The 138,950-nt window shown below is 43.8% G+C and overlaps 4 protein-coding genes across 13 annotated transcripts in view; all 4 read left to right on the top strand.

Annotated features, from left to right (window-relative positions):
- Window positions 1-12,590, top strand: part of MYO5A (myosin VA) — a 121,832-nt gene extending 109,242 nt beyond the window's left edge. For all 5 annotated transcript variants that reach the window (XM_075575704.1, XM_075575707.1, XM_075575706.1 and 2 more), the window contains 6 exons: window positions 3,278-3,367; window positions 3,817-3,967; window positions 4,503-4,785; window positions 7,107-7,281; window positions 7,607-7,687; window positions 8,776-12,590. In XM_075575704.1, coding sequence (XP_075431819.1) covers window positions 3,278-3,367; window positions 3,817-3,967; window positions 4,503-4,785; window positions 7,107-7,281; window positions 7,607-7,687; window positions 8,776-8,928 — 933 coding nt within the window. In that variant the 3' untranslated portion in view covers window positions 8,929-12,590. The remainder of the gene's footprint in view (window positions 1-3,277; window positions 3,368-3,816; window positions 3,968-4,502; window positions 4,786-7,106; window positions 7,282-7,606; window positions 7,688-8,775) is intronic.
- A 5,319-nt stretch (window positions 12,591-17,909) lies between these two features.
- On the top strand, window positions 17,910-80,026 carry MYO5C (myosin VC). 4 transcript variants are annotated; one of them, XM_075575701.1, is made up of 41 exons: window positions 17,910-18,143; window positions 33,871-33,981; window positions 35,569-35,740; window positions 37,654-37,798; window positions 39,596-39,752; window positions 40,238-40,381; window positions 40,855-40,936; window positions 41,026-41,133; window positions 42,142-42,248; window positions 42,740-43,005; window positions 43,559-43,640; window positions 44,204-44,344; window positions 45,067-45,192; window positions 46,658-46,741; window positions 47,304-47,438; window positions 48,305-48,402; window positions 48,982-49,068; window positions 49,152-49,263; window positions 50,459-50,670; window positions 51,248-51,413; window positions 52,121-52,267; window positions 54,034-54,198; window positions 58,902-58,995; window positions 59,196-59,259; window positions 59,635-59,815; window positions 61,039-61,132; window positions 62,258-62,321; window positions 63,399-63,479; window positions 64,146-64,326; window positions 64,714-64,807; window positions 66,889-66,952; window positions 68,236-68,344; window positions 68,873-68,960; window positions 69,815-69,913; window positions 70,628-70,782; window positions 71,712-71,801; window positions 73,699-73,849; window positions 74,543-74,825; window positions 75,067-75,241; window positions 76,855-76,935; window positions 77,281-80,026. In XM_075575701.1, exons 1-41 carry the CDS (start codon window positions 18,117-18,119, stop codon window positions 77,431-77,433), a joined length of 5,175 nt encoding a protein of 1,724 aa, XP_075431816.1. In that variant the 5' UTR covers window positions 17,910-18,116; the 3' UTR covers window positions 77,434-80,026. The 4 variants fall into 4 exon arrangements, with proteins under 4 accessions (XP_075431816.1, XP_075431817.1, XP_075431815.1 ...); XM_075575700.1 differs by lacking the exon at window positions 17,910-18,143 and adding an exon at window positions 20,591-20,717; XM_075575702.1 differs by lacking the exon at window positions 35,569-35,740.
- A 726-nt stretch (window positions 80,027-80,752) lies between these two features.
- On the top strand, window positions 80,753-110,245 carry GNB5 (G protein subunit beta 5). 3 transcript variants are annotated; one of them, XM_075575697.1, is made up of 13 exons: window positions 80,753-80,870; window positions 82,228-82,372; window positions 88,050-88,161; window positions 91,066-91,202; window positions 91,648-91,689; window positions 93,164-93,240; window positions 94,075-94,207; window positions 99,255-99,398; window positions 100,577-100,668; window positions 101,601-101,649; window positions 102,876-102,972; window positions 105,429-105,595; window positions 107,086-110,245. In XM_075575697.1, exons 2-13 carry the CDS (start codon window positions 82,247-82,249, stop codon window positions 107,095-107,097), a joined length of 1,188 nt encoding a protein of 395 aa, XP_075431812.1. In that variant the 5' UTR covers window positions 80,753-80,870; window positions 82,228-82,246; the 3' UTR covers window positions 107,098-110,245. The 3 variants fall into 3 exon arrangements, with proteins under 3 accessions (XP_075431812.1, XP_075431814.1, XP_075431813.1); XM_075575699.1 differs by lacking the exon at window positions 80,753-80,870 and adding an exon at window positions 80,906-81,065; XM_075575698.1 differs by lacking the exon at window positions 80,753-80,870 and adding an exon at window positions 80,906-81,069.
- A 4,434-nt stretch (window positions 110,246-114,679) lies between these two features.
- On the top strand, window positions 114,680-122,539 carry BCL2L10 (BCL2 like 10). Its single transcript, XM_075575696.1, has 2 exons — window positions 114,680-115,362; window positions 120,387-122,539. Exons 1-2 carry the CDS (start codon window positions 114,931-114,933, stop codon window positions 120,516-120,518), a joined length of 564 nt encoding a protein of 187 aa, XP_075431811.1. The 5' UTR covers window positions 114,680-114,930; the 3' UTR covers window positions 120,519-122,539.
- Window positions 122,540-138,950: the final 16,411 nt, after the last annotated feature.

Raw genomic sequence — 138,950 nt, 5'->3', positions numbered from 1 at the left:
AGTGCTTCAGCCATAAAAGTAACATTTAGGAAATGGAGTCCCTGCTCCAAAGAGCTTGCAATCTAATTTGTCAAGTTTATTTTCTCCGCAAAAAAATAATCCGTCATATGACTTGAGATACTTGGCTAGACTTCTTTTGACCTAATGTTATAAAAAAAAAACAAATACCTTCTAACTCCTTCGGTGTTTTGGGTATGATCCGTATTGCTTTATCTAACATGGCATTTAAGAAATCCTTATATCCTGTACCATGAACATAAATTGAAAGGATCATGTAATTTTATCATAACCCCATTCATTTCAGCTCCGGTGACCCCCTGTTTGCGCAGATACTTGCCTCAGTAGGGGATGCCAGTAGCCTCTCTGCCTGAGCTAGCTGGGATTTCAGGTTTAAAGCTCCCACGTCGTGCAGCCAATAGGAAGACCTACCTGATGATGTCATGGCTTCCTATTGGCCCGCAAGGTGTAGCAGCTTTGAAACGCCAGCATAATATCAACTCTGTTAGCTGAGTGAGCAGGGCTGCTAATGGTACCCCTCTATGGAGGTAAGTATCTCCACAAGCAGGGGGTCCCCGGATTTAAAATAATGGGGTCCAGCTCAGAAGACCCCCTGCTTCAATCCTGTGTAACAAAAAAAAAAAGTGCTTGGTTCGCTTTAAAGCCACAATGCCAGCTGCTCTTTTTCTATTGTACAGGATGGAAACGGGGTGATGCACAGAGCTGAACTGCACGCTATTTTAAGCTCTGGAGACCCCCCTGGTTCCGGAGATATGTACTAGTGACGGTACCGGCATTTCAGTCCCTCTCCAGGGGAAACAAAATGGCGGTCTAAATATCCCGCGTTATTTGGGACAAAAGGAAGCCGTAATATCATCCTTTCTGGCTTCCTATTGGACAGCCGTTTAAAGCCCAGCGTGAAACAGAAAGTGATGTCGATAACTGTACGGAGGCAGGGGGTGGGGGGAGGAGAGTCTTGAAAATAACGAGGTTCAACTACAGGGACTATTAGGCCCCATCCTGTAACAATAAAAATTAGCAGGGTTTTTTTTGCTGCTTTAAAATGATTACAGAGTGAGGCTCTAGTGCAGAGGCGGCCAACTCCAGTCCTCAAGAGCAACCAACAGGTCAGGTTTTCCAGATATCCGTGGCTTTGACTGAGCCACTGTTTCAGCCACCTGTGCTGAAGCAGAGAGATCCTTAAAACCTGACCTGTTGGTGGCTTGAGGTCTGGAGTTGGCCACTCCTGCACTAGTGTCATAATTTAGCGTAACAGGAGATGGCTGTGTATCACAGTCACTGTATTTGACCTGCCTTTCTATATCCTCCACAGGAATGCAGCAGTTCTACCTAACAAAGTATATAGTAGCTGAATGACCGTGAATCATACATTCGAGTAACTTGCCTTCTACAGTTGTATTATTTTATGCATACATTCAATATATTTTTTAAAGGAGTCTCATAAACCATATAATCCAAATGTCACTGTAGCTAGTGATCGAGAATGAGTAATCTACAGCAGCGTTGCGCAAACAGGGGGGCGGGAGATTTTGCTGGTGGGGCGCGGGCCGTTGCAGAGGCCTTGCGCTCTTCCCCGAGGCATTTTAATTAAATGCTAGGGGATCGCCTGAGGCCTCTGCAACGCTATACTTACCTTGATTCAGACGCTCTGTGACGCATCGCCATGGCAACGCCGTGTCAGATGACACCGCGGGGCCATATGACGTGACGTCACACGCGTCAAATGATACCGCGGCTCACGTGAAGTCACGTGACACCGAGCGTCATTTGACACAACTCTAAGGTAGGGAAGGGGGGGCGCCAGCACCGAGGCAGGGAAGACAGGGGGGCGCAGCTGGAAAAGCTTGCGCTCCCCTGATCTGCAGTACGGTATACTGCTGGAAGAATAATGTACCAGGCAAAGACATCTGCAATAATCCCAGTGATGGATCTATAGCAGGCGTTCTCAAGACACCCCAACAGGTCAGGTTTTAAGGATATCCCTGCTTCAGCACAGGTGGCTCAGTATTTGATTAAGCCACCTGTGCTGAACAGGGATATCCTGAAAACCTGACCTTTTGGGGGGTTCTTGAGGACTGCAGTTGAGAACCCCTGATCTACAGTGTCACAATTATAAAGCACCCTGGAGTATCCAGCCATCAGTTATGGACACAGACAATGTTACTCCCTCCTCTGTGCACTAGATAATTGCTAGAGGATATCAGAGTGACGCTTCTGATCAGGATAACGAAGGAGAGGGAAGATCGGTTTGCGTTTTCCCTGTATGGGATGACAAAGAGCTGACTTGGTCAGGTTTGGGGCAGTGGTAGGAAGCATTGGATTTACCTGTGAAATGACTGTGGCTACAAGGTTGCTGATCACAGCATGCTAGGCAGGAAGGCGTTTAATGTCTTGTGGCTAAGAGCCAAGCTGAGCATTGACACACAACTCCCAGGTGAGCTAGACGTCATGCTCCATGACTTCTTTCCACCACTGAACAATGGGCATAGTTAAACAGTCCACTCCTACTAGGACAGCTTAGTTTGCTGTTTCTCACCAGTTTAACCAATTTGCTCCCGTGCCAATGCTTCACTTGCATGTCTGACAGCCATGAGATTTAAAGCTGCAGTTCAAGCTGCCGTTTAAAACATTTTTTTTTCCATTCAATATGTTCATCAATACAATCTGCACACTGACAAGTGATTCACTAAGTTACCGATCGATCGGATCCTCTGTAATCGATCGCTGAAGATTCGGCTTGGTGGTTCTTTAATAATTCACTATTAGGGCAGCAGAAGAGGACCCAATATGCAAAGTTCTGTGTGGAAGATCATGTGACCAGGCAAACACTAGATACAGTACAATTGGTGCACTGCAAGAGAGAGGGGTGTGCCAGAGCCTGTCTCAGAAGAGGAAGGGGGTGTGATTTTGTAAATGGTTGCTATATAAACAAAAATGCTTGTTGCATTAGAATACATAAAAAAATGTCTCTAAAAATTTTTTTTTTAAATGCTACAAGTATTTTCTCATAGTACAGAACTGATTTATTAGAAAAAACCACACACGAAGGATATTGCTGGAACTGCAGCTGTAAGACGTCTGTTGATATCCAACATGTTAAGTTGTATAGAGCCTCTGAGCAATGTGGCGTGAGTAATACACAGGTATTATACCCTCTGCCGGTGTCTCTGATAGTGATGGAAAAGTATTTTGTTGGTATGCTTGTTCGTGGACTGCACTTTATTTTGTTACTAAAGTCTATTTCATGTTGTTCCAACAGAAAAGAGGTGATGACTTTGAAACCGTGTCCTTCTGGCTTTCCAATACGTGTCGGTTCCTGCATTGCTTAAAGCAGTACAGCGGGGAAGAGGTACACATCGCCAAACCGTGCTTAGCGTTCCATGCTTTGCATTGCTCACCGTTGCCTTCACTTGAAAGTATTGGTGCCACTCATATTAACAGATAGCATTGCATTGAGTAGTGAGCTTTCAATTCTGACACTGAAAATGATACATACATCAATGTATGTGCGGTATGTATTGATAAGGCCAAGTCTGTGCTTTTGGGAAATAAAAATGGCTGCCGGCATTGAACCGTCACTTTGAACCTCCGTGTCCCTCTTATACATTGGCTGCCAGGATTGGCTTCCATTTTTTGGGGTACCAGGACTCCGTCAGTGACATTTTCCCTAACATGGAAACTCCCAGTTGTCGACAAGATTAGAGGATTTAGGAGCGGAGGGGTTAAGGATGGACTTATGCACATTTTCCCTATTACAATTGGATATTAAAGGTCTTTTCCTGTCATTTTGTTCCGCAGGGATTTATGAAGCACAACACACCGCGGCAGAATGACCACTGTCTGAGCAACTTCGACCTCGCTGAATATAGACAAGTGTTGAGCGACTTGGCCATTCAGATTTACCAGCAGCTGGTCAGAGTGTTGGAGAATATCTTTCAGCCAATGATTGGTGAGAAACGCACACAATGTTTTTTTTAAATTAAAATAAGGGTAGAGTTCTTCATGCAGCTGTTTTCGAGAGATTCCTTTGCTCTCCCGTTCCTCATACCCTCCGCGGTGCTGCAGACAATTAAGTCACAGCCCACTGTCACATCAAGTGTTCTAAAACCGCATCAACTACAAGGAGAGGAGAACCAGCAATCAGGGAGAGATGAGAGATTCCATACTCCGTGAGATGAGACAGTGGGAAGTCCATAGAATTCATTTGAAGCGGGGGAACCCAGTTTAAATCCCAGTGTTGGTTTCTTGTGACCTTATGTGCCACTTTATCTCACTGTGCTTTGCTAGTAAACTTGCATTATTGGTTGGAGAGCCTTATCACTGCTCTATTAATCCTTTCACTGCTACAATGGTTGAAACTAATGAAAAGAAAAAAAAGAGCTGATTTATGCATTCGTTGCAGTGCTCTGGCTTGGAATAGTCTATTGAGGAATGGGTCAGATTGGTTGTATTTTGTTAATGTCAATCTCTTCTTCTCACACCAGTTTCAGGAATGCTGGAGCATGAGACTATCCAGGGCGTCTCGGGGGTCAAGCCCACCGGCTTGCGGAAGAGAACCTCCAGCATAGCAGATGAAGGGACGTACACCTTGGACTCCATTGTTAGGCAGCTGAACATTTTCCATTCTATAATGTGTCAGCATGGGATGGATCCAGAACTCATCAAGCAGGTTATCAAGCAAATGTTCTACATCGTTGGGGCGGTCACGCTTAACAACCTGCTCCTGCGAAAGGACATGTGTTCGTGGAGCAAGGGGATGCAGATAAGGTGAGATTGATGCGCAAGTGGTGACCAATGTGTGTGTATGTATAGATTTATTTGTTAGTAGTGTTACTGGCACTTATCTGTAGCCTGCGAAGGATGCCCCACCATCCTGTAACTGAGGCAGTCTTTAAAGGTGCAACCTCACGTAGTCAATCCCGCTGCATTTCTTATGGACCTCTGAATGGGGAAATCGTGGTCATTCAAACAGTGTTGAAACATCATTTGAAAGAACAGGCAAGTGTTCAATGTGTCTGTTGCTTATTAGGTTTATTGCCTCTAACAGAAAGATCATGCGCTGCAAAAGGTACAATGCCACATAGCCGGGCAGGTGAATTTCTTTGGGGCCACTGAATGAGGAGTGATTGTCAAAGTGTTTTCTTTCCGCCTATCCCACCCTGTCCTTAGGCTACGGCCCCGCTGCACGCGCGCCTGCCAGGCCGACAGCGCGTGCAGCTCTGATCCCCGGTCTGCAGTAAGCTGCAGGGGGAAAGACAGGAGGGGGTGAGGGGGGCGTGACAGAGGCATGGCGGGGGCGTGGCCATGATGTCACCCGACAGGTTCGCCCTCATTGGCTGAACCGCCGGGGGGCGTGGGCACCGCGCTCAACGCCAGTATTGAACACAATTTTCCTGTCTGCTGACAGAAGTGGTCGCGCACCGCGGCGGCCACCCCTTGTAGTGGGCCCGGTCCCATTGAAGGGCGGCTCTTGCCCCCACAGCGCCCACCATAGCGGGTGCTGCAGTAGGCAGCGGGGGACCTGGCCTTATGAGAGAACCAATAAAGATGTGAGATGGGGTGACTCTGGCGGTACAAGCGCTTGCTGATCACACAGTGACATCACACAGTGACATCACACAGTGACATCACACAGAAGGGAGCAGCCAGAGGGAATCTACCCCTTCCCAAGACTAAAAGATTCATTACGAATACTTTGATGGGGGCCGGTTTGGGTAAATTACCAAGATGAGACATTTAAACATGTCACTGGAATTAGTTCACTTTGGTCCTAGGAGGGACTGGCCCTTTGACCAGATAATAGGAGTGCCAATAATCACAAATAATAATAAAGAGGACATGTATTTGAAATAAAACTGTCGGTTTCATTCTTTTGGTAACTGCACGAGGAAACAGTTCAAGCAGCTGAATTGGGGAAACAAATGGACAGGAGCGTGTGTGTGTGTGTGTGTGTGTGTGTGTGTGTGTGTGTGTGTTTGTGTGTATATATGTATATATGTATATATCTATCGTGTCATACCTGTATCCATCACAGTGTCCCATGTATAAGAACAATGTATCAGGCACCTATTCTCCCAAAATAATGTATTTAAGGAAAGGAGAGTGCTGTGCTTCCGTTGGTCATTGTCAGGGCTAAACAAATTATAATAAAACGACACTCGCCTGAAAAAAAGGCACTCGCCCCTCTCTCCCCCGAAATATTTTTTTTGACTGTAACCCTTCATTTTACCCACTTGTGAGTCTTAACGGCAGCGGGGTGGTGCGGCGTCACATAGCATTCTCCTGCGTCTCCCCCTGTAACTCCCATGTCTCCCTCTACAACTCCTGTGAAAATGGCTGCGCTGCATCAAATGATGCCGCGTTGCCAAGACAATGTCCCACGGCGCCAAGTTGTCATGGCAACATGACTTCGAGTAGCGTCGCGACGTCACATAGCGTCCCGTTGTCATGGCAACATCCATTTTCACGGAGTTGCAGGGGGAAACACGGGAGTTACAGGGGGAGACGCAGGAGAATGCCGGGAGATGCCGCACTACCCCACCGCCGGTAAGACTCGCAAGCGGGTAAAATGCACTCGCCCAGGGCGAGTGGATGAGTGCATTTGTCGAGCCAATGATGGTCATACTCTATAGTCATAATTAATCAACACAGGCCAGAAGTCATCGAAGCGGGATGACTTGAATGTCAGTTACCACCCGATCAGGCACAATATCCCACATCATGCTTTGATTCCCGGCCATAGTATTTAATATTGTGAGTTGCTGGGAACACGATTTGCACTTAATAGGTATAAAGTGAAAATAATATAAACATCTCTTCTACTATGTTTTTCCTACTGCCAGAGCCATGTCATGTTATAGTTATTCGTATAAAGCCCTTGCTTTACACTGAATTGCAGATTTTGCAAAAGTAAAACCATTATAATGCGTAGCTAGCAACATGACACAGTGGTAATAAAACGTGTTTGCGTAAGTCCATCTGTGCCCTCCTCTGATTACCTTAGCAACGGGAGGGAACCAAATATTTCATTCGCAACTCTACAGCCTGTGAAAATGTTGGTGCTCTCTGTAACATTTGCCTTTCCAAAGGTACAATGTGAGCCAACTGGAAGAGTGGCTACGTGACAAGAATCTGATGAATAGTGGCGCCAAGGAAACCCTGGAGCCATTAATTCAGGCCGCTCAGCTGTTGCAAGTGAAAAAGAAGACGGATGAAGATGCAGAAGCTATATGTTCCATGTGCAACGCTCTTACTACTGCCCAGGTAACCAAGCAGATCTGCTTCTGGTGTAATGTTTCATACCTGGTCATTGCAATTAATCCAATCTTCATACTCTGCTCTTACCTGTTCTATGACTGTAATATTTATATGTATCCGTGCTTTGTATCTGATATTTCTTTTAAGCCACCTTATTTCTCTAGAATACATTAATGATTTTAAACGCAATGCTTTCTATAGCAATGCTGTTGGCGCCTGACATATGTACAAGCTAAACAGTCTTCTTATATTGTTGTTAATAGAAAATAAAAGGAAGGGGCGGTAGTAAAAATGTCCTCATTATAATTACTGTAATAATTTATTCTTGCAGATTGTCAAGGTGCTGAACCTGTATACACCAGTAAATGAGTTTGAAGAGAGAGTCTTGGTATCATTTATACGCAATATACAGGTATGCACAACATAATTGCTGTGTTCTCTCAAGCTTGCTTGGGTAGATGTTTTGTTTTATACTTTGCACGACTGTAGCTCCGGCATCACTGAAGGGTATCATGCATAGTAATGCTTCACTAGTTTTCCCCTGCTAATGATTTCATACAAAGAGAAAAAGGGTTTACCAAGTACTGAAATGAAGACATCTGTTTACCTCTCGTGTTCTCTGCTGAAGACTCACATCAGGGCTCTTCATCTGAAAGTCCACTGGCCAACCATGGCCAGAGAAGGGCCTTGATGTGACCCTTGGACTCTCTGCTTCTGCACTACTTGCTTAAACAGCTGAGTGCAATTTGTGACACCGAAACTCACTTGTAAGTTACAGTAATGTAAATATTTCTGGTACAGGTGTTATAATTGCTTGCAAAACGTTGAAATATAATAATTGTCATGTCTTTATATATACAAAAAAAAATGACATTACAATAAGCTTGTGCCCCTTCTACGCCTAAATATTTTCTGATCCGGCTCCTTTGGAGAATTAGTTGGGAAAGGAAACATTGTCTAAGTCGGTCATAGGATAACATGTTGCCAGTTAAATGCGTCAGTGGCACAAATGAAATTCACTTTTCGCATGAAATATTTGTCGCCTGAAATTCCCAAGTATTGGCATCCATAAAAAGGTACCAAATTTCCATACTCCAAACGTCAGCTGATTCACCACTAAAGATTAGCTGCAGGTAGAGCTTTCAGTTGTGACCCCTAGTTTAATAAAGAAAAGGATATGAGGATGACAAGAGACCAACCCAGTCTAGTGTGCCGGACTTTCCCTGCATTCATTATTTGTTGATTTATGTATTTTTTCCATTTATTGTTTATTTCTTGTCGCTGGATACAGAGTCTTTGGCAAATGAAAAGTAAATGCAATTTGTAATGGTGAAAGAATCCCATCACTTGTGGAACAGGCATCATATGCATGCAACATTGTATGGGTCGCTAATGCATTTCAGGCTCTTGCAGCAAAGTGACTTGATAATGAACTTGTATGATCTAGGAAAAGGTAGTCATAGACCATTGTTTTCTAACTTCTCTCCCCTTTCTTTTCAGCTGCGTCTAAGGGACAGGAAAGACTCCCCGCAGCTGCTAATGGATGCTAAGCACATCTTCCCTGTCACCTTCCCATTTAACCCATCATCTCTGGCTCTAGAAACAATTCAGATCCCCAGCAGTCTTGGCCTTGGGTTCATCTCACGTGTCTGAATGGAGTTGCACTGCCCGCCTTTGACATAACATCCGTCCGAAACTGCTTGGAAGCTGTATATTCTACACCACACAGTAGCACGGGAAACATTTTGGAACTCCTAGTAACATAATTAGACGTTGAATCATGGGTTTCTCAAATCTGTATACCCTGTGTAAGAGGCAAATATATATAGATGCTACAAAGATCATTCATATTCGTAATTACATTCTGTTGGGTTGAGAGTTATGTCTAAAATTGCCATTTTAACACTCTGCCTTCTTAGTATACATTAAACATAATTAGTTCCTTGTTGGCAGGACCCAAAACAAGGATGAAAAACAGGAGAAAGGTATTTACGAATGGAGAACACCCATAATTCAGGAGTTCAAATATGGCATATTGTGGTCAAATATTTAGTCATCAATCTGTTGAAACTATAAGGGTGTGTGTAAATACATACACACACACACACACACACACACACACACACACACACATACACACACACACATGTGCCAATAACCAAACAGCGTAATTATTTGTCAGTTTAATAAAAATGATAACGGTATTTAAAAAAAAAGTCAGCTTACTGTGTAACGTAGTTGCTTATTTGTTAGCAGTGTAATTTCATACGCATATTACATTGCTGCTGTGTGTGTGTATTGTGTTACACTAATGTTACAATATCCTAACTAGGCACAACAAAATAAAATATTCATCTCTTTATTATCAATTTTGTTTACAGTCCAATGTAATCTGTTATTAGCTTGAGTCTTGTATATGTCAGAATATTTTATCTGTAAAGAAAAAAAGGCATCTTAAGCACATAGAAAAGTACTGACACAGTAATTCTTTTTTTTAAATTATTATTATTATTATGAAACAGAAAAAAAACACACACACAAAAAAAAATGAAACAGCCTTAAATGAACAAACAATGGCTTCACATAATATATTATTAAAGGCTTTGTACATGTTGGCTTTTATTGGCATTTTTTTTTTTTAAAGTCATGTTTAAATGTTTCAGTTCCACACAGTATTTTGCAGTTAGATGGTCATAACGATGTTTACTGTTTTCTTGTGTTTTTAGCTATTTTCTATTACGCTGCTAAGCTGTAGGGTTTGGAATTTCCACACACGTTTATTTATTCATGCCAATAAGATATGATCATTTGGACATCAGAAAGCAGGATGATTCTATGCCTGTGTACAACACTGCACGTTCGCAAATTGTCTACTTGGTTAATGCCAGAGAGGCGAGGCACTTAAAGGCCCATGCGAGAGGTGGCTGCAGAGCGTAGCATTCTGCTCTGACAAGGAAGAAGTTTAGTGTGAACTGAGACCAAGTTATGCCTTCAGTGGCAATTTTGAAACAAGGGACAGATGCGTGAGAATCACATGTTTTAAGTTGTCGCTAATGCTGTCGGGAGCTACATTGTATTCTAGATAACGTGAACAGGTGTAACTTGACTAGCTGCATTAATTAATAAGAAATTCAGGCATTTCTTGTTCGCAAGCTTGTTCTGTTGCTATTTAAGATGTAGGAAACCTACTACAAATAACATCTTGAAATGCTAATTAATCAGTGAATTTTCCATTTGTTATGGGAGGTATGCATGCTCTGATGCTCTGATGTTCTGGACTTATTGGCTATACTGTATTATGAATTATCAAAGCTTTTAGATTAATAAATATCCCACAGACTTTTGGAATTGCCCAGACTTTTGTTTTCATCCATCATGGTTGATTTCAGCTTCATTTACGACAATTGTTTGCAAAATAGGTGGTAACCAATCATTTCCTCTCAAAAGAAAAATACAGATATACATAAATATACTGCTTTTGGCTTATATTGTGCCTGTTCTTTATCCCAGTGGTTGAAGTTGAAGTTTGATAGTATTGAGTACTACAAAGCTTTTATGTATGAAGCTGCAGTTGATCTTGCTTTTCAGAGAAATGGTGGATCTATTAAAGAGGTAGAGCTTTGTATCGTTAATAAACCTATTCAAATAGGGGACCCAGAGTTTTGCAAAAGTTAAAAAGTACAGGAGAAATGATTCCTTTCAACTTTGAAGGCTTCAAGCATGCTACGCTAAATTATGCATTCATCTTGGGTTTCTTAAGAACTATTCTGAATGACTCCTTAAAGCTTCACGATATCCACAACCGTTCTTTATTTGTAGGCTTCATTTCCAACAGTTGTGTATAACAAAGCATTTCCTTGAGGCCTTTCTGTCCATAAGCTGTATGAATTGCATAATCTTTATGCACGTTTTTCTGCTTGGCATGTATTAATTTATTTTCCTAACCGTCCATGTACTTATTATATTATCCCAAGTCTGTGTTTGGTGGGATGTAGGCTTTTCCATATGAAAAAAAATATGCAATGACTACATTTCTATATATATATATTAAAAAAAAATCTATTTATTCCTTTAAACCACAAATGTTACCTCAAGCTTAGTTCACATTCCATGAAATATTGTACATTCCTTGCTTTAAATTGTATAGTTGTGTGTATACTACAATTGCCCTTCTTATAACTGAAGACTTGATTATCACACTAAGTGAATCTGTTAAAGGTTGACTAATTGGTAAAGTGATTGAAGGGAAATTTAGTTGTACTAGAGTTTGAGACACTGGAGAATTTAGTTACACGTTAACAGTCAGCACTCTAGGACCTTAGACAAGTCACCCATCTCCTGTGAACCTCAGCGCTCAAAATTAGACTGTACGCCCTTTTGGGTAGTGATTAATTGTATCTATAATTTTATTTTTTTTAAATTGCACTGTAAGGAATTAAAAATGTTGGTAGATTTATGATTGATCATCTTTCCATTTGGAATCCGTTGCAAACCAGAGCCTGCAAAATGAGGCCAATAATGTGAAGCCACCATTTTGTTCTCCATCACTGGACAGCCCAAAGCAGGTCTGTGGTGTAACGTGGTGATCTGACTTCCACCCATGTAGGGCTTCATTCACAATTCTGTACTAAGTGGGCCCCTAATGGTGGGGTGATTGCAAAACAATGTTACAAGTGAAGCCCCTCCATAACTTTGCATAGGTTAAATAAAGCCCCTTACTACTTCTAAAGAACAAGGGGAAGACAAATCAATGTTGTGTAAAGAAGATGATACATTTATTGACTTTGTGCTGTTTGGAGATGTGAGTTTCTTAGACTACTAAGGTATTATCTCCAGATATGCCACGCAGGTGCCACAGAGGGAATTTAAGCATTTGCACTGGCTGCAGAATGATTACAAAAATTGGGGTATAAATATGTTCACCTCTTAATCTTAGTGTGTACATTCACATGATCGCCACCCAGCTGTTCAAAGTCCAGTTATTGAATGCACAGTGTGTACGCAATAACCTCCCCCTAATTAATATAATTGCTTACATGTCGTCATCATCATGGGCATCTAAATGTGTAATATTCATCAGTCAACCAACTGAAGTAGAGCCGACTTCAATATATTTTAAACTGACCTGTCCACAAAATGTTGTTAAGGAAAAGGAAATAGCGTGTTAAAAAAATACCATCCAAGTACTTGGACCGAAACCCAAATTCTAACAAATATATTCTGTAGTATCTAATATTGTGCTTAGGAGATGTGTGCATCATTAACACTGTATCTAATTCGCTATCACTGCAAATTGTTCAAATAAAAAAAATACAAATATGTATTGTTTGTTTTTCATTTTTGATACAGAGGAAATGCATGCCATTAATAAAATGCAGATCAGGAATTCTTAGGACAAGTTCAGGACCCTAATTATTTTTACTGCTTTATTCCTCAGTGTATGGCCCGTCATCCAGCCAGAATCCTCTAATTACACATCAAAGAAAGCACAAATACAGACCGGCACCTTGGAAAATATAGTCCAACAAATGTCCAGATACACTGGCAAGAGCTACGCTCCTTGTGGGACAGTCCTGTTCATCCGGATCAACCTTGTAACTTCGTAGAAGGCATCCGAGGTACATGGAAGGAAACACAAAGATATTAAATAGTGAATACTGCTGTAAATATAGGACAAACCAACATGTAACACTAATGGACAACACTGACTGACAAAAAAACAAAAAATTCTAACAACACTTAACATACACACACAAGGCTGTAAACACAATATAAGCTAATTTATTAAAATATACCTCGGATGCCTTCTACGAAGTTACAAGGTTGATCCGGATGAACAGGACTGTCCCACAAGGAGCATAGCTCTTGCCAGTGTATCTGGTTATTGTTGGACTATATTTTCCAAGATGCCGGTCTGTATTTGTGCTTTCTCTGTATGTTTCCTGGCTTTGTTCAGTCAGTGTTATCAGACTGCCTACCTCACACATATATGTGAGTTTCTTTGTACTCTTGTTTTAGATTAATTAATTTAAATTAATTTTCATCACATTGAGTATGCACATATATTTTATACAGGCATACCCCGCATTAACGTACGCAATGGGACCAGAGCATGTATGTAAAGCAAAAATGTACTTAAAGTGAAGCACTACCTTTTTCCCCACTTATCGATGCATGTACTGTACTGCAATCGTCCTATACGTGCATAACTGATGTAAATAACGCATTTGTAACAGGCTCTATAGTCTCCCCGCTTGCGCACAGCTTCGGTACAGGTAGGGAGCCGGTATTGCTGTTCAGGACGTGCTCATAGGCGCATGCGCGAGCTGCCGTTTGCCTATTGGGCGATATGTCCTTACTCGCGAGTGTACTTAAAGTGAGTGTCCTTAAACCGGGGTATGCCTGTACATTATATTTAAGCGCTTTTTCCAGCACTTTTTCTTTTTTACAAATTACAAATCCATAAGAATTATTAATAACCACAACAATCTTGACTTTGGAATCTATCAACTGATCCAAATGCTTAATTCATTGGTCAATCAGAATGAGTGATTCACTAGCCCAGGGGTTGGCAACCTGTGGCTCCCGAGCAACATGTGGCTCTCTGCAAGTTGCCTTCCCCCAGCTGCTGCTTCTGTCCTTCACTATCCTGTCCGGCTCTGTTCAGGCCTCTTGTTGCTGCCGGACCTGACGTCTCCCCAGCTGCTTGCCTGCCTCTCTCCTGTACTGTCCCACGCCGGGCTCTAATGCTGGTGCGCGCCGGAAGTGCGTGTTGCAACTTCCAACGCGAGCCGACGGCACAGAGCCCTGCGTGGGACAGTACAGGAGAGAGGCAGGCAGGCAGCTGGGGAGACGTCTGGTTCGGCAGCAACAAGAGGCCTGAACAGGAGAGAGACTGAGAGAGAGACTGAGAGAGAGACTGAGAGAGAGACTGAGAGAGAGACTGAGAGAGAGACTGAGAGAGAGACTGAGAGAGAGACTGTTTTGCACAAAACAATGAAAAAAAACTAATTAAAGGGACTTCTTATTGTGAGATGCATTTTATTCCCCCACATATTTTGTCGTATGTTAATGCTTATACAGTACATACCTATTAGTGTGTACAGTATATGTATGTGTTTGTGGGGGTGTAATATTCATGCATGCGTTGAGGCTCTCTGAATATTTTGGAGAAATACAGTACTTTTTTTATAAAATGGCTCTTCTTCCTTGAGGGATTGCAGACCCCTGCACTAGCCAATCAGAATGCTGTATTCATTGACTAGATTGGCTGATCAGTTAACAAGAATACTGTACGTCAATCAGAATGCTTAATACATCAATAGATTACTGCGCAATTCATTGATCAGAACACGTTTTTATTAGCCAATCAGAATACTTGACCAGTCTGATGTGTCTGTATGCACCTCATTAAAAGGCTGTTCGCGGTTTCATGGGGTATAGATAGCTTTTAAAAGGGGCCATTGCGTGCATCACCACACTGAATGGTGTCCTCCCTTTTTATTGTTGTTTTTCTGGAAAAGTGTCTTCTGGTAGATCTCATACCAGTTAACCAGTTAACTTTCAACCTTGTTGGGCCCGACCTAGCAGTGCCAACAAGTGGGATGATGTGACGCGGAAAAGATTACTGCAGGAAAGGTAAAAGTGGTTTCATAGCGCGAGCCACACAGATACTGCTGTAGCATTACATCTGCACGCACACATTAAATTGTGTAAAATCAAAACAATTACAAAAAAAACTAAAATCAAGCCAATAAAAAAAATACATATACACTTTAATATCTACACATATTAATAAGTTCCATTCTGGTGGGCTCAGGGGGTTGACCTTTGCCAGTTTTTAATGCCTACAGTGACTCCACAACTTGGCCAAATATGAACTCTCTGTGACCTCCAGAACTGGAGATACAGAAATGCACTTTAAAACATTAAAATACATGCTTATAAGGAAACATGGGAACAGGGGAACATACATTTTCAAGGTACAACAAGGTGCAAACCTGATCCCTGGACCGCAGTCCAGTTAACCCCTTGCCTCTCTGGTGAGGTCAGGGGATGGCCATATGAGGTGCAACCCCTTTAATACCGGGCCACCCCCTTTCTCCCTCTACAATCAGACAATTACATTAGCTCATAGTAATTAATATTCGCAGTAGCTGATCAAATGGAGCATTCTGATTTGTCAATAGAATTGAGCATTCCGACTGGCTGTTAAAGGTGAGCAATCCAATTAGGTAATCCTCTAGGACGCTTGACTACGACCAAATTGCCGCCGGTGCTTCGCTTCCAGGACAAATGGCCTCCGGTTGCCTCAATGCCATTTTTAAATATCCTCAGAGGATCTCCCCAGCCATCGCTGCTCCACCGGCATGTGTGAGCGCGTCCGTGCGTGCGCCCAGCCAGGACACATTTTTTAATTAAATAAAATATGGCTGGGCGCACGGGCGCGCTCACAAATGCCGGTGCAGCGGCTGGGGAGATGTGCCCTGCGAGTAAATTTGAAAATGGCGGGAGGCGACTGAGGTGAGTTGATCTGGCGGAGGAGCAATGGTGGCAATTTGGTCTTGGCTAAACGTCCCATTCGGTGATGGATTGTGCAGTATGAAAATAAAATGTTGCCTTATTTGGATAGTGAGTCATGTAAGCTTTTTCTGTATCTGCCATGAAGTATTTCTTCATTAAAATGGCACCCTAAATATGAGGTAATAAAATGCGTTCTCTTATACAGCCAATGGCATTGCCTAGAGATTTCATGACCTATAAAATTGCGTTGAACTTTTGATAAGGGAGATTTCAATGGGTCCATACAAGCTCTCTGAAAAGAGGATGACTGACTTTTAAAGCAGCACTTTCGGCATAATTTGAAAGCTGTCCTTTTTTCTCTCCCTTAGCCTAACTGGTTTCTTGAGAAGAACTGGTATAGCAGCATTCCCACTGAAGCTTATCAAAGAAACAGATTAGTGCAATAAGGTGATCCCCTCTATAAAGTTGTTCTCTGTGCCCAGGACATACTTGAAAACGAGAGATAACTCTCAATGTATTACTTCTGGTAAAACTTTTTTTTTATGCATAATTAAAAACAAAACAAAAAAACACGGTGAGTAGGAAGCAAACATACAGGTAGTCCTCGCTATCCAACGTTTCACTTTACAACGAATGGCATATCCAACGCAGAACAATGCAACCCTATGGGCCATTTTTGGACCCTGAATGTGTTATCCAACGCACACCGCCATTGATTAACATGGGACTTACTTTACAACGGTTTCACTATCCAACGCTACTTCCAGAACGGATTACGTTGGATAACCGAGGACTTCCTGTACATGTAAGATTTCAATGTGGTAAACCAGCTCTCAAGTTATATCCCATTCCTGTGGGCACTGAGAAACAGTGGATGGATTAAAATGGCTGCCAGAGACATTTATGTTCAGAAAGTCTTAAAAACAAGAAACTGGTCTGGGCAATGCATGCTTGGGGAAGAAAGCTGCATCATAACATGAAGCCTGAAAAACAAGGGGACCCCATTGAGCCTGTGTTAGGAGGATGTTGACAATAAGGTTGGTTTGAGATTGTAAGCTCTCTGGGGCAGAAACTCCCTCTAACATATCTTCTATGTGTCAGTAGCAGCAAATCTAGTACAGGCCGTCCTCGGTTATCCAACGGAATCCGTTCTGGAAGTAGCGTTGGATAGTGAAACCGTTGTAAAGTGAGTCCCATGTTAATCAGTGGCGGTGAGTGTCGGATAACGCATTCAGGCGTCAAAAAATGGCCGGTAGGGTTGCATTGTAAAGTGAAACATTGGATAACGAGGACTACCTGTACAGTCTTGTTCAATGTGTATCTCATTTTGTACAGCGCTGAGTACATATTCAGTGCTATATAAGATTAAAGTATATGTTGCTGGAGGAACTCTGTCCCTTCCAAATTTTAGCACATTACAATAGGTACACTTAAGCTCCTGTCTAAAACTGGGGTTCTTCCCAGCACTGATTTCGTTATAAAGCCCGATATAATTGTGTTGCATAAAACAGTACACAGTATAAGTAGAAAGTTTATTTATTTTTTATTTGAGCATAGTTACATACACACACGAGGAAGAGTATTAACCGCTGCAAAAATAACATTTCGGAAGATCTATTATTATATTGGTTGTTAGTCAGTGGGAGGGAGGATTATGTACATTATCAAGGCAAAAGTGGTGCAATTCTGGGGCAAAACATGTTTGAAGGGGAAAAAATGCCTTTGTTGTCTTGGACACATGATCCACTTCCCCCCACACAGAATTGTACCATTTTTGCCTTCATACACATTGTCATCAATGGCAACAAAAAAAAGCTAAGACAGACACGATAGCAATAGGAGCAGCTGGTGTGTGTGAGGTATTTTACAGGACCCCCATCACACCCCAGAACAGGTTCAGTTGCTTGTTAAACCCACAGGGGGAGTAGGGTTACAGTATGTGGGGAACTGGCGGGTTAACGGAGGGGGGGGGGTGTCACGCGCTCGTGCGCGAGACGGTGACAGTTGGTACAGCCAACCAGTCACACACACACCTGTCACGGTGTGGCAGGGAAGAGCGCGTGCTGGGGGCGCGAGAGCCCTACAGGCACTGCGCGCGCACGAGTGCTCCCCCCCCCAGGCAGACTGGGAGAGCGCACGTGACCGCGCACGTGACCGCGCACGGTGCAGCCCAGCTGAGGGGGAACAATCGCTGTTCCCTCGGTGACTACAGGGAAACCGGAAAGTCCCCGCTCAACTTTTCCTACTGCAGCCCAGGTCCTGGAGGGGGACTCGGATTACTCCGTTAGTGGGCATAGCTGCTTCGCTTCCAGGTCTCCATGGCGCTAGCTGAGCTGTACACTCAGGTAAATGAAGGCAGGGTCCTCCTCGCCCATCCTCACTGACTGCCGCTGCCCACCTGGAGGAGGTGGGAGTTCAAAGCAGGTGCATTGTATACCACAGATGTTGTGACATCAGTCTTTTGCCACTCATTCTTTTCATGCAGTCTGAATTAGACAGGCGTTTGTTGGAGGTTTTCCTACTTGCCCCCCATAGTCTGCCTCAACCCTCCCACATAGTCTTCTCCCCCCCTATAGTCTGCACCAACCACCCCTATAGTCTGCCCCAACCCTCCCCCCTATAGTTTGCTCCAACCCTCCCCCCCTATAGTTTGCTCCAACCCTCCCCCCTATAGTTTGCTCCAACCCCCCATCCAACCATAGGTTGCTCCAACCCTCCCCCCCTATAGTTTGCTCCAACCCTCCCCCCCTATAGTTTGCTCCAACCCTCCCCCCCTATAGTTTGCTCCAACCCTCCCCCCCTATAGTTTGCTCCAACCCTCCCCCCCTATAGTTTGCTCCAACCCTCCCCCCCTATAGTTTGCTCCAACCCTCCCCTCCTATAGTCTGCTCCAACCCTCCCCCCTATAGTTTGCTCCAACCCTCCCCCTATAGTTTGCTCCAACCCTCCCCCCTATAGTTTGCTCCAACCCTCCCCCCCTATAGTTTGCTCCAACCCCCCCCTATAGTTTGCTCCACCCCCCCCCCTATAGTCTGCCCCAACCCTCATAGTCTTCATTTAGGTAGCTTGACCAGATTTTCAAAAGTAGAACCCGGGATACGTGAAACAATTATTTATAAAACAAATGACCTCACGTAAAGGAAAATATATATATATATTCTAATGGTATTTGTTGAATAGCGTCTCCATTTATGCTGTATTGTTGCTTTATTTCAGTTTCCTAATATCACATAGACTTTCTAGACTCCAGTCCGCGAGAGCCACCAACAGGTCAGGTTTTAAGGGTATACCTGCTTGAGCATAGGTGGCTCAATCAGTAGCTCAGTCAACGACTGTGCTGAAGCAGGGACATCTGTAAAACCTGACCTGTTGGAGGCCCTCGAGGACTGAAGTGGGCCACCCTTGCTCTAGAGCAGGGGGGCATGCTAAATTTTCTGGGGGGCGCAGCTGTTACAGAGGCCCCGCGCTTCCCCGAAGTCCATGGCAACATGACGTCACAAGACCCCGCGATGTCATTTGACGCTGGAGCTGTGCGGGGGGGGGGGGGGGGGGTGTAGTGCGCCGGAGGGGAGAAAGGGGGGCGCATGAAGGTAAGTTTGCGCACCCCTGCTCTAGAGTGTAGCAAAAGGACGGTTTGGTTTATATCAATTAGGCTGCGTCCCCGATAGCGCTGAGCGGGTGGCGCTTGCCGAGTTCACTTTGGCATGCAAAGGCAATTCTCACGTCCATGCTCACGCGGCGCGCGGGCACGCACACTCTCCCAAGCTTTGTGCTCGGGAAGTAAAAAAAAAGTGGTTCAAAGCGCCCTCAATAGGCCCCCCATGCAACCCCCCTGTGGACGCTCGGAAAATTCGCAGGACACCCGAGCTCATGCTTGGAGAGTTGGTGACGTTGCCACTCAAGCATGATCACGGTCAGCGCCAGCGGGGCCGCAGCCTTAGAGGTGACCAATATGTTTAAAATACTTAACTCTTTGATAGGATTCATCTCATAAAAACAGGCAGTGTCTATTTTTACCATTTTAAATGTTTCAAGTGAGTCCAATCAGGGGAAAGCTAAAAACCGGAACATTTGAAGGATTTTGAAAAAAATAGTCAGGACACCAGGACGTTTAATGAAAAATCCGGGACTGTCCCGGCTAAACCGGGTCGTATGGTCACCTCTACATCTAGCACTTTAACGCCCCATCATCATCTTGTGCTTCCCCTCCATACTCAGCACAGTGTGGACCTGTGGCCCGAGGAGATGTCGAAACATTGATGTTTTAATGCACATTCTTTGAGCAATGTATGTTTTTTTTCACATTATTATGTATTCATTTACAAGGCACAACTACTGTATATGCCACAGCAGAGCCATCAGGTGACAGGTGATGCTGGGCTATACAATTATGTAGGGCCCCAGACAGCTGAATGGGTACCCTATTATCATGGCTTTTTAACAGAATTTCGACTTATTTTTGTTGCTATTAATATTTTAGAGAGTGAATTTGGTGTGGGGGATCCATTTATGTGGTTGGCATGTTTTTTTTTGTTTATTTACAGTTCCTCATTTTGCTTGTGCTTTTTATGATAGTTATTTCATAAGGTTTCTACAGTATTACAATGCCCACACGACCACTATAAAGGTCTTCCCTGTGCTGAATCCCCACAGTGAGAAAACATCATTCAGGTTTGTCTTTTACACGAATGACTTTCTGTGGTTTTAAAGGAGTATGCTGGAATCATAAAATAGCTCCAGGGCTTGTTATATTTATATTGCTAATAAGGCAACCAGATCCAACAGGTGTTCACATGCTTCCTCCATATAAAGTCGCATTTAACATCTGCCAGGCTCAAATTCAGACTGATCCCTGAGAAGCAGGTCTTGATTAAGGACACTTAATGCTGCATAAGGATCTTCTGCAAAAGAGACGTAAGGTATAACTTGCTAAATTACTAAAAATAAACATTTCTGACTTGTTAGAACAATAGTTATGAATAAATTATGTACTTGACTTACAAATCTGAAATGTTTTTTTTTAATTTTTTTTTTAACAGACTATAAATATGTATTTTGTGAGCAAGATCATGTGAAAGTTACTTTGACACTGATGTTCGTGAAAAACCCAGGAACTTGCTTTTTTATTAAAACGTATTTGCTGATTTTGGAGCTTGAGCTTACTGTATGATCTCATATAAGGAAGTTCCAGTCACAAGGTGTTTCAATGTTTGTTTTGCCTGTAGAAGCATTACCTGAATTAAGAAATTCCTGTAGTGTGGCATTCAAGTACTGTAGTTGTAGTTTAGGAGTGCATTTTTTCCTAGGCTACGATGCATTTTCTTATGCCATATAAAAAAAGGGATTTGAGGAATTCCATACTCTTAAGTACACTTTCAAAGCATTCCATATGCATGGAAAGCGATGAGTAACTGTGCTGTATTTTACATGCTTAGTACTGTTTTTCTGCCTTGGTGTTGGAACCAGTTTTGCAGCAGGGAGTCTGATAAATCACCTCAAATGTTTCTAAACTGTTTAGCCCTTCTGTCCAAACCACATACCGTAGTGTTATAAATTGCATTTCGGAATCTTTGATGTGTTTCAAAATCAAACCTGACATCTGAACATGATCACGATGTCAAAATCAACATTTTGTTAATTTGTCCTCCAACTGAACATGAATGTTTACTGTGTATAGTTATCTTTTTGGGGTGTTTTTTTATTTTATTTTCCATTTTTTTACACTATCAAAATGGCAATATGGCATAGATGCTAAGAAATGATGCCTATGTTTATTCTGAGCAGTTCCGGGAAGGGTTTATCTATGAGCGGGCCCCATTGGTCTAATGTTATATTGATGTTGAGGACCTGGGATATCAGTCTCATTACTTTTTTCAAAAGGGGGGTAATCTTCGGACAGGGCCACCAGATGTGAAACATTGTGCCTTCCTGATTGCAACCTCTCCAGCATCTGTCTGAGCAGCTTGGATCGGGTTAGGTACATTATTTTGTAGGCAAATTCTTTAACTAATATTAATGAAGACCTTTTGGACCGCTTCCCAAATATCGGACCATTCATCATTATCTAGCTCCTGGTTCAGGTCCTTTTTCCATAAGATCATATATTTTATCTTTTGCATTGTCAGCGGAGGATAGAAACATTTGGTATACAGTGGATGTTATACCCAGTTAATGTGTTTTTAATGTTTTTTAAATTAATCTTTAGAGTTCTATAAATTCCCACCTTTATCCTAAGGCCCTTCTTGTGTGTCAATTTTATAAAGTCTTGTGGTTATTTTGTTCCCAGATATGTATTTTGTGTTGGCAAAAGATTATGAGCAATTTGGCAACTTTGAGGTGCAATTGTTCTAACAGAACAAAATTTGAGTAGTGTGGGGAAAAAACGAAAATACACTTACATTTCTTTATTAATAATACTGGATGCACTAGAAGTGTTTATACTTCTTTATTATCACCCTATAGATGATGCTTGTTAAAATATAATAATATATACTTGAACACTTCTCACAAGATCTGTTTAAACAAGTGAAAATCATAAATGTATTCAAACTGTTTTTTGTGTGGTGCATGTATTTTTTTTTTACTTTTAAGGGAAGGTGTTTTAAAACAAATCCAGGGTGTATCATAATGTGTCTGCCTGAACAAACTCTGTTGTGTTTACTTGTAAGGCAGGGCTCCTCTAAACCAGATATTAGCATGAACGGTTTCATTTACCAATGGAGGTGTCTGAAACTCTGGGGACATTTTCGAATAAGAATGGACTTACCCCAATCACATGTTTATGCCTTAACATAATTGTTCTCCCATGTAACGTTTGTGTTTATTATATTCAAAATACTTATGAAAATGTATCCTAAGACAATTGCAAATGATACGTAGTTGGCTAACTTAATATGTAGAAAATAAACTTTCATGACAAGGTGATAGTGTAAAAACAGGCGCTGAAACAATACTAGTGATCACCAATCTATAAGTGAATAAATAATATATATGCTTATAATAATAAAGTGCGTGAATATAAGTGACAAATAATAGTGCAAAAAACACGTGTATATAAAAAGTTGTAACCCCTGCTCAAACCCTCTGGAAGGGACTGTTTTCACTGGTCCCAGATGATCGATATATGTTCTCACAACCCAGGGGGAGCATAAAGGAAAAAACAACAGAGAAAACACAAACTCAGTGCAGACTGTATGCTACAGTGTAACAATATGTGAGGAAACTTGGCTCTCGTGTGCAGCCTACTCACAGGATAGCAGTAAGGTACGGGCAATAACAGGATCTGTGGAATCTGTAGTGTCGTCTAGGTGTAGACAGGATACCTCTCACATTCATGAATCAGGTAGATGGGAACATGGAAGGGTAAAAAGACATCTCCACTGTACAGGTCAATATAAAAGGATAACTTTATGATGTAGTTAAAAAATGCGCACTTACAATATAAAAATCAAACACAAGCATTTGGCACTATAACAAGTGACTCAGGAGTGTTAGGATGTGGCCACCGCTCACCGCTCACCGCACCGCAGCTGCTTGTCCGCTCTACACCGTGGTAATGTTGGGATCACCTCCAGAGACAGGCTCGCTCACCGCACCTCCGTTTTTCGTCCTATCTATACCGTGGTACTGTTGGGATCACCTCCGGAGACAGGCTCGATCACAGCGCCGCCGTTGTTTGTCCCCTATACACCGTAGTGCTGTCGGGATCACCTCCAGTGCGTTCTCCGTTGCGATACGTCACTTCCGGTTCGCGCACTGAGCTCTGTCACGTCAATTCCGGTGCTGCTGTTTGACGGACGGCTGGCAGGACCAATCCATACACTTCCTGGACGGGTCCTCTCTACGCGTTTCGCCCAATAGGACAATAGGCTTCGTCAGGAGTATAGGACCCCCCTCCCCTCTTAAATTATGGGTATATTTTAACCCTCAAAATGCCTCATGGAGTATTCAACCAGTGTGCTGTATGCACACCATCATGCAAAACAGGGGTTTCAGCTGAGTATTTGGTGACTATCAATTATCCCATAAACAGGACCATATAAGCACATATGTGCAGTAATAAAATGGCAAAAAAACATTCTAAGGCAGTAATAAAATAAACTTTCATCAAATACAAAAAATACATGATTTGACAAACTTTTAAAGTTTACCACCACTATGTGACAGAGGGGCTTGGAGCCAAAAATAGTGCTTTTATTATTATTTTTTTCTGCTTGAATCAATTGAGCAAAATGGTGACACTAAATTGCTTCATTTGTTACTGTGCACAGACCACCTTGGAATTGTCTGATATTAAGTGTAGTTGGACTCCCTATACAGACCCGATTTCCACCAACCTTCAAAAACAACATATTTATTCCAGAAAGAGTGCATAAGTTCTCATTCTTTTTTATTTCGCCACCTCTGAGAATGCTGATCCTATATTATAATATGTGTACATATTATACATGTGTACAAACATTTAGCCTAAAGCAAGTTAAAACAAAAGACAACATTATTTTATTGAGTATTGGATTAGTGGTGTTTCTCACACTTGCAATCCAATGCCATTTTGGGGGATGGGAGTGATGAATGGCTGTGAACCACTATATATATTCGGGCTTGTCCTGACACTCAGTGTTAATAATAATAATAGTTAGTAGTAGTAGTAGTAGTAGTAGAAGGCTACGGCCCCCCTAGCACTGACCGCGCTCATGCTTGAGAGCGGTGACATCACCAGCTCTCAAAGCATGAGCGCCGGGTGTCCTGGCTATTTCGGAAGCGGGGGGGGGGGGGGCGTTGCGGGCAAGTTGAGCGCACTCGAAAGTTAATTTTTGATTTTGTTTACCCAAGCGCCTAGCGTGGGTGAGCGTGCGTGCCCATGAGCGGGGACTTACATCTACTATATATTTGTGAAATCACTGTATGTCTGCGTCCCAAGGGTCAATCGCATTGGACCTTGGGCCTGTCACTCCTGCTCAGGCCATGCCCGCCCCCGCACACCTCTCATTGGCCTACGTCCAACACCAATGCCACACTGTCCCACCCCTCACTGACTCTCATTGGCCTGCGTCCAATGCCCGCCCCCGCACACCTCTCATTGGCCTGCGTCCCACCCCTCACTGACTCTCATTGGCCTGCGTCCAATGCCCGCCCCCGCACACCTCTCATTGGCCTGCGTCCAACACCAATGCCCTAATACTTCCACAGTGTCCCACCCCTCACTGAGTTTTGGGAACGCTTTCCTCTAATCCTCAACCTGCTCTGGGGCCACGCTTCACAGCTATCAAAACCTTCACGTCTGCTACCACAGACTGCCGAATCAGGTACAGCAGTGTTTCCCAAACTGTGCGCCGCGGCGCCCTGGTGCGCCGCGGCTTGGCTAGAGGGGCGCCGCGATCAGGGCCGCCAGCAGCGGGAAACAAGGGCTGCTAGCTCATTTAAAAAAAAAAAAAAAAAAAACCTCTGAGGGGAAGCAGAGGAGCGGTCACGTGACCGCTCCCATCCAATGGGGCTGCAGCCTGCCCGGCATTGCAACTGCAGAGCCACCAGACAGCAGCAGCACCAAGGGGGGGGGGGGGGGAGAGGGGTGTGTGTGTGTGTGTGTGTGTGTGTGTGTGTGTGTGTGTGTGTGTGTGTGTGTGTGTGTGTGTGTGTGTAAAACGGGCTGCAGGGTGTGTGTGTGTTGTGTGTGTGTGAAACAGGCTGCAGGGTGTGTGTGTGTGTGTGTGTGTGTGTGTGTGTGTGTGAAAAACGGGCTGCAGGGTGTGTGTGTGTGTGTGTGTGTGTGTGTGTATATATGTGTGGTGTGTGTGTATATATGTGTGGTGTGTGTGTGTGTGTATATGTGTGGTGTGTATATATGTATGTGTGGTGTATATGGATGTGTGTGATGTGTGTGTGGTGTGTGCGTGTGAATATATTTATCAAAGTTGCACAATGTTAATAAATAATTTATTCTCACATGTCTTTTTTTTTCTTTTCATTTTTAAATATTATATAATACACACACACACACACACACACACACACACACACACACACACACACTCACACACACAGCTACCAAGTGACAAACACACACAGTGATACCCGCCTACCAAGCGCGCTTGCTGTCTCCTCTGCCAGGACAGCGAAAAGCTCCTGGTAGAGCGAGCGGCAGCAAGCAAGAGCGAGCAACACACACACACACACACACACACACACACACACTCACACACACAGCTACCAAGTGACAAACACACACAGTGATACCCGCCTACCAAGCGCGCTTGCTGTCTCCTCTGCCAGGACAGCGAAAAGCTCCTGGTAGAGCGAGCGGCAGCAAGCAAGAGCGAGCAGCAGCACCTAAGCGCTTACTATGTCCCAGGCCAGAGGAACTATAGCAGCGCTGATTACAGATGCAGGGGCTTTGTGCATCTGTTCAGCCCGGCTCAGCGACGCTGAGAGAGGGAGGCCCGGCGCGCACGCTGGAGGAGCAGCACCGGGAGACTGAGAGAGAGAGTGAGGTCAGAGAGAGAGTGATGTCAGAGAGAGAGAGAGAGTGAGGTCAGAGAGAGAGAGAGTGAGGTCAGAGAGAGAGAGAGTGAGGTCAGAGAGAGAGAGAGTGAGGTCAGAGAGAGAGAGAGTGAGGTCAGAGAGAGAGAGTGAGGTCAGAGAGAGAGAGTGAGGTCAGAGAGAGAGAGTGAGGTCAGAGAGAGAGAGTGAGGTCAGAGAGAGAGAGTGAGGTCAGAGAGAGAGAGTGAGGTCAGAGAGAGAGAGTGAGGTCAGAGAGAGAGAGTGAGGTCAGAGAGAGAGAGTGAGGTCAGAGAGAGAGAGTGAGGTCAGAGAGAGAGAGTGAGGTCAGAGAGAGAGAGTGAGGTCAGAGAGAGAGAGAGAGTGAGGTCAGAGAGAGAGAGAGAGAGGTCAGAGAGAGAGAGAGAGGTCAGAGAGAGAGAGTGAGGTCAGAGAGAGAGAGAGAGAGAGTGAGGTCAGAGAGAGAGTGTGAGGTCAGAGAGAGAGTGTGAGGTCAGAGAGAGAGAGTGTGAGGTCAGAGAGAGAGAGTGTGAGGTCAGAGAGAGAGAGTGTGAGGTCAGAGAGAGAGAGTGTGAGGTCAGAGAGAGAGAGTGTGAGGTCAGAGAGAGAGAGTGTGAGGTCAGAGAGAGAGAGTGTGAGGTCAGAGAGAGAGAGTGTGAGGTCAGAGAGAGAGAGTGTGAGGTCAGAGAGAGAGAGTGTGAGGTCAGAGAGAGAGAGTGTGAGGTCAGAGAGAGAGAGTGTGAGGTCAGAGAGAGAGAGTGTGAGGTCAGAGAGAGAGAGTGTGAGGTCAGAGAGAGAGAGTGTGAGGTCAGAGAGAGAGAGTGTGAGGTCAGAGAGAGAGAGTGTGAGGTCAGAGAGAGAGAGTGTGAGGTCAGAGAGAGAGAGTGTGAGGTCAGAGAGAGAGAGTGTGAGGTCAGAGAGAGAGAGTGTGAGGTCAGAGAGAGTGTGAGGTCAGAGAGAGTGTGAGGTCAGAGAGAGTGAGAGTGAGGTCTGAGAGAGTGAGAGTGAGGTCTGAGAGAGTGAGAGTGAGGTCTGAGAGAGAGAGAGTGAGGTCAGAGAGAGAGAGTGAGAGTGTGTGAGAGAGACACCAACTGCGCACTGCAACTGTTAGGTATGTATATACACCTTTGTTTTTACTTTGGGCGCCGCGTAAAAATCCTGATCGCCTTGGGGAGCCTTGAAAAAATTCTGATTGCCTTGGGGAGCCTTGAACCGAAAAAGTTTGGGAACCACTGAGGTACAGAATCTACACACAACGCACAAACAGCACACACACACATTCACACAACACCAAACACTGCAGACTGCCTCTTCAAACCCCCCCTCCCCTCCACGCCACACATCTCCCTCCCGCAAACCGGACCGCGAGGCCGCGGCCTCCACTCACACACCATGGCAACGATGTCCCTCCCCTATCCCGCTACCTCACACAGTGTAGCTCCGCGAACCGCACAGCACGCCACATCTCCTGCACCTCACACAGCTCCCTCCGCAACCGGACCGCGAGGCCCCCTACCCCGCTACACCATGCCACCAATGTCCCTCCCCCTATCCCGCTACCTCACACAGTGTAGCTCCCGCGAACCGCACAGCACGCTCACATCTCCTGCACCTCACACATCTCCCTACCGCAACCGGACCGCGAGGCCCCCTACCCCGCTACACCATGCCACCAATGTCCCTCCCCCTATCCCGCTACCTCACACAGTGTAGCTCCCGCGAACCGCACAGCACGCCTCATCTCCTGCACCTCACACAGCTCCCTACCGCAACCAGACCGCGAGGCCCCCTACCCCGCTACACCATGCCACCAATGTCCCTCCCCCTATCCCGCTAGCTCACACAGTGTAGCTCCCGCGAACCGCACAGCACGCCTCACATCTCCTGCACCTCACACATCTCCCTACCGCAACCGGACCGCGAGGCCCCCTACCCCGCTACACCATGCCACCAATGTCCCTCCCCTATCCCGCTACCTCACACAGTGTAGCTCCCGCGGACCGCACAGCACGCCTCACATCTCCTGCACCTCACACATCTCCCTACCGCAACCGGACCGCGAGGCCGCGGCCTACACTCACACACCATGGCAACGATGTCCCTCCCCCTATCCCGCTACCTCACACAGTGTAGCTCCCGCGGACCGCACAGCACGCCTCATCTCTGCACCTCTTACAGCTCCCTACCGCAACCGGACCGCGAGGCCGCGGCCTACACTCACACACCATGCCACCAATGTTCCTCCCCCTATCCCGCTACCTCACACAGTGTATGACAACACCTACCACTGGAAATCAGATGTTCGTTGAAATAAAATTTGTTTTCCTAACTATTTTACTGTCTGTATAATGTACACAACACTCACCCACACAAAACCCCCTCATACACACACACACACGCAAACATCCTGTCATTCTATGCCACACACTACACTCAAAAACATGCCATTTTTAACATGTGTATGACCAACAACACGCACTCACACACGTCACACACACAACATGCCTCATACACACACACGCCATCACACACCAGCAACACACACACATGCTCTCACACACAACCACACACATGCCACCGATGTCACTCCCGCTATCCCGCTACCTCACACACTCTACCTCCCGCGGAACAACCAGCACGCCTGACATCTCCTGCACCTCACACATCTCCCTCCGCAACCGGACCGCGACGCCGCGGACTACAGTCAAACAGCATGCCACCAATGTCACTCCCGCTACCTCACACACTGTATGACAACACCTACCACTGAAACTCAGCTGTTCCTTACAATAAAATATGTTTTCCTAACAATTTCACTGTCTGTATAATCTACTATATATTTCTGAAAGCACTGTATGTCTGCGTCCCTAGCGCAATCTCATTGGTCCCTTGGCCCGCCCGCCCCCGCACACCTCTCATTGGGCTCACACACTCACACCACCCCCTTGGCCCACCCCCCACACTCTCATTGGGCTCACACACTCACACCACCCCCTTGGCCCGCCCCCCACACCTCTCATTGGCCTGAGGCGGAGTGACGGGCCAAAGGTCCAAAAAAAAAAAAAAACACACAATCATATATCTCTGTCCTCTCCCCCCCCCATCACACTCACCTCCCCCCCTCCCCGGTGCTCACCTCCCTCCCGCTCCACTCCCTCCCCGGCGGGGGGACACGCGCCCACCTAAGACGCGCCCAGAAGCCGCTCCACTCCCGCACTCACCTCCCTCCCGCTCTTACCTCCCGCACTCACCTCCCGCTCCACTCCCTCTACACTCCACTCCCTCCCGCTACACACCACTCCCTCCCGCTCCACTCCCGCACTCACCTCCCTTCCACTCACCTCCCTCCCGCTACACACCACTCCCTCCCGCTACACACCACTCCCTCCCGCTCCATTCCCTCCCCGGCGGGGGAACAGGCAGCCTGCCACGCGGCGCCTAAGATGGCGGACCCCCTTCCTCCCTCGCGCTCCATTCCCTCCCGCTCCACTCCCTCCCCCGCTCCACTCACGTCCCTCCCGCTCCATTCCCTCGCGCTCCATTCCCTCCCGCTCCACTCACCTCCCTCCCGCTCCACTCCGTCCCCGGCGGGGGAACAGGCTGCCACGCGGCGCGTAAGATGGCGGACCCCTTTCCTCCCTCGCGGCGCCGAGTAAGAAGAAGATGGCGGCGGCCAGAAGTACAGGTAGGTGTCGCTCCCCCACCTCCCCCCCACCTGTGGCGCCGCACGAAACTGAGAAAGGGCGCATCACGGGTGTGTGTGTGTGTGTGTGTGTGTGTGTGTGTCACTGCCCCCCCCTCCTGTCCACTGCCCCCCCTCCTGTCCACTGCCCCCCCCTCCTGTCCACTGCCCCCCCTCCTGTCCACAGCCCCCCCCTCCTGTCCACAGCCCCCCCTCCTGTCCACAGCCCCCCCCACCTGTCCACAGCCCCCCCCTCCTGTCCACAGCCCCCCCTCCTGTCCACAGCCCCCCCCCTCCTGTCCACTGCCCCCCCCCCTCCTGTCCACTGCCCCCCCTCTCCTGTCCACTGCCCCCCCTCTCCTGTCCACTGCCCCCCCTCTCCTGTCCACTGCCCCCCCTCTCCTGTCCACTGCCCCCCCCCTCTCCTGTCCACTGCCCCCCCCTCTCCTGTCCACTGCCCCCCCCTCTCCTGTCCACTGCCCCCCCCTCTCCTGTCCACTGCCCCCCCCTCTCCTGTCCACTGCCCCCCCCTCTCCTGTCCACTGCCCCCCCCTCTCCTGTCCACTGCCCCCCCCTCTCCTGTCCACTGCCCCCCTCCTGTCCACTGCCCCCCCTCCTGTCCACTGTCCTCCCTCCTGTCCACTGTCCACTGCCCCCCCCTCCTGTCCACTGCCCCCCCCCTGTACACTGCCCCCCCTCCTGTCCACTGCCCCCCCCTCCTGTCCACTGCCCCCCCTCCTGTCCACTGCCCCCCCCCTCCTGTCCACTGCCCCCCCCCCTCCTGTCCACTGCCCCCCCCCTCCTGTCCACATCCCCCCCTTCCCCCCCCCCTTCCCACCGCCCCCCCCCTTCCCACCGCCTCCCCCCTTCCCACCGCCTCCCCCCCCTTCCCACCGCCTCCCCCTCCTCCCCCCCCCTTCCCACCGCCTCCCCGCCCCTCCCCCCCTTCCCACCGCCTCCCCCCCCTTCCCACCGCCTCCCCCCCCCCCTTCCCACCGCCTCCCCCCCCCTTCCCACCGCCTCCCCCCCCCTTCCCACCGCCTCCCCCCCCCCTTCCCACCGCCTCCCCCCCCCCCTTCCCACCGCCTCCCCCCCCTTCCCACCGCCTCCCCCCCCTTCCCACCGCCTCCCCCCCCTTCCCACCGCCTCCCCCCCCCTTCCCACCGCCTCCCCCCCCCTTCCACCGCCTCCCCCCCTTCCCACCGCCTCCCCCCCTTCCCACCGCCTCCCCCCCTTCCCACCGCCTCCCCCCCCCCTTCCCACCGCCTCCCCCCCCCTTCCCACCGCCTCCCCCCCCTTCCCACCGCCTCCCCCCCCTTCCCACCGCCCTCCCCCCCCCCTTCCACCCCCTTCCCACCGCCTCCACCCCCTTCCCACCGCCTCCCCCCCCTTCCCACCCCCTTCCCAACCCCTTCCCACCCCCTTCCACCGCCTCCCCACCCTTCCCACCCCCTTCCCACCGCCACCCCCCCTTCCCACCGCCCCCCCTCCTTCCCACCCCCTCCCCCTTCCCTCCCCCTTCCCACCGCTTCCCACCACCTCCCCCCTCCCCACCACCTCCCCCCCTTCCCAACCGCTCCCCTCCCCTCCACCCCTTTCCCGTCCCTTCCCCTCCCACACTTCCACCCCTTCCCCCCCCTCCTCTAACCCTTCCCCCCCTCCTCTAACCCTTCCCCCTCCTCTAACCCTTCCCCTCTCCTCTAACCCTTCCCCCCCCTCCTCTAACCCTTCCCCCCCCCCTCCTCTAACCCTTCCCCCCTCCTCTAACCCTTCCCCCCTCCTCCACCCCTTGCCCCCCTCCTCCACCCCCTCCTCCCCTTCCCGCCGCCCTTCGCCTTCCTGCCCACCTTACCGCATCCCCACCCCCGCCTCTGCCTTTCACCCGCCCTTACTCCGGCCGCCTCTGCCTTTCACCCACCGCCTCACAGCCGCTGCATGCACTCAACAGACACCCGCCACACTCGACACATACCTGCCGCCACACACACCTGCTGCCTCCCGCCCCTACGCACCGACATCACTGACCCACCGCCTCACACCCTAGCAGGACCCCCACTCACACACAGCACTCACAACCCACGCGCCACCCGCCGCCTCACACCCTAGCAGGACCCCCACTCACAGACAGCACTCACAACCCACGCGCCACCCGCCGCCTCACACCCTAGCAGGACCCCCACTCACAGACAGCACTCACAACCCACGCGCCACCCGCCGCCTCACACCCTAGCAGGACACCCACTCGCAGACAGCACTCACAACCCACGCGCCACCCGCCGCCTCACACCCTAGCAGGACCGACACTCAGACAGCACTCACAACCCACGTACCACCCGCCGCCTCACACCCTAGCAGGACCCCCACTCGCAGACAGCACTCACAACCCACGCGCCACCTGCCGCCTCACACCCTAGCAGGACACACGCCTCACATTTTTACATCACTTATGGCACCAAAATATACATTGTACTGTGGTGTGGTTACAATAAACCATTTTTATACAACATCGTATTACATTTTCTTCCATCTTTCTTTTCAATATTATTATCCAACCTTTACAACAAACAGTCACCTATTGTTCCACAATTTATAAATAATACTACCTATTACGCATTTACATCCCGGGCAACGCCGGGTCTCTCAGCTAGTATATAGATATATGTAAGTAAAAGTGGCAAGCGTCGCCCTCTCAGCACTAGTGGGGACGCATAAGGCCGCGTTTATAGTTCCGGCGACACGACCGATGACGTCGCCACTGGTGAAAGTTGAACTTTAGTTTTGAGCGATGTCACTGGCGACAAGGCCATTCACGTCACCAAGGGGGAGGGCAGAGTGCAATAGGCGCTTTGTGATTGGTTTAGAGATAGTCACATGTGGCGACTGTCTCTCAAAAATTCAAATAACTGATTACAAAATTTTTGGTCACTCCGTCGCGCCTACTATAAGCGCATGCGACAGATTCAATGTATTTGTTTTGGATCGACGTCGCCAGGCACTATTAGCGCAGCCTAAGGCCGCGGGCATGGTGAAGGGAAGAGCGCTGAGCAGCACTGACGCTCATGCTCTCCTGCTCAAGCAGGAGCTTTTTCGTGTCCCTGCATGAGCGTCAGCGAGCGCGCTTGTGTGCCGGTGGGAGGCGGGGCTAGCGCGCCACGGCGCCGACGTCACGGACTGCCATTGGCTTTTGGCAGTCACGTGACCGGCCCTGCGCTTCCCTCAGCGGGAAAACTTAATTTTCTCTGTCAGCTGAAATTCCACACGCCTGCGGAGGCGCCGTCTAAAGCCGCACAGATAGGGATAATGTTTCCCCTCAGCGTGGCTCAGCATGGTCTTTTTGACCATGTCCGAGGCCTAAGACTTTAGACATCAGTAACAATCTCCTTGGTAGCAGTTGTATTGTTACCAATTTAGAATTTTCATACGCTGCATTTCATGGTAGGCTTTCTCTGCCGTTAATCACACATACTTCCTTGCCTGACAAAGTTGTAGATAGCCTGGAGTTCTGTAATTAATGTTTTCATGTTTGCTGCCTCTCTTTGGAAATTGACAAAATTACTAACTAGCTTTCAAAATGATGTATTAACAACTTTTCCAATGGTTGGTCTGCCAAGGTTTGGAGAGCGCTGGAGGTATATACATCGCATGCACTTGTAAAATGGGACAATCATGCATAATCTGAAATAAATGGTCTTGCGTTGACTGGTCAGATGGATGTATGCAGCCTATTTTCCAGATATTAAACTTTGTGTAAGCTAAAATTGCTAAAACGATTCTGCTCTGTCACTAAAAAGAGAAGACATGCTGGCTAAGCAATGTGTTTAACTATTATTTGAATGCACTTTTGTCATATTTTATTCTTTTATAGATTAGTCACCACAATTTTCTTTCATTTTAAGTATAACAGGGTTTGGATCCCTGACCCTGAGGAAGTGTGGATATCTGCTGAAATTACTAAAGACTTCAAGATTGGTGACAGCGTGCTTCACTTATGTTTGGAAGATGGAACTGTAAGAGAAATATGCAATTATTACATGTTGGCAAATATTTACCTTTTCTTAATGCAGAAGTTAAGTAATGGTACAATGTCCTGCAGGAAAAACAATATTTACTGAAATATTTCCATATGTCGTGTAGTTTTAGCTGTTTTATTAAATGAGGAATTCAAGTAAGTTCAGGTATGTTAGAAATTAACCCTTGAGTTTTTTCATAAAAAAACTAAACGAAGTTCAGTCACATTGTTTTATTTTGAGTTTTATTCACCCAAAATTTTCAGGTAATTCCATTACACTTCTTTTAATGGGACTTAAAAAGTAATCATGTTGTAGCATTTGCACATAAAAATAAAGAAATTAGTGAATTGAGAGATCTGTGTTATATATACAGTATTGTGCTATTTAGCAGTCTGTAGTCTCAATGACTGCTACTAATTAAACAGGAGTGTATAGCAGTGCATCTTAGCCAATGATTAGCATTCTACATGTACTGTTATTGCCTATTCTGCACCCATGATATTATATCTCTGGATCAAATATCAAGTACCAGATTGGAGATGGCTTCTCTTGTAACGTAATGGGGCAGATTTACTAAGTGGCAGTCTAGATTGCGTCTGAGGACACTGTTTTGCAAGGAGTTCAGACGTGGTCTGGAGGAAGCTGCATTTACTATGCTATCTTGAAAATCTAGTTAGAAGGCATCTTCTAACCACACTATGTTTGTAAGATGCCTTCTGGGAGGTGTTTTGTAGACTGCCTGCTTGATGTAGGTGCTGTAGAAGAACTACTGTAAAAAGCAGTAGTGCTTGCTGATCAGCATTTTTTCCCCAGTTTATTCAATCTCTTCTCGCCCTTTGCAAAGCAGTTTTTACTTTTCCAATCTCAAGCTTCGTTCAGGAGATTTAAGTGTCCATTAAGCTCTTCCCAGAGCCCATTGCAGTGTAAAGGTTACCATGGTAACGTCGGATAATAGTCATTGGGAAAATCATGTTTCTTAAACACTAGAAAAAGTGTTTTTGTTTTTTTGTTTTTTTAAAAAGAGCAGGACATGCTCGGGGCAAGATACGAACATTATGAGTTAAGCTCATATAGGCTTCTGGGGGGTTTCTGCTTTAAAGCTGCATTAACACCTTTGAATGAATGTAAAGCAATGTTAATTTAGATTACATTTATTGAGTCAGTGATTTTATATAATTTTTTAATATGTATTAACATTAACACATTTATTATACCTTTTTATAACACCATGACCGAAACTTTTATATCAGATCCCGTACCTCTTGTCCATATTGTGGCTACTAGGAGCCACAGAACACCTTACAGATACTTAGAAAATATGGCGGTAAATGTAAGACGTCTTGTGGCGCCAGAAAAGGTGCAGTCCGCACCACAGCTTAGTGTACCTCCTTCCCGATGTCCAAGCAACAGATAAACTAGGGATTTAAAAAATGGTCAAGTCACAAATCTTTATAATCCATGAGAATGATATTTAACTAACATAGTAAACTTGGTAACCAAAGCCTAAATATTGACTCATTATTAAATTGTGAATATAGTAATCAGACAAAGTACAAAGTATTTAAACTGGCATTACTATTCTAGGACCTGAACTATTCAGTAGATCCTGGAAAGCAGGTTCTGCCACCTCTTAGAAATCCTGACATTCTTGTAGGTGAAAATGACCTCACTGCTCTCAGTTATCTCCACGAGCCTGCTGTCCTACACAATCTCAAAGTTCGATTCATGGAGTCCAAACTTATCTACACCTACAGTGGTAAGAGACATATTTTGGCGAATGTAAAATATTTTTGTCAATCTATCCTACTGATGAAATCATTATAAACTGTCATATAACATAATATACCAAATTCATCATTACTGATGCCATAAAAACATCTCAACAGTTTCAATAAAGTGGTTTCCTTCTTGCATTTTGTTAACCTCATCAGATAATTTTCACATGGTTACTGAATTCCTATTACTGTCATGATTGGTCTATCGCAGTGTTTTTCAATAAGGGTTCCCTAAAGCAGGGGGCGCAAACTTTTTTCCCTGCGTCCCCCTGCCGTCGGTCACCTCACCCCCGCGCCCCCACTTACCTCGGCTCCGGCGTCATGACGTCACGTTGCCATAGCAACGTGATGTCACATGACCGTGTTGCCATGGCGACGCTTGTGGAGCCAAGGTAAGTAAAGGTTTACAGAGGCCCTGCAGCTCCCCCGACACATTTAATTTAAGTGCCATGGGGAAGCGCGCGGGGCTTCTGTAAACCGCGCCCCCCCTCCCCCACACGCAGGCAGTCTCTCGCCCCCCAGTTTGCGCACCGCTGCCCTAAAGGGTTCCCTGAAATGTTCAGGTCATTTGAAAATTGTACAAAATACAGAAGAATTTAAAATGCATCAGATCTCAGACGCGCTATTAGAGAGGGTTGGGATTCAACAGAATTTCACAATATATAGGGTTCCTTAACCAAAAAACGGTTAAATATCCACTGATCTTTGAAATGCAAAAAGCAACCAAACATTTAAACTGTAAGACATTTTTTGCAGAATACTTAAGCAAATACACCTATACAAATATCATGTTCACGCACACGGTGAAGGCAATTTTGTCTTAACATACTGTACTATAATTAATATCCTTTTTACTTTTTAGGGAGTTGTCTTTTTGGAAGGAAATACTAACAGAGCAAAGCATACTGTAATATGTGGGAAATATGTTTTGCGCATATATATATATATATATATATATATATATTACATTTTGTTTTTTAGATCACATTTGAAGTTACAGACAAAATAGCTTGGGGTTCAGTTTTTTACAACCATTGAAACCAATGTCATTAATAAAATTACCTTTAATCACTAAAAAATGTTTACTGTGCTGACTACCCAAGGCTTAATTTAGTCAATTGTATTTTGGAGGAGATTCAATAGTTTTAATCCAATTTTGATACACATTGGGAAGAACAATTCATGTCCAGATGTCCAATAAAACGCTCCTGGGTAACCTGTATTCAGGATATCTACAAGGGGACATAAAGAACTAGTCACACTTTTCATTAAGATTCACAATAGAATAAACAAACACATTTCAATCAAACTAGTATATATTTTTATGTAATGTAGACAGAGAAATTAATTTCTTTCCATATTAAACCTGTCTCATTTAAAAGTAATCTGGTCACTAAATGTCCAGCGCTATGGACTTTTTTCAATGGGAGTGGGACCTTGTAATCTAGCAAATTGTGAATGTCCTGTCAAGGAAAACAAAATTTAGTCTACTGAAGTATTCTAAGATATGTTTTTTATAATCTGATATATAAATTGGGTGTGTCCACCTTCATGAGTTTCTCTGCAGATCACTTTTATCAGGGGTGCTCAACTTCAGTCCTCAAGCCCCCCTCACAACAGGTCAGGTTTGCAGACTATCCCTGCTTGAGCACAGGTGGCTCAATCAGAGGCTCAGTCTTTTGACCGAGCCTCTGATTGAGCCACCTGTGCTGAAGCTCGGATATCCTGAAAACCTGACCTGTGGGGGACCGGGGGTAGGGGGTTTGTGACTGGAGTTGAGAACCCCTGACTTATGGTAGATCCAGACTTGTCCTACGTTTTTAACTATGTTGTATTAATAGTTTGTACTTGTTAAAAATGGTTCAATGTAGCGTGTTTGTTGTTTTCCCTGCAGGTATTATTTTGGTTGCGATCAATCCATATAAAGAGTTGCCAATATATGGAGATGCAATTATCCATGCGTACAGTGGACAAAATATGGGCGATATGGATCCACATATATTTGCTGTTGCTGAAGAGGCTTACAAACAAATGGCAAGGTATCATCTTAAAATCAGTCTGAAATATACTTTGATTTGGATGAATTGTCGACATCACGCATGCCGTATTAAATAATGGACTCTGTATTCATGTTGTAACTACCGTGGTTCCTGTCTTACCGTTTACCTTTCTATAAATGTAATGAAACATTTTGCAAGTTGCAGGTTCCTCCCTTGGAGGCGACAAAGACCTACGCACAGTTCAGACTGGTTGAAGTTGCTTGTACTGCATTGATGCTACACTGACTTTTATCTATTGTTTTTAGAATTAGACATAGATAAAAAAAAATGTATTGAGATCACATTGCAAGGGATGTGATTTGGTGAAGTATGTAGCTGTTTGAGAATAAAAGAATGAAACTAGTTTTACTGTGTATGTGACAATTGTGGAATACTACTTCAAGGAAAAGTATTTTATTTCTTACCCCCAAAAAAAACACTTGTGTGGCTTACGTGAAATAATTAGTTGTAGCATGTCTGCTTCTAACTGACATTAGAATTTTCAACCTAATTAATCATTTCAATTTGAGTCAGCTATGGGACCTCTGGGATCTCTTACAATGAGAAGGAAATGTAGGTACATTTTAAAGGGTGGCTACGTACCAATTAAGAAAAACTGTAATCTGATTTTTGATGCAGAGTAAGTCTACACTGTTGTTACAATGTGCTCAGTGTTCTGTATCTTTGTTGTTTAGCTGTCATCTTGTGCTCTCTGCCTGTTGGGCAACAGCAGGATGGAGTGTTTCCAACAGTGCGATTTTAATACGTTCTTCTTTGTGTCCAAATTTCTTCGGCAACTATATATCACCAATAATAAAGGAATATATGCCAATAGATAGTCTAGTTGGTTCCTAACTTCATATGGAGAGAGAATATAATACAAGAGAAAAATAAGTTGTGATACATTTTATTAGATCAATAACAGGTTTACAGTATACAAGCATTTTAACCCCTCAAGCTTTTTCTTCGTGTAGATTGAGCTGCAACCCTACCTAGCGTCATTCTAGGATTCTAGGGGAATCTGAAAATGAAAGTTTGTCAAATTACACTGATGTCTATGATAGCTGGAACTTCCAGTGTCATAAATTACATCATTAAAATAGCAACATGGCAATTACCAGTTTCCTTTTTTTTTTTTTTTTTTAACGTTTATAACTGGAGTACGCATTTAACTTTTTAAAACCTAATGGTTTTATGGTGCAGCCACCTTCAGACCTTTGATGGGCATACATTGCAAGCAACAGATTAAAGGGGTTCTGCTCTAAAGAAATCTCCTATTCAAGTTCATGGGAGTTAATTAGTTCCCAATCGGCACTTAACACATTTGAGAATAATCCATTTAAAAGAGCAATCCAAGTGGGGGGGCGTTTTTTTTTGGGGGGGGGGGACATTGGATTGAATCAGGGGGTCTCCTGAGATGAACCCCATTAATTTCAGCTCCAGGAACACCCTGCTTCCTAAGATACTTGCCTACAAAGGGGGTACCAGTATCTCCGGCAAGTTTAAAGCTCCAGCGTCACGTGGGCCAATAGGAAGCCGCTCCTGATGATGTCACAGCTTCCTGTTGGCCTGCAGGGGGCAGGAGCTTTCAAAAGCGGCAGGGGTCCCCGGAGCTTAAATGAATGGGGTTCAGCTTCGGAGACCCTCTGCTTGTATCCTATGTGGGGAAAGTCGGCCAGCTTGGATTGCCACTTTATTCTTCTCATGGCGTTTCTGCTATCTCTAAATCTATCTGAAACGTTGTTTGCTCATTCTATAATATTTGTTAGTAACTAATGGATGTTCTTGCAACAACAGGAACAATAAGAATCAGTCCATTATTGTGAGTGGAGAGTCTGGAGCAGGAAAGACTGTCTCTGCTCGATATGCTATGAGGTACTTTGCTACAGTCAGTAAATCAAGCAGCAAGGCACATGTGGAAGACAAAGTGCTTGCATCTAATCCAATAACAGAGGTAAATAATGGTTTGCAATGCATGCCTGAACTTGGTACTAGCTATTTCTTAGGTGAGTAAAATCTAGGTTTATTTTAAGATCACCATTTATTTTGTCACAGGACGAAAGAGCTCCTGGGTGAGAGTCCATTTTCAACTACATCTTACATCCTAGTGCTGTTAAGCTCTGTGACTGCACAGAAGTCAGGCTATGAAGTTGGAATTACTTGTATTTCCAGCATCACAGTAATTGCCTTTTATTGGTGAATTATTATTATTATTATTTATTTTTGAGAACATAAACTTCTTCAGCAACCTTACATAGGGAACCAAATCCATATTGGACACACATGTAAATGCTTTTCGAATTAAAACTGTTTGTTTATAATCCACATAACGAGACATCTGCATTATCTCTACTTCACTGAGTTTGACTGAGAAGATTACGTGCATCATGTTCAGCTCCGTGCCCAAATTCAGTTGCCAGTGTTCACTTGTGTTTTTAGGCTATTGGAAATGCAAAAACCACCCGAAATGATAACAGCAGCCGGTTTGGAAAGTATACAGAAATCAGTTTTGATAGGAGATATCAAATTATTGGTGCAAACCTGAGAACTTACCTTCTTGAGAAGTCCAGAGTGGTTTCCCAGGTGAGTAGAACAATGTCACCTTGCACAGTATAATACTGTTCTACAGTACAGGCATACCCCGGTTTAAGGACACTCACTTTAAGTACACTCGCGAGTAAGGACATATCGCCCAATAGGCAAACGGCAGCTCACGCATGCGCCTGTCAGCACGTCCTGGACAGCAATACCGGCTCCCTACCTGTACCGAAGCTGTGCGCAAGCGGGGAGACTATAGAGCCTGTTACAAATGCGTTATTTACATCAGTTATGCACGTATATGACGATTGCAGTACAGTACATGCATCGATAAGTGAGAAAAAGGGTGTGCTTAACTTTAAGTACATTTTCGCTTTACATACATGCTCCGGTCCCATTGCGTACGTTAATGCGGGGTATGTTGTATTTTTCACTGTACTTGATAATTTTTGTCTTGGACATATGAACACAAGAATTGAATTCACTAAATGTAACTACTCCTTTTTCTTTTTTTGCAGTCAGAAAACGAGAGGAATTATCACATTTTTTACCAGCTTTGTGCATCTGCAACACAGCCAGACTTCAAGCACCTTCACATATGTATGTTTATTGAATGGGATACATGGATTTATATTTTTATTTAGAGTAGGCCTATATTTAATGGTTTTTTTGTGTGTGTGTTTTGGTAGTGAGCGCAGAGGAATTCAACTACACAAGAATGGGTGGCAGCACCATTATTGAAGGCGTCAATGATAGAAAAGATATGATGGATACGCAAAAGACATTCACATTACTAGGTAAACAGGTGACGAAAAAGACATAAAATAGATATTTTCAAATGTTTCATGCTAGAAACGACTAACCTGTTAGATGTTATATGTGATATATATATATATATATGTATGTACAAACAAGATGGACTGCAAGTTCTGAGTAACTTGGATCAGGAGTGCGTAAATTGGGGGGCGTGAGATTTTCTGGTGGGGCGCTTACAGAGGCCCAGCACTCTTCCCCCAAAGCATTTAAATGAAATGCCAGGGAACGCGCAAGGCCTCTGTAAGTTCCCTTACCTTGTCTCTGACGGCTTCTAGTGATGTGTCGCCATGACAACGCAGCGGCAAATTACATCACGTTGTCATGGCAACATGGGGTCAAACGCCTGAGACAAGGTAGGGGGGGGAGAGCAGGCTGGGGGGCGCATAGGAAAAACTTTGTTTTAGGCTGTTTTAGGCCCTGTTTTAGGCTGAGCTTATACTCTGTGCTTTTGTGCTTGCGTGCACACAACGGAGCGCGATGGCGGGACCGCGTTTTCAAAAGACAAAGATTTTTGTCTTTTGGTGCAATGGCCACGTCATGGCAGCGGTTCAGCCAATGAGGGCGAACCAGCCGTGTGACATCACGGCTGCGCCCCCCATCGCTTTCCAGGACAGTTTACAGATTGCTTGTGCTAGAGCCGCGCTGCACGGCATGCTCTCGCAAGCAAGCAGAGTGTATAATCCCAGCCTTAGATCATTCTTTCATAAAGGTTACAGTCCTTTTGTACGAGATAAAATGTGGTTCTAACCAATTTCCTGTAGTGTATCCAGATGGTAATACCCTTAGATTAAAGAGCAGGATGTACAGCTTGTAATATTAATCAGTAGCATTTAAATCAAGGATCAATAGAGTAAAATAATGTACTTCATTACAAAAAAAAAATTGCAATAGGGAAATATTTATGTTTGTAGTAATCATTCCAGTCACAATAATGCAATATTTAGAAGGATTTCTTCTTTCTCCAATGTGGTAATTGTCTCTCTTCTTAGGTTTCAAGATGGACTTTCAGATGGATATTTTTAAAGTCTTGGCAGCTATTCTACATTTAGGAAATGTGCCGATCAAGCGTGTCAGTGATGACAAGTCCTCTGTTAACGTAAGGCCGCGATTATAGTGTGCACGACGGCGCATGTGTTTTCGCGTGCTGCGGGCACAAAGTGCAGCAGCTGATATGGGCCGGCCATAGTGCGCGCGATCGGGAGGAAGAGCGACCGCGTGGCAGATTTTTCAAAAGACAAATCATTTTGTTTTTTCGCGCAACGGCCGTATCACATGAGCGGTCCAGCCACTGAAGGCGAACTAGCCTGGTGACGCGCCCGCTACGCCTCCCCAGCACCTCCAGCCCTAGTGCACCCATCACTCGGGCGACAGGCCTTGCGCTCAGTCTTGCGCGTGCGCCTACTATAATCTTAGCCTAAGAAATCAAATAACTGCAATTAATCATAGACTACCTAGAAACATTTCAGTTAACTTTATGGTAGAATTGTATTTAACAAATCGATATCGGTGTGTTGGAATACTCAAAGTTTGGCAAAGTGTTATTTTCAAAGTCAGCAATTCTCAGAACATGTGAATTTGTTTTTGCAGAGAAGTGACAAACACTTGCAGATATTTTGTGAACTCCTGGATCTAGAGACTGACAAAGTTGCACTGTGGTTGTGTAATCGAAAAATTATGACTACCTCAGAAACCGTTATAAAACACATGACGAAACTGCAAGCGGAAAATGCAAGGGATGCTTTGGCCAAAAAGATCTACTCCCATCTCTTTGACTACGTTGTCGAAAACATTAACAAAGCGTTAAAGGTTCCGGGGAAGCAACACACTTTCATTGGAGTACTTGATATTTATGGGTAAGTGAACCTTAAGATGCAAACATAGCTAGTTCAACAATGTAAATCAAACTGTTGAAATAGGTGCATGAGATTTACTCATGTCCAACCATTTGCATTGGCATTACATCAGGGGTGGCCAACTCCAGTCCTCAAGGGCCACCAACAGGTTTGGTTTTAAGGATATCCCTGCTTCAACACCAGCAGCTCAATCAGTGGCTCAGTTGTTGGCCATCCCTGCATTACATGATGACTGTCTCGGGAGGCGAAAGGGAATGTACATATATTTTTACATCACTTTAGTAAAAGCTCTACTTTATTATTAATTGAGAAGTTAAAGTTGGCAATTAAAAGCATGGAAATGTAAAGTAAACTTACATGGGTAACTACATTCACACTGTGTTGTTTCTATTCCAAAACAGTAACTTAAGTGCATGGTGAAAGCAAAGTAATTTTCTACATTGACTCTTTATGTTTTTGGTTTATTAAATTCTGTGTTTAAATACTTGCATGTGGTTCTGCTGTATTCACAGTGTGGTATACGTGTTAAGATTTACCATTCTTTTCCCCCCAGATTTGAAACATTTGAGATCAATAGTTTTGAACAGTTTTGTATCAATTATGCAAATGAGAAACTGCAACAACAGTTCAACTTGGTATGTATGGCTGGTATATGTAGACATTGAGGTACAAATGAAAAACAATGATACTGCACAGCAATTTTGTTTTTTTAAACTACAATTTCCACTTGACACTGGGGGGTTTAAGGAAGTGTTCATTGTGCATTTGCACACTTATCTAATTATTAAGACAGCCCAATTCTAGATTCCCTAGCAAAGCAGAAGAACAAGTTTAACACGTAAATGCACATTGTCCAACTTCTTCATAGCTACAGCACCAGACTAGGTTATATTTTGTACATGTAATTGACTTCACTATTTGCCTTTTAATGCCCCAACTCCTCAAGGTGCTATAAAGTTGGAATTTCCTTTTATCTTGCGTATGAGCTCCCCAACCATAAATCTGATTCACATTAGTGTTGATAAATTGTTACAGCATCATTTGGTAACATGTCCATATAAACAAGCAGTCACACAAGCTTAATACAGTACACCACTACTAAAAACAATGAACAAATCCCACTAAGTATTTCTAGAATTGGAAACTATTTTTAAAGCTAACAATTCACAATAAAATGAGTGTTTGAACTTTTCTATAGCATGTTTTCAAGCTTGAACAAGAAGAATATATGAAGGAGGATATCCCATGGACTCTCATCGATTTTTATGACAACCAATCAGTCATTGATCTCATTGAAGCAAAGATGGGTATCTTGGAGCTACTGGATGAAGAGTGCTTGGTACAGTTTGATTTTCTATGAATTGTTACATGTTTCCTATAATTTAAAGTTAATTCCTAAAAAAAAAAAAAAAAGGAATCTTGGTCACACACTATTTTTCATTGTCAACCCTATTTTGAAGAAATAAAGATGTAAATAATATTTACTATTGAGTATTTAGTAAAAATTTCTTTGGTGTAGTTCAAATTCTAATCGCTGCAACATTACTTACTCCGTTAGGTGTGAGCTCCTATAAAGTAAACGTTGTATTGTTCATTCAATGGCTTTTGTTGTGGATTCAGTTAACCCGGCCTGAATGTGAAGCGTATCAACACGAGAGCTGTATTACTATTGTTCAGTTTTGTGGCCTATATCCTTCCGGCTTTTTTGTGTAGAGAAAGCAAAGTTTTTAGTTTGGTGCAGTTTTCTCTTTCATATAATTTACCATGCAGATTTCTAGCAATATCTCCCCTGGCACAATCATAGCTTTTCTGTTTATCAGTCTTTAGCTTTGTTTTGCAAAATGTTGCACCACAATCTTTTGAGGAATTGGAATTCCTTTATCTTGGGTTGCTATTCTCACAAGGTTATACACTTTTGTTTTTTAAATATAAACTGTATTTCACTTAACACTGTATTGATGGTAATTAGACCAAATAATTTGAGTTACCAAGTATATTTTCTAATATAGTTAGTGCCTACACTTTTTACATTTACTCTATTTGTTTACATTTATTTTACAGTTGCCTCAGGGAACTGATATCAACTGGTTACAGAAACTGTACAACAACTACATCAACAAGAACCCACTGTTTGAGAAACCTAGAATGTCCAACAGATCCTTCATTATCCAGCATTTTGCAGACAAGGTAAACTGTGTGACATGTACAAACATGTTAAAATATATGGGGCTAGTCTGGGTTATCTATATGGAGGCTTAAACAGGCTGCGGGCCAATAGGAAGCCGTGATGTCATCCCTTGCAGCTTCCTATTGGTCCACATGATGTGGGACCTTTAAACTGTGCAGTGATACCGGCAACCTTCGGAGGTCAGTATCTTAGAAAGCAGGGGGTCCCCGGAGTTGAAATTAACGCGGATCAGCTCTGGAGAGCCAGTAACGTCACAGGAAGTATCTCGGGAATCCTCATTCCCATCGTCTAAACAAAAAAGGAGGGCGTCAAAACAATAGATTACTGCTTTAAACAGTTCAGGATGGAAGAGCAAACCATACACCAAACATTGCATTTGCGGGGCGTGAAATGTATACTTTTTAATGGCCTCCCAGTTATGTCAGGCAGCTGTACAGTTGCCTCTCAACAACTTTTCTGATCTCCAAAAATTGTAATACTTGTCTATATTTGCCATTTTCAGCTATTTTTCACTTATTAATTGTTCAACATTTTTTCATAACAGTTGGGCGGTGTAAATGATTTCTTTTTAAAATGAACACACAGGAAATATGAGCAATATACAATGAGTATTTTATTGGAAAATACATTTACTGTTAAAGATTCATAATCTGAGCATGTGATGAATTTAACCCTTTCACTGCCAGAAGACCGTACAAATGTACCTCTGGTCTCTTTAGGCAGCAAAGCGCTTTTTTGCACATCTGCATCAGTGCTTTGAACAGAAGTAACACATAACACAAACACTACACATTTGTACTAACAAGTACAGTTTACCAGAGCCTGTCACACGGCTTGTGGCAAGTGGTTAACCGTTATGGGACGCGAATGCAGGATGCAGCAGTGATTACCAGATCACCGCCAAGTGTCCACCGTAGGAATTGGGAGTGGCGGTCTTGATGGGAAATGTTGGTCGCAGTGCAGCTGTTTTTGGCCAGACAGAACTGATAGATGGGCACAACTTACTATTATTAGCCTGCCATAGGGAGATGGAAGGCTGCTATTTAGCGCCATGCATTTTTTTGCAATTTGGATGTACTATGTTCAATATGATTTGCTGACAATCTCTGTTCAAATATCTAAAATTAAGAATAAAACGTAGTCTTCTTAAATATTCCGTATTCGCTTGAATAGTCCTGTTTAAAATGAGTCGGATAAAAAAAGCTGCCATATGTTACCTCTGCGAGTTATAATTTTTTAACAGTAATCTTTGTTCACCAAGTGTTTTTCACAGTAAACCACAATGCACACAATATCACCTCTTTATTGGTTCACTAAATGTCCATACAGTAGTTACCCTCTCACCTTTTTAATGTTATTTAAAAGTGTTGTATTCTAGTGGCCGTTCACCCAATCATACATTGTTCTACTGTATTTGTATGTACATATGAAAAGTATCTCCATTACTTTCATAATCTTGCACAGGTAGAATACAAATGTGATGGATTTTTGGAGAAAAACAGAGATACAGTATATGAAGTATTGATTGATCTGCTAAAAAATAGTAAGGTTTGTATGTTTATCCTGTATATGTTTTAATACATAAATTACATGATTGTTAGTATTCTAAGATTGTTTCTTGATGCTATAACCTTTTCTGATTTTTATTTTAGAAATAAAAGGCCATCTATTAACATTTCAGTCTGGCTTAATTATATGGTAATGGTCCACAAAGAGAGTTCAATGTCCTCCGAATCATGCATATTCCCATCAATGTCAAAATGCCAAGCATGAACCTGGGAGGGCACTTTACCTGTGAAAGGGGAGGTCACACCCAGATATCTACAATATTCCTGCTTAATATCTTCTTTGTTTTCACTTATCTTGTATATATTTGAATGAAGTCACATATCTCATATTTGTAAGTATTTTAGAGGATGATTATTGAATAACTTTGTTTTTGGATTAATGCCTTTAAAACCACCCAGGTAATTTAGTCAGGCATGTATTATGCACAGAGTTGAAGCTCTGTGTATAGGGCCAGAGTAGCACATTGTAAACACCTCCATAACATGTCAACTTCAGGGATCAGATGGGATTTGAACAAATATTTTCTCTTTCACAATTCCAGTTTCAACTGTGTGCCAACTTTTTTCAAGACCATTCTACAGCCACATCACCTTTCAGCCTGGGTATAACCGTTAAATCTGCAAGGCCCGTAATAAAGTCTGCAAACAAAGAGTTCCGCATGACTGTTGGCTGCAAGGTATAATATAAGGGACAATTAAAGGCAAATGGGTTTGATCCTGGATTCTCTTCACTCTCGATGAAGAGAGATAATATTATTGGGTGTCTCTGACCCCTGGTACATTAAATGCAATGCCTAAAACATGACTGTATATATTTGCCTAAGTATTTTAATTTACTGTAGTTTGCTTTACCTGCAATATAGAATTATAAAACTTTTATGACATTTAAAACATGGATGCAATTGATTGCATGCAAGATTAAATAGTGTATTTTATCAAAACATGTTTTTGGTATTTAAATATTCCATCTGTCAGATTTTGTACTTACTCTCCATATTATTTCTTCATTCACCTTTGATTCTTTCTTTCCTCCCTTTACCAAGGTGCTGGTAAATGAGCGTTTGTCAGTCTTTGCCTCTCCTTTGTCTCTGTCTGTCCTTATTTTTAAAGATTTTATTAAGCACAGGTATGTACAAATGTGGATCACTGTCAATGCTTTCAAATTTCTTGTATATAAAAAAAGGTTCTTTAGTCTCATGCTTTTGGCAATATATGAAAAGCCTTCCACCACTCCAAAAAAAATCCCAAAGACAGGTCCTATTTTAACTTTCAATCTTTATAGTTTGTCTTCTTACAAACCACATTTCTCTGCTTTCTTTCTTTGACCCCTTATTAATATGCTATGACACTATCTTCCTCTTGCTGGAGAAGAGCTCGACTATGTTCCTTTGATTGAAGCTGAACACTTCTCTAGCACAGGAAAGACGTATTTTTAGCACACTGAACAGGGATATTTCATTGTTGGAGGAGAACCTGCAGATTAACGGTAGCATTACTTTTTCTTCCCCATATTATTGTCACCCTTGTTTCTTTCTGTTTTCAGTTCCGCAACTCCTTATGTTTGCTCATGGAGACGCTTAATGCAACCACGCCTCACTATGTTAGATGTATAAAGCCCAATGATGCAAAACTGCCATTTGAGTAAGTATGTACTGGAGGTGCTAAAATCTAGCAATATTTGTAGTCCCACCATACCTCTCCTTTCCCGCTTGTTTATTTGGTCCAAAATAGGCACTGTCTAGTGTTGTGTTGTTTTTTTTTGTGTTTGTTTTCCTCTGTCCCTCTCAAAACTATTTTCATTTTTGAGTTTGATTATATTAAACGTTAAATTGTATACTAGGATTTTCCCGTAGAGTGCATCAATTGGCATTCTATATGTATCCAGTCTAGCCTAGTAACATAAACCACTTGAATCCAAATTAAATTTTCTAGAATATACAGTATGTACTGTATATATTTTGTTGGAGCAATGGCGAGAAGAGAATCTTGCAACCGCAGTACCTGGTAGATCATTGGGAAGGCCTTCGTCCATCAATGGATCGACAAGGGGTGTGTGTGTTAATATATGTGTGTGTGTGTATATATATATATATATATATATATATATATATATATGTATGTATGTATGTATATATATATATATATATATATATATATATATATCTATATCTATATCTATATGTATCTATATCTATATCTTTCAATTGGATCCTGTTTTAGGTATGACTCCAAAAGAGTGGTGCAGCAGTTGCGGGCATGCGGTGTTCTGGAAACTATAAGAATCAGTGCTCAAAGCTATCCCTCCAGGTCGGCCTTCAGATTTTCTTTTCTTTAATATACCAGAGTACTATGTTGAATGGATCTGTATAAATAAATGTATCTCTTCCCAGATGGACATACACTGAGTTCTATGGTCGCTACAGCATCCTCATGACTCAGCAGGAATTATCACCAATTGATAAGAAACATATTTGTAAAATTGTGTTGCAGAGACTAATCCAGGTAAAGGACATAATGTTAAAGATGCCACAAGATGATATAGGCGCACATGCAGCAGGTGCCTGTATGCGTTAATGCACCCGGTTTGTCACTGCATCCATGTGCCCATAAGAACCGACGCCAGACTTATATTATTGTATGCCCCTCCCGGGGGTTAATGTTTTTTTTTTTTTTTTTAATTTTCATGGTTTCTGATAATGAAAAAGTAAATGAGCATGTTGCTACTAGGGGTTCTTTATATCATGGCAATTTGGGACCATTTTCATCGTGTGTCAATGTATCAAAGTATTTTGCTTCAATTTAACCCCATCTGCACCAGCTGGTGACTTGCTTAGTGTCAGAATGAGGAGTTGGGAAGGGGTTAGATTGTGCACATATTAGGCCTCGGGCATGGTCAGCGCTTAGGCGCGCTGCTGCTCGGCAGTGAGCCCCTGCAGCCGCAATGAGAGCGGCTTTAGCAGGGGCTCACGCACGCTTCCGCAAGCGTGCGGAAGCGTGTGTCTTAAGAAAATTTTAGTTTCTGCGCTCGCCGGAGCGCAGGGCCGTCACGTGTGCGGTTCGCCCAATGAGGGCAAACCAGCTCCGTGACGTGACAGGCCCTCCCCCCCCCCCAACACCACAAGCTCCTGGACGGCGCGCGGTCGTCTAAGGCCAGGGAAAGCACCCGCTTTCACTCAGCCTCAGCGCGCCTCCGCACGGCTAAATTCACTATGGACTTAGCCTTATAATGAGATGTATCAAAGTCTCTGTCTTGGTGTGTCTGTCTTTCTCTCTCTTTACTTTCGTCAGAAAATCCTCCTGATCTGCTGTGGCATTAAGTCTGACATTCTCCACCGGGTGTTCTTCATTGTGCTGCCGTAAATGAGGCAGTGTGTCAAAACACACTTCTGTGTTACATAAACCGCTTCCAACTAAACGACATTTTCTAGGATACAAAAAAGTATATGCTACTTTTTCATTAAAACAACTTTGGTGTGTACTTTGTGGTTATAAGAGAAACCTTTACTTAACTTTTTAATGTGCTCAAGTTAACTTCTTGTGAGGTTTTAGAAGATTGTCAACTTATTTTCTATACCTATTTTAATAATTTAAAAAAAATGGAGGTGAGGAAAATGTTCTACAGTGCTATGAATATCCTAGCTCTACTGTATGTATTCACAACTATATTTGTCTGCTATTTTCTATGCCTTATTTTCAGGATTCTAACCAATATCAGTTTGGGAGAACGAAAATTTTCTTCCGAGCTGGGCAAGTGGCCTACTTAGAAAAACTGAGATCCGATAAATTGAGAAATGCTTGTATCATGATCCAAAAGAACATGCGAGGGTGGGTTGAGCGGAAGAAGTTTCTCCGTGCAAGACAGGCTGCAATTTTAATCCAGCAGTACGTCCGGGGACAGCGTGCTGTGAGGTAATTCACCATCTGAGTGTTGTAGTTAGACCAGCCCTCAGCTAGGGGGCATGATAATATCCTTCACCAACACGGGTATGTAAACTATAATGTGTAAAGCAGAGTTGGGAAGAATCGGACATATTACCGCAACTAGTCGCCACCGACGGACCCTTCACCGCAGCCGCCGGTGAACACTGCTGCTGGCCGTTTCGCAGTAAGATGAGTTAACTTAAGGGGTTTTAGGATTTAAGGTTTTTTGGGTTGGGGGTAGTGTTGGTATTAGAAATTAAGATTAGGGGTTTTTAGGGTAAGGTTAGGGGCTTAGCTTGGAAGCGAGATGTCCCTGCAGTGAGGTGAGTGGCGGCTAAATGCTGGCGGCGACTTGGTCACAACATAATGGTCGCTGCCAAATGTCCTAGACCGAAGTTTGGGTAGTCGAGATTTTTTTCAAGGTTGCAATAATAGTTAACCATGAAAATTCCAGGTGACCATGTACATGAGATTTCAAGATCAGGAAAGTATCTTATTGAGACCTAGATTGTGTTCTGTCATGCACTTTGTGATGTACTGTACGTTCGCTCTTAATTTATTTAAGGCAAGCAATAAGTGCAAAGGCCCTGAAACATGGATGGGCAGCTATAATTATCCAGAAGCATTGCCGAGGGTTCCTAACCCGCCGCCTCTACCAGCTCATCCTTGTGGCTACTGTGACTATACAAGCATTCACACGGGGTTACTTGGCAAGGAAGAGGTATCAAAAGGTATGTTGTAACCAAGTCCATACAATAACATATGTATGGGCTAATACACCTTCTGGTCCATGTAGAGAGAATGGCCTGGAAGCGCTCTTTTCGGAATAGCACCACAGTAAATATGACCCTATAGAATATCTCCTTGACCATTGAAAAAAAAACAACTTCCTAAACAAACCTTGTCTTGGTCACTGTCTATTCTAAATGTGGTCCCACGTCCACTGCAGGTTTGTCTGCATTGTCCACTGCATCCATTTTGTCTCCAGTTATGAGGTACCCCAATTTACAGATACATTCTAATTATCTATATCTTTGTACTCCATGGGACTTCAGAGGACCTTTTTTTTTTTTTTTTTTTAGTAGTTTATGGATTAAAACAAACATGCATTAACCCCGTTTTCTCCTCTTAGTGACCCTTGAGAAAACGTTGATCCTGGTTTATTCCTGTTTACTTCACTGGGACTTAAGTAAACAGGAAATTGTGACTGTGGGTACTTCTGATAAAATCAAACAAAATTAGAATTATTCTCTGTAGTTTTATAAAAGTTCTCGTACAAAAAGTGAGAATGCAACAATTGTTACGTTCTTGTTCTTGCTTTTTCTATTTAACATTGATTGTAAAAAGTTACAGAATTTATTCAAACTAGTTTTTGTGAAGTGGCCACGACAGAAGTCGGGGGGGAAAAAAGTTTTTTCATTTTATACTTGTTTTAAAGATGCGGGAAGAGCAAAAGGCTTTAATATTGCAGAAGTATGCTCGTGCATGGCTGGCAAGACGCAGATATCAGAGCATCCGTCGCTTTGTGCTAAGTATCCAGCTTTCATACAGAGTACAACGCCTCCAAAAGAAGCTGGAAGATCAGGTATGGTTCATTGTAATGGCCGCCTGTATTTTTTAATTTTAAACATTAGTGAGTTTAGTTTGTTATTGATGCATATATTTTAGCATTCGCTTTCTTTTTAAACTCAATTGGGTTATAAAATGAAGTGCAGGTTGCTATCTAAGAGTCATGAAAGCATTGTATAAAATCCAGTTTATTGATCAATGTAGTTTTGTAAATAGGTTTACATTGGCACAGTTTTTACTCTGCATATGTGTCCATATACTAAACTATTCTGTCTGCTTTAGTCCTTGGTTAAAAGATCACTGGAGCAGGGGTGTAGAAACTGGGGGGCGCGCGAGATTCTCTGTGCGGGGTTTACAGAGGCCCCATGTGCTTCCCGAAAGCATTTAAATTAAATGCCAGGGGAGCGACAAAGCCCTCTGTAAACTTCACTTACCTTGGCTCAGCCGGCTTCTGGATGGCAACGCGGGGTCACGTGATGCCGCGGGGGTCATGTGATGCTACGTTGCCATGGCAACGTAACGGCATGACTTTAAAACGCCAGAGCCAAGGTAAGGAGAGGAGGGGGGGGGGGGGGGGGAAAGAGAGCCGGCAGGGGGGCGCAAGGAAAAACGATGGCGCACCCCTGCATTAGAGCACAGATTTATGAAGCAATGTGCATGTATATTTATATCTAGCTCATGTATTGTCTTATTTTTCATTTTGAATTATGAACCTCTTCAGTGCGGACTAACGCAGGAGTTATGTTGTGCTGCTGTCCTGCTGGGATGAAGCCCATGGAGCTTCTGCCAGAAAGGGGGATGCCCCCTGTGTCTTATGGGTCTCGGAGGGGGGGTGAAACTCCCTGGATTTTATTTTTTGTGGTGTTGACATCCATCTGATCCCTTGGAAGTCCATGGGGTATAGTGGTATTCCCTTCCAAAAGAGGAGGAGGAGGAGGGGGGGGCAGGCTCAGATGTCCTCCTTTTTGTTTAGATAATAACATGGTTAATTGTGAAAGTTAAGACATATGGAGCCTGTGCTTGAAGAGCCTTGAAGAAAGTGTTCCTATTTTCTAATTTGGGTATTTCGTTTTCAGGTATTCACCATTGCTATACACTGTCATGGTGAATTTCAGAAAGATTATACTGCCCTATAATATTCTATTGCAGTTTTAAGCAATGTAGACCAATTTGCATCACATTGCAATAGTTCTAAAGGTGTAATACCGCATACTCGTGTTAGTTGTTTTTATTTGTGTGTGTGTGTGTGTATATAGATATAGATAGCTATCTATATATAGATATAGAGATATATCTCTATAAGGGGGTCTCTGGAGATAAACCACATTCATTTAAGCTCTGGGAACCCTTTGCTTTCTGAGATACTTACCTCAGAAGGTGCCCCTGGAACCATGCCCTGCTGGGTAAACAAAATGGAGATTTAACTCTCCACCTGCACACACGATAGGAAGCCAGAACGTCATCTATTGCAACTTCCTATTGGCCCGAGTACCGCCAGGGACATTTTAGAACGAAAAAAATAATCCACAGGGGTAAGTAGCTCTGGTCCTAGGAACTGAAATGAAGACAGTTCAGCTCTGGGGCCCCCTTGATTCATAACCATTCAAGAAAATGGAGACCCTTGGATGAAATGCTGCTTTAAATACCCTTTCTGTTCCCTAGTCAGTTTATTATAGGTCGGTGTTTGGAGTAAAACAGGATTTTAAAAATACTTACAATTTTTACGTACTATACACCTTACCACATGTTTTACTCTATAGTCTTTATTTATTTATTTTTTAGAACAAAGAAAACCACGGGTTATTGGAAAGGCTGACCAGTCTAGCATCAACTCACTCACACGATGTAGATAAACTTCATAAACTTGAATCAGAGCTGGAAAAAACAGCAAAGCAAAAAAAATCACAAGAGGAAAAAGGGAAGAAATTCAAGGACGAATCTGAACAGGTTAATAATTTTCCATAAATTCTGATTGTGAGTTAGAAGTAATGAAGCAACAACTATCCATATTTAAAGATTTGTTACAATGGTGCAGTCACTGCAATAACATTGGGTTATACTCCAGGAACCTTCAGATGATATCACCTGATGATATGCAACTCCTGAGTAATTGCAGTACAAACTACGAAACGTTCATTTTTTTTAACTTATCTGTATTGGAGGGTCGTCCCGAGCTGTTCTGTGGTCCCTCAGCCTCTGGGGACCCCGATTCCCGTGCTTCAAAGGGTCAACTGGGCAACAGTACTTGCTCAGTGGACACACAATAGAAGGAGAACGGAGACAACACTGCTTTTTATTGGTTACCGCAAGGCCATATTTGTCATTTTTTGTGAAATCCTACAAATACTTGAAACTCCATTTTACCGGCAACCTGTGTGTCCCCAGAGCGTGTAGCTGAACCCCCCTATTCTACTAAGGTTAAAAACAGATTTTAGGGGGGGATTTCTGCTTTAAATGTTTCAGCGCTTGGTTTTTATATAACCTGGAGGACATGGCAGAAGCAATGGATTGAAAATGTACAATAGTGGCCTATTTTGCTACCAACTGTAACTTAAAGAAAACAATAGAATTGTTGCCTATGGGCCTGGACGTGGGGAATTTGTTTCAGTAATGCGGTTATGGTTGTTTAATTATGATTGTTTTGTCAATAATAAGCTATCAAATACAATATTATAATATATTTATTGTAACCATGTAACTAAAGGCACAACACCTAAAGGAAATGCATTATTGGGGTGCAGGAAGTATTACAACTGACTTAGCTCACAAATTAGTATTGACACCTCTCTAAAATGTTATTTGTGTACATTTTGCCTTCTCTTTACTTTAAGAATAACTTGACATGGTTTTGTATGTAGCCAAGTTTGTGCTTAATGTTTCCATAATGTAACTTCTAAATAGTATATTCTTTGTTTAATTATTTGTGGCAGTTTAAGTATTTTGATAGGTAAATCCTAAAAGCTTAATGTGAATCTAATGAGTGATTTTCACCAGAAACAACATTTAAAGGACAAATTGAGATGGGGGCCCAGTTTAATCTGCTTCTATAGACATCGTAGATTTTGGGCAAAATATGTATCTTATACTATATTAGTGAAAGCACTGTATGTTTGCCTGCCTGGATGTCCGGTGTCCCTAGCGGCAATCTCATTGGTCCCTTGGGCCGCCCGCCCCCGCACACCTCTCATTGGGCTCACACACTCACACCACCCCCTTGGCCCGCCCCCCACACCTCTCATTGGCCTGAGGCGGAGTGACGGGCCAAAGGTCCAAAAAAAACAAAAAACAAAAAAACACACACACACACACACATCTCTATACACACACACACACACACACACACACACACATCACTATACACACACACACACATCACTATACACACACACACACATCACTATACACACACAACCCCCCCACACACACGGTGTTACATACATTAGCGGGGCTCACAGTGTTAGCAGCACATCTCCCGCTCTCTTCCCCACCGGTCCCGGAGGCTCCGCCTCTTCCTCCGCCTCTCCCTGTTTCCCGCGCTTTCACCCCCCCCCCCTCCACGTGGGAGCTGCCGGACGGGTGAGGGAGCTGCCGGACGGGTGAGGGAGCTGCCGGACGGGTGAGTGAGCGGTCTTCACGTCCCCTCACCCCCCTTCACCTCCCCCCACTCACTTCCCCTCCATACCCCGGCGCCGCTACAGTCAGCGGGGGAGCGGAGTGATCACCTCCCCTCACTCACTTCCCCTCCACCCCCCCCGGCGCCGCTACACTCAGCGGGGGAGCGGAGTGATCACCTCCCCTCACTCACTTCCCCTCCACCCTCCACCCCCCCGGCGCCGCTACACTCAGCGGGGGAGCGGAGTGATCACCTCCCCTCACTCACTTCCCCTCCCCCCCCCCCCCCCCCCGGCGCCGCTACACTCAGCGGGGGAGCGGAGTGATCACCTCCCCTCACTCACTTCCCCTCCACCCCCCCCCCCCGCCGCTACACTCAGCGGGGGAGCGTAGTGATCACCTCCCCTCACTCACTTCACCTCCACCCCGCCCCCCCCCCCGGCGCCGCTACAGTCAGCGGGGGAGCGGCCACAACACGCTGCCTCCCGCCTCAGATCCACGTGGGAGCTGCCGGACGGGTGAGTGAGCGGCCTTCACCTCCCCTCACCCACCCCTCACTACACTTCCCCTCCCTTCCACCTCCCCTCCACCTCCCCTCACCCACCCCTCACCCACCCCTCACTACACTTCCCCTCCACCCCCCCCTCCACCTCCCCTCACCCACCCCTCACTACACTTCCCCTCCCTTCCCCCTCCCCTTCACCTCCCCTCCACCCCCCCATTCACCTCCCCCCTCCACCCCCCCCATTCACCGCCCCTCCACCCCCCCCCTTCACCTCCCCTCCACCCCCCTCTTCACCTCCCCTCCACCCCCCCTTCAGCTCCCCTCCACCCCCCCCCTTCACCTCCCCTCCACCTTCACCCCCCTTCACTCCCCCTTACAACCTCCTTCACTCCCCCTTACAACCTCCCACCACCTCCCCCCCTTCCCACCTTCCCACCACCTCCCCCCTCTTCCCACCACCTCCCCCCCCTTTCCACCGCCCCCCCCCCTTTCCACCGCCCCCCCTTCCCACCTTCCCACCACCTCCCCCCCCTTCCCACCCCCTTCCCACCTCCCCCCCTTCCCACCACCTCCCCCCCCTTCCCACCTCCCCCCTCCTCCCCCCTTCCCACCACCTCCCCCCTCCTCCCCCCTTCCCACCACCTCCCCCCTCCTCCCCCCTTCCCACCACCTCCCCCCTCCTCCCCCCTCCCCCCTTCCCACCACCTCCCCCTCCTCCCCCCTTCCCACCACCTCCCCCTCCTCCCCCCTTCCCACCACCTCCCCCCTCCTCCCCCCTCTTCCCCCCTTCCCACCACCTCCCCCCTCTTCCCCCCTTCCCACCACCTCCCCCCTCTTCCCCCCTTCCCACCACCTCCCCCCTCTTCCCACCACTTCCCCCCTCTTCCCACCACTTCCTCTCCTCCATCTCCCCTCTCCTCCACCTCCCCCCCTTCCCCTCCTCCACCTCCCCCCCTTCCCCTCCTCCACCTCCCCCCTTCCCCTCCTCACCTCCCCCCTTACTCTCCTCACTTCCCCTCCTCCACCTCCCCCTTTCCCCATCCCCTCCCCCCCCCTTCCCCCCCTTCACCCCCTTCCCCCCTCCACCCCCTTCCCCCCTCCACCCCTCTTTCCCCCTTCCCCCCTCTTTCCCCCCTTTCCCTCCTCCCCCACCTTTCCCCCCTTTTCCCCTCCCCCACCTTTACCCCCTTCACCCCTCCCCCCTTCACCCTTTCCCCCACCTCCCCCCTTCCCCTCCTCCCCCCACCTCCCTCTTCCCCCTTCCTCTCCTCCACCTCCCCCTTCCCTTCCTCCCTTCACCTCCTGTCACCACCCCCCCCTTCGCCTCCTGTCATCCCCCTCCTGTCACCCCCCCTCCCTTCACCTCCTGTCACCCCTCCCTTCACCTCCCGGCAACCCCCTCCACCTCCCGTCACCCCCCCTTCACCTCTCCCCCTTCACCTCCCCTCACCCCCCCTTCACCTCCCCTCCGCCCTCCCTTCACCTCCCCTCCGCCCTCCCCTCACCATCCCCCACCACCCCCCCCTCACCACCCATCCTCACCTCCCCTCCGCCCCCCTTCACCTCCCCTCACCACCCCCCACCACCCCTCCGACCTCCCCTCCCCTCCTTCAACGCCTTTCGTCCGCCCTCCCGCCTCTGCCTTTCTCCCACCCGCACTTCTGCCTTTCACCCGCCCACCGCTCACATCCCCGCGCCACACAGCCGCCGCACGCACTCAACAGACACCTGCCACTCGACACACACCCGCCGCCTCTCACCCACCCCACACACTCCTGGCGCATCCTGCCCCTACGCAACAATATCACTGACCAGCTGTCACCCGCATTCGCCACACACCCGCCGCCTCACACCCTAGCAGGACCCCGACCCACAGCCAGCACTCACTACCCACGCGCCACCCGTACTGAACACCCACCTGCCGCCTCACACACGCTCACACCCTAGCACCTCACACACGCTCACACCCTAGCAGGACACACGCCTCACATTTTTACATCACTTATGTCACAAAATATACATTGTACTGTGGTGTGTTTACAATAAACCATTTTTATACAACATCGTATTACATTTTCTTCCATCTTTCTTTTCAACATTATTATCCAACCTTTACAACAAATAGTCACCTATTGTTCCACCATTTATAAATAATACTACCTATTACGCATTTACATCCCGGGCAACGCCGGGTCTCTCAGCTAGTTTATACATAAAACAAACTTTCAGGTGATAGTGGTATTTTGAACCCGTTATTTATACCACACTATAAACTTTTTCAATGCCTTTGCTGTCAGAAGTACATGCACTTCAGTCTTCTCTAACAGCCAAGGGCTTAACATGGGTTTTATTATTTAAGAGTAAAATGTTCTTTGGGGGGGGGGGGGGTTCTATATATATATATATATATATATATATATATATATATATATATATATATTTTACTTTACAACAAGTGTAATGTAATTAAAATGTTCTGGCACGGTTGTTTGAAATATGTGATTAATAGTTCACCTTTTCCTTTGTTAACCAGAAATTAGCAAAACTTCAAATAAAAAATACGGAACTTCTTGAGCAGAAACAGCAGCTAGAAAGAAAACTTGAAGACAAAACCCAGGAAATGAAAGGTCTATAATGTATTATAATTCAAACAGACAGGTTTTTATCTTGCATCTTTTGAGATCTCAACTAAATACAAAAGATTTAAAAATGAATACTGTATTAAGATTTTAAAGCTCATTTGACATTAAAGCGTTGACTATAGAAGCCCCATTTTTGGCATTCCACTTATTTAACAAAAAATATGTCGATTCTCGTTTTTGTTCAGATAAAATGAATGAACTCACAAACCAACTGTTTGCTGATGTGGAAAAAGAAGAGAAGCAAAGAATGTATGTAAAATCTTGATAAAAGTAGTAGCAAGTAATAGACTTGTCCCACCTAAACAATTCTTTCCATGCACATGCTAAACGTAATTCTATAAAATATACATTATTTAATAAATGCAATATACTGTATTTAGATGAGTTAACTAAACCTATGTTGTTTATTTCCAATATTATTGTGTGTTTAAAGTGGAAGTACCATAACTGATTTATGTACATTAATGAACATATTTGGAAATATTAAGTAGTTCATGGAGGTACATTGTTTTCAACTAAATAAAGTACTCTGGACCTAAAAATAATGTAATATTTCTATAGTTGTCATTTTATACAGTAAAGGTCCAGTTATTAGCTAATCGTGCGTTTTTTGACTTTGCACAGAAAACTTGAGAAACATTTTAAAATCCAAAAAGAAGATTATGAAAAGCAGATTGAGACGCTGAAAGAGGAAATTAAGACTCTGAAAGGCAAGAACATGCAGCTCCAACAACAGGTTGAAAAACAGCAAGTCCTCAATGATAGCTTCAAACAGGAAGTAGCTCAGCTTTCCAACCAAGCAAAGGTATGGCTTGTAATTAAACGAGGTCTAATGTGACGACTAACACAATACAATCCGTTTGTATGATTATGCTACATTAGTCTAGGATTGTTTCTCACTGATATGCCTGTTTATGATATGAGGCATTTGTGACCCCTTCAGTGTCAGGGGTCTGCAACTCATTGTTTTGCCATCAGTTGCTGGCACTGAAGGGGTTATTGTGTATAAAAACGAGTTACACTCTAAACACCAGGTCCCGCAGATTAGCAATCTCCAAACATATGTAGACCATGAAAATGGACGCATACAGCCAAAGTACTGTTTACCAGATTACAAAATGCACATTTTTCCTTTTTTGTCTCATTAATATTAAAGAAAATCCCTAGCTGGTCACATGGTAACAGGAAGGCAAATACACTATTTAGGCTTGGTTTCCCCCTCTGAGGAGATGACTAAACTGAGAAACTCGGCATGGGAAGTTTGCTCCACCTTGGTCGGACTGTTCCCTGTAATGTAATGAAGTAAAAGGGAATTAACGTATTTTTTAATCCAGTAAGGAAAGCTGAAAATGAAGTTACAATGCATTTTACATAGCTTGGTTAACGGTTTTAGACGTCCATTCTTCGTATGCCATTGATTGCTCAGTGCAAAGTAATGATTCTTCATTGCATCGAATATGATAGGCATACATCTTCACAACTCCTACCCTTTTATGTATTTGACGTGGATCAGAATTTTAAAGCCGCGGTTCCCATTGACATGGAAGTGCTATCTAATGTATTTTTACGTCTGTGTATGCAGACTTTTTTTTATGTCTTCATATCAACCACTTTTCCTTCAAACATTAATTTTTGCGGAGCACAAGACTGGTACTAAATATGGAAAATACTTCCCAGCAATTGATTGTCAACTCTACAAATATATACATGCGCCAGCATGATATAAGGAAACAGAGTATCAATATGAAACAAATTCAAAGAGAATAAAGCATTTTATTCAGACATGGCTACTAAAAGACTGGTTAAATTTAAAGTTTGCTCTTGTCTACAAGGGCACAGCTCCCCCCCACCCTGATCCTGTGCTCTCTCTCTCTCTTTTTTGTTATGCATCATGTACACAGTTGCCATGACTTCCTTCAGAAGACACTTTATACAGTATGTAATCAGAAACATTGTGAGATGTGCGTCCTAAATATGTCGGCTTTTGAAGTAAACCATGAGTCACTATTTTATCATTTCTTAAAACAGAAAATACCAGAATTTCAAAGAGAAATTGAACTTCTTGAGACCCAGAAAAAGGACTCAGACAGCCAGGCCCAGTTACAGAAGCACGAAATGAGAGGTAAAGCAGAACAGTTTTGTTTGAAGTAATGAATAATCTTTTATCCAGTGAGGTTTTTTTTTTTTTACACACGTCAGTTAGTGAGATTACCAATTAGGCCAGTGTTCTCAACCCCAGTCCTCAAGACCCCCTCACCCCCCGCCCCCCCCCCAATCAGGTCAGGTTTTAAGGATATCCCTGCTTCAGCACAGGTGGCTCAGTAGAAGACTGAGCCATTGATTTAGTCACCTGTGCTGAAGCAGGGACCGATTGAGCCACCTGTGCTGAAGCAAGGATATCCTGAAAACCTGACCTGTTGGGGTTGTGTGGGGGGAGGGGTTTTTAGGATTGGAGTTAACCCCTGAATTAGGACTACACAACTCTTAAATACGGATGTGATTTATGATTGTGGAAACGTGTCAAAATTGTAAAAAACCCAGAAGGTGTAGTCAAATAGATCATTTGACAATGGTGCTAGAATTATTGATTCTAAATGATGTCCTCAAACTTTTCCTAAGAAACTCATCAAATGTAACACTTTTAGAGCTTGGATCCAATGTATTTTTTTCCATGAATACAGTGTGTGGTTTAAAGCTGCAGTTCAGGCAATATCCTTCATGTGTGTTTTTTTTTAATAAATCAGTTCTGTAGTAAGAAAAAATACTTTTAGCATATTCTGTTTTAAAAAAAACAACTTTGAAAGACCAATTTTCTTGTATTCCATTTTAACAACCATTTACTAAGGCACTGCCCCTTCATGTCCTGTCACAAGCCCTGGCACACACCTTTGTGAGCCCTGCCCTCCCTCGTGCACATGTCGGTGCTCATGAATGGAGTGCTCATGAATATTCATGAGCTTCCACTGAGTGACAGAAACAGAGGAAATACATTCCCCATATTTAAAGATGTCGCCAAACTTTGACGATCAATAGACGGAGAACAAATTGACCAGCAGCTATGCAGTTCTTTAGGTAAGTAGAGATTGCCCACATGAAACTATTGAAGTAAAAAAAAACTATAATTTTTTTTTTAAAAAAAGCCTGAACTGCAGCTTTAAGTAAGTGACACATTAGTGTCATATTACCGGAATTTAGATACCAAGTAGAAAAGATCAAGCAGATTCTTTAATTCTTTATTTCATTACAGAAAAGTTGGCAGGCATGGCGAAACAACTCCTGGACAGTTTTGAAGTGGAAGATGTTAAAAACAGGTGAGTACGTTTATACGCTAATTACATTTACTTCCCAGCGTTGCAAAAAAGTTTCCAATTAGAGAAAACTAATGGCCGACACCTTCTTTCTCCAGGGTGAAATACTTGGGAAATGTCCATGAGTTCCAAACACCCAGTAAAATAACTTGGGCTTCCCGGGCACATGGCTTTCAGTTTTTTGCAGGGCTGCTCCATCTACCTTAGGCTAAGGCCCCGCTCCCTCAGTCAGCGCGCCCGCACTGCAGACAGGCGGGGCGCTGACAGACACAGACCGCGATATGCGGTCTGTAGGGAGCCGGAGCGGGGAGGGGAGTGTGAGGGAGGGGGGCAGGAGTGTGAGGGAGGGGGGCAGGAGTGGGAGGGAGGGGGGCGGTCTCTGATCGTGGTGCCGTCCACCCCTCCACACACATACATATACACATACACACACATACATACACACATACACATACACACACACATACACATACACACACACATACACACACACATACACACATACATACAAACACACTTTAATAACCCGCAGCTCCTTCCCTGCTCCCCGCCCAAGGCGCCTCCCATCTAGCTCCTTCCCTCCCCTCCTCCCCATTGGCTGACTCGCGTACCACGTGACGCGTCAACACCGAAAATCACTAGATTCTTGCAGCATCGGCCGGCTGGCGCGTCACAGTACGTAGTCAGCCCTGCTGGAAGGAGGCAGCGGGGGCAGGGACCATTCGGGCAAGAGTCTGGTGGTTCGCGGCCGCGCGCCCCGCCGGCCGCAGCGGGTTCGCAGCCTTACTGAAAAAACAAAGCACCATGTTTACCAAACCGTGCTTGAATGGATCTCTAAAGTGTCTTGCAGCTTAGCACCATATTGTAAAATATAGCCCTAAATATTTTTTTTATTGTGACCAGACCTTGCATAATAGAAATGTACCCCAGTGTTATTTTATAGTATTTTTTTTTTTTTTTAAATCATTGTCGGATTATTAATTTTTCATAATATTTGTATCTCAGATGGGCTGATTGAGTATAAAAAAACATGTCTTGCATTGTTCTATCATTTTCACTAGTAATTATTTTGCTTTGTAGACTTGCCCAAGAAGATTTGGAAAATTTAAATGAAGATGGAGAACTTTGGTTTGCTTATGAAGGTTTGAAAAAAGCAACCAGGTGTGACTTTTTAATTGTTTAAACGTGTTGTGTTATAGCTGAAACAACAGAAGTGTAGGGTCTGCTGCATACAGGAAAGCTTCACTGGCGTCAAAAACATTTTAAGCTTTTTTATTTGCAAGTTCTCCTGTGTGCATCAGACTCTTCTATTGACTATTTTGGTGCCTCTGAATTCCTGTCGACTGCATTAGCACCAGACTGTCTAAGACCAACCGCTAAGACCAGTGCCCACCTCCGCTATTTTCTTCTTTATACTGTAGCCTAAACATCACCTTTCCATAAATAAATTCTGAGAGGAGAATGTGCAGTATCATCTTTCACCGGATGTGAAATAAAGATAGTTAAAATTTTGCCTTTCATGTCTAGTTATACTGCATATTAGTGAAATAAGTGCCCTTTGTGATTGTAATATAGTTATTGTCCATTATATATATATCTGTCAGCTTGGTTAACATTGTTTTAGGTTTAAAATAATGTGGGCAATTAAAGAAAAATAGCACACATGCATTTAAGATCTGATAATTGCTTTTATACACTGAAGGGGTCTTCTTTTTAACTGATGTTCCCCACTTTTCATTACCTGCACAGATGAAAAAATATTCTTTGGTACAATAATATGTAAGCATTCCTTTTTCTAATGATTTTAATGTATTTTTCATCTTGTAGAATACTGGAAAGCCATTTTCAGTCTCAGAAAGAGAGTTACGAAAAAGAAATTGAAGTGTTAAACTTTAAGGTAGAACACCTTGCGGATGAGCTAAAACATCTACAAAAGTCATATAAAGAGGAGAAAGACGCGAATGATGGCATCAAGCAAGAGGTCACAAGATTGATATCGGAGAATAAGGTAGGAATATGTAATGCGTTGATTTAGGTTATCATTGGACGTCCTTTCAGTTCTACTGTACATACAACTATTGAGCTAAGCAACGCATTATATATTTTTTCATGGTAACCTTTAACTTACTGTACTTAATTGAGTTATAAACACTCATCCCAGGCTAAAAAAGCACTCCCCTAAGTAATGAGAATGGTAACGAGAACAAATGTGATAAATGTTTACAGAGCTTTAAAATTCAATGACTCGAGTACAGAAAGAACTGCAGTTTCTTTACAAAGTTAATCATTAAACCTTGAATGTCCACATGGTGAGCATGTTGTATTGTGCGTGACTGAGGGAAGCATGGTATAAAGGTGTTTCTCTTATATAATAATTGTTGGTGCTTTTTTCAAGGTAATAACCGGTCTCAAGGATCAGATTTCTGAACTCGAGAAACAAAACATGGACCTCCAAGGCTGTCTTTACGAACAGTCTATGAAAATGCCAGGTAAAATTCACGCAGAGAACTCGATATGTGTATTTTAAGCCCATGTAATTTAAAGCTAGGTCAGAATAGTGTAAATTACTGCTGAGGCTCTTGGTAGATGAGAAGTGCAGCTCCGTGAGTAAAGACACTGCGTCTGATAACAATGACACAGAGTTTGACGCAGGAAAATCTGGTTCGATTCGATTCTTGTGACCTTGGGCAAGTCACTTTATCTCCCTGTGCCTCAGGCACCAAAAACATAGATTGTAAATTCATCTGGGCAGATGATATAAATTCATCTAAAATGTTGTTATTATTATAAGTCATAAAGCCACGATGCGGGACATAGTGCCCAATCTGCTGGTAACTGCTTTTGACTTGAATGGCTGTTAATGCCAGATCAGTTGTGATGTCCCACATGCGACTTCATGACTCCCAGCCATTGTGCCTTGCCATCCATCTTCTCTACCTGTCTCCCTGTATCTCTTTGTTGCTATGTTGTGTTTCTGTGCCTCAGAGACATACACACATCAATGCCCATTGACATTTTAGCATTAAGCGAACTTGTTGTGAACTTTTGGATCAAAGCAAATTTTTTTACACCACTAACCAGGGTGAAAGTTTGCTTAGGCATGCGAAACATTTCTACATCTTTACCAAGAATATCCTGGATGTTTATTCATACACCTTTTATATATCCAACAAAAGATAAAGCCCCAATGCTACATCCAATATGACAAATGATATAGTTAAATACTTATCTCTCTTCTCATAAGTAAGGGTAATTTTAATCAAATTATTTGTCCAAAGTATTTTTAAGCCTGTAACCACATCAAGGTACCCCCTTTTTACCGGTCCTAACACTACCTGTAAACGCTCTCTTAACCTCTCTAAGGCTACGGCCCCGCTGTCTGCGCTGCACGCGTGCCTGCTAGGCTGGCGGCGCGTGCAGCTCTGATCCGTGGTCTGCGGTGAGCTGCAGGGGGAAAGAGGGGGGGGCATGGCCATGACGTCATCCAGCAGGTTCACCTTCATTTGCTGAACCGCCGGGGGCGTGGCCACCGTGCCCATTGCGAGTATTGAGCTCAATTTTCCTGTCTTCAGGAAAAACTGCGGCCACCTCTTGTAGTGGGCCCGGCCCCATTGAGGGGCGGCTCTTGTCCCTGCAGCGGGGACATGGCCTTAGGCTGCAATCCCAGTAATGTCTGTGACACGCGCGCCCGGCGGTGGGGGGCGGCGCGTGTCACAGCGCTAACCGCGATCTGCGGTCTGTGAGGAGAGGAGAATCTTGCGACGGGAGGGGGCGTGGTCGGGGATTTGCGGGGGCGTGGCCATTACGTCACGCGGCTGGTTGGCCCTCATTGGGTGAACCGCCGGTGGGGGCGTGGCCACGCCTCCATCGCTAGGAGTAAACTCAATTTTATTGAGTTGTGAAAAACCCTGCCGCACGGCGCGGCTGCACCTTCTGCGTGACAGTGCGTAGTGGGCCCAGCCCCATTGAGGGGCGGTGCTTACACGCACAGTGCACGCCGCGCCGTGCGCACAGGCTGTACTGGGACCGCAGCCTTATGGAGGGAGAAATGTCTTACACTGTTCATTCCCAAGTGCATAACAAGACCTGCTATTTAAAAGTGGGATGAGTGAGTTTAAAACCAGGGAGAAGGGGGGTCCCAGACCTCCAAACAATTGTTTACCAATTGTTGTGTGCCTTTATACCCATATCCCTTTGCTTTATGCCAGGCATCAATTTAATTGTCGCAGTAGTTTGAATACTAGCAATGATACAGATTTAGATTATTCAATTTTATGATATTTTAATCCAAGAAATGCATATTCATTATTCTGTTTAGGGTCCATGGTTTGTACTTTATATACCACATAATATGGAAAATAGCTGAGGCGCTCAAATGCAGGTATATCTCAAAATGATATTCCTTGAAAAAGAACGCTGTGACGTTCGAAACGCGTTGGATGGGTCTTTTGTCACATTAAAGTGCCCTTTTAATCATTTTTTGTCCTGGGTTCTTCCTGCTCAGTTTGTGCTGGTGCGCTTTTTGGTCTCCCTTTTCCCTGTATACCACATAATACTCTGAATATTACAGGACAAGGAGAAAAGATATCTAACCATAGGCACCATAATCCTGGGAAGGCGGGGACTCCACAGCAGTAAGTAGTTTAAACACATTTCTTCATCTGCTTTTTTAACAGTTCACTGAAAAGGAAAAATATTGAAAATTTATTACATCTTATTTTCATTGAAAATATAAATCTAAAGCACAGTCAGCAGATCAAAGAACCATCAAGATACAAAAGACATGGAATAGCCGTAAAATACGCAACTCCAGTCCTCATTGGCTTTCTAAATAATGTAATCCCCAAAACAACATATTTTGTGACGTTTGAGGTGGAGCCTGAAATTTGGAGTCATTGGAATGGTTTTGTAAAGCTATGCAGATCTATTTCCAACAGGAAAGAATGAAAGTGTATATATTATTTTTGTTTCCTACACACAAACAACAATTAACAGGGAGAAAATAGACATACTCGTCTCCAACCTGTAACTTTCAGCCACGCATACCTTTAGCAAAGCTCACGGCTGACTAATCGGGCAATTCTCCAATGTTTACCTTGAGCAAATTTACAAGTCCTGGTGTATTCCCAGCTCTGAATCCGTTTGTAGTCTGGGATCTAAAAATGTGGTTTTGATAACAATCTGCCAAATTCACACATGCACATTAAAGGGATCTGTCCCCTTTTTGGAATGAAAGGACAGTGGCATGTTTATTCAGTTAAATGTAGCTGACAAACACCTTTAAAAATATATATATTTTTATAACTTTTTCATTATAAACACTATTTGTTCTTTACAATCTTTCTAATGACTCTTGGTGATAAGACTGTTTGCCAGCCCTCAAAACTAGAGGTGAATTGTTGTCTTTGTTTACCTATTGTTTGTGTAGTAATTATGAAGCCATTTTTCTGTAAACAGATAAACACAGGTAGCTCATATACTTGAATTCAACAGACACAGAGAAAAAGAAAGCATTTATATTTTTAACAGCATGCTAATAAGTAAAACTTTTTTTTTTACTCAGTGATTAAATCTTTCTAAGAAAGCTGATTACACCAAGTTGGGTAAAAAAAAAAAAAAATCAACAAATGTTAAACAACTGCCTTGATTTATTCTGGTATATAAAGTCAATATTTTAATTGTTCTAGGATATATTTATTCTCAATAATGATGTAAATTACATATTCACATTTGAAGTGTCATTCTATTAAAGACGTAAAATTCTAGTTCAATATTCAGGGGCTCTCTTTCTTCCTGCTTTTCACATAGAACATTGTAAATGTGTTATTTAGTTTGTCTTGGACACACATGTGGCCAGTTGTGGCTTTCATTGGAAAAGCAAAGTATTTTGAATGCAATACCACTTTTTTTGTTTTAGACCAGACAAGGGCCAGAAAAAACTACCTGAAAAGGAGGTGGATGGTAACAATCAAGAAAGTCAAGAGAATAGCATTCATTTGAAGGAACTAAATGGAATGGAGAACCAGGTGTGTTTCTTCTTGGCTAGATAGCTGCGCTTGTGAGAATACTAATATGGTTTTGTTTTTGAAAATGCTACCTCTTAACACACCAAAAGCTCTTTTAATCGCTAATCTGTAAAATCCTTGCTTCCTTTCATTTCAGCTCAGGGTCCACCTGGTTACAGAGATAGTTACCAGAGAAGGTGTCACTGGAACTTCACAGTAGTTTCAATCACTGGCGTCACGCAGGTCAATAGGAAGCCAGGACAGGTGACATTGCAGCTTCTTATTGGCCTGCGTCACGCAGCAGATTTAAACACTCCATTTTGTTTACCCTAAACGGGCATTACTGGCGGCACCTTCACCAGGAAGTATCTTGGGAACCAGGTGGTCGCTGGAGCTGAAATGAATGTGGTTCAACTCCGGAGACCCCCTGCTTTCTACACAGTACATGTAAAAATGAAAAATAAAGTAGGGAGATGGGAAAGGGGGGGGACAAAGCCTGCATAGTGTAGTGAACTGCTCCCTTAAATATATCACTGCTATTTATTTTAGGACTTTGAAGAGCAGGTTGACATGAAAGACAGACTTATCAAGAAACTTCAAGATCAGATCAAAGCTCTCACAAAGACCATTGAAAAAGGTATGCCATATAAAAATGAGTTTGTACAAAGAAAACAATGTATGATCATTTGTATTTTTAACCTACAGTGTTTCATCAACAACACTTCTTAAGGGCTATCTTAAATAAGTTAATGTTAAATTAAATAAGTAAAATACATGGAAATGTATTCTAAACCCACTCCCAAGGGAGCGCAACCCAAAAGAAAGAGACTGATCGAATGCAGATTGCTTCTTATTCATTGGGTAACACAGCTGATAAATCTGTAGGTGAGATCAACTCACATTTTATAGAAGGGTATTGTGCTTTATGATAGGTGTCTCTTCTCACTGGTCCAGCTCACTTGCTCCATAATATGCTAGGAGAGAAACCAGTGATAGTACTGTATATATAATATTGTTTTACTATATATATATATACACATACACACACACACACACGCCACCCCTCCCGATAAGCCCATAGCACAGTTTCCCACCACGCGCGCTCCCCAGATTGTGATTGCCACTTCCGGTTTCGGCGTCTGTCAGACTGGGGTGGCTACGTCTGACTTGGTCAGAGTGTTTTTGTGGTACTGAGGGTCTGCAGGAAAACACGAGAGAAATACAGGGATTAATTTCCGATGTTTTCCCTGCATCCTATATATTTTTCTCTATACACCATTCCACTGACTTTTGCACAAGTGTTCACACCTTAATTGATTTGTTTTCACTTAATCACAAATCATTAGTGTTTTGCGCCTTTTTTTCTTTCACATCACTGAAAAAGAACTCCAATCCGTTGTCCTTTTTTTAAAAAACTTTTTATTTTGTTTCCTGTGTGGCATGTTATAAAAACAATGTTTATTTGAAACTAACCAATGAATTCTTGCACAGACAACCAAGTTAACTTGCCAACGGTTTTTAAGGACTACCTGGGCATGATGGAGTTCACACAAGACGATGAACCTAAACTCATTCAAAAACTCATCCTGGGTAAGTTAGTAAAGTTATCTCTGGTTTTAGATTTATACCGCATGTGTAATAAGAAAGTATCTAACAAGGAGGTACTGTACAATGCTGTAAATCGGGGATTCTCATCACCCGTTGCCAAGACCCCCCAACATGTCAGGTTTTAAGGATATCCCAGCTTCAGCACAGGTGGCTCAGTCAAAGACCCAAAAGGGGAGTCCCCTTAGTCAAAGACTGAGCCACCTGTGCTGAAGCTGGGATATCCTTAAAACCTGACCTGTTGGGGGGTCTTGAGGACGGGAGTTGAGAACCCCTGCTGTAAGAAATTAATGTTTGTGTCGCGTTAACGCTGGCGCTTTATTTTAAACTAGTGCTGTTGATGACAATGGTTAAGGAGATCGTACACATGATATTTAGTGTGTTAACTCATGTTAATGAGGGTAATAATGCCTGCTACACCTGTATTTCAAACCCGAGACTTATCATCCCAAGAAATCTAGTTTATAGGTCTAGCCCCATGTAGTACCAAAATTAACTTATAGCAGTGATCTGTTTAATAGGTAAACAAAGTAACTAGCGTGTGTATATATCCCATATAGCATTTGGACAAGGTCTAGAATACTTGAGTTATTTCAGGATTGCAAATCATGACAATGCTGCTCATTGGTTTAAAAAAAATATCTACGTATTGTTTTTGTTGTGATGTTTTGTTAACTTTTTTTTTCCCCATCGGGACAGATCTCAAGCCACGTGGTGTTGTCGTCAATATGATCCCAGGCCTGCCAGCTCACATTATGTTCATGTGTGTGAGATACACAGATTACATAAACGAGGCTGATAGAATAAAGTCTTTGATGAATGCCAGCATTAATGGCATTAAAGAAGTTATTAAGGTAAGATGCAGAGTATGGGGTATTTGAAAAGATTTTATAGGTGTTAAACGTTTGAAAACCTTTTGACCCGGATGTATATTCTATTTCTTAACCAATAATGTATATAAAACCAATACTATTAGTTTTGTTGCAATGAATACTAATGAGCAATATGCATGCACTGACATAATAAACACATTAAAGTTGTTTGTTTGGAATTGCATAATGATCATTCATTTTAAGTTTTTATACCTTTCAAAGCAACCAAAAGGAAGTTATTTCTAGATGAAATGATCATGTACAGATGTAGCGTGATGGTTGGTCACTATGTCCACCCCGCATATTCCTTGTGGGTGCTTCCCCCGCCCCACGCGCATTCAATGTTTTGCTCGTGTTTGCACACGATATGACAGTGGGCTGACAATGGAATTTCAGCTTTGTTTGCAATACTGGCCAGAAATACTGGTAGGCGCTAGTGCGCAATTGTGTCTTCAAAATCTAAATGCAATGTAACCTGTCCCTTATTCCCATTCATTTTTACATGATCCGATATCACACCGTATCATGCTGTATGTAATGGTATTGAATTGAAATGTGAAATGTAAAAACTTGAGACAACTACAAAGTACTGTAGTTTAGAAAAATATTTTTATTTTATTTGATAAAGTTTTAACGATTAATGCAATAATACAAATGTCTTCGCTCTTCTTCAAAATGTACAATGTTCTATTTTTTTTTCATCTTTTTTGGTCTGGCTGGCTCTTGGATGTCCTCACCTGTAAAGAGAGAATATTCAATATTAATAATCGCGCATAAATACAGTAGTGTGCTGCATACTCTACACTGTATAGAGTATTTAAAATCTCACCTATTTCTTCTGTGTGTGCAAACTGGAAATAATTCACATGAAATATACCATAATTACGTGAATGTTCGTTATTTTCATCTAGGAACATGCAGACGACTTTGAAATGCTGTCATTTTGGCTTTCTAATGTCCATCATTTTCTCAACTGTTTGAAACAATACAGTGGAGAAGAGGTATGACTTTGCTTCTTTTATTGTCTCTAATATTGAAAACCTTTTCGATAAGAAATAAGAATGTGGTGCCTCTATTGAGCTGAGGTTCAATCACTGGAACGGCTAAAGTGTTTCTTCTCAAGCTGTGATGGTTGATAGTCTCTTAATTAGATACTCCCCTTTTTAGGGGATTTTAATAAAAGCAGTTGATCACCAGGTTTTAGAAACAACACGAAAGGGGTTGGGGAGTGATCACAGGACCACACCAATTGAATGGAATAATCAAATAAATCAATATGGTAATCAAAATTGTGGGTGCAAACTGTGAACTGAAAAGTGAATCAGAAAAAAGGGAAGGGGAAACACAAAATGGATGTGCCCCCTAAAAGAATTCACTAAACTGCACACCAACAAAGTGTAAAATGTAACTTTTAATAAATTTACTTAAAACATATATTACCAAAGCGTTGTGTACTGTGAATTAAAAATAAATTAAATCAACAATTCCCAGCATCCATGTCAGCAAATGTATAATTGTACAATCCCAATTAACAACTAAATGTTGGTGGGATGTAGAGGACAAAGGATGCTAAAAGTCAGGGTGTTAACCCCTCTGGAGCAACTGTGAGACCAGATGGTAAGTATATATAAATGTATACTAGACAGTAAGCAATTACATAGGTGAAAGTCCAGCGATCCTGCTTCAATTTGTACCACTAGGTATGTAATATGATATGTAAAAATACACGTGCTAAAGTGGTAACACTGACACATGCAATAATGATAGTAGGGAGTTGACAGCATAGTGAAGCTGGCACTCACAGCAATATTATCTGATGAGTTACACAGCAAAAACTCTATGTAAACATATGTCATAGAGGCAGGGAGGCAGACTCATTGACTGTTGGAATAAATAACCAAATACTGAGGTCTACACAAATAGAACCAGGAGACTACAAACACTACATTAAAACAGCTCCAGGTAGGAGACTGACAACATTGCGCGTCCAACGCGCGTTTCCCTCCAGCAAAGGAGCTTCTTCAGGGACAAATGTTGTGTAACTCATCAGATAATATTGCTGTGAGTGCCAGCTTCACTATGCTGTCAACTCCCTACTATCATTATTGCATGTGTCAGTGTTACCACTTTAGCACGTGTATTTTTACATATCATATTACATACCTAGTGGTACAAATTGAAGCAGGATCGCTGGACTTTCACCTATGTAATTGCTTACTGACTAGTATACATTTATATATACTTACCATCTGGTCTCACAGTTGCTCCAGAGGGGTTAACACCCTGACTTTTAGCATCCTTTGTCCTCTACATCCCACCAACATTTAGTTGTTAATTTGGATTGTACAATTATACATTTGCTGACATGGATGCTGGGAATTGTTGATTTAATTTATTTTTAATTCACAGTACACAACGCTTTGGTAATATATGTTTTAAGTAAATTTATTAAAAGTTACATTTTACACTTTGTTGGTGTGCAGTTTAGTGAATTCTTTTAGGGGGCACATCCATTTTGTGTTTCCCCTTCCCTTTTTTCTGATCACCAGGTTTTAAAAGAAAATGTTATTATTGTTTTTTTTTTTGTTTTTTTTGTAAACATAACTGTTTAACTACACCAGATTGTTATACATCCCTTGTAAAGAATTGTGTGGGCATGTTTTGTCCTTAACGTCTTGGAGAGTGGGGTGGTGTAGTCTGGGGAATTTTGTTTCTGTTCAGTTATGATCAAGACTGGAGTGCCTTTTTTCTTCATATTTTACTGTTTGATGTGGGGTTAAATAGCTAGTATAGATAGAATACAAAACTCAAAAGAAGGGAGTGTAAAGTTCAAGTATCTGTAAGGGTCCATTGTCAACACTAGGGCACTAATGGCATTGCAATGTCTGTCACTTTCAGGAGTTCATGAAGTATAACTTGCCACTTCAAAATAAAAACTGTCTAAAGAATTTTGATCTGTCTGAATACAGACAAATCATCAGTGATTTGGCCATTCGTATCTACCATCAGTTCATTACTGTTATGGAGAACAACCTTCAACCAATGATAGGTAAGACTTCACGTAAAATTATTTTACCGCAGATCACCAGAGGAAGCTACGCAGAAGATCAAGCACAGCAAACATGTGAGTACTTCGCCAGGTTGAGGGAGAAGATATCGAGCCATATTTAGTAAGCGGTGCTACTCCTTAAGGCTGCGCTTATAGTAATGACGACGTGCTCGTGACCGCTGGCGGCGAGGGGCGGTGACATCAGCAAGGGGGAAGGCACAAGAGGCAAGATGGAGATGTGATTGTCTTGCCACCAGTCACGTAATGCAGCCGTCGCTGTGTATCACAAAATCCATTGGCTACAGCGATTTTGGTCTCCCTGTCGCTACGCAGTGCCATTGCGGCCACAGCCACTATGGCCACCTACGACGGACTGCATGTACTTGTTTTGGTGCTGTGTGCCGTCGCCATTACTATAAGCGCAGCCTAAGACACTTTGAATGGGCCACCAGGGGTTTTCCAGCACCGGAAAATGTCTTACGGAGTAGCAACACTTAGTAAATATGGCCTATCGTCTGTCTCCTTGGACAAGGTAGACTTGACATCTCAGGTTATTGGTCCTTAAAAAAGAAAATTCATACTTTATCATTTACCTAATTTTCTGGTTCTATAGTAAGATGTGACTTATAATTTTAATGAGGTTTTGTTGCAGGCTTTGTTTACCAACTCTTGATCGAATGCACTCTGTTTTAGTTCCAGGCATGCTGGAGTATGAAAGCCTTCATGGAATTTCTGTTGCGAAACCTACAGGATTCCGCAAACGTTCTTCTAGTATAGATGACACAGATTCGTACACTATGACATCAATTCTCCAACAGCTCAGTTATTTTTATACCACAATGTGCCAACATGGCATGGACCCCGAGCTACTGAAGCAAGTAGTGAAGCAGCTTTTCTTCTTGGTGGGAACTGTCACACTCAATAGCCTCTTCCTACGAAAGGACATGTGCTCTTGTAGAAAAGGAATGCAGATCAGGTATGTCCATTAATGATGCTGAATCGTGATCAACTGTCACTGATTAGTCACTAAATATTACCTGAAAATATGGTGTAACGATGTAATACTGGTTTGGAAGAGGGATACAGTAATTACAAACTTTTGTTTACGAAGACATCAATTATTTAATCTATTGCAGAAGTGTTACAACATTTTCAGCACTTTTTTTCCCCCTATATCAAATTACTAATTTCCATCTCATCTTGCATGCAATTTTTAGATGTAATCTTAGCTACCTGGAAGAATGGCTGCAAGGCAAGACTCTACAAGGAAGTACAGCAAAGGAGACCTTGGAACCTCTTTCTCAGGCTGCATGGTTGTTGCAGGTCAAAAAAATCAAAGATGAAGATGCCAAAGAAATATGTGAACGTTGTACTGCACTTTCAACTGTGCAGGTAATATTTTCGTCATTTTTGCTGTTTTCACTATTTTACGATGCGTTGTAAACCGTGTTAAAATTCTAAAAAAAAAAAAAAAAGTGCTCTCTTGACCCCACACCACCATCTTAAACACGACACCTTAAAAAAATGCAATTGTTTTCATTTTCATAGCATAATAAAGTAGCCACAATAAAAATAATATTTCAAGATTCCACATGTTCCCCTCCCCACCAGCTTCTCCCGCATGCACTCACCTTCTCTCCTGCTTCCCCTCCCCTCCTGCTTCTCCAGTGCTCCCCTCTAGGTTCTCCCACGCTTCCCTCTCGCTTCTCCCTCTCTTCTCCACCACCCCCTTGTCTCTCTCTCTTCTCCACCACCCTTGTCCCTCTCTCTTCTCCACCCCCCATGTTTCTCTTCTCCACCCCCCCATGTCTCTCTTCTCCACCCCCCGTGTCTCTCTTCTCCACCCCCCCATGTCTCTCTTCTCCACCCCCCCATGTCTCTCTTCTCCACCGCCCCTTGTGTCTCTTCTTCTCCACCCCCCTTGTCCCTCTTCTCCACCCACCCCCCTTGTCTCTCTTCACCACCCCCTTGTCTCTCTTCTCCACCACCCTTGTCCCTCTCTCTTCTCCACCCCCCATGTTTCTCTTCTCCACCCCCCCATGTCTCTCTTCTCCACCCCCCATGTCTCTCCTCTCCACCCCCCCATGTCTCTCTTCTCCACCCCCCCATGTCTCTCTTCTCCACCCCCCCATGTCTCTCTTCTCCACCGCCCCTTGTGTCTCTTCTTCTCCACCCCCCTTGTCCCTCTTCTCCACCCACCCCCTTGTCTCTCTTCACCCACCCCTTGTCTCTCTCTCTTCTCCACCCACCGCCCTTGTCTCTCTTCTCCACCCACCCCCCTTGTCTCTCTTCTCCACCCACCCCCCTTGTCCCTCTCGCTCTTCTCCACCCCTACCCCTTGTCTCTCTCGCTCTTCTCCACCCCTACCCCTTGTCTCTCTCGCTCTTATCCACACCCCTCCCCCCTTGTGTCTCTCTCTTCCCCGCCCCCCTTGTCTCTTACCGTCTTCCGGTATTGGCTGCCTTGGTGCGCCCGCTGCCACCTGATAGGGAAGTTCACAATCTCCGCACCCAAGTTCTCCAGGTAGGGTCTGGGAGAGAAGAAAGAGAGGGGCTGCAGAACTGCTAGAATGCTGTTCTGGCTGCTTAAATGCGTGCGTTTACTGCTCCACTCCAGCCCTGCTTATAAAACAGCACCTCCCTCCCAGCAGCCTATACGAGTAACTCATCATAATGTTGGTATCTTGCACCCTGAGCATGTTCTGCTTTATTTTATTTTTTTCTTCTTCTTATGTCCGCTCCATTTTACCTTCCCTTTTTACTTAATATTTCAAATGCTTCTATCTCCTGGACAGCGCATCAGATTCCTAAAATAAAATCAGCATTGGAAAGGGCAAGAAGAGATTTCTTATCGGAAATAAAATGTAAAAAATAAATAAAGAATGGCGAAAGCCACAGACTGTAACTTTGAATATTTGTGTGTTGGCAGGCTCAGTTATCATGTAATGTGGGGTTTTTGTGACCCTGTTTCATAAGTTGATCTTTTTATAAAAAATTCTCATGCAGATCGTGAAGATCCTAAATTCCTATACACCAATTGATGATTTTGAAAAACGGGTGACGCCATCTTTTGTGCGCAAAGTTCAGGTAATCTTGTATTTCTTTTTGACGTAAAAAAAAAAAAAAACAAGAACTTTACATTTCAGTTTATTGTGATGATACTGTAGCCCCCATTTGTGTACATTTTTACATTATTCAAGCTTAAATTATCTTCCATTCAAGTCAACTTGCCATATTACACAACTATTCTGAGATTATGATTTAACCGTTAAATGAACCCTGTTTTCACAGATTTGTTTTTTGCTTTATTATCTTACAATACAATTGAATGCCATTGTATAAGCCAAGTCAATACATCTGCAAGTAGTGCATATCAGAAAATGTAATGTAACCTCATACTTTTGTCACAACAGTCTTTGTTTACCATTTCAGTCCATGCTAAGCAATCGAGAAGATGCTCCACAGTTGATGCTGGATAGCAAATATCTCTTCCAAGTGACCTTCCCATTCAGCCCCTCCCCCCATGCACTGGAAATGATCCAAATCCCCAGCAGCCTCAAGCTTGGCTTCCTATCAAGAATCTAGGATAAAACAGACCGCACATGTCGTTATCACAAAGCAAAATGAAGGTTAATCTTAGAGAGATTGTATCTGCGGATGAATTGAGTGCTGTAACGTTCTGGTAAATTAATTTTGTTACATGTTGGAATCGTCACATATCATTACAGCTGCCACTTTTTAATGGCTGTGATATCTCCTTATTACTTTCTCATTGCTCTAAGAATATTGTTCCAAGTATTTACAACATGGAAGAATATGCAGCGCGCAAGAAATCAGCTGGAAGAAAGGATATCTTGGGGGACTTCATGGCCTAAAAACTTCACGCATATGCTAAAGAATTATCTAGGACAAAAAAAACAGGAGAAAAATACAAAATAAACATTTTAAATCAAATTGTTGGAAGGACACTGCTTCACTAGATCATAATGCTGTTTTTGAAACATAACACCAACTATAAAAACGGTATTTAAAACCCCATATCATTCATCTTTTTTCCTGTGATCTCACATCTCTGAACTCTGCTAGAAGTGACCACAAGAATCGCCCCAACGATGCAGCTACCCAGTTTGGTAAAAAGTTATACTTGGACATGGACTAGGAGCATATAAATTACTGTATTAGAAAGTTATGTAGCAATAATACGTCAAACATTGTCAACTCTAATGTGGAGCATGAAAGAATGGTTTTCTCAAATGACAAGCTGTTTTTTTTAAATGATTTAATCATTCAATAGGAGTGTGTGTTCAATTAATGTTGCCATAATATGTTCAATATATTTTGGCATAGCATGTTGGTTATATTGTACTTTTTTTTAATTTACATTTGGTCTTGATTTGCTACAATGCTACTAGGTTTAAATAAAATATGTGACTACATTTCTATTTTTATTGCAAGAATGAATATAAAATTACCTTAAGGTTAATATATTACGCTTTGTATATTTAAAAGGTGATTTAAAATAAAAATGGTTTATTTTTCTATAATTATAATGAATCCAAAAGAAAAATAAATAAACGATTACTGACTATGAATTATACACATATAGCAATATATGTATGTAGATGTATCTGTACCGTGTTAGCCGAGCTTAATAATAAAAAATGAATAGATGATACCGTTCTGTGGCTAACGAAAGCTCGCACAAATAACAGCATTTCGTTAGCCACAGAACGGTATCGTCTATTCATTTTTGAATAAATATATATATATATATATATATATATATATATATATATATATATATATATATATATATATTAGAAATTTTATATAATAAATATATTAGACATTTTTCTATATAATATAGAAATTAGAAATGTTAAATTGTCATTGGCTGGGAGATTTGTTTTATTAAAGGAAAAAGAAAAAAAAGTAGATTTCTGCTTTAATTCCCTGTGCACTTAGAATTTCACTATTTTACCTTACAAATGAAAGGTTCCTAAGTTATTTTATCAGATGACTGGAATTTGTGGAAACTTTTGGAAAGCCGTCCAACTTCTACTTCACTGTATGTGATGTTTATAGGAGTTTCAAATGTTTTGCAGAGTATTTTATATGGAATACATAATATTTTGGAGAGCACCTTAGTACAGGATTGTTTGTTTTTCTCTGTCTTGAAGAGGCTGGTGGATATTTTGATAAAGTTATGACATCCCTGATTGAAACAATGTAAAATCCATTGTAATCCTCCTATATGGATCATGTATACATATTTTAGAGCGCTTAAGAGTTGGGTAATAGTTCATATCATGTTGGACTACATGTATTTAATAGGTAAAAAAAGCTTTCCTGAGACGAGGTGTCCTCCGAGTGGATCCATGTATCCACCAACTTCCAGGGACACCGGTTCCCAATTTCTGATTCGGATTGTCCAGGTTCACACAAAATGACCTTTGGGTCAGGACTCGCTACCATGATCAATACAAAGTTGTAACGTCATTGAGAATGGACATTGCGACTGTCTATTCGTGACCCAGCAACAAATTATAGGGTTTTTTTTTTCGTGGGTGGAAACCGGCACAAAAAAACTTAAAATATCTCAAAATGGGGGATCCCCTGAGGTCAAGGAACCACAGATAAACTCCAGGGGGCACACCCGTTTTTTTTATAAAAAATTTCAAAAATATATAATTGGAGGGGGAGAGGCGATTGCTGCTTGATTAATTTTGTTTTAATGTGTAAAATATATATTCTGTCATTTAAAAGTCTTGATAGTTTAAAAATGCAGTTACTACAAAAAAAATTGTTTTTTAAGAGGATTCATATTAAAGAGATCTTTAAAATATACAGAATTAATTATTAGCCAATAATGATACGGGTATATAAATATATCCATCAGCCAGTTTGAACATGATAAAAAGCCCAACAGTGTACAAACCTATCTCCGTAATGCTACTATAGGTAAGCGAAATAAAGCATTATTGTGGACCCCATCAAATGCTTATCATCCGAGAATGTATATATTGTAATATATGGAGACAGCAGATTTAATTTCTAGTAACGGACATCAGTGATACTTGTATTGTGAAGTCATCATTGCTCTTTGTTTTCTTGTATACTATGTTTAGAATCTGTAAGCAACTACTGTATGTAAATGAATAAAAATCCAAGCTATTTACTTGCCCTCTACTCATTTTATTTCAACAATTAAGTAAATTTGAATGAATTTGTTAACAATACTGTTTGTACATGAAACGCAGCAGTGGCGTATGTATGTACAGTATGTGTGTGTGTGTATATATATATATATTTATATATGTGGGTGTATATATATATATATATATATATATATATATATATATATATATATATAGACACAATAAAAAAAAAGATAATATTGTTTTAAAGTGCTACATTGCTGCTTTTTTTTTACATCCAAAAATATTCTTTGCATAGAATACAGTTAAAACAGAAATGTCAGTTACCCGATAAGAAAGTTGAGGTGAAAACACTAAGTTTTTCCCCCAAAAAGGTTACCTTTATAGTGGGGCTTTCACAGATACGTTTGCTAAAGATCTTTATAAATTCTTCCCATGTTATCGGTTAGTATTCTTATTAACTTAAGTGTTCAATTACTAGAGATCGGAATAGTGGCCCACCTGTCAAAGGATCTCTCAACTGGGGATGGCAACCTACACCAAATACATTCACCAATGTACAAAATCGATCTAGGGGAAATGACAAACAGTATGCAAATTGTTTACATGCTGATCAGTTGCTGTTGAAAAACTTGCATAGTTAGGTTGTCTTGGGAATAAGTATATGCTGTATACAGATATCATTCATTGCAGACATTCTCTCGTAGACTAATTAGGCATAAGAGTGGACTCTTAAAGAGGCTGAGCTTTAATACCTTTCTAAGAAGATTAGTAGTGTGAGGGCTGTCATCCTGCTTCTATTTGCAGAAAGTGTCTATCTCCTCCTATTGAATTGCCCTCAAGACACTTCTACACACAGGATATGTAAGTACGGATACATACATTATTATTATTTTTGTGAACCACTGTATCTGGTTTGCCATATTGTAGACCTTTCCATAACGCAAGACAATTATGCTCGACTGTCACCTCTACCTGAGGTTTACTTTGCATAATTAATGAAGTCCCACACTGGCAAGAAAACCAAGCAATATATTACTCTGAAGCTCATGGCAAACAGCAAGTATTGAAACTGTATAACAAAGTTACATTTACATGGGTTTGTCTTTCTAAATACACTATGGTTTTGTACAAACGAATGTGTTTTCAGAAGTGTGACTTCCCTACCGAATGTAATATTTTTGTTTTGCTCAGTTCTTAATCTGCATTGTATCTAACTGGAATTTACCACTATTGCAAGATAGGTTTGCATACAACAAGATATTGTAAACTCTCACACAAGGTCAATTAATGACTGTCATGCTGTCATTATTTTATAATCTAACTCCCTGTTACTTTTATACCTGGTCATATAAGTACTTACATTATGTTATGAATGTATTCATCTTAAAACAGCAGTCCAAGCTGCTGTTTATTTTTTTTTAAATTTAATTTTCCCCCTTTAATATGTGCATCAATACAATCCACACAATAAGTAATTAGCTAAGTTGATGATCGATCTGTTCTCCTGTGATCGATCGGCAAAGATTCGGCTCTGGGGTTCACTAAATGGCTTTCAGTGCAGCAGAAAGATGCCAAGTTCTGTGGGGAAGATCATGTGACCAGACAGTCACTAGATACAATTGGTGCACTGCTAGAGAGGGGGCAGGGCTCAAAAGGGGTGTGCCAGAGCCTGTTTCAGAAGAGGAAGGGAATGAGACTGTAAATGGTTGCTATAGAAACAAAAATGTTTGTTACATTACATTATAATACATAAAAAATGTAATTCAGAATTGTTTCAAAAAAATGCTACAAGTATTTTCTCATAGTACAGAACTGATTTATTATAAAAACACATGTAGGATATTGCTTGGTCTGCAGCTTTAAATGTTACTGAGAGCACAAAAGCTTCTCTGGTTTAAAATATTGCTGAGGCACAGCGTAAATATGCATGTTGTATCTTTCTACTTTGTTACTTGTTAAGCTGCTGTTCCTATATGTACAACACCTTTACCCCGGTTCTTGCCAACTCCTACAAACCTATTAAGCTGAACTTGCACATTTCCTCTGATATTCTTGTAAAGCCAAAACCATGTAGTGATGTATTTATTTACAAAAGCAAGGGGAATTCACTACGGCATCTTACCCTGCCTGCAGGTCTCTATTTATTGATTCCAGTCCAGTGGCTGCTATGGAAATAAAGGAAAGGGGCGGGAGCTAATTCTCTGTCTATCTCTTTCAGCTGCATTTAAACGTTAAGGATGTGTGATCAAACCTTTCTAGCGGTCTTGTTTGGTCCGTGCACCAAATGCTACAGGGAAAGACCCTTAAGGACCATTTACATCAAAGCTGAACCAGTGTCTCTCTGTTCACTATGTGCGGAACTGGTACGGTAACATTTGAAAACCTCATTACACAAAGTAGTGAACATTAACAATGAAAATGTAGCTGAATGACAATCGTACTGATATAAAATAAAGTAGTTGTGCAATTAAGCCTGGGTGAAATGTTGCCAATACATACTCATATGCAAAGGTACATTAGCAAGTAAGGAAATATTAACAATTAGCAGGAGGAAGCCAAAATAACGATTTGATAACACACATTTTTATGGATAGAGATGCGTTTTCATGAAGGCCTTTCCATTGCCACCCTGGAAGCATCTTCAACCTGTAGAACTCAGTGGTTATTGAAAGATGAAGAAACAAGGCCTAACAGGTTTTGCCATCATGACCGGGTTTTACTATCAACTGCTGCTTTGTACGTTTAAATGATATAAATGTCTTTAGTCACTGTAAGACATTTCTATGCTTGCCCCCTATAGTTGTTAGAAAGGCCTGCATTTTAACGCAGAGACCTCGGTCAAACAAGGGACTAGCATTGATTCTAAGTGTAACCCCTCTTTCCCGGGCCAATAAAAGAGTGCCACATAAAAGTGTATGTATTTGGTTCAGATCTTGCACAGTGTCTCTTACATTTTCCCCAGGGTGCTGGTATGCGTGCAGGGCTGGTACGGTAAGCAGTAAAAGAAATGATAGAAGGTGCCAGGAACTTTTCTGTATCTTTATTCACATAGACTGTGAAATTACTTATTTGAGTGCCCACACAGCATACCCAAAGAGTCACATAACCTATCACCTCGGCACTATATTTATGGCAATCCATTACCTACAGGTAGCTGACGCTGTTCTTTATCCACTGGGGCCCATTGGCAGGGTGCCCTCTTGCTTGAGGGTCCAAACCCTATGACCCTAATAGAGCTCTTTTGATTCTCACCCCCTATACTGGGGTATCTGGGAACCTTTTCTCCTTGCAGCTCCTGGATGACACTCCAAGGTCCTTACTAGGGAGCCTCCTATGGAGTACCTTGCCATCCCCTCTTGTGGGTAGAACACGCCTCAGGACCATATAGAGCGGCCCTATGTCTTAGAAGTGACACTTCCCTGACTCCTACTACTACTAAACACAGAATTTCACATCAGCAGGACTCATGCTATATGTAATAAAAAATAATTTGCATTGGGTGATCGTCACAACGTCTGAGATACAGAGAGCCCTGCAGAGCATCGCAATGTGATAGTGAGATCCCACATCTCTGTCTCCTCCTGGGATCTGAACCTAAAATGTTATATATTTATAATCCCCTAGTGATGTCATTATCACTAGGCCTACAGAGGGAGTGGCTTGAATTCTGCAAAGTATCTATTACCCAATGACATCACTAAACACCTAGAAGGTGGGCATGGCTAGGTTTCTGCCTAGTTACTCTACACCAGGTGATTAGTGCGTTACACTGTAGTTACACCTATAGTCAACCGTCTAGGGTGCATTAACCCCTTGAATAAAGTAGTAATACCAAAGGGGGGGTTTCATAAGCAACAAGACTAATGGATTAATCACCGATTTTGAATCACTGATGGACATGGACCATTTAGCTGTGTAAGGTCAACATTACAATGCAATGCGTTGCAGCAAAAGGTGTATCTTTCCCAAATGTCATGGCTAAGGGAGTTGTAGGCAAAGCACAAATCTGCTGCAGCCTTAGCATGAATGAGCAGGCAAACATCTTTATTGCCAATGTATTTTATGCAATTTAAAGAATTAAAGATGCTAAAATGCATTGAGAATCATGTTTGGCTTCTGTTTCTTCTGCAAGAGCACACACCTGTTGTTGCACTCCCATTGTTCCTAAACCAACAGCAGTGGGGGAACAAGTACAGGCTTGAGCTCTTTCAGGAGAAGATGGCATAAGGATATGTATTGAATCTCAGTGCGCCTCCGCTGCACTAATCCATAAAGCATGGTCGGAGAGATGAAAATAATGAAATCAAAGAAAATGGCTTGTTCCTATAAGGAGATACAGTATATCTATTGTATTTAAAATTTCATTCTGTATATCTTCCAGAGGGTAAATCTAAATGTTCCTTAATATGTGGCTACGTTTTAAGAAGTATATAGTATAGGCTTTGATGACTAGTCAATGCCTTGTTGCTACTGTGATGTAATTGTGTAAAAAAAAAAAACGCTTAAAATAACATGTAACTGATTTTTACATGAAAATCAAAATCTTGTCTAACTTATTTTGCTCAAGCTTCCTATTACAGACATGGCATGTATCAGATATCACTTTTTGTTGTGTTGAACACCCTCTCAGTCACTTTGTGAAATAATGTACTACAGTATAATTCTGTGATTCTACTGGTACACACACTACAACTCTCCATTATGAACAACAAATAAGATTTGAATCTGTGTACTTCATAAAATAACAGGACTACAGGCAGTCCTCGGTTATCCGACACAATGCGTTACTCAAAATGGCGTTGGATAGCGAAACGTTGTAAAGCGAAACACGTTTTCCCATAGGAACACTGTTTAAATGAAAGGTTCCGTTCCTGAAGGCATTTTTAATGCTAAAATACACCGAATATTTTACACACACAATAAGATATGCAGCACATACATAAATTATATAGTGCATATACTGTATTATATATATAATATAACATAATATATAATATAAAAAAAAATATATATTATACAGTATAATATAGTATAATATTTATATTATATACAGATAAACAACTTTGCAAAGCATCGTAAGAGCGTTAGCTAAGCCGTTTTGGCATTGTAAAAGTGAACATAGGTATGCATTGCATAGCGTTGGATAAGCCATTCGTTGCAAAACGAAGCGTTGTAAAACGAGGACTGCCTGTATTTATTTCTGATAACAACGGAGCACTTTCCTCCCAAGGGTTGTTATATTGTATTTGTAGATGTGTTTGTGACTTTGAAAATTAGGGGCTGATGACACTTTACTTGGTACATTGCATCATAAATGTTCTGCGTTTCCAGGCAAAATAGCTCCTTTTGCAAATAGTACTGTGGTAGTGGCCTATGATTCACCTAGTGGATTAGGGTTGCCAGGTGTCCAGTATTGAACCGGACTGTCCTACATTTAGTCACACTGTTCAGTAAAAAATGAGAGGTAATACTGGACATGTATGTGTATACTGGTATTACCTCTCTGGACATAGTGACCTGACCGACTTGGGGGACCACGGGATTTCCCCGAGCAGGGCTGGTGCTACGGGGTTGGGCAGCTTCCTCCATCCTGATTGGCTGCATTACCCAGCAGCAGCTAATCAGGATGGGGTGTCAGGAGCCTGGGAGTGGAGTCAAGGAGAGGAGGAAACAGCATGGAGAGGTGTGGGTGTGTACCTCGAGCGCGTTGCACCTTTCACCATTGTGTTCAGTATTTTTTTGGAAAAGCCAGCTGGCAACCTTATGCGCAGTGCTTAAAACATGTCTATCTTAAGGGCCACAAAAGGCCTAGGTTTATTATAAAGTGTTGCATATTTTTCCTGCTGATCTCAAGATATTAGGGTTAATGTGCGTATGGTTTGGTGGTGAAGATGTGCAGCCCCGGAGGATCAGCATTTGAAAACACTGATTAGTTTTGTAAGATCTGTACAGTAGTCTACTGCTGGGTGGGAATTAACTGGCTGGATTTAGTTTTATTAACAAAAAGGTGTATGTCTTCTCTATCCCACAATACTATTCAGGGTGAAAATAATTGTAACTCTTTTCTTCCTATTTTTGGGAGCGGTTTCCAGTATTACCTGTCATGTTTACAGAAACACAACATAAACATCATATTAATCTCTGCATGTCTCTCTGATGTGTGCCTGGTTTTGAATTATGCTGTTAGGGTCAGATTCATCAAGTTCCAATGCAGATTATCGCAGCTGATCTGGTGCGAACTGCCATTGACATGAATGGCATTTAGCAATGTGTCGGATTAATCTGCCCCTTAGATTTAAAAAGCTAAAGAAAGATGAGATGTACACACATTATGGAAGAGTGGCCAGGTGGAGGGGAACCTAAGGAAAACCTAATTAAAACAAGAAAAAAAAAATCATAATCATGCCACAAGAAAGGCCAGGATAATACCTAAACAGTATGCTTTGTTTTCCAAAATATTTTAAGAAACATAATGACACCTGTAACAACCTTGAGACATAAACATTTATTCCTATATGCTTTTGTACATGTTTATATTTTTGGGAAATATGTTGGTGTTACATTTTATAAAAACTAGCACAGTAATTTTCAACCTTTTTTTGGGGGGGGGGGGGGTTAAGGAACTCTATAATTATAGAGTGGCTCAGTGAGTAAAGACACTGACTGAGAGTTTGAAGCAGGGGTCGACTCCTTGTGACCTTGGGCAAGTTACTTTATCTCCCTGTGCCTCAGGCACCAAAAACATAGATTGTAAGCTCCACGGGGCAGGGACCTGTGCCTGCAAAATGTCTTTGTAAAGCGCTACGTAAAACTAGCAGCGCTATACAAGAACATGCTATTATTATTATTGTGACATTCTACGGAACCCCAACCCTCTCTAATAGCGCATCTGATGTCGGATGCATTGTAAGGAACCCCAACCCACTCTAATACTGTAGTGCGTCTGAGATCAGATGCATTGTAAGGAACCCCAACCCACTCTAATAGCGCGTCTGAGATCAGATGCATTGTAAGGAACACCAACCCTCTCTAATAGCGCATCTGAAATCGGATATTTTGTAAGGAGGCCCAACCCTCTCTAATAATGTATCTGAGATCAGATATATTGTAAATTCTTCTGTTGTTGGTACAATTTTCAAATGACCTGAAAATTGCAGGGAGCCCTTTAGGGATGCCCGGGGTACACACTATGATTGTCCCTTGTGTTTAATCCCACATGTCCTGAGGAAACTTCTTCGTGGATTATTCCAGTGGATCTGGATGTTCCAGATTGGATTTCTGTAATAAGGTTTCATATTACCTTATATTTGCATTTATTGGGCTTTTTTGAGGCGCCGGTTTGTATTTGTTATATGTATGTTTCCCTGATCTTGTTCGGTCAGTTTTCTATATATTGCTTATACAGTATGTATAAGTACTCTGTACACTTTTTGATTATATTTAGTCACCAGTGGTCACCACACACATTGTTTTTAAGCAGTAGGGCTTTCAGCACTTTCCTTTTTGTGTATTGTACAACTTTACGCCATGTCACCTGACTGCTCAGAGTCATAGGATCGTGTCGTTTGTCTGCTTTTATAAATAGTCATGAGACACAAACATGCACAACCATTGGATGGCAAATAAACCACACACTGAGGACCATTAAAAACTATAAAAATAAAATACTGTGGGATAAAAAAAAAATGTTGTTTTTAGAATTAACGTATGGTGTTGAAACCTTTTTATAATTTTATTGTGCGTTGTTTTATCTCTGTCATTATTGACGTACAGCTTATTCCAGGCTTCTCTGGCTTATTCATTGTGGCACTCTAATCATAATGCATATCTATAATGCAATGGAAAAAGACATCATGCATTTTTGTCTATAACTAAATAAAGCTGTGCTTGCTTTAAAAAAAAAAAAAGAAAAGTGCCTGGTTCTCAGCTTCAACCAAGCAGCTGCTGCAGCAGCATCCCTGAGTGTGCAGCTATCCCCATCATATACAGTGCTGCGCTGCCACCTCCCTCCCCTGTAACCTCTCTCTCGTTTATCTCAAGATGGCAACCCAGGGGCTGCAAGAGAACGAGACCTTGTCCTCCCTGAAGAATGAAGCGGAGAGCCTGAAGGGAAAGCTAGAGGAAGAGCGAGCCAAACTGCACGATGTGGAATGTGAGTATGTTCATATAGGGCCGGAGTGGCCCAACTCCTGTCCTCAAGGGCCACTAGCAGGTCAGAGTATAAGCATATCCCTGCTCGAGCACAGGTGGCTCAATCGAGCCACTGATTGAGCCACCTGTGCTGAAGCAGGGATATCCTTAATACCTGGCCTGTTGGTGGCCCGTGAGGACAGGAGTTGGGTCATCCCTGGTGTGATAGGTAGGGCCTGGTTCTTTGCACCATCACATCTGGAGAGAGGGATACAGCTGGGGAGAGAGGGGGGGTCTTGTATACAAACGTACGCCCCTGGACTCCTCGCAAATGGGAGAGGTGCAAATTTCTCTCCTGGAATACAAGAAAATATTGGAACTTGTGTGGGAATTTAGCCAGAATGATAAGAATGGCGCCAGCATTTGTCGAAAATTGCACCATATAAAGGGTATTGTGACCACAATGTAGGGTTATTTTACTTGAACATTGACTTGTAATGCTTTCTTCTTTTTGCAAAGTTTTCTGGGGGGAAAGGGGCATATTTCATCTGTTTTTTGCAGTTAAGTGGAAATTTAGCAAATTTGATGCTATTGCACATAAAGCCATATTAACTACAGTTTATCACTATTTAGTTATGACCCATAATGTCACTGTGTCCTTCTTGTTTATCATCCCAGTCAGGGCCGGACTTTGACCTTCTGAGGCCCTAAGCTACTGTGAATGAAGTTTGAGGCCCCAAAAATTAGAAATAGATTTATTATTCTGACTGGAGGGACTATTGAAAATATAAACATGAAACTGAAATAAATGAAAGCATTATATTAATGTGTAACGGGTATTCCCTGTGAATACAGACTTTACTGGTGCTCATTTACCTGTGTGGCCATCAGGAGCTTAAGCCTCTGCATGGAGAGCCTGGGGTACATACATATATCACAATATCTCGTAGTGCAACGCCTCCACCTGGGAGGGATCCCGACGGAGCGGGAGGAGTCCCTCTCAGGACCTAACACAATAACACTCACTGGTATAAACAGAACGGCCTTTACTGAACACAAGCACATAAGTATACTTATACTCTATATGAATCACACAACACTTGCTCTCGTTGAAAGTATTATCCTTCCCAACCACCGTGTACCCCTACACCGTGTCCAACTGTACTATACAGGGCCCTTGGCCACTCTACCACGCAAGTGTCCCCAAGTGATACCCCCACCCTTTAGGCGTGCTTCTTGCGTTGCTGTACAGTGTTGGTGCACTTGTAGAATGATACCTGCCCGGGGCTCCGACCCCAGGTTACGCAGACTACAACAGGGATTCCGTCCGGTCCGACGTCATCATCCGCCACCGCGTGGGGTGAATTCCGGCGTGGATAATATCGCCGTAAGTCTCTGTGTCTTTGGTGGCGTTCTGAGCCCAGAACCCACCTCGCAGGGCTGCACTGCTTAGCACTGTGTCCCTGACTACCAAACAGATAATGGGGCAGAGTCCCTACCTAGGGCCTGTCCCTATAGCACAACAAGCTATCAATGTGGCTCAGGACCTAACTGGGGCCTAGTGGTCTGCTGGCCTAATGCTGTGGGTCACAGACCCCTGCACTCACCTCCTACCCCTAGCTCTTCCTGGTCCTGACTAACGTGGGCTCCGCGCGTGAAATGTATAAATCCCTGAGAGCAGGGAGATACTACAACCCTATTGGCTCCCTGGCGTCATGTGGTGCGCTCCTGGGCTCATGGGACATGTAGTCCCTTCCAAGAGCCTTCCCCGGTAGGCTAGTGCGGTGCGCGCGATCACTGCGCATGCGCAATGCCTCTGATCGCCGCCGCATCTACATCTGCACTGCGCATGCGCGAAGTACACCATGGCGGCGCCCTGCACTGTCGGGCCGCCGTGGGGCCTCCGGAGCACCGGAGTGCTCCCTGTTCGGCTCCCACCCTCCAGAAGTGCCGGCGGGTCCGCCGCTTGGCTCCTGCGGCACTCGCCCTTGCCCCGGAGAGCGGAGGTAACGGGGGTCCGGGGCTACAAATGTAACACTCCATCCCTAGTCCTAAGGGAAACTGCAGGCGTTATGTGCTACGGTGCTACCTGTTGGCTTACAGGGGTTACTCTGCATGAGGGGAGCCTGGGGTGAATGGGTGCAGCTCCTCTACCCGTGAGGATCCCATCGTTAGCGGAATAGTTCCTAGTTAATAGTATGGTAAACTATCTAGAGATTTTTGTGACCTGTAGAATAGCTTCACTCTCACATCTAACCTTCATTGTGTTGTAGTCTCCGTTCTTTGTTATTCTCTTATATGGAAGGTTGTACAAAACAGAACATGTGTATATTGATAAAAATATCACCTGTGAGCACATCCACATGTCTCAGACAGGTCCACAAACCTGCCTTTAACCATGATCTCTTTGCATACAATGCTTCCACTGAAGCGAGGGATTCTGGGTAATGGCATGCATATGAGCACTCTGCGTCACATTTTGCTTCTTATCCGTTTATAACATGGAGCCCTATAAGCTTCTGCCTGCCGTATTACACAACTTCTCAGCACACCCTGGGATAAAGAAGTGCAGAGCCCGTAAACCTGCTCACGTATAGCTTTTCAAATGATCCGTGTGAGGGTGGTTACTGGCCTTGCAATGAGAAGGTGGTGTTACTAGTAGTGAAATCCTTGTTTTCCCTTCTACTAAGGACAATACACTTATTGCAATTTGCATGGTTTAGAAAATTACTGGTTACTACATAAGAAAATAAAAATACTAAAATCGATTGACAGTTCCTGCCTATGCTTTCTTGCATTAATGTGACAATTGGTATCTCAATCAGAATCTGTAAGTAGTGCGCAAACTGTGCATTGGACACACACATTTAAGATAAGCACATAAGTTTTATTAAATGCTCCGACGACGATATGTTATTCGTTGTAGTGCATCAAGTGGCAGAGCGTGTTGAGTCTCTTGGCCAATTTGTAATGAAGACGAGAAGAACGTTGAAGGGCCACGGTAATAAGGTTCTCTGCATGGACTGGTGTAAAGACAAAAGAAGGATTGTGAGCTCGTCCCAGGTAATGAAACAACAATCTTATGTAACAGAAGTGTGGCTGAGAGCAGCGACATTTCGTATAGAATTGCCAGAATATTTATTTTGCCCTCACCGTTGTCATTATACACATACACACAGACACAGACACAGACACACACACACACACACGAGAGCACTAGCTGGCTGTGCAGAATCTCAAATGAAAGTGCTTAGAACGTTCAAAAGTTCTGTTATTCTCCGTGGGTTTAATGGCCCATACCAATGGAGACACATTTTTATTGATGAGGGTGCGTGGACTTGAATCTGTAACATTCAGGAGAAAAAAATTACACTATCGAATCCAAACCTTACGTCGTATTTTACTTTCTTTATGCTTAGGTAGTATGGCTAATGTCTGACATGTTTATTTCTTTCTGCATATGTCTGAGATCTCTAACTTTCGTATCATTATGTTGTTTCCACTATAGGATGGAAAGGTGATTGTGTGGGATGCTTTTACCACCAACAAGGTAAGTCCCTCCTTGTCCATGTTTGCATAGGTCCATTATTAATGACCAAAAAGATGAGTGATAAAATGAATTTGCCCTAGGCCGCAGCTTCCCAACTCCAGTCCTCAATGACCACTAACAGTGCGGGATATAAGGCTATCCTCTCATTAGCACAGGTGGCCCGATCATTGTGACTGAACTACCTTTGATCAAGCAGGGGGTATCCTTAAACCCTGCACTGTTAGTGGTCCTTAAGGACTGGAGGTGCGAAACTCTTCCTAAGGCTAAGGCCCCGCTCCCTCAGTCAGCGCGCCCGCACTGCAGACAGGCGGCGCGCTGACAGGCACAGACCGCGATATGCGGTCTGTAGGGAGCGGGAGCCGGGGCGGGAGTGGGAGTGGGGGGGGCGTGGTTTGAGCGGAGGGACCCGCTACTCCCCCCCCCCCCTCCCTCCACGGGCTTGGGCTCATATTCGTTCTTCATATTCGAATTCCAGCTCCTCTCCTGCGCACGAGGAAGAGAGGCAGCTTTAACCACGCGGGCGCACACTATAACTTTTGGATTTATTTACGATTTACGAGCACTTGTCCATCCTGATCACTTCTCAACAAATCTCCATCTCTCGGTTTGCGTGCAAATACATGGGGAACACACACACACACACACACCACCCCCTACCTTGTGTAGGAAGCTGTCTTACAGCTCCCGCTCCCGCCCCCACCGCTGATAGGCTCATCAGCGCACCACGTGACGCGTCACCGCTCGGGATCACAATTTTCTTGCATCCCCTGGCGGCTGACGCGTCACAGCGCGTAGTGAGCCGTTCAGCGAGGGGGGACTGGGACCGGCTCAGAAGGATTCCCCTGCTGGTGGGGAACGCTCACGCGGCCGCCCGCGCCCCCGGGCGCAGCGGGTCCCAGCCCTCAGGTGTGTTAATGGCAGGCTGCGTGAAAAATTATTAGTTGGGATTCCAAGAGGTTTTCATTAGTGGTTACTCCATACTTGATTTACAATTGGTTGATTTACAATGTCAACATATTTGCATTATTTTGTCATAGTACTATAATACGAAATTGTACAAAATAGTCATGTCCTAAAATCTTAGATTTTATGTAGCGTATTCTAACCTACAGAATTTTGTCTTTTTGTAAAAGCAGATTGCGAGTAAACAGACTACGACACATTGAGTTTCATGGACAAACAGGAATTTGCCAGGGGTTCCATAGAGTTCTAGCAGAGCACTGCCCCCCAGACCCTGCCAGCAACATGGTGGGATTCTGACCTCAGCACATACAGTTGCTGACTATACAAAAGCCAAATGCAGCATTGTCCGTTATGGTTCCAGGGACCATGACACTCTGGAAGTACAATGTTGTAAAAGGAGCTACACAAATAAACAGAGTTGTGTTGCTGTATTAGTACCCCTGTCTGAATGTATCAGTCATTCAGTTTGTCCTTTCCACACAGTACACAGTGTCTTTGTATTAAATTCTAGGAACATGCAGTTACCATGCCTTGTACCTGGGTGATGGCATGTGCTTATGCTCCATCTGGTTGTGCTATTGCATGCGGGTAAGTACTTACCTGGTAATACCATTTTATATTGTTATTTTAGGTAGCATATTAAAAATTAAGGTTATTTTACCATCAAAAAAAAAATTTGTATCATGTGAAAAAGTAGTATTTTCTACTAAAGCATTAGAGATGGTGGGCCATGTCTACTAACAAGTGATCTATAAGACACCTGTGCTGGTAGGTGGATTATGGAGTAGCACTGCTTAGTAAATATGGCACTTGATCTGGTTTTAAAGTGGAAGATGACACAAAATGACTACAAAAACACACAGAAAACCTCATTATGAAACATGTAAACTGGTTAAAGACCACCTTTGTATTAAAATAATGATTATTTTTATGTTACTTTAAATTGAATGGGGGAGGTGTCCTCCGTAGCTAAACCATGCTATTTTTACTGAACTATTTAATGGGGCAGATACCAATGTTCTCCCCTTTCGCGAGTTTAATATGGCCTCAAATTCTAGCTTGTCCTACAGGCCAATAGGAAGCCGCAACGTCAACTGTTGCGGCTTCCTATTGGACGGTCGTTTAAATGTCCAAGGTGAAGACGGGAACTACACTGATACGTGTCTAGGGGTTCAAATTATATTCACACACAGCAGGATTCTTACTGTAATACTGCGTCCAATGAATCGGTTTTACACTTCACAAAGGGTTTGTGCCTTTAAATCGTTATAGATCTTAATATTTTTACATTGGGGGGGGGGGGGGGAAGCTTCACATTTAGCCAATGCCACAAAATGATATTTTGGATTACTGTAATTGAAACATAATTTGTTTTGTCCTTCCTCTTTATATAATGCCCATGTCTTTCTGTGCTTCATGCAGCGGTCTGGACAACAAGTGTTCTGTATACCCACTGACATTTGATAAGAATGAAAACATGGCTGCAAAGAAGAAGTCTGTTGCGATGCACACCAACTATCTGTCCGCTTGCAGCTTCACCAACTCGGATATGCAGGTAAAGGACTATTGGCACAAAAAGCCTCCGTCACAATGCAGTGCGTCAGTGAAGTCAAACTTTGCAGTTGCGCACCTCTCTCACCTTGCTGGGCGCGCCTCTCTCTCACCTTGCTGGGCCCGCCTCTCTCTCCCCTTGCTGGGCGCCTCTCTCCCCTTGCTGGGCGCGCCTCTCTCCCCTTGCTGGGCGCGCCTCTCTCTCACCTTGCTGGGCGCCTCTCTCCCCTTGCTGGGCGCGCCTCTCTCACCTTGCTGGGCGTGCCTCTCTCTCACCTTGCTGGGCCCGCCTCTCTCTCGCCTTGCTGGGCGCCTCTCTCCCCTTGCTGGGCGCGCCTCTCTCTCACCTTGCTGGGCGCGCCTCTCTCTCACCTTGCTGGGCGCGCCTCTCTCTCACCTTGCTGGGCGCGCCTCTCTCTCACCTTGCTGGGCGCCTCTCTCACCTTGCTGGGCGCGCCTCTCTCACCTTGCTGGGCGCGCCTCTCTCACCTTGCTGGGCGCCTCTCTCACCTTGCTGGGCGCGCCTGTTTCACCTTGCTGGGCGCGCCTCTCTCTCACCTTGCTGGGCGCCTCTCTCACCTTGCTGGGCGCGCCTCTCTCACCTTGCTGGGCGCGCCTCTCACCTTGCTGGGCGCCTCTCTCACCTTGCTGGGCGCGCCTCTCTCACCTTGCTGGGCGCCTCTCTCACCTTGCTGGGCGCGCCTCTCTCACCTTGCTGGGCGCGCCTCTCACCTTGCTGGGCGCCTCTCTCACCTTGCTGGGCGCGCCTCTCTCACCTTGCTGGGCGCGCCTCTCTCACCTTGCTGGGCGCGCCTCTCTCACCTTGCTGGGCGCGCCTCTCTCACCTTGCTGGGCGCCTCTCACCTTGCTGGGCGCGCCTCTCTCTCACCTTGCTGGGCCCGCCTCTCTCACCTTGCTGGGCGCGCCTCTCTCTCACCTTGCTGGGCGCGCCTCTCACCTTGCTGGGCGCGCCTCTCACCTTGCTGGGCGCCTCTCTCTCACCTTGCTGGGCGCGCCTCTCTCACCTTGCTGGGCGCGCCTCTCTCACCTTGCTGGGCGCGCCTCTCACCTTGCTGGGCGCGCCTCTCACCTTTCTGGGCGCGCCTCTCTCTCACCTTGCTGGGCGCGCCTCTCTCTCACCTTGCTGGGCGCCTCTCACCTTGCTGGGCGCCTCTCTCACCTTGCTGGGCCCGCCTCTCTCACCTTGCTGGGCGCCTCTCTCACCTTGCTGGGCGCGCCTCTCTCACCTTGCTGGGCCCGCCTCTCTCTCACCTTGCTGGGCGCCTCTCTCACCTTGCTGGGCACGCCTCTCTCACCTTGCTGGGCGCCTCTCTCACCTTGCTGGGCGCGCCTCTCTCACCTTGCTGGGCGCGCCTCTCTCTCACCTTGCTGGGCGCCTCTCTCACCTTGCTGGGCGCGCCTCTCTCACCTTGCTGGGCGCCTCTCTCACCTTGCTGGGCGCGCCTCTCTCACCATGCTGGGCGCGCCTCTCTCACCTTGCTGGGCGCCTCTCTCACCTTGCTGGGCGCGCCTCTCTCTCACCTTGCTGGGCGCCTCTCTCACCTTGCTGGGCGCGCCTCTCTCTCACCTTGCTGGGCGCCTCTCTCACCTTGCTGTGCGCACCTCTCTCTCGCCTTGCTGGGCGCGCCTCTCTCTCACCTTGCTGGGCGCGCCTCTCTCTCACCTTGCTGGGCGCGCCTCTCTCACCATGCTGAGCGCGCCTCTCTCACCTTGCTGGGCACGCCTCTCTCTCACCTTGGTGATCGCGCCTCTCTCTCACCTTGCTGGGCGCGCCTCTCTCTCACCTTGCTGGGCGCGCCTCTCTCACCTTGCTGGGCGCGCCTCTCTCTCACCATGCTGGGCGTGCCTCTCTCACCTTGCTGGGCGCGCCTCTCTCACCTTGGTGAGCGCGCCTCTCTCTCACCTTGCTGGGCGCGCCTCTCTCACCTTGGTGAGCGCAGCTGTCTCACCTTGCTGGGCGCCTCCCTCTCACCTTGCTGGGCGCGCCTCTCTCTCGCCTTGCTGGGCGCGCCTCTCTCACCTTGGTGAGCGCAGTTCTCTCACCTTGCTGGGCACGCCACTCTCACCTTGCTGAGCGCGCCTCTCTCTCGCCTTGCTGGGCCTCTCTCTCACCTTGCTGGGCCTCTCCCTCTCTCTCACCTTGCTTGGCCTCTCTCCCTCTCTCTCACCTTACTAAATTGCAGCCGGCTTATTTTCTTTCACTATCCTGTTTAATAGCCGTTCTTTTCCCTGTGCATAAAGCAGGGAAGGGATTCATTGCCGCAGTGCTAACATTTCTCTTGGTTTTAAACTTGTTATTTCCTGCTGAAAATCAGTGGAGAACCTGTCTGTGAGTTCATGTCAGTGCAAAACAGAGATGATGCTGAATAACCCTTATTACTACCATCCCCTAAAATAAGCATGTGTCATAGGAACACGTCTGTTCTTGTAACAGCAACTCTCTTTCCCCAGTAAATGCAAATGCACCCCTCATAATATTATCTTATCACCTTTGTTGAAGCAAAACACTGTGTTTTAAAAATCAGTATCTTGATTTTGTTTTAAAGGAGCATATGCATAGCCCCCTAGGCGGGGAGCGGGGGTCTCCGGAGCTGAACCGCGTTCATTTCAACTCCAGAGACCCCCTGGTTCCTGAGATACTACCTCCGTAGATGGGTGCGAGTAGCAGCTCCGTAGGTTTAAATGCCCCGGTCATGCAGGCTAATAGGAAGTCGCATGTAGGGTTGCCAGGTGTCCGGTTTTGAACCGGACAGACCGGTATTTTGCCGATCTGTCCGGTAAAAAATGAGAGGTAATACCGGACATGTATGTGTCAGCCTGGCTGTGCGGGCTGCGGGAGTGTGAGGGGTGGTCGGGTGCAGCGTCCCCACTCTTACCTCCGATTCAGAAGCAGGCTGCAACGTCTGGTAACCAGGGAAACGGGCGTCACACCCCCCCCCCCCCCCATCCCCTCCCAGCCAAGGAGAAGACTAACCAATGGGAGGGCTCAATGTCATGCGCAGCTCCCCCATTTGCATGCTGGGAAATGTAGTTTCCTCCCAGCTTTGCATGTGGGAGAGGAGAGATGAGTTCCACTCTGTCCCAGCCACCACATGTAAGATACTAGGAGGGGGAGAGGATGAAAAAGGAGGATGAGGGGGGGGGGGGGGGGGTGGTGAGGAGCAGGAGGGGGGGTGAAGGTAAGGGAGGGGGGGGAGGAGGGGGGTGAGGAAGGAGGAGGTGGAGGCGGATGATGATGAGGATGGAGGAGAGGGTGGTGGGGGGAGATGGTGAGGGGGATTGCAATAATCTTGGAAGTAGTGAGAGAGAAGCATTAAGATCAATATAGCTTGCCATGTATGACTGCAGGTATGTTATTTATAAATGATCTTATCCGTTATGTAATTTTTTTCTCTAAATTTCACTCCACGTATGCACCAATTTGCACTATTTCATATTCTATTTCATAAAAAATGCTGGGAGGGTGCACCATCCAAACCCCTTCCCCAGAATTTTTTTTAAACAAAATCGAATATGAAATGCTGCAAACTTGGAGTGAAAGTTAGAAAAAAATTACATAACAGTCTGGGAATTTCTAAATAACAATAAATATAAATAACAAAAATAACCTCCCCACCGGCTTTTCGAGCGTGCGCATATTTTTTTTTTGAGAAGCCACCTGGCAACCCTAGCCGCAAGGGATGACATCACAGCTCCCTATAGGCACGTGTGACATTTAACACGCCATTTCGATAGCACCACATAGCCAAGCAGGAGCTGCTACAGGCACCCTCTAAGGAGGCATCTCTGGAAGCAGGGGGTCTCCAGAACTGAACCCCATTAATTACATCTACTGATTGATATTGTTGTCCTCCAAGAGAATAATGTCTCCACCTCGCTTGTCTGGTTTGTTAATGAGTCATAGGTTTGTTGATGACATCCACTGGCTGCTTCCTACTGATTCACCACAAAGGGGCAGAGGATGGAAACCTGAATATAATTTGTAGCTAACTAAATCATGTATTTCCCTTTTGTTTGTCTTAAAGCAGCAATCCCACCTAAATAACTTTTATTTCTTTTTTTTTACAGCATTGGAACTGTGGGGACCTACGGGGCTGAACCCTGTTATTTTTTTTAGCTCCTGGGTTTCTGAGATACTTAGCGGGGTTATTTCTTGGGTCTTTAAACTGACGTCCCATAGGAAACGGGGAACAAATGACGTAGCAGCTTCCTTATTGGCCCACGACGTCTGGCAGCTATTTTTATTTCCCTTCAGGGAGCTTTAACACCAGTAAGTATCTCGAAAGACCGTCAGTTCCCCGGAGCTAACGTTAATGCAGTTCACCTCTGGGGAACTCCCGCGTTCCAGTGCTGTAAAAAAAAATATATATTAAAAAAAAAACAATTTGCGTTCCCGGAATTGCTGCTTTAAAAAGAAAAAAAGAATCCTTAGGTTTTCGAATCAACACTTTTTAATTGCTCTCTTTAGACGTGGCAGCCAGTTTCAAAGAAGGAAGAATACAAAACCAAAAGGTGTGTTAGAGAGGAACATTGCAGAGTTGGGTGGTGAATGAATTGGCATGATCACCCATGTGTACCATTTCCTGCTTTATCTCCCCTTTGTTTTAATGTACTTAGTGCATAAACATTGGCAGGACTTGGGACGTGAAGTCGTTTCAGGTTTCACAAGCTAATAGGGGTATCATTTTACGATGTGCATTTGCACAGCGTCAACTATTACAGGGGTGCTCAAGACCCCCCTCCCACCTCCCCACTCTCCCCAACAGGTGAGGTTTTAAGGATATCCAACTTCAGCACAGATGGCTCAGTCTTCGACTCTGTGCTCAATCAGTGGCTCAGTCTTCAGCCACCTGTGCTGAAGCTGAGAGGGCCTTAAAACCTGTTGGGAGGGTTTTGAGAACTGGAGTTGAGCACCACTGAACTATTCACCAAATGGTTAAGCAATGTCAGATACTATGTGTGCACAGTTATGCATATTCTATTTAAAAGGAGTCCTTGTGTACACTTGTATAAATGGTGGTTATGTTTAGATCTTGACTGCCAGTGGAGATGGAACATGTGCTCTCTGGGATGTGGAGAGTGGACAGCTGCTCCAGAGTTTTCATGGACACGGGGCTGATGTTCTGTGTCTGGATCTGGCACCTTCTGAAACAGGAAATACCTTTGTGTCTGGGGTAAGTGCTGGAAACTTTTCAATCACGTGAAAGTTAGTCACGGAAACTAGGATCCCAGCACTGGAGATCTCATACTAAGACAGAGGAACAGTCCACTGAGATGCACAGAGGCAGTCTGTGAGGCTATCTTCTCTCCATGCAAGGGACGTCGTAATCCCCACTCATTTCTTTAACAAGGAAAAGGCAGCATATAAAATAGGAACCATTTTTAAAGTCCTCAATTTATTACATACGATTATGATATGGAGCTATCTTCATGTTATTGATATGCAGCGGAATCAGAACACAGACACAGGCCCTGCATAGAATATGACTTGTGTGCCTACCAGGTTTACCAATATACCGGCTTTGCCCGTTATAAATTCAAGCCCCATCCACTTTGGGAGCCAATCATCAGTCGGATGTGTGAAGTAGGGTAAAAATGAGAGCTCCACCTTGGAGGCATAAAGCAGCCGTGTTGCTTGTGTCAGGAAGCTCAGTGAGAGAGAGAACTTTTTCTTTCCAGCTACAACTGAAATTATGGGGTCGCCTTAGATTCAGGGTCACCCTATAATCAGGCAAATTATACTCATGCAGGCAGTTGAATTTTCAATAGCTGGACAGGCTCAGGTTTCTCTCTCATTCCTAGATCGAACAGCCTAATACACTTGATAAAGTCTCTCTTTTGAAAGTCCCGATTTATTCTTTGACATTGTTATTATCCACCTCACCTCACCGCATGTAAGAGTTCCATCTTAAGACCTATGGGACCAAATGGTATGTGGCACAAAGAAGCCAACCCCAGCTAGCAACCCAGTGAATTCTCAATAGTTCATTTAATCACATATGTCCCGAAAAAACGAAATTAAAAAGACCTGCGTGGTTAAAATGATATTCATGTTGTATGTGGCTGTTGATCAGCTGTTTTGCAAGAAGAGCTGTGCAAACTATTCCCAAACGTGTAAATTACATAAAACATAGTGAGGTTCTTTTGCAAAAGGAACAGGGACACCGTCGCACCTCTATTCTTTAGCTCCTGCTGCCTCAGATGTAAAACATTGCTGTGAGATGTAGGCTCTTTCAGGAAAGGGTTACATTGGTAGGATGTTACATCTCCTAGTACTAAATGCAGCTTATAGCCAGGATCCATTTGATTATACTCCATGCCTCTCTGTGTTTGTTTCACTTCGTCTATTTAGGGCTGTGACAAGAAGGCAATGGTATGGGACATGCGAACTGGGCAATGCATTCAGTCTTTTGAAACTCATGAGTCTGACATAAACAGTGTCAGGTGAGTGCCACATAGCGTTCTAACGCTACTTTCATATCTGAGCTGAACGATCGTCAAATATTTGATATATAAAACAACGGTGTTCAAGAAAAGCATTTATCAAAGTAGGATTCAACTATGCCATTATCTCAAAACCTGTTTGCCCGCTGACATTTTTTAGAATTGGAAGACAGGATGCTTATACCAAGTAATAATAACTTTATTTCATATAGTGCTTTTTCCCCCAATGGGACTCGAAGCGCGTCACAGTTACACTATAGTGCGCGTTACGCAGCAATAGGACGTTTTGCGGACACAGTCCCTGCCCATAAGAGCTCACAATCTATGTTTTTGGTGCCTGAGGCACAGGGAGATAAAGTGACTTGCCCAAGGTCACAAGGAGCCGACACCGGGAATTGAACCAGTGTTATTGTTTACAAGCAGCGTTTTGACTCACTGAGCCGCTCCTTCTCCCTCGTGGGCTTCACCGCCAAACATTATGGCCCATAAGACACCTTAAAGCCCATTCACTTGAATGAGTTATAACGTATCTTCCAGTACCCAATGTGACACTTATCGGACAAAACTGTATAGAGAGGTGCTGGCCCCATTCTGTCCCAACTCATTAGTTATCCAACATGAGCTTCAAATGCCGTATACAGATGGAGCTGTGGGGGGTCCATGCTTATGAATGGGACCCCCCCCACAGGGTTAATCCTTCGGTGCCGGGACCACCACAGTCACTTTGCTACAGCTGTAGTTACAGCATCTGTGAAGCAGATTATCATCGTTCAGTAGAATACGTGCTTGTGTAAAACCTCCTGTACATCAGAACAAGGAAGCTTCCTTATGAGAACTCGTACAATGGAAAATACTGGCATGTTAGCTATATTCTACTTCACCTTTCTATGCTCTCGTCGTGTCTTCTAATTACACTTCCTGTTCCTCCACAGGTATTACCCCAGTGGAGATGCGTTTGCTTCTGGTTCAGATGATGCCACGGTTTGTTGTTCTTATATGTTACATATTACATGGGTGTGTGCGCAGTGGCAGATTTCCCAATAGGCCCGTGGCGGCAAAATTTGGGAGCGGCAAAATTTGGGGGCGGCAAAAATGTCTGCCTCTTGAGCTGCGCTCTCGGGCCCATAGGGCCTGATAGGAAGGCGGTTACATGGGGGCACCGCCTCCTCTGCTGCCGCCCTCCTCTGTCCGAATCACAGCGTCAAATGAGGTCGTGGACATAACTGATGTGACGTCAGTGTTCCGTTGCCATGGCAACGTGATGCCGTATGACATCACGTTAGTCATGTGACACTGCGATTCGTAAAGACAAGGAGGGTGGCAGCAAGGAGGTGGCTGCCACAGGTATGTGACATGGGGCAGCGGATCTTGAAATCCACCACTTTGTGTTTTTATATCCAGATTAGATTTTTTCTCCGCTCATTAAATTCACTTATTTGAAATGCAAAGTGCCCTGATTCACTATCCCTTTTTCTGTCTATATATCCATCCATCCCATTCACACTAGGTCTTCAACTAAAAATAAAAAAAGCTTCCTCTCCGTACCATTTTTTTTGGCAGATTAAGTAGAGTGCCACTATACCTCTATATACAGTAGCACTCACCCTCCCTCTCTCTCGCTCTCTCTCTCGCTCTGTCTATGTATGTGATAGGAAGCAGGCACACTTGGTCTCGAACAAAAAATAACATTTATTTAAACATTACAGTGTTTCAGCTCTCTCCATTATCAGAGATGCTCCAGAGTGAGCTGTAACATTGACCTGGTGTGTCTGATTCGTACAGTGTGTGTGTGTGTGTGTGTGTGTGTGTGTGTGTGTGTGTGTGTGTATACACGTATACATTTCCTAAGAAATGACTAATAACCCTGCATAAATCAATGTAGCATTCTTACCTTCACAGGGTATGATTCACCACCAGACACCACCACATAATAGCTATTTCCATCATTGTAAAACAAAAATTGAAAATGCTAGTGACTGTTGCATATGCATTGAATGCTGCGAAGTAGTATTGGGCTTTATAGGCAGATGTGTGAACAAATTAATAGCATTATTTCCACATTAACAGTGCAATAAGGCATTACTTGGTTTCCTGGCTGACCTTAATCTGCATATTACCAGTGTAACTGAGCTGATGGGACAGTGGTTGCGGTCTCGAGCCTGTATATTTTATCGTTGATACGACTAATGTCTGTTTTCTGTGCGCAGTGCCGTATGTACGATCTTCGAGCCGATAGGGAAGTCGCCATTTATTCCAAAGAAAGCATCATTTTTGGAGCTTCCAGCGTTGATTTCTCTCTCAGCGGTAAGATGAGCGTGTTCACTGACACTATTTTTCTTCTGTTTTTTAATGAATGTCAAAGTTACGATATGCAGTAATTTGGAAGCACTGTGGAACATTGCATCTTATATGCCCTTTTAGTAATTATATAACGTACATAGTTTAGCTTTTAACCACCCACATTTTTTTTTTAAAAGATCAAACGCATTAACCTCCATTTTTTAAGCTCCGGAAACCCACCGTTTCCAGAGAATATACACTGGTGAATTTACTGCTATTACCGCCTGCTTTTTAAAGGGTGTTGAAATGGCCATCCAATAAGAAGCCACAATGCTATTGCAGCTTCCTATTGGCCCACGATTTGGCAGCCATTTTGTTTCCCGCAAGGGCGATTTAAAACCCGGTAACTTCACGTATCTCGGGAAACAGGGGGTCCCCGAAGATGAAAATAGTGGTGTTTTTGTGTCAGTGGAGTCCCAGTTCCCACCCTGTAAAAACAAACACACACGAAAATAAAAATGGTCAGACTTAAATGCAGCTAGGTTTGTCCGCGTCTAATTTGTTTCAACATCTAATTTTGGTGATTAGGATTGGAATGTGCAAGCGCTTTAATTTGCAATGCTGGATAATGTCAACAGCAATTAAACATCCTTTGTGCAGTCAGACTGTTGTGTTATGGCTTGTTTGGGATATTCACTTGGCTCTTATGCTGTGATCTCATTGTTCAGTAAAGCTATCTTTAGCGGTTACAGACAGTCAGCATTTCTGTTCCACAGTCAGGAAAACAGCTGTCGGCTGTCAGAGAGGAGCATGCAGCAACCTGGACAGCGCAAGCTGCCAGTCAGCTGCTTTTTGACACACACACATCTCTTCCAGGCATGGCTTTCACACAAGCAATGTTCCCTTCCCACAATCAACCAGTCACTAGTAACTGCGGTTAGAATTCCCCTCTCGGTAATTGGAACAAAGGCTGGTGAAAATGGTTCTAGCATCCACCAAATGAGGACATTCTTAATCGCTAAGCATTACTACATTTTCTGCAAAATTATTAGTATTATAGTTAATTTTTTTTAGATTCTTGATTCGGTATTGGGCAGTCCCATTTAGGACCAAAGAGATCTAATGGCAGTGTCATTTTTAATAGGTTAAAGATAGGTAATTGGAGCTTTAAACAAAAAAAATGTGAATTGTATCATGATGATAAAATGTTAGTTGACACAATGTTGCTATGGTAGCCAAGTACTTTGGTAACGGGAGATTAAAGGTAGTAAAAATGCATCAGACTATTTGGGGATTTTAAGTCAGGAGTTATGATGTGGGATGTAGCACCTTTTATGGCGTTAACTGCCATTGAAGTAAATAGAAGTTCCCGATGGATTGGGGTGTGAGATACCCAGCAACAGAACTTGATGAATATTAGTGTTTACAGGTAATTTTTAATTACTTTTGTTCATGGTTTCTAAAGTGCCATTACTTAACAAACGTAATAAGAATGAAACCGTAAGTATTCATAAAGTTTGCATTTCAGCATACCTAGTAAAAATAAAATGTATGAGAGCTGCACTGGAAACCAGTTTAATTAGTTTGCCTACAGCATGGGACAGCTTATTTATTTTGTATATACACAAAAAAAAAAAAAACTAATCTAAGACTTGTATCAGGTCGTGATTTGAGTTTTAGGTTTTGTTTTCATGGAGTCAGTAAACATACAAAAACAGCACTTAAAGCAGCAATACACACACACACACACACACACACACACACACACACTACATAAACGAAACACACAACACACACCATACATACAGATGCAACTGTCGGTTTTGCACCAGCGTCTGAGGAAAATCCACAAGCATCTCACAAACACTCTGCATCATAGTCCATAGACGCTGTAATGGCCCATCGGATTAACACAATGGGGGTCCCTGCATTTGAATGGGACTCGCGGCCCGGTAGGATTCACATAGCGTGAGTCCCATTCAAATGCAAGGACGCCCGCTGTGCTGATCCGATGGGCCATTACAGCGTCTACGGACTGTGCTGAGTATTTTGCCCGACATGATCATGGAATTCCTCAGAATCTGAGCCAAAACAGACAGTTTCAGCTGTACAAAAAAATATATAGATGTTTAACTGTAAATCAAGCAGAGAAGTGTTCAAATGTCACTTGTGGGTCATGTTAGATGTCCCTGGCATGGTCAGTCAATGTGTCAAACTGATAACATCTCGCCTAAAGCGATTTATTCAGCAACAATGTACAGGTGCGTTTTTACTAATTATGCTTTCAAAGACTTTTGAAAAAGAGTATTTTAGTAATTTAACATGGTTAGTCCAAGAGTAATGTGTGCAATGTCCTTTCTGTTAGATAAACAATGTATTTTAGATTGCTCGCTGTTTGCAGCATACAATGGTCACCATGATAATTTTGTAGTTAACATACTCTTTGCTGGTTACACGGGCTTCACCATTTACTTTTTCAGGTCGCTTACTCTTTGCTGGCTACAACGATTACACCATTAATGTTTGGGACGTTCTTAAGGGGACCAGAGTATCCATCTTGTTTGGCCACGAGAACAGAGTCAGTACCTTACGTGTGTCTCCTGATGGGACGTCTTTCTCCTCGGGGTCCTGGGATCATACTCTGAGAGTAAGCTAATCTTCTATTATATTTCATGCTGCTATACAGAGAGGATGCTATGAAATATCAGGAAATGAGTGGTCCATAGGAATCTTCACTATTGCAATAACACGGTCATCGGTTGAATGAAGCATTGTACAATAGAGTTACATGCACATCCATGAAACTTCCCTATTTGTTAAGAGCACATTTTTGCAATATATCCACCCAGTGTTGCCAGTTCGTAGTTGAAAGGTGTGTCAGTTTTCTGATAGAAATGCTTTGTCTGTGTTTTAATGAGAAGAATCCTATATGTGTATAGTCATTTCATTGCATTCTCCACCCTTCAACGAACAAACATTACTTAATATATAACATACAGTAACATAACATGGTTCTGTCTTGAGATCAGACCCAGAAGCCCACTTTTGGTTGCCCCAAAAGCAGCAATCCTGTTTTGTTTTAAATACCCTTGGAATTTTTTTTAAATTGAAATGGTTTACCAAACAAAAAAAAAATAGTAATTGAGAAGTATTTATGGATCGGAATATCCTGAATCTGATAAAATAGAACACTTTGCTTTTAAATACCATGGCTGCTTAGCAGCCTTCTGATACTCCGTCAATAAAGGCAACATCATTTAGGTATTTGATTTTATATATACTCATAGAACCGGACATCAACATTGTATTGTATTGTATGTCTTTATTTATATAGCGCCATTAATGTACATAGCGCTTCACAGTAGTAATACATGTGGTAATCAAATAAATAACAGATAATATAAATAACAGATCATGGGAATAAGTGCTTCAGACATAAAAGTAACATTAAGGAAGAGGAGTCCCTGCCCCGAGGAGCTTACAGTCTAATTGGTAGGTAGGGAGAACGTACAGAGACAGTAGGAGGGAGTTCTGGTAAGTGCGTCTGCAGGGGGCCAAGCTTTATGTATCATGTGTTCAGAATATCCACAGTGCTATTCATATGCTTCTTTAAGCAAGTGTGTCTTAAGGTGGGTCTTAAAGGTGGATAGAGAGGGTGCTAGTCGGGTACTGAGGGGAAGGGCATTCCAGAGGTGTGGGGCAGTCAGTGAAAAAGGTTTAAGGCGGGAGAGGGCTTTAGATACAAAGGGGGTGGAAAGAAGACATCCTTGAGAAGAACGCAAGAGTCTGGATGGTGCATAACGAGAAATTAGGGCTGAGATGTAAGGAGGGGCAGAAGAGTGTAAAGCTTTAAAAGTGAGGCGAAGAATGGAGTGTGAGATGCGGGATTTGATCGGAAGCCAGGAGAGGGATTTCATGAGGGTAGATGCTGAGACAGATCTAGGAAAGAGTAGCGTGAGTTTGGCAGCAGCGTTTAGGATAGATTGTAGGGGAGACAGGTGAGAGGCAGGAAGAGATATTGCAGATGAGCATGTTCTGCTGTTGTGTATATGCGTGTTTATATATGCTGCGTGCGTGTTTACTATGTATATTGTTTTTACAGTATATTGAAGCCACATCATTATTATATCTCCTCAGATCTGGGCTTGATCCACCTGGCGCCTTCTTCTTGCAAAGCAAATCATGATGGACCCGTGGTCGTGTTCCAACAGGAGACATAATTACTTGATGTGGTCTCCATACACTTTCTTGGCCAACGTACTGCAATGCCCAGCTCTTGGGATTCTACACCGTTTGCAGAAATGTAACCGAACAAATACTTTCAGTATCGTTTGCCATCATATGTTACTGATCTATACATAAGCACTTTTAAGTTTAATAGACACCATTATAAAAGAGCAGCCACACTTAGAAACCCTTTGGTTAAACCCCTTTCCTCATCCTTGAGTGTTTTCCTTAGGAACATTAGGAATGCTTTTGTTTGGACCCTAAAACACAGAGTTGTCAGTCAACTGTTTCTTCCACACGTGACTTGCTTGGTTCTTCCCTCTTCATAACACCGTGATGATAATAATGATGCATGTTCCTCCCAATGTGAAGACCATACATGAGTACGGAGAACAGAGAGAGCGGCTACTGTGCCTGGAGAAGATGGGTCCGCGTCCGACGCACGGTGGCCCCTTGTCAGTATATGGTGAAGCAATCTTTTTGCTCGCCAGGGCGTCCGACATTTTTCCAAGACAGAGGAAAACCGCTTCTCTGCATACTAATTGAGGGGATAGTTATTTAACACTAGTAGTTAAAGCAAATAAGACGCCACCCATGTTTCCATTCTAACTTTGAATATATATATTTGCGTGGTTAATTAAAAAAAATATTTGACGCCATAGACGGCACTGCCATTAGCGAACATTGGTACCAGAAAGGACTTTTAAAAAACATAATAGGCAGAATGTAGCATTACATGTATATTTAATTCTCTTTGTACCACTATCTTCTTTGCATTTGACAGCTAAGCATAGATTCTTTTCTTTTAGGACACATGTTTTATCTGTGGCATGCAATTAATATATTTATTCTTATGTAAGCTTTGCGTTAATTTGCTGTATAAGTAACGTACACTGTAAAATGTATGAATGTCACTTATTGTGTCTAATTTATTGTATTCGGTACTGTACCTTAGCCCAGGGGGCGCTCATCACCAGTCCTCAAGCCCCCCCCAAACAGGTCAGGTTTTCAGAATATCCCAGATATCCTCAGTCAAAGACTGAGCCTCTGATTGAGCCACCTGTGCTGAAGCTGGGACAGATTGAGCCACCTGCGCTGAAGCTGGGACTGATTGAGCCACCTGTGCTGAAGCAGAAATAACCTGAAAACTTTACCTGTTGGGAGGGCTTGTTGGCTGGAGTTGAGCGCCCTTGCCTTAGCACATGGGCATTTAGGACGCTATATGATGTTGAACACCTATTTAGCTATGAAATGATAAATACACATTTGTATTGATTATTTTTGTTTAACATTAAAACATTATGGGTAAATCAACATTTAGCTCATTTTATACCGAGTTCTGCACACAATCCAGCGCAATTTATAGCAGACATTGGCAGCAGATAGGATGATTAAATATGTTTTTAGGTTGCCAAGTAGGTTAGGTTGCAACAAAACACTAATAACCCAAGTGTGGGTAAGGTTACTGCAAAACACAGTCCTAAAACAGTGAGACAAAAAGCTCAACAGATCATTGGTTTCCAACCTTTTTTTGGTTAAGGAACCCTATATGAAATTCTGCGGAACCTCAATCCTCTCTCATCGCGCGTCTGAAATCGGATGCATTGTAAGGAAACCGAACCGAGCCCCCGCTAATAGCGCGTCTGAGATCAGATGCATTGTAAGGAACCCCAAGGGTCCTAGGAACCCTGGTTGAAAAACACTGACATAGATGTTGATAAAGCGAGTTATCTGTTCTGATCTAACCAGGAAGATAGGCATAAAATGTATCTGGTAGGTGAAATGTAATGTGGGAAATGTATGATTTGTCAGCAGGAAAATACATTTATGTAAAAAGTTATCTACAATAACTAACTGTTGAGGGCTGGGCGAGGTGCTATTTCAAGTGAATTAAAGGGTTGTTCATGGATTGAGTGGCGTCCTCATCCTTGTAGTTATACTGTGTAGGCTGTCTGGTGGCGAACTCCAGTCCTCAAGGACCACTAACAGTGCAGGTTTTAAGGCAATCCTCTCATTAGCACAGGTGGCCCAATCATTGTGACTGAACCACCTGTGCCCAAGCTGGGGTATCCTTAAAACCTGCACTGTTACTGGTCCTTGAGGACTGGGATTGGGAACCACTGCCGTAGGCTGTCTGGTGGCCAACTACAGTCCTCAAGGGCCAACAGGCCAGATATTGGGGATATCCCTGCTTCAGCACAGGTGGCTGTCATGGATTGAGCCAAGTGTGCTGAAGCAGAGATATCCTTAAAACCTGACCTGTTGGTGGCCCTTGAGGACTGGAGTTGGCCACCCATGCTGTTGGCTGTGTGGTGGCCAGGGCATCGCGAAAGTGATAGAAATAGGAGTTCTGATGATTAGATCAGCTAAAAAAAAAGTTCAAAACACTGCCCTTGAAACCCAACTGCTGATTTGAGTATTTAGTGTACATTACAAAAGTCAGATGTTATGTTCACAATGACATTTTGTTTTAAATCATGACTGGGTTTAGTGTGTCATTAAAACCATGCTACAGTACCGCCAATGAATCTCCTTATGGATATAATGCAGAATAAGTCAACTGAAATCTTGATCCCACAGGGCACAGCACTGCTCAACCTAACTACTAATAAGGGCTAGAGGACGCGCCCTACTTGTAATAGGGCATTGTGAATGAAGGATGCTGCTCACGGGATAAAGATTTAGGGCATTCTGTGCCAGCAATCCTAAAATACTGGTGTGTTGGGGTTAATCCCCCCATATAATGTGGTGGTGTCACTGGCCATTCTGCCACACAGCTAAAGGTGACCTAATGAAATAAGAAGGGGATATCTTTGCACAATACGTGGGATAATTATGGTGTTTTTAACATGGACCACCATAGTTCATGAATAGAATGTGAAGTAACGCCAAAAAATATATTGCACTAGGAAATGTCATTTTAAGTTAATTATATTGTTCTGTGTTCCTGCACTGTTACATATATTATAATCTTTGAAATTATTTATGAGTATTTGTTTTTAAGCTTATTGTGTGTGGCAATAGATGTGGATATGTCTAGAAATGCAAATAAATATTTTACAACAGAAATCCTTGCCGAATCCTGTATTTTAATCAGTACCCTGCATCTATCAAAGCCTCCAATGCCTTCACATGGACTTTTACTGGTCAGCATATAAAATATGTTGAATATAGACAGGTAGTTCATCTGTTATAAAAGTACTTTCTCAACTGTCCAAGGTGTATGGCCAATGTGCGTTGTTCTTGACCATTGTCGTAAGTGGAGAAGCACAGTTCCACTAAGCACGTGGATGGGATTTACAATAAAGACAGAGCACTTAGGTATGGAACATCTTAACGAACATGGTTGTTATGCCTTAAAAAATGGTAACATTTATAAATGCTGCCATGATCTAGGTTGAGGTGCAGAAAATATACAATGGTAACCATTTTAATAACCTCCATAAGGCAAGATTTCAAATCAAAATCTTTCGATTGTTGAAAATAGCAGTACAATCTAACAGTAAATTAAGCTTTTCGGATAAAAATTAAATACATGAAGGTAAAGACCCTTTAGCCATTGAGTGGCAGTTGGGCCTGCAAAGCATTGCTCTGGCACTCACAGGGTGGAAACAAAACAATGAACCTGGAAGTGTGTTGTGCATTGGGTTTACACACAAAAAAAGTACAGTATGTGAGGTGTGAAATACGTCTGACTCCTTGTGCTGTGAATAGATAAAAAACAAAAAACAAATGTTATGTAAGAAGTAGAACAGACTGTACCTATGTGTCACTTCTAGGAAGTATTGTTACAGAACAATTGGTACACTTCGGGTATGTTAGGTAGATTAAGAATACCCTTGAGGGTATTTCTGTGTTACATAGTTACATAGTAGATGAGGTTGAAAAAATACATATGTCCATCAAGTTCAACCTATGCTAAATTTAGACGACATGTACTTATCCTATATTTGTATTTACTGTATATTGATCAAGAGGAAGGCAAACAAAAAAACCCCAGTGAAACATCATCGAATTATGTCTCATAAGGGGAAAAATAAATTACTTCCTGACTCCAAATATTAGCAATCAGATTACTCCCTGGATCAACATCTTCCCATGTTTACTTATTTGGTATATCCCTGAATACCTTTCCTTTCTAAAAAGATGTGCAACCTTTTTTTGAAGATATCTATTGTATCTGCCATCACAGTCTCCATGGGTAATGAATTCCACATTGTAACTGCCCTTACTGTAAAGAACCCTTTCCTTAGTTGCTGGTGAAATCTCCTTTCCTCCAACCAGAGCCGCTAACAGGGGGGGGGGGGCAGAAGGGACAGGTGTCCTGAGCCCAGTGGCTGTGGGGGACTGGCGCTGCAAATTGACCCCAACCTCTGGCCAGGCTCAGCTGCCGGTCGCGGCCGGGCCCCGGCTCCATCAGATGCAGGTCTTTTCCTCACTGTGTCCCGCGCCGAGCTTCCAACCTCTGGTGGCACGTGACGAGTCCCTCTGACGTGAGCGCGCCAGAAGTAAACTGGGTCTCAGCTTCTGGTGTGCGCTGACTTTGGAAGCTCGGCGTGGGACAGAGTGAGGAGGCCTGCAGCTGATGGAAAGCCAGGGCCCGGCTGTGACCGGCCCAGGCCTGGCCAGAGGTCGCCCCAACTTGCAGTGCCGGCTGCTGGACCCCCGCAGCCACTGCGCCCGGCCTGACCATCCCCAAGGTAAGTCTATCTACAGAGGCTGTATCTACCAAGGCTGCTGAATTGCAAAGCATAGCCGGAGGATCCTGAGTCTGCTCTTGTCAGACTGCTGGAGAAAGCATACCAGCCCTAAGCCCAACCCCTAGAGTGACGGCGCGAGGACACGAACGCGGTGACGTCACGAGCGCACGTGACGCGGAAGTGGAATAACGCCGAACCCAGGAGGAGGGTGTCTATGACTGAGGCTCTCTCCACGCAAGAGACGAGGACACTGAGGCTATCCCAGTGTATGCTGAAGTCACGGACCAACCACCACAGATGTGCCTCTTATCTACCTACACCTCTCAACATAAGTCAGATCTTCTATCCCCTTAATTAATTTGGTGGCTCTTCTTTGCACTTTTTCTAGTCCCATAATGTATTTTTTATGGAGTGGTGCCCAAAACTGTACTCCATATTCAAGGTGGGGTCTTACTAATGCTTTATGGTGGGGTATTATTATGTTTACTTCACTTCCATCCATTCCCCTTGTATTGCAAGCTAAGATCTTGTTTGCCTTTGCAGCTACTGCATGACATTGGGCACTATTGCTAAGCCTGCTGTCTACAAGCACTCCTAAATCCTTCTCCATCAAGGAGTCTCCTAATTTATCCTCATTTAATTTGTAAATTGCCTGTTTATTCTTGCTTCCCAAATGCATAACTTTACATTTATCTGAATTAAACCATATCTGCCATTTACCTGCCCAAGTTTCCAGTCTATTCAAGTCCTTCTGGAGAGAAATTACATCCTGCTCTGATTCTACTACCTTACACAATTTAGTATCAGCAAAGATGGAGACTTTGCTCTCAATGCCAACCTCAAGGTCATTAATAAGTTAAAAAAGAAGGGGTTCCAGTACCGACCCCTGAGGTACTTCACTCACAACTTTAGTCCAACCTGAAAAAGTTCCATTTACGACAGATTTCTGTTGTCTATCCTTCAACCAGTTTTCAATCCAGGTGCATACATTATTATTGAGTCCAATTTGCTTTATTTTGTACACTAACTTCTTGTGTGGAACCGTATCAAAAGCCTTTGCAAAATCTATGTAGACAACATCAACTGCATTAGCCTGGTCTAAATTCATACTTGCCTCCTCAAAGAAACTAATAAGGTTAGTTTGGTACGTTCTATCCGCCATAAATCCATATTGACCATTACTAATAATTTTGTTATCCATTGGGTATTCCTGAATATTATCCTGTACTAAACCTTCAAGTAGCTTCCCCTCTATTGATGTCAGGCTTACAAGTCTGTAATTCCATGGCTGTGATCTAGCCCCCTTTTTAAATATAGGCACCACGTCTGCTTTACGCCAATCTTGTGGTACTGAGCCAGTGGAAATGGAGTCCTTGAATATTAAATATAATGATTTGGCTATTATTGAACTAAACTACTTAAGAACTATTGGATGTATGCCATCAGGGCCAGGTGCCTTCTTCACTTTAATTATATCAAGCTGCCTATGAACTTCTTCAGTTAACCTATTGTTCATTAATATAGAGGTTATGGCTTCCTCCTGCGGCAATATTATTGCAATTGATTATTCCCTGGTAAACACAGAGGCAAAGAATTTGTTTAATAACTCTGCTTTTCCCTTATCTCCTATAATCTGCCTGCCCATCTCACACTGAAAGGGTCCTATATTTTCTTTTCTCATTGTTTTTGTTACTCAGGTACTTAAAGAACTTTTTAGGGTTGATGTAAGATTTCTATTGCATTCCTTTTTTCATTATCCAATTTTGCTAATTTAATTGCCCTTTTGAAACTTTTGTTACATTCCTTATAATTCTGATGCTATCCCTCCATCCCTTATGACTTTAAATTGTTGTGTGATAGTCACAGAATCTAATTACAAATCATGTCATTTATATGCTTTAGAGAGGTCAGATCTTGATACAGTTTTAGACAATAGATAGTTTGTGTTAGTAACCAAACTCCTGCTGTGATTCAACAATAAGAAACCTCCAACTATTTTCTACCTTTCATATATGATTAGGGAGATTTACTTGTTTAAAAAAGGTTAGTCTGATGAAGAGAAGGCAACAGAATAAATGTCAATGGTATAATAGAATGAAGACCATGAACCAAAGAGACGATGTTTATTTTTACAAATTGTCCCAGATTACATTAACGGTATCTTTTCCTTTCAATGTTTTCTATTGTCATTTGCTAATCTAACCTCAGGGCTCAGTCCCAGACTATATTTTATCTGCTGGAGTCTCCCATTTTCCTGCCATGATTTTTCAACTCATTTAACTCATTTAATTCACTTAGATTGTAAACTCTTCGTGGGCAGCGACTCCCTTTTCCTAATGTTCCTTTTATGTCTCAAGGGCTTTTTATTCCCATTATGTGTTCGATTATTAGGCCACTACTGTGAAGCGCTCTTGTACATGGATGGTGCTATATAGCCCATGCTACCACCCATTGTGGCCAAGCACTGCCATCTTGCACTTAACTCCCTCACCTGCTGTCTCTGTAAATCTCCCATCATACCACTTAGATTGTAAGCTCTTCGGGGCAGGGATTTCCTTTCCTATTGTCTGATTTTGCTGCGCTTAATGTATTATTTTAATTCCCCATACTGTATTCTTTGTGAAGCGCTGAGTACACTTTTGGAGCAATATAAATAAAGACATACAATACAATATAAAGATGTATTCACATTCAGCAATCATCCAGCAGGTGGCACCATCCCGTGAAGGAGGAGGAGGAAGACGAAGAGGAGGAGGAGAAGGAAGTGGTGGTGAAAGGGGGAGGGCTTTCTGTAACATGAAAGCCTTGGAGAGATCTCAGTTTGGAAATCATTTGCTCAGAGACCCATCAGATGAGAGATCAGTGCTTGGGGGTCACCTGCTCACACAGGGGCTGCAGCACTGCAGATGAGAGCCTCCGGATTTGCAACAAAGCTCAAGAGAGACACACCAGAGCTTGGGAACCACCAGTAGAGCGAGAAAGAGCGCGTGAGTGACCACAGCCTGGTGAGAGACAGCCCCCAGCTCTGTGAGAGTGCAGAGGGGGAGGTGGCTGGATGTGTATATGTAGTGACCACATGCAGTGTGGACACCCTCTCAGTATGTCTGACCCTCTGCTGGAAGAGACCTCTCTGCTGCTAGAAGACTATCTCCAGCACTGCCTGGGAGGTGGGTGCCAGCCACCCCCATGCCTTGCAGCCCGGACCCTGCGCAGGGTGGCGGGGGAGATGCTGAGCCTGCACCGCTCCTTCTACGACTCCTGTGATCAGCTCTCCGGGGACCCCCGGACCATCCTGCGGGCTGTGTCCGCCCGGATCCCGGACGACGGAGGACTTAACTGGGGGCGGGTGGTGTCCCTGATCGCCTTCGCTGGGGTATTGGCACAGAACGGGGGACCCAAGGCCGGGACCCCCCAGGAGCTGGCCGAGGTGCTGAGCGCATTCTTGGTTGGGGAGCATAGAGTCTGGCTGCAGAACAACGGGGGCTGGGTAATTATTCTTCTCTCTTATCCTACAAGGGAAGCAGGGGTTGGTTTACCATCTGTTAACATTGCGCCGTATAGCCCCTGGTTACTCCTCTAATAATGCATGTTGACTCGATGACTATATGAGGGTTATAGCAATAGGTCATTTATTAATAATGGTCCTAATACATATTTATAATGCTATCAACAACTTCCCATGCCAGCAAGGTGTCTAATTCAGTTATTCCGATTTTAATGTCCTAATTTTTATACAGTTTAGAAATCTATATGCTTGTCCAGCCAACTGAACAGGTAATGTTTGTATTATTTTACTAGTAAAGCATTTATTTCTAGCAAGTCTTTCTTCTTCCCAACCCCCCCCCCCCTTGTGTTTTGTAATATGGCCATTAAATACTTAAGGTGGCTTCAAATTCTTTCTTACCTACCAAGTGCACTGTAAACAATTTTCTGCAAATACCATACATGTCTTAACAAAACATAGATCATCTCTGATTTAACTGACAAGGTGTTGTCACTTGTACAAAGCAGACATAACAACTACATTTCATAGTGGGTGGGTCGCAGTGTTTTACTGCTGCCTGTTTCCATGATTTAAAATATTGTTCTAATACCCACCCCAGGTCTGACCTCTGAGTCACATACAGGAAAATGCACGTGGAAATAGCTCATCATATGTCATGCAACCATGCATTTCGACATCTTTAATACAGTGTGATTTAAATCTTTCAGTGGAACCAGTAATGCAGCTTTGACTATTGTGTTTCCTGGCACTGAGCGTTAAAGGTGCATTCCATTTACTTTGCAAATATAGCTACTAGTAGGATTATTTTCATCACGTTTTCCTTGACGCTATTATTAGTATCATCTTTTATTTGTATGGCACCATACAAAAATATAGGCATGTTGGCACAATAGGAAAGGAAGCCTCTGTCTCCAAGAACTTACAATCTAGTACATAGGGGGTTAAAGGCTAGTGGTGTTGGTATAGTCTGATTCATATGAAAAGGGTGTTTTTACCTTGTTGTAAAATGTTGATTCTGTTTGGTAGGAAAAAAAACATTTGATATAAACGTGTTTATGGAACGATATCCTATATTACATAATGGGGAATAAACCCATGCTCCTGCTTCTGGATACAAAGGAGGCATTTAAAATACATATAAACTGCTTAACATAACTGGCTAAGGCATGTCTGTAGTGAGTGAATACTGAGCCCTTTCAAGAACGATTCATTGGCAGCTGTTGATGGGTTATATACAATACATGGTTACATTGTAACCATATATTGTCCTAACTCTGTGCCCAGGACATACTTTACTTTTAAATCAAGAGGTTACACTCAATGTATTTCCTTGTATAACATTTTATAAATAAATACTTGGAGCAACCTTCAGGATTGTATTTCTTATAAAACTTAAGCCAATGGAAACATACTTGATGATGATGATGATGATGATTGTGGGATAGATATCCAAACCTCCTGGTTGCAAAAGTGGGGAAAATTTGGAGTACAAATTCCTTTCCAATGGAACCTTTTCCTTTAGCTACAGTTCTTTACAGATGCAGGGTTGTATTCAATATTGTGAGATGCAGGGTCACACACACTTTGTGATGCTTTGCCTTATAAGTGAATGGACCTTACTGCATTAACTGTTTTATTATGCTGATTCGCCAGAGCTGTTAAAAATTGGTTTGAGGTGGAGCAGCATACTACTCTAAAATCTTGCCAGCAAAAAAATGTGACCTGAACATTAACTCGCTGACTATCTCTATCCGTTCTGCATTCATCCACATAATATGGCACACTGAAATAAGAGACTCATGTGGTTTGCTATTCTTTCCAGAGATGAGCAAGAGCTTGAACTGGCGGCAACAAGGCAGGGCAGAAACACGAGTGTTTCATTCCCCACCGAGATGACCGTTTTCTGAATAATGTCATTATGAGTGCAAGCTCTTGCGAACACTCCATGTGGGTTTCATTAGTGTTTTTAGTCAGTGCAAATCTGCAGTCCATTAAAGCTAAATGTAAACAGAAATAAATAGATACCGTATGTAACCAGTACAATACTTCCACCCGTGGGCATCGCGGAAATAGTTGCACACTTCTGTGGCAAACACTCCTGCATTATACTGTATGTCTCAAATTAAAATGTCCCACTGAGAGCATACAGCTTTCTTATATACTATGGTGCAGCTTTCATGCTCCAGAATTGCAGTACTTTTGCCTTGATACATCTGTCCATCTGTGTTATAGGACTGAAGCTGCAGATAATATATGGGCACACACTATAGACTTATCTTTTGTCTTAAAGGGGCAGTCACTGTGCTATACAGGCATACCCCGCATTAACGTACGCAATGGGACCGGAGCAAGTATGTAAAGCGAAAATGTACTTAAAGTGAAGCACTCCCTTTTTCCCACTTATCAATGCATGTACTGTACTGCAATCATCATATACGTGCATAAGTGAGGTAAATAAGGCACTTGTAACAAGCTCTATAGTCTCCCTGCTTGCGCACAGCTTCGGTACAGGTAGGGAGCCGGTTTTGCGGTTCAGGATGTGCCGACAGGCGCATGCGTGAGCTGCCGTTTGCCTATTGGGCGATATGTACTTACTCGCGAGTGTACTTAAAGTGAGTGTCCTTAAACCGGGGTATGCCTGTAATGATATTGCTTCTACAAAGCAGTACAAAATACACTGCAAAAATGCTTCTCCATATCAGGGAGCCTCTAAGCTCGCCAAAAGACAAAAAGCCCCGAATGCAACATACAATATGACAAATGTATATAGTTAAATACTTATGAGAAGAGGAATAGATAAGTAATGAAGGTCATTTAGTCACTCTTTTGCCAAAGTATTTGTAAGCCTGCTACATGTTCACAAACTGCTAGGAATTACACCCCCATTCCTACCTACCATCTGTAACAAAGTAAAAGCAGCATGCTCCTTCCCCAGCCCCCTCCCCTGTTCTTACATGGAATGGGGGGCTGGGGGTCCCCAGAGCTGAGATGAGTGTGGTTCACCTGCTTCCTGAGATACTTACTGGTGACAGTAGGATCGGCACTTCCTGGTTTTTAAATCCCTTGCATCACATGGGCCAATAGGAAGTTGCAACAGATGACGTGGCGGTCAGCATCTTGGAACCCAGGGGGTCCCCGGAGCAAAAAATAATGCATTTCAGCTGCATTCCCCTCCCCCTCCCCAAAAAAGGAGAGGGGGATAGAAAAAAATCGGACACGGGGTACTGCTGCTTTAATATTTTTTAAATGGGTCTGATATAAGGATATGTTTAATAACCGCACATACGGCTTTCTTCGGGCTCATGGTGACTTCGGCTGCGGTTATAGTACAGGCGACAGGGACGTGACGTCACGTCAAAACAAATGCATTGCCGCCATCACGTGCGCTTATAGTAATAGTATTGGCCTTAGGCTGCGCTTATAGAGCCGGCGACGGTGGGCTACGGTCGCTGGAAAAATCAAATTGGGATGACTTCCAGCGATCGTGACCAAGCATTCGCCTTGTCGCGCCGCAATTACTATAAGCACATGCGACGGCGGCAATGCATTTGTTTTGACGCGACGTCGCTAATCGCCGGCACTATATGCGCATCCTAAGTTAGCAATACTGCAGGGCATCAGGCAGCATTGCAACGGAAGGCATTATTTTTCCAGAATATTCACAGTGGGGGTCACTTTGATGAGCCTTTGGTAGTGGTGTATTTAAACATTTCTAGGGCAGAAGGACGGGCATAGATTGTCCCATTATGAGCTAGTTACAAGCCACAAACACAGGAAATGGGTTTACATTTGAGTGACTCACACAAATTATACGTGTTTTTTTTTTTTTTAAGTAATTTTTCCAAGTTGGTTTGAGCTGTGTGCCCCTCTGTGCCCGCTTGTGTTTAGAGCAGAACTTTGCACAAAGTGTCCCGCCCCTCTTTTCTGTAGTCAGAGAAACGAAAGAAACCCGTTCTTCATTTCCGCATAAATGAAAGTAGCCAGATGCTTGACTTCCAGCATTTATATAGTTGATGTAAGAAAGTCCCTTGTTTTTCCTGACTGGCCATGTAAATGGGATAATTTCACATTGAATCCTGTGATTTGAATGGGAAAAGCGAATCGAGTGTATTTGAACCATCGTTGTCAAACAGGGGGTTTCCTCCCTGCTGCAGAAGAGACCAGCGCTCGACACACAAGTGATGCATTGCTGGTTTCTCCAGCAGGGAGGAGGGTAAAGTTCCCCTAAATAGTTACGGGAAATGATGTGACCTAAGCGTATGCATTGGTTTAGTTATGATTTTTCCATGTGCATTCGACTTGGCTAATTATAAAATATGACCTAATGTTACTAAAACCATCCAGAAATCAGTTCCGAGCATGAAGGGTGAACACTGAAGAAGCAGCGCCACTAGAAAGATGCAAGCCCATGACATCTTCTGTTCTGGGATGGAAAGGGTGTTATTGAGCAAATGCTTCTCTAGGTAGATGATAATGATGGACTTGTATTGAAGATTTCAATGCTCCAGAGAGGCAAGTGATGGGTTAAAGAGAGTCACAAGGCAGAAAACTTGTGTTTGCACAAATTAATTGTAAAGAGCAGAGTTCCGGAAGGTATTGAGGGCATAACTTGTTTACACAATCAGCTGCCAAGCCGAGTTCAAACACAACCATCTGGAGCCTATTGCTCCCATACATAATTATGCTGAATAAGGATCCGGAACAACAGCTGCCCTTAGCTTTCAGTCATTGGTCCATAAGCTCTGTCTCGGTGCTATGTTTATTTGAAGACCGGAGTATAGTGTAGGAATACGGCCCATTGGGGGTTATACATTAAACAATATCTAATTCTCCAGAACCAATACACCTTGTAGAACTTGACACACCTAACAAAGAAATGATTCCCATTACTAAATGTCCAATACGTAAGAATTTGAGTTGGCCTATTTTTTTTTCTTTGATCTGGTTAGCATTGACTTTGACATCACAAATTCTATAATGCTTCTTGTTTTTTTTTCTCTCTACAGGATGGCTTCCACAAATACTTCAATAACAACGACAGGCATCGGGTACAGGAGAACAGTAACGTGTCCGGTGCTCTCATGGCGGCCGCTGGCTTTGGACTTGCCGGGTTGGCTTTCCTTCTGGCTGTACGGTGAACCATAGAAATACGGGTGACGTGGAAGGACCTCCTAGATATCCGTGTTGCATCTCCTGCCATTGCAGGCCAAGACATTGTATAACTGAGTTTATTAAACTGTCACGGGGCTTATTCAATAAGTCCAAGTGGCCCATCCCACCGTGATCGGCCGAAGACTCCCCTTCGAGTCTCCGCCATCGGCAGCCTTGGGGCTTATTGAATAAGCACCCAAGTGCTTGGTAACCTGGACACGGTGTATCGAGTGAACTGTTGACACTGCCATTCTCCCGCGATCACTTTATGATATATATTTTTATAGAATGTAGGAATCGACAGCACAAATACTTCTCGTTCACCTTTCTTTAAATGTGCAGTCCCACATATGACCAAACTAAACCAACGCCAGTGATCTGTTTAACTGGATACAAATCAGGCCACCAGTTTTAAAGTGATTTTATTATACTTGTTTTTAATATTCGTCTGTAAATAAAAATGTTCACAAATTACAATTTTTTTTTTTTCAACAATTTGCCAAGATTTGATCCCATTAAACCTATGACCACTTCAGTTTGGTCCTAAGCAGCACTGCACTTTTAGTAAGACCTGTTCAACTGGAGTGATGGGAAAACAAATCTTAACAGCTACTACCATTGATATGATTCATTATTAATTAATTTGGTCTTTGCTTGAAATATGTTTAATGCCTTTTTATAGCTCTGCAGTCTTTATTAATTGGCATAGAAACATTGCTCTGCTATTGACATACTAAGCACACCCTGCATGAGCTCATACTGTACATACACATGATTGTGTGCTGTGCACATCCTCATTTAAACCTCGCGTTACTTCTGCCAGTTTTTAATAGCACGGTAACTTTAGCGGTAACTGCAAAAGTGCACGCATTGTAAAAACAGCGGGTAGATTTCAAATGGAAAGGTAACCCGGTGGAGATTTTTGATAAATGTTTCACTGTTTATAAATCATCATTCTAAATTTTATGGTATGCAAAATAAAAGAAAATATTTATAAAAATAACATTTTTGCGCAATTCTGGCACTTCATAGAGGTCTGGCATTTCTATGGATAATAAAGAATAGTTTGTGCCAGAAAGAATAATATATTCTCAATTACTTTGCTTCCTGTTTTTTGATATTTTTTTTTACAAATATACATTTGCACAATTCTGATTTATTTTTTATTTCATGGCTGTGTTATTAGTTTGATTGTAACGAACCTTGTTTTAATATATGTATATAGACAGATATAAAATGCAGGTGACGTACATCTCTGCTTGAAGAGCCTTTTTATTTTACTGACTTCTTACAATGGTCTTGTCTCAACTGGAAAGTGAATGCAAAAGACATTAGATTTGCTTTACGTGGGATCCCTTTTCTTTGATAAATAGGGTCCTGTTTGTCTCTGGCTTTTGCCACAGTTCTGCAAAGAGGAGTCTAAAATAATGAACCCCCATTAGGGGTAACCAACGCCAGTCCTTGAGCTACCAACAGGTCAGGTTTTCCTGATATCCCTGCTTCGGTACAGGTGCCTCAGTCAACTGAGGCACCTGCACTGAAGCTGGGACTGATTGAGCTACTTGTGCTGAAGCAGCGCTATGCTGAAAACCTGACCTGTTTGTTAGCTGTTAAGGACTGGAGTTGTCCGCCCCTGCTTTAGATTATATATGTCCGTGTACATGTGAAAATCTGTATAAAGATACACGCAGTCACTTCTTTTCTGTTTATAAAGTTCGTCAAATGGTAATTAAAGTGCAAGATTTTACCTCTTAACTCCCGCCCTTTCCATGTATCTGGTCCAAGAAAATGATTGGCATAAATTGCTTTTATATACCCCGCTATACCTCTTAATCACTTACTGCAAGATCCAACGTTTTTAATTACGTTTGAATATTGATTTAGAATCTGTTCTTGCCGATACTCCTATGTGAGATCACTCCTGGACTTGTGTAAGCATAAAAAAAATTAAAAACAATTATAAATCAAAAACATTTTTTTCCCCAATAAACGGAGTTTCACATTATAATGTTTTGCGACTGTGCTTCTTTTTTTCATGCTTACAAGCTCTCCTATTTAATGACGCCTCTTATGAGATCTACATCCTCTGGCAATTTCTCTGCAGCAATTAATTGCTTAGCAAACAGTAATTTGTTCCTCTGATGCCTTATGGGAGCCGTAAGCATGGAGCTCCAGGAACAGGCCAGAACTCACAATTACCATCCTGAAGGGGGTATCGGCTCCAGTTTTCAAGGGACCCCCCCCCCAACAGGTCAGGTTTTCAGGATATCCCTGCTTCAGCACAGGTGGCTCAAGCAGTCGAAGACTGAGCTACTAATTGAGCCACCTTTGCTGAAGCAGGGTTATCCTGAAAACCTGACCTGTTGGAGGGGAGGGGGAGGGGGGGGTGTAGGATTGGAGTTTATCACCCCTGCCATGCTGCATACAGACACACATTTACCTAAAAACTGCATGCAATTATAATTAAAGTGGTTTGTATATGAATGAGTTTGGTTTGCCAGCATCTTCTAAACACCATTATATTATTTATTTGTTCACTTTCATTATTAAGCCAGCTTTCAACAGGAAAATGTGTCGGAAAAGCCCCTGCCAGTCAGTATTTCAGACCCATTCTGGGTAGTGTCACTTGAAGTTTTTTCTTGTAATTCTTAAACATGTTGGCATTTCTTGGAGTTCCCCTAAACATTTTACCATCTTTAAACCTCTAGCGTTTCATTTGAACGCATTACATAAACATGTCTCATTTCCTTGATTTCGACGTGGTAGCAAAGCTTTTACCCAAATTCCTCAGTTTAAATAACCTATGTTTTTAAGTATAGTATTTATTCGAGGTCTTGTGTCAATGCTTCCTTGGCTAAAAAGGGTATATCGAACCGAAATCCCAGGAAAAGCTATAGGATTGGTTTCTTTGATAAATCTGATGCTGTTTTTTTTTTTTGACCCGGCACTGCACCAAAAAAAAACCATTGATACATGAACAGCTTAGGCCAGGGGTGGTCGACTCCAGTACTACCAACAGGTCAGGTTTTCAGGATATACCTGCTTCAGCACAGGTGGCTCAATCAGTGGCCCAGTCTTCGAGCCACTGATTGAGCCACCTGTGCTGAAGCAGGGATATCCTGAAAACCTGATCCGTTGGTGGCTCTTGAGGACTGGCGTTGGCCACCCCTGCGTTTAGGCTTTTTTTCAATATGGTGTGAAAGTGTGGCTATTCACGGTGAACAATGCGTCAACGTACATTTCATCCAACGGATGCTGCATCGTTCACTTGATCCTGTTCTTCACATCATGTTGAATAGGGTAATTAGTGGGGTTTTTTTTTTCATGGCCCTTCAGAACCCGAAGAACCACTAACACAATGTCGATTTATCTCTTGCAAATGTATCGCGTTGACCAGAAAAGATACACGGCAACGATGGAGATAGCTCATTTATCCAGTTCGTATATTTTGGGTAGCGTTACAGAGATACCCTACAGCAGCCAGAATCAACAATTAACAGACGTCACTGTACATGGAACCAATATAGGATTGAAGATAGAGTAATATACTTTTAATTCAAATGCATTGTCCGACACCCACACCAACAATGTTAGCCATATGCAAATTTACCAGCAAAGGGGACCATGGAAAGCTACTTTTCCACTTCCAGTAGCGCTGCTCTGCAAACTGAGAAGGATCTGGGCGGTGTATGGAATGTTGGGGCAGTCTTTGCAGTGGATTATGATTAACTTGATGCCAAGCATGGAGTACTCTTCATTTTGTGGCTCAGTGAGTAAAAGCCGCTGACTATAAACAAAAACACTTGAGTTTGAAGCAGGGGAACCTGGTTCAGTTCCCGGTGTCATCACCTTATGATCTTGAGCAAGTCACTATCTCAGGCACCAAAATCATAGATAGTAAACTCTTCTGGGTCTGTGTCTGTCATAATTCCTATGTGCTGTGTACCATTATTCTGAAGCACTTTGAGTCCCATTGGGAGAAAGTGCTATACGAAATAAAATTATATGAAAGAAAGTTGTTATTATTATTATTATAATAAGTATCTCAAGCTACTAGTGAAGAAAAAGGTTAGGTGCGCCCACTGGTGCGGTATAACTGCCTCGGGTGCACAGATATCATTCCACATCGGGGAGACCTACAGTATAATGCAGGACACATCTGGACAAAGGTCAGTGTAGTTGACCAAACGTCGATCTGTGTTGATTCAAATCTTTTTTGGATGAAGACCTCTGGAGTGTCGGTTCCTTCTTGTTTTTGGAGGATGTGTAAAGCTACTATTGGACACGTTTTGGAAGACAAAGCATTGCACGAAATAAAATGAAGACATTTAAGTTGGACGTGTAGCGAGTGTCTTCTGTGTTGACACAATACGAGATGCATCTGGGTCACGCGTGTGAGAGAATTAGGGCGGTACTAATCAGTGAGTGGGACATAGTTTACGAGAGCCGGCTGATGCTAGAAAGTCTTATGTTAATTGTATTCTAATACTGTCTTATAAGGGCTTTGACTTGGCTGTTAGCATGAGATGAGGATAAATAGTGCAGCTAAGCATGGACTAGTATAGAGTAAGTCAGGCGCGCTCAACTCCAGTCCTCAAGCCCTCCCCAACAGGTCAGGTTTTTAGGATATCCCAGCTTCAGCACATGTAGCTCAATCAGTCCCAGCTTCAGCATAGGTGGATCAATCAGTCCCAGCTTCAGCACAGGTGGCTCAATCAGTCCCAGCTTCAGCACAGCTGGCTCAATCAGTCCCAGCTTCAGCACAGATGGATCAATCAGTCCCAGCTTCAGCACAGGTGTCTCAATCAGTCCCAGCTTCAGCACAGGTGGCTCAATCAGTCCCAGCTTCAGCACAGGTGGCTCAATCAGTCCCAGCTTCAGCACAGGTGGCTCAATCAGTCCCAGCTTCAGCACGGGTGGCTCAATCAGTCCCAGCTTCAGCACAGGTGGCTCAATCAGAGGCTCAGACCTGTGCTGAAGCTGGGATATCCTGAAAACCTGACCTGTTGGGGGGAGGGGGGCCTTGAGGACTGGAGTTGAGCTGAAGCTCAAACTTAACTGAAGTAAGTTATAAGAACGGCATGAACAGAATGAGGATGCCACCGCCATGAGTCTTAATTACTTTAATTACACACACAATTGAAGCACATGTCCACCATCAATACCATGGATGACAGTCGTCGTGCATAGTTCTATGACGCAAATGAATCCTTCTCATTACTTAACATAGAAACACATAATTTGACGGCAGATAAGAGCCACTTCACCACACCTAGTCTGCACATTTCCTATCTGCTGTAAAACATCAGCACCTATTGGATCCCTGGCTTCCTTTCATATCTCGGATCGCCTGATGTCTATCCCCAAGCATTTTTGAACCCCGTTATTTTATTAGCACCTGCCACCTCTGTTGGAAGGCTTGGCCATGGATCCACCACCCCTTTCCATAAAAAAAAAAAAAAGTACTTCCTCACATTTTCCCTAACCCTGCTACCCTTCAGCATCAGAGCATTACTTCTTTTTACAGGGGTTCTGAACTCCAGTCCTCCAAACCCCCAACAGGTCAGGTTTTCAGGATATCCCTGCTTCAGCACAGCTGGCTCAATCAATGGCTCTTTGACTGAGCCACCTGTGCTGAAGCAGGGATATCCTGAAACCCGAATCGGTTGGGGGAGGGGTCTGCCGGATGAGTTTAGAGCCCCTGTATTATTATAGCACTCTCTCGGAACTATGCTTCCCTTAAGGAATTTGAACGTTTCAATCATATTCGCCAAAGCCCCTTCTATCCCCTCCTTAAACATTCCGCAGTCGCGGCAACTCACTAAACAAAGCAATTATCGCCAAAGTGGATGACGAGGTATGAGAACACGTACCCCTCCTGGTACCATGCTACAAATGTGTTGTCGCTGTGCAATTCATTTCATGTTGCGTACGTACCCTCTCGCCATTGAGTATAAAATGTGTTTGCATGTCTTATTCAGGACACGCGCTCAGGCCCTTTACCAAATGTAATGCTAATAAGAATCATCCTTCTAAGAATCTTCCGTCCCTGGGGGTATGCGATGCAGGTGATGTTTGCTTACCTTTGCTGCTTGCTGTATTGTAATCAGGGGTGTATTGAACACCAAATGTTACTAACGAATGCTGAGTTCCGCATATCTTGCCTATGGTTATTACAAAGACCCAAAAATGATGTTGAGCCGTAGAGCAAGAGTAAAAATGCCAGTGATCAGATATGTTCTAAGCAGAGGTTCCCAACTCCAGTGCTCAAGAACCACTAACTGTGATCTTCTCATTAGCACAGGTGGCCCAACTATTGTGACTGAACCACCTGTGCTGAAGCAGGGGTATCCTTAAAACCTGCACTGTTAGTGGCCCTTGAGGACTGGAGTTGGGACCCTCTCTTCTAAGGCATTAAGGTGTGTACAGGAGGTGCACTGGACAGAGTATATGTGCCCAGTGGTTTGTACCTGCGGTTAATTTCTATGTTTAAGTCAGTATTCCATGCACGTTGGCAGGAAACCATCAGGAATATCAGTAATTTCACGTGGAGCATGGCACATAGCTTCAGAAAACATCAATAAGGGGAGAGCAGAGGGAGCGACGTCAGAAGTTGGAAGAGCCACTAAAACCTTCTACAGTGCCAGTTACATAGCTGCAAACGCATCATCACCATATAGCCTTTATTCTAATAAAGGGGTGGCCAACTCCTGTCCTCAAGGGCCAGTCAACGACTGAGCCCCTGACTGAGCCACCTGTGCTGAAGCAGGGAAATCCTGAAAACCTGACCAGTTGGTGGCCCTTGAGGACTGGAGTTGGCCCACCCCTGCTCTAATAGTTACTGCAACGATGACCTAATCAAGAAAGTGCAATATACTGTATTTCTTCAGCTTCCTCCCAATAGACGTAAAGTCTTCACGTAGCCATGCTACACAAGGGGACGTGCAGTTTGCTGCAATTCCCAAGCTGAGTCAATAGGAGGAACGGACATGTAGCTAACCAGCTCTCCTTTCTGACCTCTTCTTTACCCTTGACGGCACGCGGGGGGGGGGGGGGGGGGGGGGGGGAGAGGTAAAAATGACAGTTTTACGTCAATTCTCAAGATTTTTCAACCGTGTGGTTATTGAATAAACCAAATGAGAAAACAAAGACTGAGCGGTTCAGGTAACTGTTCTGCACATGATATAAACTTGCTGCCAAACCCCATGAGCACTTCATAAAATGCCAACGGACGACATTCGTTTCACTTTAGAGGTAAACAAGGCAATTAATTCTGGCGTTTTTAATTGATGACTCAGTATGAATTTAAATCAGGGGAACGTAGAGAGGAAATTATTAAAGGAAAGGATCCTCACGGTGACAGATAGGATGTATTCTATGCCCAAGACAGATGAATCATTTGGCCACGTGTGGTAGCATGTAAAGCACATGGAACAAGGACACGTGGAACAACCAGTGTCAGCAGAAGACTGCAGCCACTGCCACGGTGGTTTCCAAATGCGTGGCTTGAATTAATTGTCTCGTATATCTGGTTAGTGGGACCTCAGCATGCTTTTTAATACAATATCTTTGTATCCAAAACATTGTGGACTGTGTAAACCTTTGTCCCACATGCAGCATGGCAGATGTTTCATGGCGAACGTTTGCGTAATGCCTCCTGACTTTTTAACATGTGTCCCCAAACAAGCAATACACAACATAGATTGTGTAATCCGAGTGACACGACGGACTGTCTGCCACGTGAAATTCTTGAAAGTCTAGAGCGGTCATCGGGGTTGCCACGTTCTGCTGAATGATAAGCGGAGACTTTTTTGTAAAAAGTTTTTTATTTATATATTTAACTGTCTTACCTTCTCCACCGGCGACAGCGGCGTCTCCCCCTGCAGTGCTCCCGTCAAAATGGCTCTGCGACGTCAAATGGTGTCACGTTGCCGTGGCAGCGCGGCGCAGCAGGGCGTTCCGTTGCCATGGCAACGTGACGCTGCGTGGCAACGGGAAGTCACGCGCTGTATTGTTGTCATGGCAACGCAAAAGCCATTTGCTGTCGTGGAGCCATTTTGACGGGAGCCTGCTGGGGGAGATGCCGCCCAAGAAGTCAGTGCAGACCTCCGGGTCAGACCGTTGGGGCGTGCCCCTCCCCAGCCATCCTCCTCTGGTGCCCTGCTTCAAGTTCGCTCCTGCCGACTGTCCAATTCGTCCGCTGCCCTTTCCCCAGAGATTTTACATCAAAAATCGTAGCGCCATTTGTAACACTCTAACACTCTAACAGCGTAGTGACCAGTCAAAAATACTTGTCTGGTGGACACAATACGGCACGTCGGTTTCAGCCGCCTTCCGTAGACAACAGAACTTTTTTGACATCGTCGGAGGATGACACCGCCGCTTTCTATTAATAATCCCGATGGCCATATTAGACAAAGAAAGAAAAGGGGGGAAAATGCGACCGGTGTAGCTGCTTTCATTTATAAGACTAATAAATCTTTTCAAAGGGAAAACATATTGGAGCCAATGGAGAGCAGTCTAGAGCAGGAGTGGCCAAATCCTGTCCTCAAGGGCCACCAACAGGTGGGGTTTTAAGGCTATCCCTGCTTCAGCACAGGTGGCTCAATCAGTGTCTCAAATGGGCCACCTCTGCTGAAGCAGGGATACCTGGCCTGTTGGTGACCCTTGAGGACTGGAGTTAGCCACCACACATCCTGCAGTATAACTATAAGAATGAGTTAATCACTCAGTCCTTGAACGACCCTTTAATTCACTTGAAGTAGCACCTCGCTCAGCCCTCTACAGTTAGTTATGGAAGATAACTTCTTACATACATTTGCACGTTACATTTCCCCTAGCAGTTACATGTCATGCCTATCTTCCTGTTCAGATCAGATAACTCACTTGGTCTATAGTAGACCCTCCTAATTAGAACAGACGTGTCCGCCTCCAGACCGGGCAGGTAGTTTTAGGTCAGTTACTTTGGCAGCAGTGGCCATCCAGGTTGTATGTGCAACACGACCAGGGAATCCTGGAAAGAACTGTTTTCCATCAGCCTGCAGAACATGTCACAAGACGTCTTGTGATCACGCTCCGGAAACATTATACTGTACTCCCTAGTCCCAATATTTATTTTTCTCACGGCGAATAGTCTAGGTGTCCTCCTGAAAGACGAGACCAGCGATCGGCTTTGTTATTTGTCCTGGCTTCAGATTAGCGTACATTGCAAAACAAGAAATTACCAAAAGCTATAAATTAGCCAAGCTGCAATTACCGATACTCTATTTAACAAGAAAAAACAAATGTCACTTAATTAAACATTTAATGCTCCTTACACATGTTTTTCCCATGGCTGCTAACAGAAGGGCAGCATACGATTACAACTACAACATTTTTGACACCAGTTAGAGTTGCCAGGCGGCTTCTCCAAAAATACTGGTCACAATGGTGAAAGGTGCGACACACTCCAGACATACATATACACACACACACCTCTGACCTCTCTCAACTCCATGCTGTTTCCTCCTCTCCTTGGCTCCACCACACTTCCTCCTGATTGGCTGCATTACCCAGCAGCAGCAGCCAATCAGGATGGAGGTAGCTGCCCAACCCCCTAGCAACAGCCCATGCTCTCTCCCTGCTCGGGGAAATCCCACGGCCCCCTAAGCCGGTCAGGTCACTATGTCCAAATAGGTAATACTGGTATACACATACATGTCCAGTATAACCTCTCATTATTAATGAACTCTAATTTTTTACTGGGCAGTGTCCAAATACAGGACCGTTCAGTTCAATACTGGACACCTGGCAACACTACCACCAGTGCCGGTTTATATGAGCCGATAAAACATTGGAGATCGTTGTAGGCTGTTATAGACATTAAGGTCCATATTTACTAAGTGGTGCTATTACATAAAACACCTTATGGGCCATTCAAGTGAAGGGCCATAAGGTGTCTTATATGGCCCTACTTAGTAAATATGGGCCTAAAATCTGTGATATCTGGTAACTTTACACATGGCGGCTTGATTGCAATGTTCCTGGTGCTGCCAACCTAACCATGGGATCATGAACTGGCCCTGTGGTCAGATGGAAAACATGGAGTGGATCAAAATCTCAGGATGACTGCATTCCTGTAATCTCTGGGTTCCTGCAATATCGCTCCTTCCTCCTGCTTCTAAGGCTGCGGCCAGGCAGGGAGTGGGCGCGCTGATGCTCGTGCGCTGCGCCCTGCTCGGCCGGGCGGTTTGTGGCCGGCTAGGTGCGTATGCGGGGGGGGCGTGTCGGGGGACGTGGCCAAGACGTCATGGAGCTGGTTCGCCCTCGTTGGGTGAACCGCTCATGCGATGTGCGCGCGAGCGGCAGATTACAATTTGCTTGCCTGGCAAGCAGGTAAACGCCGCGCATACTCAGGCGCTTGCTCACGCTGGCCACACACATTGCCGCAATGTGTTTCATCGCGGCCAGCATGAGCGCACCCGCCCGCTCAGCGCCACCCTGGACAAGGCCTAAGGCCTTTATTCAGTATGTTGTGAAACTGCTACTCCAAGGGAAATCTCTGAGTTACTCCGAGAAAGGTTTCCCTTCCCTGTAACAGCGGTTTCGCAGCAAAATAAATATAGTTTTAGAGAAATTGTCAGGCCGGTCGTTTCAGAGAAATGGCAGAAGGCCAAAAAAGTGTCATTACTTCCTCTCAAAATAATCAGTGTGGATAGCACTTCAGAATATTAGCTAGCAATTTTTTTTGCACTGTGCTGGGCTCCCATCTACCCAACAGGAAATAATGGTTTGTGACTCAATGTATAAGTATAATGTGACTTCTAAGTATTTCGAGGTCCTGCATCATTCTGTGAAAAGGATGCGAGTTTATCTCGTAAATACGGGGGGGGGGGGGGGGGGTTTGAACAGTTTTGCCGCTTTGCATTGCAATGCGTTGCAGACTCCTCTGGCAGCAAAGAGGTTAATTAGACTGATCAACTTTATTCCCAAGGATGTTATAATTGACTTTATTTATCTTTAATTAAAAAAAAAAATAACTTTAAAATTGCAATGGCGACTGCTACCAGCACCCCAAATGGGTGCTAATCTCTGTTTCGGGGATCTCTTCTCGTTCACAAGTTATTCACAGTTTTGTTTCCTGGTAAAACTAAAAGAGAAAACAGTATGTCTGCCAGAGTTATCCAATAAAGAGGTGCAACATGTCCCAATGAAACTGTGGTATCCTATTGGCTCTCCAGAGTGAGGCTGAACAGGCGGCCATGTTGTTTCCTCAACAGAAATTCAACTCCAGGGGACAAAACTAAGTTACTTGGGAAACAAAAGGTGGTTAAAATAATTTTGTAGCTGTTCGTCTATGGTGGACTCCATTGGTTCACATAAAAATAATAAAAGAAATAGGTTAAGAAAATGAGCTGCATGGATTGTTGTTTTAAATACAAAATTTTGAGTCAAACAATGTTTCAGGTGTTGCTGATACAATAATAGGAAATGAGAATTCTGCTCAAAGGAGCGTACAAACTAGAAGAAGAAAGTGGAGAAAGGGCATATGTATAAAGAGGGCATAGACGAGGGCACAAGAGGGCATATGTATAAAGGGATGCCATAGACGAAGTGCGTAGAGAGGCATTTTAAACATGTCTCTAAGCATCAATACTTCAAGGTCATTTTCACCTCATTTGACCTGTGCCAACTTGGGGAGGGGGGAGGATGGGGGGAGGGGGGAGGATGGGGGGAGGGGGGAGGATGGGGGAGGGGGAGGGAGGAGGATGGGGGGGAAGAAGGGGGAGGATGGGGGGGAAGGATGGCGGATGGGGGGGAAGGAGGGAGAATGGGGGGGAGGAAGGGGGAGGATGGGGGGAGGAAGTGGGAGGATGGGGGGGAGGAAGGGGGAGGATGGGGGGGAGGAAGGGGGAGGATGGGGGGGAGGAGGAAGGATGGGGGCGGGAGGAGGATGGGGGGGAGGGGAGGGGTAACGAAGTTCCCAGGAGAACACATCATCATGAGATGTATGAAAGCGTGTGTGTCAACTTGCGTTGTTTTACTCCGTTGTTTGTGCGGCAAACTATCGGTGCGCATTGTAATATGTACCTTTATACATAGCCTCCATGGTATAATAGGGGAAGAAAGGTTGGTGAATTAATCAATTAAATTACATATATAGTGGTTCAACATCTCCACTTTTCTCCTTTACTTGCATGACAGGTTCTCATCCAGCCCTACGTCCGAATTCATTTTGCATTATTCATTTAGCACGTTGAAATAATAATGCCAATAAAGATAATGATGGGTGTCGCCATTTGGTGTAATGTGGTGAGGCCGTTGGGTGTGTCACGCATATAACAACAAAAATTGGGTGTCTACCCTGCCCCCTTATTTTCAGTGGCCTACCAGAAAAACAAACTGTAAAATCTGGTGCGAAGGTGGAAACTCACACAAGAGTGATTCACATAGTAATAAAGTATATATATATATATATATATATATATATATATATATATATATATATATATATATATATATATATACGCTGCTTCATACAAAAAGTATATAAGAAGGCACAATGGGATGTACAATACAAAACTTGAATAAGAACATCAAACATTGGGAAAAACCCTATCCCAAAGAACGTATTAATTCTAATTGTATTAGCCATCAATTAATTATGTTACCGTTACCATCCTCACCCTAATAGGCAGGGTTGTGTTCCCAGTCTTCAGGTCTCATGCAACATTTAATGACATATGAGGGACCCTGACTATAGTGGAATTGACTCCAGAGAAACTGGTGAAGTCATTTCTAGAGATGAAATAGTTCCGATTGATCAGATCTGATGCCCGAACTCAAGCAAAATGTTGCACAAATGCTATTGGTTACATTTTGCTTGGATTGTGGAGGTGGGGGGGGGGGTATCATATTCCAAACATCAGAAGTGCTCCTCTCTAGTTATTTCTCCCTTTGAGTCAGGAAGCAATAGTGAGGATTCGGCACAATACAACTCCTCCAACACAGGGATTGAATATGATATAGAGCAGGGTGGACAACTCCAGTCCTCAAGGGCCCCCACCAGGATATCCCTGCAGCAGGGCCGGCCTTAGAGCAAAGCAAGCAAGGCGACCGCCTTGGGGCCCGCGCCTTCAGAGATCCTGCGCTCCCTCCTCTCGGCACGGGAGGAGGGAGCGCAGGGCCCCAGGACCAGCAGAGAGAGGTAGGGGTGTGTGTGGATGTGTGCGCCCACGCTCTTACCTTCTCCGCAGCGGGGTGCTTCCTGCAGCATCGTGTTACCATGGCAACGTGACAGCATATGACACAGTGATGTCATGATGCCGCAACGCTGCCGGAGGAGGCCTGCTCATCTAGGTAAGTCGTTGTCCCCCCTTTTTTTTTTTTACAGGTGGGGCCCAGCTGCCAGCGTGTCGCTTTGGGCTCCGCAAAGCCTAAGATGGCCCTGCCTGCTTCAGCACAGTTGGCGCAATCAGTGGCTCAGTCAAAGACTGAGTAACTGATTGAACCCCCTGTGCTGAAGCAGGGACATCCTGAAAACCTAACTGTTGGTGGCCTTGAGGGCTGGAGTTGGCTACCCCTGGTCTAGACCTACGATGAGTGAGCTTATCATGGCCATCTTCATGTGAAACATGTCAGAAGTGCTTCTGTTTTTGCAGGGTTAACATCAGCTAATTGGCAAAACGTGCTGCATGCTGAATGCTGCAAGCGTTGGTGGTTTTCAAACAAACAACAGCCTAAAAACTGCAGATGTTGCAGAGGTTTTTGTCTTTTTGCATAATGTGGTATTTCTCTACTAAATGACGGCTATTCGTAGCAACATCCTAACCTCTTGCAGATAATAGCACTAGCCCTGTGTACAGCTGGGCTGCAGAGAAGGCGGTGGAGAAATACAGAAAGCCAGCACTTCACTGCACTGCCCTATTGCATAATGTCACATTTAGACAACAAACTAGAAACTCTGGGTTCGCTTTTCATGAAATTCAGGCCCACGGCATCACCACTGCTATTTTGAGTCCCCTGTTCTCTTTGAGGGAGGGGGTTCCCAGTTGTATAGTGATACTCGGCGCTGCATATATGTTACACGGTTCATTTTCACAAAGTGAAATCAATGAATGAGACCAAGATCTGCAATGCCGCTATGCCTCCGCTCAATGTTTAACGTTAGAATGAGGCGCTGAAAGGAAAGCAACGGAGCAATCTTAGGCCTGTATTGACTACAGGGGGCTATACTTTAACATGTCTTAACTCCCATTTGAATGGGAGTTGGGGAGTGCTCAAGGGTAGCACCGCTTATTGAATATGGGCATGAGTGGGTAGAAAGAGGTGGAGAGACGGCGACACAAGTAGAATAATATTGGCAGAAACACTGTGAACTTTGCATGTGGCAAGAGGCCAAACACAGCGGATGTCATTCTGTCAAAGGGAGACACCTGGGAATAAGGCGCGGGGTTATAAGTGAACAGAGGAAAGGTAGGGGTTAGCGTGGATAGGTTGCACTATGGGGCGATTGGGGCTGCCCCTGTGGGTCAGTCGGTAAGTATGGTGGGTCGAAGCTGTGGCTCCCCAGCTCACCGACCACATACTCTCCCTCCTCCTGTTGGCGCCGGGATCCAACTTCCGCCCGACCGGAGGAGAGGGCTGGGGAGTCTCCGGGTCCAGTGCAGGACTGCGGCCCACTCCAAGGTAGGGGTGTGTGTGTGCATTTTATTGTGAGAGGGGGGCGAGGGTGGTGAGAGGAGGTGTACTTTCCTTCATCGGAGCGGCCCTCTTCCTGCAGCACCGCGTTGGCATGGCGACATGTTGCCATGACAATGAGACGTCACATGACACTCCAAAGCCATGACGCTGCAGGAGGAAGGCCGCTCTTCAAAGAATCGCCGGGGCCGACAGTTACGTACAGTCTGCCCCTGGGGGTTAGCATTGGCAATGATATATATGTTAGCCTACAAGGGCCCACTTAAGGCCGCAATTAAAGTGCCCGCGGAGCACTTGCCGTCACGCATGAAACATTCACTGAGCTGGAGGATATCGGGAGGCAATAGGGAGGAGTGGAAGAGGAGTGGCCGTGACATCACGTGAGCGATTCATGCCTCATTGGATGAACTGTGCATGTGACCCGGTCAGCGCGCGGCAAAGACACATTAATTTGTCTGGCCGCGAATCGTGCGCACGGTCGCGCGTGGTGGCGCGCTCTATGGCCCGCCTTATAGAGTTACGGCCTTTTGTTCGTGGCGCGCGCGATCTCGCACGCGATGTGGCGCGGGCACCATTATCGCGGCCTGCCATATTGAGTTAGGCAAACCCAGATAAACAATGTCTATATGGCCCAATGCTGGCACCAAGCAAGAATGCAGAGGGGATTCTGGGTAGGACTGACTTCGAATGGGCAAGATTCACTTAGACTCAAATTCAATGCACTGTGAAGATGTGCTCCCCGTGCTGGGGAAGCGCTCAGCCCCCATGAATGCATAGCGAAATCCAATTCTGTCGTGCGCTCAGGCTTGCAGCTGAAGGAACTGACACCCTGAAGTGTCAGTGTACTGACAATAGGGAACAGTTGTCGGAGGGCGCAGGGGGACCACAATAGAGGTCGGGGCTCAGGGGCACAATGCTTACCCCTGACAGCTCATCCGTCCTGGATCCCAGCTCTCCTTGGCTCCTGTTCTCTTGCTTCATGGATCTGGAGACCTAGTTATATTTCTTGTGCAATATGTTACCATTTTATGTATTTTGGTGCGTTGAGTTGAAGATTGGATTTGTGCTCTGTATCCATGTTTAGCAACCTTTTGTGTCTGGTGCTGAAGTGTTACTTAGTTTTTATATTAAGCCCATGTATCTTATGCTGTGGTTTTGCCATCTTTATTTCTTAGAGGTATTTCTTTTAGTCTAATTCTCTGGGTATGTATAGAATTAGAGATACCTGATATACTTGTCTGTATTATAGATGTCAGCGTTGATTAACCATTTGTTTGCCAACGCATAGATTGCCTTTGCGCTGATGCAGGGCCAATTAGCCCTGGTTCACGGGCTTTTTTATTTAAATGTTGGGTTTTGAAGTCACCTCCCCTACTCCAAGACGAAGTGCTGTTATAGCGTGACACGCGTAGAGGAGGAGGTGGTGATGTAGCCTGCTGTCTAGTGTGTGCCATTCATCAATAAAGCCTTTTTGTATCATCGGAATTGAAGTGAATTTTGACTGACTGCTGTGTTGCCGGTTTTACCCCCATCACCCATGAATGCATAGACAGGGACTCTCTTCAGCACGGCGGCTTCACAGTATTCTGAATGGGGCCTCCGAATCATTGAGACATGACAAACCGGTAGTGGTAATGACATAATGGGGAACACGGTCAGTGATGTGGTTTAGAACCAAGGATCTCTTCCCTTTGCAGCAAGCTCGGTTGTTTGCTTGTCAAAGTCTTCGCAGGAGACCCTATCACGCCGGCCTTCAGAAAAACATCAATGTTGACAAAGAACTCACTCATTTGAAGTTTTTGTTTTATTTTATTTTTTATGACGGGGAGCAAACACATATAGCCAAAAACAAACACTCAAACCACAAGGCTGAACGGTGACACATTACGCTGTGCAAATTCTCCCGAGCTCTTGCACATGGGTAATATGTCCAAACAAAGAGGCAACACCAGCAAACCTTGTGTCACAGTCATTGCATTTTTTGGAGGGTATATGAAGTAACACTGTCTTAGTGAAAGCAAATTGGGCAGGTACGTAGGCATTCGTGTGCCAGTGGTCTAAGTATGATAGTACTCAGACACCACTACTTTTTAATTTTTTACACCCAGAGCATCACTCTTTTTTTTAATTTGGAAACACCGCTTTCTTGCACCAGCAGAAGGTGAAAGTGACGCTCTTAGTGCGCACGCACGCTAAGTTATGGTGTGTGAAATATGGGACGAGAGAGAGAGAGAGAGAGAGAGAGAGAGAGAGAGAGAGAGAGAGAGAGAGAGAGAGAGAGAGAGAGAGAGAGAGAGAGAGAGAGAGAGAGAGAGAGAGAGAGAGAGAGAGAGAGAGAGAGAGAGACCACACACACACGTGTTTATATATAAAAATAATATATATATAAAAAATATATACATATATATATACATACAAACATACAGACACACACACGCATACACAGAATAGCTAAATGCTTAAGCGTTATCTTTACAGAGGCAGGCATATTTGCCTCTGCCTCCGACAGATAAAGAGAACCGGATATCAGAAGTTTCTATGAACTTTTAGTATTTCTCAGAAAACAGAAGCTACGGTATCTTTCTAGTCTAGACAGCACGCACTGTATGTACCACAGGCTTCACAGGGCTCTCTGCAGAGACGCATTCATTCTTTCTAACATCTGTACCACAGATAGGCAAGTTCAGGGGGGGAGGAGGGAGAGGCGACAGAATGTGACCCCCCGGGAATCGCTCAGGATCCTAGCACGGCAAGAGGAGGCCGAGGCAATTTCCTCATTTACCATTTGGTGGCAGGGAAGGAGAAGGGAAGAGGGGGTGTCAGGGGAAGCCAAGAGGGAAGGGTACATGGGGGAGGGAAGGCGGGGATAGCCGGGCTCTTATTATATAAATATAAACAATACAATTTTAAAGTAGCAATTTCTCCCGGAGCTTGACGTTGATATCATCCCAGGACCCCTCAGAGATATTTGTCATTTTTGACACCACAATAAAACTGCAATTATGGCCACTGGATCATAGACGTGGCTGCCGGGGGCCACTAATAGGAAGCAGCAACCTCAGCTCATGGTGCTGGTGCAGCTTTTCTATAGGCCGGCTGAGCAATCCCTGACTCCGTGGCCATTTTGAATCTAACAGCCTGGCCAGTGGATGGCTGCGATGCTCCTGGATCACCGATCCCCCAACGTTCATCCTCCAACTGTACTGATTCGGCCGGTACAGTACCGGTTTCACGGTGTACCTGCTTGTACCAGTTTCCCGGTGCTGCACGCACACTCCTTGCTGCAGTTACAGGCCAATTGGAATATTCGGTGACACTGATAGGCTGGCTGTTTGCTCTTGCTACATGGCCAGCCAATCGGTTGCACCGAAGAATTTGATTGCTCCATAGGTCACAGAGGAGCATGTATGCAGCTGCGGGAAACCACCACAGTGAAGATGTTGCAAATGGTAGTTATATATGAGTAGTTGGGTGTATATAAGGGGTGTATATATGAGGGGGTGGGTGTATATGAGGGATTGTAAGATAAACGATCTGAAGGTGACCATACTCAAAGGTAATCTTAGAACACCGAAAGAGAGACAGTTGCTTGAATACAAATGTATGCAACTGTTCGGGACACTTAGCGGTGGCCTAATTCGAGACCGCAGCTTCATGAGTCACTACCCTGACACAAGAGAACTCTCTTCCCATGAGTGCTAAAGGCACACATAGTTGTCTCTTACACATACATATGTACA

Source organism: Ascaphus truei, chromosome 18, assembly GCF_040206685.1.
Source record: "Ascaphus truei isolate aAscTru1 chromosome 18, aAscTru1.hap1, whole genome shotgun sequence".
Classification (NCBI taxonomy): Eukaryota; Metazoa; Chordata; class Amphibia; order Anura; family Ascaphidae; genus Ascaphus; species Ascaphus truei.
The sequence above is the reverse complement of the archived record's forward strand: the minus strand, read 5'-3'. Positions and strand labels throughout refer to the sequence as shown.

Excerpts from the sequence above, each read along its gene's own strand:
- MYO5C (XM_075575700.1), top strand. The coding sequence starts at position 20,682 with ATGCTGCATAAGGATCTTCTGCAAAAGAGACGTAAG. Across the intron at positions 39,753-40,237 it reads CATCTAATCCAATAACAGAG|GCTATTGGAAATGCAAAAAC; the intron begins GTAAATAATGGT and ends TTGTGTTTTTAG. Across the intron at positions 48,403-48,981 it reads GATGCAAAACTGCCATTTGA|GTATGACTCCAAAAGAGTGG; the intron begins GTAAGTATGTAC and ends ATCCTGTTTTAG.
- GNB5 (XM_075575697.1), top strand. The coding sequence starts at position 82,247 with ATGTGTGATCAAACCTTTCTAGCGGTCTTGTTTGGTCCGTGCACCAAA. Across the intron at positions 94,208-99,254 it reads TCACCAACTCGGATATGCAG|ATCTTGACTGCCAGTGGAGA; the intron begins GTAAAGGACTAT and ends GGTTATGTTTAG. Across the intron at positions 101,650-102,875 it reads CTGGTTCAGATGATGCCACG|TGCCGTATGTACGATCTTCG; the intron begins GTTTGTTGTTCT and ends TTCTGTGCGCAG.
- BCL2L10 (XM_075575696.1), top strand. The coding sequence starts at position 114,931 with ATGTGTATATGTAGTGACCACATGCAGTGTGGACACCCTCTCAGTATG. Across the intron at positions 115,363-120,386 it reads TGCAGAACAACGGGGGCTGG|GATGGCTTCCACAAATACTT; the intron begins GTAATTATTCTT and ends TTCTCTCTACAG.